The following is a 109,681-nucleotide window of genomic DNA, read 5'->3' as shown; positions in this document are numbered from 1 at the left end:
TCCTTATGGTAATGGAAAATTAGCACTGGGCCCGTGAGTCAGTGTTAAATAAAAAATGGGGCAGATAAATCTATTTCTGGATTCTTAATACATTATAAGAAGCAAAGTTGTTCATTAAGCAAATACTGGATGAATCTGGATCTTACCTCTGGAGGTAAGAAATTTATCTTCTGAGAAAGATGGCATAGAAACAGTGTGAGAAAAATAGTTCTTGGGAGAAACTAAAGCAGAAATCAAGTACATAATGCTGCATCAAGGACTACAAAGGAGTTCTCTAATTATGTACAAATTCAGATGATCAGCCTTTCCTCTATTACTAAAACACAGCTTGAGGTCTTCCTTGGTTTTTTGGGTTTTTTTTTTGGAGTAGAGTTTTGTGACGACAAGGTCCAGCTGCAGTAGGGTTTCTTTTGTGTATAATTTAGCACTTACCAGAGCCATGAGTGTTTCTTCTGGAGTTTTTTGGATTTAATCTCTACTTCTTCCAGACTGTAGGGAGACTATTCCTTTACATTTCCATTCCCATCAGCAGTTGCAGATGCTGTAGCTTGCCTAGAAGATTGCCAGCTCTTTTGAAATTCCTCACACGATGACAAAGGTGTGTATCCTTCCTTTATTGAAGTACTTTATCAAAAATGCTCAGGCAACTAGAAAATTTTTGGCACATAGTCCATAGTTGTCTTTTGTAGCATCTAAAATCAAGTTTAATCCCATTGTGTTTAGTAGTTCTTACTGGTGCATGTTTTGTGTGGCAAATCAAGTGTGACTAGGACACCTGGATTTCTTTCAGTTTTGTATCAGGTGCACTGGTGTGGCTCAGTGAAGAACAAGTGAAGGACGGGGCCCAAAGAAGTAAGAAAAACTGAATTCATTTTATCAGCTAAAAAGACAAACATTTATTATTGTTGGGGAGGGAAAAGGAAGATACCTAGGTCATTATAGGGGTTTTTAATCTTCCCTTGTAAAATTACTAATGGTGTGAATTCTTTAGACATTGGTTGTATCAAGTGTTTGCAGGCTTCATTTATTATCTACTAACCAAAATTAGCATTGTAGAACCAAAGCAATACCAAGCTTTTCTCCTACATTTCTGTTGAGAACACTGTATTTATTCAAGATTTTAGAAGCAAGTCTCTGGAAACCCCTGATTGCTTCAGAAAAGGATTCCCCTTTACACTATACAGCAGGCACTGAAACCATGATACAAAATTTATTTTCATGCTAGAATTGTTTTGCATAACATTGTGCATGCATTTTACTCAGTACTAAATTGCATACAATGCTGTTGTCTTGTTTCTTAAACTTTGAGACCATTTATACTTGAGTATTTTCCTGATTTTGTACTCTAAGTCCCAGTTTTAAAATAACACCTCTTTTGTTTAAAATTCATACTGATTACTTAATATGAACAATTTATGAAGGGTCTTTATGCTGGATCTATACATCAATAAAATACAACATAACCAGAGCTGGAAAATTAACCAGCTGTTACTGTCAGGTCCAAAGGAAGGTCCCATGTGTCACAAGCATGCCAACAAAAACAGACAGGAGAAAGTTTTTCTTATTTTTATACATTTCTAGTTGGATTAAAAGTTCTTGATTTCCATGTCGGTGTGATGAACTGTGAAGGCGTGGTCAATATGACCGATGACTGCCTGATTGCACTTTTTAAAACCATTACTCTGTATCTTGTATACAAAAAGAAGCGATCCATAGCAAAGAAATGTACAGTTTTATAATGTTTTACATTTTGGCTACAACAATGTATGTAAAAGTAAAGAGCTTTGAAAGAAAATATATAACTTTGCTTTTTTTTTTTTCTTTTTCTCCTTAATCATACATTTGCAGTGTTTCTCGTGTGTGTGTTGTTTTGTTGATTTTTTTTTCATTTTCATTTTTGTCTTCATGCAAGTCATGCTATGGAACAAAAAAATAGATTAAAAAAAAAGGATCTTCTACAGTTTTGTTACATTTTGGCCGTAGAAAAAGCCTGCATCTCTAGTACAACTCCAGAACCACGAAGAATCATCCATAAAACCTGCATGGAGCGAGTTAACTTTGTCCAAATGAGAAGGTCTTCTATGCCTGCACAGTTCCACAGAGATGTTTATTAGCCATCAATGTTCATCTCCATCTTGCCTTGTCAGGTCACTCTGACTGCCTCTGTTGGCATATATTTAGCAATGACTGGACTTTCTTTGCAAAGATCTGCATGTAAAGAATACAATCAGTACTTGAGCTTCTTCCCTGCGCTTTTCACATCAAGCTCGGCATCTTAGTGTTAAAGGAAGGAGGAAAAGGTGAGATAGCTACATGCAGAGGCAGCCATATTCTTCTTCAACAGGATTTTTTTTCCCATGCAGTCAGCCAGACTGAGACCTCTCTATAGTGTGTCTGAGTATTGCTTTCAGCTTAAGATAGGTGCCCATGCAAAGTTTCATTCTACTGTGCTTGTTTGCTCAAACTCCTGCAGGGTTCCTATGGCTCAAAAATATCCTGAGAAAAGCAAAATCTTCCATCGTTGGCATGTTTCAGCATCGACTAAACGCCTAACCCATTCCATACAGAGCCAGTAGATCCACCATTAGCCACAATAAGCGTATACTAGCAGGATGCACCAGCAAGGAAGCCATCTGGTGCATCTACCCTTCATCCTAGGTACTGATACCATGCAGCACGTATGGCCCACCAGTACTACGCCAATGCCTGCCTATTGTCATCTGAGTGCTATTTAGGAGTGTTGTCACCTAAGCATCAGAAGTAACACCGTTTGCAGCGGGTGCTACTGTGAGACATTGCATCTTCAGACTTAGTCACCTGGACTATATGCAACATCGCATAGGCTAATTGAAAGTAAAGCTTTTTAGACCATTCTCTGCTACTGATCCATGCTACAAAATAGATGGGATGGGAGACCAAGAACGTCTCACTGGGCTAGGAGAGCTGTAGGGCGCAGACACTGAGGATAATCCTATCGCTTTTCCACTTATGCCAGCTATGCTGTTAAGGCTCCGTGACATTTCGTAACCTTCATTTAAAAGAAAAATGCAAAGTACAGCATTGGATCAATGACAGAATGGACTAAGAATGAGGTCAACATTGTAGCCAGTTCAATAGCATCTGCATGCACGGACATGCCGAGAGTAGTATCACTTGCAACATGACTCAGGAGGCCGTTGAAATACGGAAAAAGTTTAAAATATATGCATTTTAAAAAAAAAATCATCATTTCTCAAGATGGTCAGGCTATGTAATTGATCCTACAGGCAGCAACATGGTTGTACCCTAAAAAAAAGAAGAATCAGTGGGAGGGATTTTCTACGTCTCCATCATACACTCACACATATCTCTCCCTTCCACTTCATGCATTGTGACCTCAGGCAAAATTAAGGTTTGTGGTATCTTTGTGGGCTGGAGGGGGACAAGGCAGCAAAATCCATAGAATTGAATGTGTTGCTATAGAGATACTACTCCTTTGTTCTCAGCATTAAAAGAAAAAAAATAAAAAGAAAGAAAACAAAACTGCATGCATTCAGTTTCCCTCCCTCCCTCCCTCCCTTCTTTTTCAGGCATGCACGTAAACAGCTCAGCAAGTGTACAGAGAGTTGCACAAACTATGGATGAAATTCTGTTGGAACAACAATTAAGATGCTCTCAACATGTTTCAAACAGGCCAACAATATGCTGACGTATATTACTCTTTAGCCAACCAGCCTCTGTTTCATTCAGGAACGAGAGGAGGTTGCAGTGCATCGTGAAAACCATACATTCCCCATCCCAAAGGATGTGCCATTTGGAGTGTTCCCCTGATCCACTGGAACCACCTGAACTCGCCCAGGCTGAATGAACACGGCCAATGCTTATCCAATACAGAATCAAGTAAAATGCTTTGCTACAAAGGTAAATTTTAGAGGATATACTTTCATATGAAAGTCTTGTGGTCCTACTATATCTTTGTTGATGATAAGCTTTAGACTTATAAATACATACACTATCTATAACTGGCATTTACTATAACTATTGCCCATCATACAATGGCACATGGGAATTCTATACTCCATACTCAGTGTATGGTTATGTCATACAATCTTTGCAGTTTTAAAATATTGACTCTATCTTATACTATATACAGTACACCAGTGGTAAACACTGATTTGAAGAGAGTGAGTTCTTTTCCAATTTTCCCATACCTTATCAACTTTGATGCATATAGATGTAGCTCTAATTTTGGGTTTGTATGGTTGCCTCACAATAAATCATTTAAGCAAAACAGTCTCTTTTAAAAAGGGAAGGTTTTTAAATGTGATTTTACTTCTGTTTCTAAATAGATTATTCTGACCATTAGCAAACTAAAATGCAGTTACTTCTGAGAGATTCGTCCCTGTCAGAAGTCTGAGAAACTAACTAATAATGATTTATTTATGAAAGGATTTTAGATGGATTATTTTCTAATTTTAAGACACCTGTGCCAACAGATGTTCATGCTTTTCTTTCTATATGAAACTAACCAGCTATGAATATCCAAATATTTTGTTTTAGTGCTCTGTTAAGGTCACTAAATAATAATTTCTTGTTTTCTTGAGTATGTTTTACTTTTGTGGTTTATCTCTTCTGTCTGCCACCTCCAAGTCTGTGCTCCTCAGAGTCTGGTAAGCTCTGTGAGCTTTCCAAGTGGCAAACCTTCATTGCTATATTACGTTAATTGGTCTCTCCTTAGGGGATGGACTAATCTAAGGATATAGTAGAGCATCCTCCACTAAAGCTTCCTGCACCAGCTGGGGTGGAAGACTCAACTGCCTAGCATTGCTGCTTGGGGTAGTTACTGCTCCTTAGGCTTCTCTTTCTGAAAGAAATAGGTTAGAAACTCCAAATGCAGACATCAGGTGGTGGTTTCCAGCCCAAACGTGCATATCTACAGCAAGCGCACTATCGCGAGCTCCAGCTAAGCTGACTTTCTCTTAGTTATTTAAACCGGTTGCTAGCTACATGGTCACAGGGCCCCAGCTACATACCCTTTCTTATTCCTCCATCAGGCGGGCAGGGATATTCCCCGGTTGATAAGAGGAAGCAGGGTCCATATCTCTCCCGAGTGCCAGAGCGGGTAAAGGGCAGGCCCTCATCAGGCGTAATAGCCTGGTCTATGTGGGGACAGTCTTCGTTTGCCAGCGCCGCCTTGGCCACCTCACCATTCAGTTTCGAATCTTCAAACATATAAGCAGAAGGCTATTGAAACACTATGCACTGTTTATTAGAGTTCCAGCTGCAAGTTAAGGGTTCACAGCTAAAGACTTCTATAGCGACACTCTAAAAGGTAGCACATCTGTCCTAGACACTGCGTTCATGTGCACTGCACCAAAATAAAATAAAATCAAATCTGTTAAGTGGGAGGAGAAACAAAAGGTGATCCCATTAGGTGTGACAGCAGCCACCTGTACGTCCGCCCTGAGGGGCCCTTTCAGAAAGGGGCGTGCAGTGGTTCCTAGTCCTGCGAGCAGAAGACTGCGGTTAGAAATCAGAGTATGTTTTCGCATGACATCGGATGGTGCATGGATGACCTGTTTGTCATGGAGCCTAGTGCCTCCTGGAGCTCTGGAGAGGCAGTGGACTGAGAGTTGTGTTTTAGTATTTGAGTATATTCTGTTTGTGCTGCTTTACACCCGTGTGCGGTATTACTGAGGGGGAAATTCCTGCTCTTCCCCTCCCCAAAATTTACCCAGATGGTTTTATAGCATTTCCAGTATCAGTCATGCAGAATGGCTGTACACGTTTGAGACACACAGAGTACGTTACGTATGGAAATACAACAGCAGAATGTGGATTTAAAGAAAACCCAATCCATTTTCTGATGTTCTCCTCTGAAACACATACAGTATTTGCAATGCCAGCACGGGACGCTACATACACAAAACACTACAGCAGGCCATGAATTTGGAAACTAGATGGAGTAAAATTTACTCTTGGCTGTAAATAGTGAAAATAGGTTGTCAGATTTGCCCATTTTGCTCCACACATTCCCATGAGGATAGACTGAGAATCATATGTTTTCTCTGTGTGACTGGTTTTTACATTCATAAAACATTTTAAAGTGCTATTTAGTGTAGGAATTTTTTTTTAGGCTTTTAAAGTGTAAATTAGTGTATTGAGAATATACTCGAAATATGGCACAGCTCAATATGAGTATTTTGGTTGAAGGGAAGGAAAAACAGTCAAAATGTGCTTTCTGAAGCTCCACAAATGCTGAGATATATTAACTGAGTGGCACTGGCAGCATCCTACACCTCGGTTGCACAATGCTTATTACCTAGACACTGTAAGGCAATGGGTGATCCTGCAAGTCTTCAAGGAAAGAAACTCAGTGGACAGACTTAATTTCATTTCCCCTTCTACATTCATGTACTAGCTTCTTCTAAATGCTATATAATATTGTCATTTATTTTGCAATTATTTTGAAGCCAACTAATAAAACAAGCCCCAAAGGGAAAAAAGATACAGTTAGGTAGGGTTTGGAGGTATGAGTTTGATTCTCTGATGGACAACAGATGAATAGAAGGCAGAAGCATTTTCAAGTTATGTTTGTTACTTTGCATACACATACACACAGATGTACATGACACACACTATCAACATCTATCAGGCACCAGTAATTGCATTCTAGGCCTTTATTTTTCTTCTATTTAGATGTCACTGGTTTGTCACAACATAAACAGTCTTTGCTGCATCTCACCTTGGCCTTCATTTTTCTATGTACAGAATCAGCCAATTATTTCCCCCGAGAGAGATGTGGTAATGTTTCATTTTGTTCTGTGAGCAATGAAATAATTCGGTCTCTCAACACATTTAAAAATGTTGCAAAAGCTATACGGGCATTTTAATACTTGTGGACACTAATTTCAATAGGATTCTAAAGGTTTAAGGTTTCACTGAGTTGCAATTCATTTCTGTTCATAATAATCATTGCTATTTAATAACAGTCTGAGCAAAAACCTGGCACGGCTGCCATAGAAACTGTGACACTGCAGGTACTGAGCCGTGTATTTAAAAATCACTTAGCTGTGTTTGGGGCAAGCTGCAGTCCTCCTGGGGATGAGCAAAGAACTGGGCTGCTTCATAAGCCTCTGCTGCTACAAGCTGATGGCTCTAATCCTGCAATGAGGGAGGCAGCTGAGTCAGCAGAGCTCAGCACTGAAATCTCTGAGACACCCACTGCTGCTCCTGAGCCCAGGTTTGCAAGTGGAGTTGTTGGTGATGGAGGGCAAATTGGTCAATTTGAGGAGCTCAAAACTTCTCTGAACAGAGTGTTTGTAGGTCAGGTAGCTCACTGGTAACAGTCATTGATTCCTTTGGAAGCCGCTTGCAGGCTCTGTTGTGCTTGAATGGCAACAAAATTGACCTTCTTCAAATTAATTTCTTAAATTGCATTATAAATCTCTAGTAGCTTGAGCTGGAACTTCCTCTCACAGACCCTTCAGGATCCCTTAGCGCTGATGGTTTTTCCTCTCTGCTTGTTAAAAATCCACAACCTTATTATTTTATTTCCATTCCAGAGGAAGAGAACAGAGTAACTGGGGATGTGGGCAAATTACTGAACTATCCTATTAATGTCCCTTGAACATTACAGTCATGGGACATGCCTTAGGGATCACATTTTGGATGGCCACGCTAATCCACAATGACAATTTGGGTGAATATTTAGGAAGCAGAGAAATTGCCAGCACAGAACACTGCATCTATTGCTGGTGTATATAAGTAAGTGTTAAGTAGAACAGTTGTGGTCCAAACCACTGGCTACAGCACCTAATTCTCTGGAGGTATGTGATTAGTCTATTGTGGGAGTAAAGAAAACATAAACATCACTGATGCCATCAGTCCACAGTTAGAAGTTCCCACTGTTTTAACTAGCAGATTGACGTGCTGAACAATTTTAGGAATAAAATTGATGGAACGAAATTACATTATTTCGTGTTGATTTCTTAAGTTTCCATTTGCACATTTGCTTTTTCCAAGACTGACCCTGTGTTTGAGAGACCTCCAGATAAAGAAAAACTATGCAAGCATTGCCGTCTGGTGACTCTGAATCTAGTTATTCTAAAGGCAACTATTTCTAGGTGCTTAAAATTTCTAAGGGTTGATTCTGCCCTATCAAATTCTCATGAAACCTTCCATCCCTGCTAGCAGAATCTGAATTAGGCTCATACAGCATTTTTTGTTCTTTAGGTTTTGTTCTATGAAGAGGAGTCAATATTATCATCTCTGTTTTACAGATGGATAAGCCTACAATGCAGTGAAGTGACTTGCCTACTGCTATATAAGATTTTATTTACAACAAAATCTTCTGACTCTCAGCTTGGCATCTTATCTCCCTAATTGTCCTGTCTGTGAGTACCTAGCTTACTGCACCAGCTCAAAACATTCTCCTGCAGAGATGTGGCTGAGAGGCTAAAGAAAGTATTCAGCATATTTCCCAGGTGAGTAGTTTGTTTCACAACTACCTCATTTGTGTGGTTTCCACTTGCCTTTTGTTTTTTTTTTTCCATCTCATCCCTTTTTATCTGCAGAAAAGTACATTAAAATGCCTTGTGTGTTTCCAAGCAAATGCTGGCTTTCAAAATAGGGAGAAAGGATTCTGAAAAATATCCCAACTTAGGATAACTGCTAGATTTTGCATTAGTGTACTCTGCTTTTTGTGGAGAAGCACAATAGAGGTGCCCATGTACCTGCTGCTCCATTACTCATCCCTTTTGCCACAGCAAATGGTTGCAAATTGTTACAGTGGCTTTACCAGCACTGCTGGTTTTCAATATAAGCAGTCTGACACCGACTCTCCAACTATTTGAACGGCACCTTACATACAGAGTATCAGTGGCCATAATTGTATGATACATTTATTGACCTCAATCTATGCTTGGAAATGTGGCACTTGTTCTGAAATGGTTCCTGCACGGGGAAAGTCACCCCAGTCCTCTTCCCTGGAGCAAACACTGCCATTCTCCTACAGCTGCCAAGAAACAAGTTCCTGGCCTAGCCTTCTTACTGTAGGTATTGTCAGGGATGGTGGCAATTCTCACTGCTTCATCTCAGGATTGTAGCTGTGCCCCACAACCCCACCTCTTTCTGTCCCATGTGTCTACAGACCTGTGCAGTGGTCACTTATTCTAAAGACTGGATGAATTGAAAGGTACTCTCAGAGGGGATTATTTTCAGTGTTTACAGAATCACTTTGACTGAAACAGGGCTGAGAGAAACCCCACAATCCATAGCATGGAATCCAAGCATAGTCACCCACCCATGAGTCAACATCTGGATACATGGACTGTGACAGATTCCTCCACATTCTGCTGAAGAAGATAGGGTTTTCTCAGCTCTAGATCAGAAACACAGCAATTAAGAGACATAGTTTTGGTTTTTTGGTCACATGAGGTCACTGACAATCTCCTCCAGAAGAACAGAGGCTGTCTTGCTCCTACACTTGTTTAAAGATTGAAAGAGATAAGAACAGAGCTTGAGTACCTACAGCTTGCCTAAGTAGACATTGGGTGACTTCAGAGCTTTTCAGCCTGTTACAAAGGAAGGGTTTGACAGGCAGGAGCAGCTGAGAACAGTGCCAGTAAAGTAAGTTGTTTGAAAGATTAAGATCTTGCTGCTGGGGAAATCTTCTCTGAGTAAAGTTACATTTCACATCCCTACCCCATGTACACCTAAAAATTAACCTACCACTTCTCTAGATCTCAACTGTGCTCTTACAGTCCTGATCCAAACCTGGGACTGCCATTATTACTGTCTGTAGATACTCCCACTCCTGATCAATTGAGTGTCCTTTGGTTCTTCTTCAGAACATGAGGTTCATTTTCATTTTAAATGTGTCACTAACTCTAATGTTTACAGTAGCTGCCTGAAGTGTTTTATGAAGAAGGATCTCCATGAGGTTCCCTAACAGCAGAGACCTTTAATCCAGCTCGCTCCCTGAAGAAAGTATTGGTATGTGTTCCATGAGTTAATTACTCTCCTGTATTTCAGTCCTGTCACACTCTCCCAGTGATGTAAAAGGGTTGTTACTGTGGTAAACATTAGCTGTGTCATACTCTGCTGGCAATGGGAAACTTCTTGGGATGATGGGTTTCCCTGGCTCTTGGGCTCGTGACAGAAAGATACAGGAACAGGGGTGGCGCAGCTGAGGTGAGAGTGGAGAATTGCTGTGCTCTAGCTTTTCTTAGCTACAGGCCTATTATCTGGAAGTGAGAAGTAGAGCAGCCATAAGGCTGCTGGAGGACAGATTTTCCCAGCTGTCTTTATCAAAAAGGTAAAAAAAAAAAGAAAGGCAAAGATTTCACATTCCTTTTTGCATCCTGGTTTTGCAGCATCACTTTGCACTTCTTGTGCTAAGCAAATGATTATGATGAAGTTAACAGGAGGATTTCAAATATTCAAAGATATTTACTTTGATTCGTGGAGGAGTTAAGACTGCTTGCTATATGAAAATATCCATTGGCTTCATATCCCTAGATGTCCCTAATCAGCCAACTAGGGAAGATACCTCATCTGTTGTTTGTAAACAGAAAAGGATTTGTGGATGATGTGATGGTTGGAGGTTGTCTTGGGCACAGGGATCATGAAATGATAGAGTTTTTGATTTCCAGAGAGTAAGGAGGGGGTCAGGAGAACTGTTACTTTGGACTTCCAGAGGGCAAACATTGGCCTGTTTAGGTTGACAGAGTCCCTTGGCAGGCAATCCTGAAGGGCAAGGAAGTCAGGAAGGCTGGACATTCTTCAGTAAGGAAATCCTAAAGGCACAGGAACTGGCTGTCCCTGTGTGCCAAAGAATGAGCTGGTGAAAGGAGACCAGCCTGGCTGAACAGGGAGCTTTGGCTGGAGCTCGGGGGAAAAAAGGGTGACTTTCATCTTTGGAAGAGGGGGTAAGCACCTCACAATGACTACAGGGATGTCATGAGGTCATGCAGGGGGAAAATCTGAAGGGCTAAAGGCCAGCTAGAACTCAATCTGGCTACTGCCATACAAGACAATAAATATGTTTCTATAAATACATAAGCAACAAAGGAGGGCTAAGGAGAATTTCCATCCTTTATTGGATGTGGGGGGGATATATCATGGTGACAGAGGATGAGGAAAAGGCTGAGCTGTGTAATGCCTTCTTTGTCACAGTCTTTAATAGAAGGCCAGTTTTATTCTGGGTACTCAGTCCCCTGAGCTGAAAAACAGGAATGGGGAGCAGAGTGAAGCTCCCATAATCCAAGGGGAAATGGTCATTGAGCACTAAGACAAGTTCTCAGGCCGGAGGGGTCCACCCAAAGGTACTGAGGGAGCTCAAGGGATTGCTCACTGAGCCACTTTCCATCCCTTATCAGCAGTACTGGTGCACTGGGGAGGTTGGCAAATGTGACACTGAGCTACAAGAGTGGCCAGAAGGAGGATCTGGGGAAGCAGGACAACCAGGGGATCAGCCCAGCCAGCATGGGTTTAGGAAACACAGATCCTGCTTGGCCAGCCTGATCTCCTTCTATAACAAGGCAACCCACTTAGTGGATGAGGAAAAGGTTTTTCAACAGCATTCTCCTAGAGAAATGGTGTGCTCATAGCTTGGAAAAATTCACTGTTGTTTGGGTAGAAAACTGTCTGGATGGCTGAGCCCAGAGACTGGGGTGAGTGGATTCCATCCAGCTGGTACCAGCGGTGTTCCCCAGGGCTCGGAGCCGGACCCAGTCCTGTTTAATCCCTTTATCAGGGCTCTGGATGGGGGATCGAGGGCACCCTCAGTCACTTTGCAGACACTCCAGGCTGGGGGGCAGTGCTGATCCCTGGAGGGCAGGAAGGCTCTGCAGAGGGATCTGGACAGGCCGGATCGATGGCTGAGGCCGCTTGTGTGAGGGTCAGCCAGGCCAAGGGCCAGGGCTGTCCTTGGGTCACAACAACCCCAGACAGTGCCACAGGCTGGGGCACAGGGCAAGTGGAAAGGACCTGGGGCTGCTCTTTAACAGCAGATGAACACCAGACAAGAGCGTGCCCAGGTGGCCAAGAGGGCCAGGGGCATCCTGGCCGGGATCAGCAATGGCGTGGCCAGCAGGGCCGGCCGTGATTGTCCACCCGTACTGGTGAGGCCACGTCGTGAGTGCTGTGTCCAGCTTTGGGCCCCTCACTGCGAGAAAGACATTGAGGGGCTGGGGCGAGTCCAGAGAAGGGAAATGAAGCTGGTGGGGGCTCTGGAGCACACGCCTTGAAGAGGCTGGGGGTGTCGAGGGTGTTTGGCCTGGAGAAAAGGAGGCTCAGGGGGGTCCTTATCACTCTCTACAACTCCCCAAAAGGAGGCTGTAGCCAGGGGGGATTGGCCTCTTGCCTCCCATAACAAGCAATAGAACAGAAGGAAATTGCCTCAAGTTGTACCTTGAGGCACAACTAATATCTAACTGGATATTAGAAAACGTTTCTTCACCAAAAGGGTGTCCAGCGTTGGAACAGGCTGTCCAGGGAAGTGGTTGAGTTGCCATTCCCAGGGGTATTTAAAAGTTGTGTAGATGGGGCACTTTGGGGGATGGGGATGTGGTTTAGTAGTGGACTTGCAGTGCTAGGTTAGAGGCTGGACTTGATGATTTAAAGATATTTTCCAACTTAAAGGATTGTATTATTCAGTGATTTCTCTCTGAGATGTCACATGGAAAGGAAATACTTACAGTTAAATTCCCAACTCTCTTGAGTCTCTTGAAGTCAAATTCCACTCCTGTTAGCAAGTTCTTTCTGTTTTAGTTGCCTGGATAGTGTTTACTCTGCATTAATATTCATTGCCCACTCATCAATTGGTTCAGTATAAATTACTGTATTCTTTTACACTGGACTTCATGGAAATTCTGCTGTGCTTCTTCACTTATTAAGAGAGGGTCAGAGCATAACAGCAAATCAGGTAGTAAAGGAACTCCACGCTAAGACACTTATGCATCTCTTGAGTTGGTACATGACTACAGTGATTTCTGAGTTCCTGACACTTAAGAATAAGCAATAAACTTCATGCTGTCCCTCTAGAAAACGATCAGAATGTCTATCAGCTACTTTTTACCATTCTTTAAAACTAGTTTATGGGAGTAATTGGGAAAGACTGTTAAATCTCAGGACATCATTCAGCAAAGTAACAATTATGCTTCTGTGCCAGACCATCTTTGGCTACAGAAATCAATTTTCTAGGCTACAGAGCCTCACAGAGGCTTAAGAAATGTGAATCCCATGGGTAGGGACTCATTTTTGTTGTTTAATCACATCCTTAGAGTAAAAGGGATATAACTATATGAAATTAGAAAAAGAATTATGTAAAAGATATATTAAACAACAGACAAAGGATGACAAAATGATGAAATGATGACTTGGAGAGTGTGGAAGGAAGTTTAGCATAGAGAAGAACAGCATAGAAAATATGGGTTTAAGCCTTTGAAAATGAGCTATGATATGTTGACATAGGCACCATTGGTTTTCAAATAAGAGTGGCAAGAATCCTAGATTGGTAGGTTTGGGAGTGTTTTCTTCTGGAGAGTAATGAAAATTAATTTTTCCCATGCAGACTATCTGAAAGAAAAGAAATTAATTTGACTAAATAGCTCTATTTTCATACCAAGTACTTACTCTTTGCATTAATACCTCGCATCAGGTTTTGTGTCACAACCTCAGTGAAGTTACCTATAGTCTGTGACATTCCTGGTTCTTTTGCAATAAAGAACTGTATTGTAATCTCCTCGGCTGCCCAACATGGAGCTCAGGTTGATGGGAATTGGAGAAAAACTTCACAGAATAAAATGTGACAGTCTGTAACATACACAAGTCGCAAGCAACGTACAGCAATAACAAGTAAATGTTAACAAACAGAGTGAAAGAGAGAAAGAGAAAAAAGAGAGAAATGTGAACATGTAAAAGAATTAAGATTCCTATATAACAACTCCATTTTAGTTACCCCAATAGTCTAAGGCCATTAAAATCAATATCTTTATCTAGGTATCTTTATTAGTTTCCTGATTTTTATATTACTGCATATTTTGAAAGTTGTTATGAAGCTCTTCTGAGTAGATCATACTGAAGGACTTTACACTGGCATGAGAGCAGAGTTTAGTATGCTACATGAATTATGCAGAATCCTTCCGCCCCAACCTACCTCTTCAACATTTACTCACCACCGTGTCGACCTGGGTCCCTCCAGGAAGCCGTGTCCCCCAGGAAAGGCACTCCAGTGACGGTGGTGACCGTCTCTCCCAGTACTAACTTGGCCAACATAGTAACATCACTCCCAGAGAATATCACCCTTGACAGGTACTACTTCTTGAAGTGAGGTGACAGTATGTTGGCTGCCTACCTACTGGTACTGCTAGAGAAGTACAGGAGCTCTAGGAAAGTCGATCCAGTGCATCTTGCTATTGACAGGCATTATTGGATATGTGCTTAATGCAGTGCTGAGAACGGTTGCTTCTGGAAATCCTGCATTGCAAAGAGCTCTGGAAGATCCTTCCTAGTTTCATCCTGATCCTTCTGGGGGTTTATTTATACCTACCCTGAACATCTGAGAGTCTCACTAACGCTGGGGGGGGGTCATTGAGAGGTCAGGTAGAGGTTGCAGGAAAATGCAGTCAGGTGAGTCATGTTACCATCTTATATTACTGCTCTGACTGAGGAATCCAGTATGATGATCTGTACAGTATGGAAGGTGTCTGAGACATGGAATGTGGATGAATGAATACAAAGAACAATGACAGCAGGAATGATAGAGTGCTTGTTGGTTTGGCTTTGTGCTTATAAAAAGACAAGCAAGTAAACGAAAGGCTTGGAGAAAATATCCAGCAAGTATAGTCCAAGAGAGATACAAGCAAGTGGACTGGGCACAGAACTGGGACCTCATACCCTACACCTTTTTGCCCCTGGTATTTGTACTAACAGGTTAAGTGAAGTAGTGTATTGTGCTGCAGCAGAAATGCACTTGTTGCACAGAGGTGCCTTTTCTTTTATCTGTTCTGCAAACACCAACCATACTCAGTTCAGAAGGAAGAGATACCAAGAGTATCTCTTTCATATTCCAGGAATGCGTTCTGCACTGGATGGCATGGGAGCCATGTGCGTGAGAAAGAGGATTTACCATATTTATATCTGCTTTGTGCTGGAGGATTGGCACAGGTTTGCCTTATTTGGCTGAAGTGCTTGTGTCTGTGTTTTCCCATGACTAAAATTGCCTTGTGTTCATTAGGTTATTATGGCATGAAAACTCCTAAAATTTATTATTTAGTTCTGCAATTGATTTTTAGCTTAGTGCAGTCCAGTTCCTAAACACACTCGGCCCTGCCTCTGGTCCCCAGGGGTTGTGTGGGGAGATTTTCTAATTTCAGAATTTTTTTTCATGTCTCACCTAGTGCCAGAGAAAAGCAGGAAACATAAAGCACTGTGCTTGAATACATAGCTCCTCCTCCTTGTTTTCAAATTACTTGGCACAGAGGATGTTGTTTTTTACTCACATTCTAAGGTCAACAGTAGTACAAGTGACACCCACCAGTTTTATCTCTACAGGAAGTGACAGATGAATAATTGTACAACAAGGTATTACATTCTATTAGTTATAAATTCTGCTTTACATGCAACCCCCAGCTGTGAGATTGCAGGAATGCCACATGGGGCAGGGGGCAAGGAATAGATCCAAAGTGCTTCCACAGAACTGTAGGCACTTAACTGAGAATATATTGAGTTAGAGCTGCAGCCACCGGTGATCTCTTATGGAGAAAGGCACCCGCAGACAACAGCTCAGGTCATAAATGAGCGGATTACTCTCGGAGGCTGCCTGATTCTTCTTCCAATATAAGAGGAATCTCAGAAAAATGAAACTTAAGTTAGATGAGAATTACTGAGTGTTGTTCCTTTTGTTTTGAGCTGTTAGCATTTTCTCCATTAGATCCCAAAGACTCCATCGCCAGTGATATCAAGATGTGGTTATTATCTCATTTGCTATTTTGGAGTGCGGAGTTTTGGATTTTAAAGACTAGGAAGGCTAAGTATAGTGAGGAAAGAAAAAAACACCTCCCTATTACCTTTTCCATTCCTTTTTAGTATTTTTTATGTCCAACACATTTAAACACCTGAGCTTTCTGAGCTGAAACAGACCTAAACTCTTAGCAGTTACTTTGCTGTCTACTGTCCATCTTACAGAGAGGGGCAAAGGTTTTATGACACTAAAATTACATGAGACGTTTTTTATAATGTTCAGAGACACTTGATCAGAGAATTTGCTTCCCTGTGGTTTGAAGGACCACCACAGCGACTACATACCTATGGCTTTAACAATGCTTTGCTCTCCATAAAAGCCACTGAGGCTCACAAGCTACAGTGAGGTGTTAGGCAGCAGAATGGGCCTCTGACAAGAGCTGCCAAGAGTTCCCAGCTCCCACTGAGCACTGGCACTAGAATTACAGTGCCCAGCACACTTCTGACGTTAGAGCCAGTGTGTTGCACAAGGAATACGGGTTATTTAGGTTATGATGACAGAAAAGATGAAAAATGAAGCCCTGAGAAAAGAGCAGCTCCTTCAGAAAGTATGAGTGATAAAGCTGGAATGGGTAATTCCACATGATTTCTTTAAAAGGAGAACAGCTCTCTCTCAGGAAATATCATTGAAATAATGGGCTCCTAACATCACAGCTTGTTCCAGTTCATCTCACCATGGAGTACACTGGAGTCACTGCAATTTTGTTGCTCCCTTCTGTCAGTGATAGACTTGGATTACTTTAACTATTCAGACATCAGGATAGTCTAGGAGTGGGTTATTGAAAATTGGCTTTGGGGCAGAGAAGGAAAAGAACTACAGAATGTTTTTCTGAAGTTGAAGTCTGTGTTAGTAATGACAGACATTTCCCCTTTCCTCTTAGGTGCCTCAATTCTAGTATTTTTTTTTCTGTATTTTACAGCCATGCAATGAATAGAGAATTTTGCCACCAGTACACTGTGAAAGAGCCTGCACAATACATTTGTATGAAGATAGCATATCCTTGGAGTATAGCTTAAGAGAAGCTGCATGCAGAGGAGATCAGAGAGGTGAGAAATTCTTAATTTGGCCATGTTAAAGTCAATATAAACCTTTTGTGTGGTGGTGTTGTAAAGATCTATATGAAAAGAATAAAAGGGTGGGGTAGATCTCTGAACAACCCCCAAATAACCCATCCTCCTGGCTTATGTATTTTGAATGCATTCTTTAGACCATTGCTGTGTGGCACCAGACAGTACTGTAGGCATCAAATGAAGTTATGAATTCCACTCATGTTCCAGATTTCTTTTACAGTGTTGGGAAGTTACCTTTACTGCTTCATCCAGTGACAACTATGAGATGTAACCATGTTGTCAATCTGTCCAACAGGTGAGCACACAGCTCACGTAAGAGAGGGACTGGACAATGCTTTAAAAATAAAACAGAGAGCTTTTAGTATTTGTTTTGCATATTTTGAGTTCTTCTTACAAACTTGCACCTTAAAATATTTCACTGTGTGCTGAATTAAATTATTATACCGGTAGGAGAGTGTGAGGTTTGGGACAAAAATCATGTTTAAGTGGTTGAAAGTATTTTTCTGGGTTTGGTTGTTTTGGGTTTTTTTTTACTTCTGTTATGATACTGACTATTTAGAATACTCAAGCCTTGAGATAAGAGACACTCCAGCACAGCAGACTGTGGTTGACTGATGCTTATTTAGCTATATTCAACTAGTGGCTTTGCCACAGATCTTTCAAGTAATCTTCCTCAATTAAATTAAGCCTCAGGTCAACTGAAAATATTGGGGATTACTTCCATTTTCTCTTTGCCGTCCACTTAGCCTGTTGGGTATTTGATTGCAGTATAGTGGTTGTCCCATATAAAATGATGCCAATATGAAGCCCTGATCTTGAACAGGGCCTGTAAACAACACTGCAACATAACAACATTAATCCTTTGACATGGAGATGCTAGAATTTATTGGGTGTATGTTAAGTGAGAGGACACACAGTTCTCTAGAGCCTGAGATATCCCCAGGTCAGGGGGTTTTGGTCAAATTGGTCAGGTGAAATCTGCTGCTTTGTATCAGGCCCAGATCCACCAGGCACTCTTTAAGCAGTATCTTGAGAATTTATGGGCAGCAGAAACTGCCTTGAAGACAATGTTTTCTATAGAGGAAATTTCTCCTTTCTTAATGCTGCTGGTGAAGGTCTGTCTGCAGCAGTAGCTCTGCCATCCTCTACCCTGAAATGCCTTTCCTCCCTTCTGCTGCTTTTCCCAGCCACCCACTGGTGGGGTCAGATGGGATGGAAACAGGAAGGGTTGCTGCAGGAAGGGGAGGTATGGTAGAATGGAACTCTAACAGTCTTTGTATTGGATTAAAATCAAGTGCTGTTAATTAAAGATACCCTCCTGCCATGTGTAGATTAGCCCAGGACTGAGCTGCTGAGAGTGTTGGGGACAATAAAAAGATTTAATTCAAACCTGCCAGACTCTAAATTCAAAGCATCTTTGCTTTGCCTGCAAATGACCACAGCATCGTTGGCGGCAGCTGTGTAGCCTGTGGGCAAAGCTCTGCTGTTTGCATGCCTGTGCCAGGGAAGTGCTCCTTATCCTGGGAGGGGGCACCGGACAGAGCTGTGCTGAGCTCTCTGTAGAGCCCCCTTGGCCCTGAGGGCATGGACCAGGAACAGATGTGAGGTGCTGACTCGGTGCATGAGGGAGGGAGTCATATGGAGAACTACTTCATGCTCAGCCCTGCTTGGTGATTCCACCACAAATAATATATGGAATTAATAACTTCATGTGATGTCCGTTACACCTGAGCAACTAAGCAGGCTTTTTGTTTTTTAATAACATATTTGGATACAAATCACATGACCTTATGTGACCTAGACACTTTCACACTGAAGCTTTACAGTTAAAAATTGCAAGAAATATGCTGGACAACTTGGGCACTATTTTAGAAAAGTTAGGCACCCATTCTGTGTTCCTAGTGCAATGTTTACTAGTTGTTTACAGTTAGAGGATGTTAACCAATCTGAAGATTTTCACTGCTTGCAAGTCCCTGTTTTCATATAACGTGCAGGCAATGGTTTCAAAAACAAGTCCGTGCCTGTGAATGCTTCACGTTACAGAAATGAAACTTAACATCCAAGGCAATGCAGATCTTGTCTTACCAGTTTGGTTCTGATCTTAGTATTTTTTGCTTTTCTCCTGCACACATATAGATCTTTCCCTATTTGGAATCTAAAAGATGCAGGCAATATTTTTTGCTGCTAGTGGTGCATAATAATTACCAGAAACAGAACTCCAGCTACAGCGTTACAATTTTGTTAGCTGAAGTGTAAGTGTGCTTTGTTACTTCTTAAAATATACATGCTTGTATATGTATATAAAAATAGTCTCTCTTAATTATTGCAGAAATAGATAACTTGCTGCTACTATCAATACTTCATGGATATTGCAGTAACAGCTGAGTTTAGAGCACTGATGGTGGCGAAACAGTTCCACATTGAACCAAAACTACACGTATTCTCAGGATACCAGTGTGGAATTGTACTGAACTTGTAGAGTTCCTGGTCCTCCAGTACCCAGAGAGGACCAGGGTAAGTAATGGAAGGAACTTTATAACACCAGGGATTTCTGAGCTGATTTCACTCTGTAGCTGACTGCTAAAGTACCCCAGAGTCTGGCGTCTCTTGCACCCTATCATGGGGCAGTTGGCACACTGCTCATGGTAGGAGACACACAGTATTGCTGTGCCCTCTTTCCCTCTTGATCTGTGATGCCACAAAGGCATCTGCTTCGTGGGGAAGTTTGCTGCTTGAACATGAGCTGTGATAAGCATTTGCAACCTGAGGGGAATGGATGATAAAACCATCGATTATGTGCGCCAAGGATACAATTGGTACAGTCTATCAGTCACGTGAATTGTGATAGGCCTGTTGCAATGGAAATAGCCTTTAACAAAAACAAAATGAAAGCTATTTACCTTCTGAATGGATTTTACATACTTGCACAGAAGGGAGAAGAAATCAGAAAGGAAGAGACAAGAGAATAGGAAAGAAGAGAAAGATTCCCACCAGCTCTTCCCCTCCAAAATTAGCATTGGCATTGGTGAAGTCACACACAAAGGAAAGTCTCACTTTCTTTGTGCTTCTCACAATGACATCAACATGCATGGCTATGAGATGACGAGAAAATATCTCACTCACAATGAGTAACAAATCAGAATTTTCTTCAAAGCAAAAAAATGATAACACAAGACCATCATAGGTATATGCTAGCTCTTCCAAAACACCTCTTTTGAACTCTATGTCAGTTGAAATCACTTGGCTGGCAATCTGTCCTTTCTAATACAATGCATGGGGATATTCTGAAAAGGCTGAAAAATGTCTACTATGCAACTTGGCTGGAACATCTGCCAAAAATGAAGTTGGCATCATTTTCAACATGGTTATCTACTTTCAAATTACTCCATAGAATAAATAGTGACATTCCATGGGTAGAGGTAGATTATGGGGTTTAAAAAACTCAAATTGGAGCCCCGTAATTTTGTGTGCTATAGGAGTCTCATAGAACTGAGATATTCCCATAATTAACCACTAGCCATGGGATATTATAATATATTCCATGGTGACTAGTATTCTTTCCATTTCCCTCCCCCCTCCCAGTAGAATTAGTATGGTTAATTTTGCTCTGGTTTCACCTATTGCTAACATGAATCGGTACAATTAAAAATAAGAATGAGGCAATCACTGTTTAGGCCAAACCAGCCAATAATGACCAGTCAGACCTTTTCCAGTTGGCCTTTGCTGCTAGAAGGTTGAAAGAGCTGTAACTCCCCAACCCATACTTGCAAAAGGAGCATGTTTTAGAAAATGTGGTTCAAAACTCTTCATAGTTCTAAATGCTAAATTCTAGTGGAATATTATAGAATAGATTGATTTGCATGCCATGGAATAAACATCCTTACATCTAGTCTTGTCTCAGAGTGAGTCATTTTGCATTAGTGTCAAGAATTTGAGCTGTTGTTCTACTTTGCAGTTAATCATCAGAAAGAGACAGGATTGTCTCATGAATATGCATGATGGTATAGTTGTCCCTTCAACTTACTAGGCACCTAGTTTCTGTAATGAGATGTACAATATCTGCCATTTAAAACAGCTGAAAGGTCCCAAATGGGAACAAATGAGAAAGCATCTGGCTGTTTCAAATTCCAGCCCTGTTTTGTCAGAAAGCTCTGTAATTGCTGAGTACTTGGCTCCTACTCTGCTCTATGAAGCATTCAGCTCTCAGGAGCCTCTGAGATGCATTACACAGTCCAGCAACACAGCTGTAGAACTCTCAAAATTCTTCCACTAGATGTAACAGCTTTCCAAAATATCTTGAGACTTGTATGCCCTTAACCAGGACCAAAGTTTGGGCTCCTAGAGCGTGCTCTTATCCTTAGTTTTGCTGATCAGCCTCCACCGTACCATTTGTCCCTGCAACCTAGACTTCACACATATTATTCACTGTGTGATGGTGGGACTAGAATGGATAAATGTGCTACCCATTGCTCTAAGAAAGCAGTCTGGCTGAATCTTAAATCACTACGCGGGATGGAGGTTAACGGTCAGATGGACATTCCTCTAAGAGGTTTCCTACCTGCTCTGTTAATTTCTAAAATTTCTTCTTGGGCCAGTGGGCAAGTGTCGCTCTGAGTACTGTGGTGTGGAGAGTTTACGACAGATTTACAATAATTGGGGGATCCCAGCTGGGGTGGCCTCGGGATATGCTTCTTTTTTTTCTTTGGTAGCTTCTGCTTAGCCATAGCTAAGGAGTAATACATTCCGAAATTGTTCACAATGACAGGGACAGGCATGGCAATGGTCAGCACACCAGCGAGAGCGCAGAGGGCCCCCACCAGCATGCCTGACCAAGTCTGAGGATACATGTCTCCGTAGCCCAGGGTCGTCATGGTGACAACAGCCCACCAAAAGCCGATGGGGATATTTTTAAAGTGTGTGTGTTCACTGGCACTAGGGTCATTTGGTTTAGCACCTATTCTCTCGGCATAATAGATCATCGTGGCAAAGATTAAGACGCCCAATGCCAAAAATATGATGAGCAGCAAGAATTCGTTTGTGCTGGCACGGAGGGTGTGTCCCAAGACCCGCAACCCGACGAAGTGGCGGGTCAGCTTGAAAATTCGCAGGATTCGCACGAAACGGACTACGCGGAGGAAGCCCAGGACATCCTTAGCAGCTTTGGAAGACAGGCCACTGAGTCCAACCTCTAGATAGAAAGGCAGTATGGCCACAAAGTCAATGATGTTCAAAGAGTTTTTGATAAATTCCACCTTGTTGGGGCAGAAAGTGACTCTCATCAAGAACTCAAATGTAAACCAGACCACACAGACACCTTCGATGTAGGTGAGAAAGGCTTCCGTCTCTGCTTCCCTGTAGTGCCGCACCTGGGTGTCATTCCCGATGAATTCAGTTTCTGTCTTGTTCACAATGGGGTTAAATCTCTCGTGGGTCTCGAGGCAGAAGGTGGTAATGGAGACCAGAATGAAGAACAGGGAGGCAAATGCCACATACTGTGGAAAGAAAGATATGAGAGAAATGTTAAATGGTAGGTTAAGTGCCGGGGATTTCATTCTGAAACATTAGGGAGAGGCAAGAGCTTTATTAAATGTGAATATAATGCCAAGCCTTCTTCCTGTGGGCTTAAGATGCCAAGTCTCACCTGCAAAGACAGCCTAACATTCAGCCCAAGAGGGAAAGCAGTAAATAAGTATGTGCTAAAATCCATTCTTACACAGATTGCACCTAGTGTAAGTATAAATTTAAGCAAGCACTTAAATCTCAGGACTTTCTGTGGAATTTAAGGTTAAGGATATATTGAAATCAGTACCTTCCTGAACTTGGCCTTCTCTTACTCTCTTGCCGTAGAGAGAGAGCACACATTCCAGGACAACTGCCAGGCAGTATTTTTCTCAGCATTCTGTCAGCAGCATCGTGGCTGCTCCCAGCTTAGTGAGAGCTATGATATTTCAGATCTCAGAAAAGTGCTAGTGAATACTAGCAGCAGTCTCAGGTGGGCTCTACAGCAAGGAACAGAGTCCATGGCATCATCAGACTGTCTTAGCAAACCCCAGACAGAGGCTGAGAAGAGTCACATTATCAAACTGAGCTTTGATATTGCCTCTGTTCTCAGTTCCCTTGTCTAGATCTTTTGAGAGTGGGGGATAGGGAGGATAAGGAAGTGGTTTCAGGTAAGCCTGTCAGCTGAATCCAATGGACACAGATCTATTGGTTTTCACCAGACACAATTTGCTTGAAGAGATTCTCATTACCAGAATTAGATGACTTTTTAAAAATTATATTGGATTACAATTGCAATCTGGCTTTGAATGTTTCCAGGGATGGGGCATCCACCACCTCTCTGGGAAATCTGTGCTTGTGCTCCACCACCTTCATTGTAAAAAAATCCCCTCTTGTATGAATCCTCCCTTGTTTATTTTAAAACCATTACCCTGGGTCCTATCACAACAGTACTTACTAAAAAGTCAGTCTGCATCTTTCTTGTGAGCTCCCTTTAAGTATTGACAGGGAGACCTTGTTGACAGCAATAAGGTACCCTGAAGAATTCTATTCTGCAAGCTGATCAAGGCCAGCTTTCTCAGCTTTTCTCAGTCTTTCCTCAGCCTAAAGGAGACTTCTTGGTTGTGTTCCATGATAATTGAGGGGTTCAGTCAGTGCAGTCAGGCACTTGTAACGTCTTGTAACCACAGTTGCCCTGCTCAATCCTCCTTTAATCAATTAATTAATTTACATATATCCAAGTTTCTTTGTGTGTTGGAGTAGTACGGTCATGGTAATACCTCTTGCCTTTCCACTCCCTACATCTGTTACCTTCCTGTTGGTCTTGTGTGTCACCTTGACAAGACATGTCATATAAGGTATTTCCCTGTCTTTATGAGCATGAGCAATTGTGATAATGAAAATATTATCAAATACTCTTTTCATTTCCTTTTATTCACAGTGTCCCTTTTTCAACAGTGTAGTCAACACAGGGGTTAAAAAGAACTAGCTTCTTCTAACTGTGTGTTGCCAGTGCAATGATCTGCAGAACAAAACTGCTGCCAAAGGAACAGACCCATTAAGAATAGCCTATGCTTCAAACTATCAAAACTCTCCTGTAATTAAGAGGTTTGTCCTGTCTGCCTTTCTGGGTAGACCTAGTGCAGGTTTACACTTGACCTTCTGTATTAGCAAACAAAGTCAAAAGCATGGATTTGCCACAGTTTGAGGTGAACCATTCAATATAATACGAAGAAAATGAACCATTCAGTAGAATACAAAGAAAATGGAAGAGAATAAAATAACAAAATCATTTAGGTTGGAAGGGCCCTCTGGAGGTTGCTTGGTACAACTTCAAAGCTGGACCAGGCTGCTCTTGCCTAGTCCAGGTCTGAGTATCTCCAAGGCTGGAGATCCCACAGCCTCTCTGGGCAGCCTAGGCCAGTGTCAGGCCAGTAAGAGCAAATAAGCTTGGGAGGACACAGAAGCAGACAGACTCTTCTGCTTTTCAAATTCAGCTTTGTTGCCAAAGAGATCAGAACCATTGTCACAGATTTAAAAAATAAAACATTATTTCCCTCCAAACACTTCAGGCTGTCACAGCACTGTTATATGAGGATCTACTATACATGTTGATATGTGCTAAAATCAATGACTAATATATCTAGGAGATCAACAATATGAAGATTATGGGAACTGAGGAAGCAGGATTTGGGGTATATTTTGTATCAGATTCTCTCTTAAACAGGGAAATTTCTCCACGCACCGTTTCTCCATCTGTAAAATAGGTGATGTTGACCATGTGCTTTGTGATCCCATGTGTGCAGGTTCTATATGCTTTTATCTAAATGTTATTGGCTTTAGGATTCCAACAGTCTTCCTGAAAAATCAGCTGAAGACTTTTAAGTGGTCAAAGCACTTTTGTGTACGATATCAATAACGCTCAGAGATTAATTGTCTGCGTATCAGTCAAATGAGAAACCAAAAGCATCTTGCACCCAGCAGTCAGGAAGGTGTTCCCAGCAGCCTGAGCATGTCTGCTGTATTCCAGCCTGGGGCAGATTGTTGCAGAGAGTCGTAGAGCCCTGAGAATTCAGGCAGCAGAAGGAAGTGCTGACACTTCCTTAAGACAGGTAGCACTGACAGATGAGAAGGAGAGAGGGGAATAAAACCATTTTGCATTTTAAGGGTTTGTGAAGATGGCCCCTCTCTTAATCCTGACTTCAAATGCAATCCTCTTCTTAGTGTATACAAATATATCTCCCGAGTGAGATTTTCTGCTAAGGACAAGCTTCAGGCTGACCTTGCACAGCAAGTATCTTGAAACTGATGTTTTGCTGTAGTAAAGAGAACAAATAACCAATTCTGACCGGGCATTAAGTTCTCTGCAGTGGTACAGGTTGGCAGTGCTGTCGGTAGAGAACATGACACCCATGATCTCTCTCGTTGTTAAAACTTGTGTGCTCACACCTTGGCTTCAGAGGGTAATTGAGAGCATTTAGTCCTCACTTCAGCAGGTCAGGAAGCACCTCCTTAAATGAGTGTGAAGTGTCTGTTTCCTCCTGTCTGGATTTAACAGCATCTTTTCTCAGGGATGGGCATGTTTTTGTAGGCTTTGTGGCTTTGAAAGTGTGAGTTTGCTTTCAGGATTTCATAAAACTATGTCTGAGTAATGGTATTGACAGGAAGAATCTCAGTATTTTTCTCCAATTTAAGTGCAGAAATACCTGAAAGTCAGGCCTGACAATTGGTTCACTGACATCCATCTCTGATAGATTTCTCACCTGCAGCTTCTTGGAACACAGGAATTTAGCAGCTTACCGCAGGTATCACTAACACTGATTTGTTTGTGATCCCCAGTTCATATTGCTCTCACCCCTTCTTTCATCTGAGTATACTTTGTTAATTATCTGAAATTTAGCAAACTCTAAACGTGATCTAATAGCACAAAAATCAGTGAGTAGGCTTTCCTAGGCAGACCAGAACTAATTTTTGCCAAAGATGTGAAAAAAAGAGAGTTCTCTCTGGCCCACCATCAGAGGCCTACTGTGCCTAACATGATAACTTGTCAAATCCAGAGATGGGCAGTGCTGATAAAATCTGGTGAAGACTGTGGGACTCACACGTGTTCTATTGTCTTTGAAAATATGTCTGTCTCTTTTTATTTCACTAATAATGGTCTGAAAACTAATCAAACCAATGGATTGCTCTTGTATAATTTAGTGGTTCTTAATCTTCTTTCTCCTTACATTTTGCAGCAGTTTCTCTTCTTCCTTGGATCTGAATGAGCTGAGGGAAAGGAGTGAGGATTTTAAGAAGTGATGTCACATGCCATTTAGTTACATAATGGCATCTAAAATTTTCTATAATTAAAGAATATACCTAGGTGAAGTATTTGAAGTGATCAAAACTCTTTTATTTGCTTTGACATGTGAATGATTTCTATTTCACTAGAAATGCTGCTGCTATCACTTTTTTTTCTGACTCTAATACCAACAAAGAAAAATCTCAGATTGTCCAAAACCACAAAAGCCATAAGCGAAGGTAGAGAGGAGATTTAAAAGGGGGAGATTTGGATTAAAATGTGAGTTACATTAAAATGTTTTCATTCTGGAGAGAGAAGAAGTTATACTCCTGCATAATTTCTCTTAATACTGGCTATATTTTAATAAGTTTATTTTGAAAATGTCTAAAAGGTGTCATGCCCCTAAATGGAGAATTTTGTAACCTAAATGATATTGCCTCTGATCAAATTTATCTATCTATCTATCTATCTATCTATCTATCTATCTATCTATCTATCTATCTATCTATCTATCAGTCTACCTATATCTATCTCTATCTATCTATCTATCTATCTATCTATCTATCTATCTATCTATCTATCTATCTATCTATCTATCTATCTTTTCTCCCTGCCTTATGTCTAACCCAGCCATTTTTGCCAGTGCAATGGGAATATGAATTACCAATTAATTCATGACAGTGGTGTTTCACATCAACTTTGCATGGCTGTAAAAGGAGCAAGGTAATGGGGTGAGATGTAGCCACTCATGAATAATTAGCCAGCATCTTTCCACTCAGCATGGAAAGAAAACAAAAGTCCAACAGCCTAAAAAACCCAAATAAACCTCCTAATACATGAGGATTTAGAGGCTAGGTTTAGATAAAAGGTCTGAGTATTTGACCAAACTATTAAATACACAGGTATTGCTGTTTATTTCTAGGAGTAGTTTTCTAAAAGAGCACATTGTCTTGCATGTCTTGGATAGTTCTGGTCTTGGAGATAAGAAGCATTTTTTGTGCTTGGGTCTACACAAATATGCTGGGTAATGTGCTAGAGTTCCACTGGTGCCTGGAATTCCCAGACTTTAGTACAGATAGGCAGTAAATGCTGGTGATGAAATACCAGGACAGAAATCAGATGAGTGAGGCTCTTTTCCAGCCTCCACCATTGACACATTCAAGCATGTGGGCCTGCATCTTCTGCAACATCCTTTGTCCATCTTTTTTAAAATTTAATTGAGATAATAAACTCTTTGGGGCTTGGATGTGTCTGCCAACTCACATCAGCTCCCTGTCCAGACCGATGGATGTCTGGAGTGGGGACTTGGGAAGGGAGGCCTTGGCTGAGTCTTGGCAGCACTCCTAGATCAGAGACAACAAGGAAAGTGTGTGGTGGCAGTGGAAGCAGCAGGGCTTTGCAAGTCAGGTTTCCGTAACTCTGGAGCTTGTTTTCTAGGAAATAGCGGTGTACACAACACACTATCCATAATTCATTCCGGATCACACGTTCACAGCGAGTTAGTAGCAGCTGCATGCCGCAGACACGTGCTCTTCTCCTTTGATACTGCTCAGAATCATTTACCAATCCTACTCAAGCTAGATGGGAGAAAAGAAACACAGCACACTCAGAGAAGATTTGCCAGCCTTTTCTTTTCCATCTGCTATCAGAAATATTTTTAAAAGTGATTCTTAATCCTTTCATAGGGAAATTTAGGAAATTGTACCCTCCCAAGAACCTCTGGATGAAAAGCAGAGGAAGGTGGCATTTTGACTGAACTACATCTGTTAAAGCATCAGGAAATTCTCAATATAAGTGGCGCCATCTCTTTCTACTGATCTGTTTCAATGAGCTTCAGTTTTGATGTGAAAAAGCTTTAAATCACTACATGATAACACTCCTGGTCCTGTTGAACCAGCAAAGAAGAGGAACTAAGCAGTTGTCATCTCAGTCTGTATGAGCAGGCTCCTGAGCAGTAGGTTTGCTGCTTCTTTCTTAGAGGACCCAGGGCTTGCCAAGACTGAAATGGGAGGTGAGAACATACGACTCACCAGAGCTTTGTCCCTGAAGGAGAAATGATGGTAGTCTTACTGCTATGGAGCTTCCAGAAAAGTATATTGTGACTCTAGTGAGATCTACTATATTTGAGTTAGTTTGTTTGGGGGTTTTGTTGTTTGTTTTGGGGGAATGGGAGAGGGCTGAGTGGTGTAGATGGGCAGAATAATATAAAAATCCCAAGTCTAGTGACATTTCATTGTTTATCACTGCTACACACTTGCAGGAAAAAGTTAGGCTCTGAAGAGTTTCAAAAACATATGCTGGCAACATAGGAGTTTGTTTTCTACAAAACATCAGTAATTCAAATATACCCAGAGACCTGTGCTAGACCTGCATAAAGCACTGGGGTTTCTATTTACAAGGTATCTCTTTAAGTACTTTGCCAGCTTTCTTTTACAGTAGTTTATCTGATTGAGATTTGTCTCTCAAAATTACTGCACTTCCCTGAAAATGCTAATATTTGCCCATCTGTGACCCAAATCTCAAAGATTTGCCTCGCTTTTGTTTTAATCTGTACATGGTACTTAAACCACTCTTAATTTAAAATAAATTTAGTTTAGTCCATGTGTTTCCCAAATTATTTAATGAGATAAATCTTTTTGCTGCAGCTCAGCCAAAGTATGGGTTAAGTGAAAACTGCTTTAAAATACTTAGCTTTATAAACACTTTATTATGTCAAGACCAATTTTCCAGGTTTTCTTAGAGATATGGACCCTGATTCAAACAAATGACTCATTTTTAATGTGGCAGCAATTCTGCTGAATTTCTGAAAGTAATACTGAATCTGTATGACTGATCAGATGACTAAATGTGGGCACATGATACCAGCAACCAGATAATGCTGGGGAAGTGAGCAAAAGCTTGGACTCTGTCAAAAAGCAACCTCTGCAATATTTCATTAAGAATCCTCATGGAAGTTGTTTCAAGACCCTATGAGCAATGATCATGAAAAGGAAATTATTTGCATGGGGAAAAAATCCCATTATTTTTTAATGGGTGTAGTGTAGGTCTGTGAGGGTACAATCAGATGTTAGCACCAAGCTGTTCTCAGTGAAGGGAGAGATGACGCTCTCAGCTGTCTGCTTTTCAGTGAGATGATAAGACAATTGATAGAGAAGCTCACATCAGCAAACATGCTGACAACTTACAAGGTTATTCAAATTCATGTTTCATAGCTGAGACAAATGGAAGAAGGAGCCTTGCAGATAGACAGAGCTTGCTCTAGAGTCGGATAAAAAGTCCACTAGCAGCTTATGGATCAAATGATTATGTAATGCCAAAAAATATATGACAGCTTGCAAAAAAATCTTGGAATGCTTTGTGGCATGCAGACACGAAACAATGTGTTAAAAAAAATGTGCAGTCATCTGTGGAAAATATGCTTAAGTTATTCGGTGTTGACATTGCAATAAATAAATTAGAAGCTGATCTCTCAAATGTTAGTCCTAGCAGGCAGCCACGTGCTTTGACAAGGTAGTTACTGGGATAAGCAAGGCTGCATTAGAACTGGAAGTGGGGTATGTACAGTGCTCGTCTGGGGCCACGTGGCCAGCCAGGTGGTCACCAGACAAGGGCTGGAATGGTTCTTTGTCACAGCCAAGCCTTCCAGTTTCACCTAGGACAGATTAATTCTTGTGAATTAATAGAAACATTGACACAGAAGAGAATTTATTTTGCAAAGCTTCCTTGCTGCTCCCTAGTCTGGTAGTGAAAACTAAATGGGAACAGTATGGTGGGACCAAGGAATGTTTCATATTGCTCAGCAATGGCACAGTGGGAAATTCTTAACATATATGGATTCCTGATCCAAAAGGGCTCCAAGACTCCTGCAGCTGAGTATATGAGACATAGCAGAAGGGGCTGTAAGTGTGAAAGTAAGCCTTCCATCTCTGAGGGAATGCAGAAATGTATGCTTGATAGGGACCTTCAAAATGGTCATTTCCCTGCCCCAAAACGGTCTTTGATCATTCCTGAAAGGCAGCTACACTGACTGGTGTTAAGGATCTCTACTGGTGAATATCATAGAAATTCAGCAAGAATTTAATCCCAGTATTTCACAATTTTTTATCTATATTTTTTCTTCCTAATTCCTAACCAAAATCATCTTCATCTTAAGCTTTTTCACTTTCCATCACAGACAGCTAAGCATTTAGGAAATTTTCAGGTGTTTTCTTTCTTTTGTAAGCTTACAACCACTAAACATTATAACATCCCATGAGTCATAGACATCTGTTTTCATATGCTCATGCTTTTGCTGCATAAATTCAATATAATTATTAATCTCATTTTCAGATTATGCCACACACTTTTATGCTGTCAAAAGCTTTAAGATTAAAGAAACTGAGAAAGTAATGCAATATATCATACATGGAACATAAACTAACACATGGCAAAGGAAACCAGAGAACTTTAATTGCCCATTAATACTAGGAGTTTCAATCTTTTTCTGTTAGGCAGTTGGTAATATTTTTTAGACTCTGCACAGTTTCTGTTCTAAACTGAGATGGAGAGCTTTGTAGCAATGAATGGTGGTGGTGTCATGCGTTAGGATTTTCAGGATCTCACCTCACCACCTTTGTTCTGGATTTATCTCCTGAGAATATCACACTTCCTTCCTCTCTAACTTGCTGCTGGTCTATTTTTTCCCTTTTTGTTACAGCTTCTGCACTGTGACTTGCCCAAAGGTGGCTTAACTCATATGCTTATGCTTACATGGTGTGCAGCCTCTCTCAAACCTACTTTTGAAATGATGCTAGAAGAGCTGGAGACATTTTTTCTGCAGCCTTTTGGAGTCCACCCTTGGTGAGGTTTGATTCACCAACCTCAGCTTCACAGCAGCCCCCAGAAATGAAATTGTTACAGGTATGAAGGATGTAGAGGATGCTCAGTGGTCTCTAGCTCCTTTAGAAAGAGCATGTCCCGCTCACTTACCTGTTTTTTTTTTGGAAGAGGAAACCCTCCATTGCGTGGGAGTATTGAGTGCAAAACTCCTTAAGGAAACTCCTAAGCAGAGGGAGGCTTTGCCCTGAATGTAGAACTCTTTAACTTAACATGGAAGGCCAACTTTTCTCCCTGTGGCTTTTAAGCCAAGATATTTGGTGTGTGTTCGGATCATGTTTGTGTGCAGGCAATAATGCTTCTCATTCAAGACAACTTAAATGAGTACCTGTCTAACCTTTCGTAGTTTGCCATATGGGCGGGCTGGCTACATAACCAGCCTTGGACAGGGTGTGAGGTCTGTCTGCACACCTTCCACACACGTTCACACAGAGCTACTGGGGTGTGGCAGGCTGTAGGATGCTGCTGGCAGCTCCTACATGGGATGAAGTGGAAGGTCCAGAATGCATCAAGCCCCAGAGGTGAGCAGTTTGTGTCTGTAGTGGGATCCTTAATCCAATTTCTCTCCCAAAGCAATACTATAGCAAAAATAATTATAATAGAATTCCTCTACAGACCAACTTATTTCGTATTTGACCATGGATTTTGAAGCCTCAGTTTCTGACTCTGTGGAATATGTTCCAAAGAGATTTAAATTCTGGGAGCAGCTGAGTGTTTACCCTCTGATAGTTGAGTTTAGCACCTCAGAACAGAGGCACTCAAAATAACTCATCACCCTGGAAAACTGGAAGCCCTGGGATTGCTATGGTGCCAGTAAATGTTGAGCTCAGGATTTCCTGTTTTCACTGCAGTTTATGTGGATGGATATCACAGATTCCCTGAAAAGCCAGAGTTCTTAACAAGGTGGCTAAAAATAAGGATGTAAAACCTCAGGCATTTCAATGACTGCTTCATTTTAGATAATTTCACATAATTCAGAGAAACGTTTTCTTCATATTTTTTCCCAGATTATGACTAGCAGTGTGTTGTAGGCACTATCCCTCCCATATTGTTTGCTTAGCTTAATCCATAGCTACCAGTTTTTGCTTTTAAAGCATTATGGCCACAGTTCTTCCCTACCTTTGGGTAGTGTGTAGCACAAAAGTCCTGTTAAGCTCCTAGGTGGCCTAAATATGTTACTAAATATTGAGACCTTTTTGTGCCTTTGCTCTACAAAACCTAAATATCAAATATCAACATTATTATATAATTATATAAAAGTATAAAAGTATATCCACATTACTTAGAATTGCAACTATTACAAACCAAAAAGAAAAAAAAAACCCTATTAAAAAATTAGACAGTATTTTGGAAAGCAGGGGATGTTTTCATTCCCTAGTTAGGCAGAGGTTCTTGCACAGCTTAATTTGTGCAAGGATAATGCACAGGATGGAACATACAAAATTTCTACTGACAGCAATCTTTGTCAGTACTGGGTTTTGACTGGCTGTGAGCCATTTTAGATATCCAAATTAGTGACAACATAACTTATAAAACTGTGTTGGTAGCTCTTTTAGGCATCTTCCAAAATAGCCTTTGTCATGAAAGAAAGATGGGGATGAATGTTTGAGCAGGGCCTGTTGCAATTACATGAGAATTAACGGTTTTAAACTAAATGAGAGAGTCAGGCTTAGATATAAAGAAGAAGTTTTTCATTATAAGACTGGTAAAACACCAGAAGAGGTTGTCCAGAGCAGTTGTAGGTGTCCCATCCCTGGAAACATTCAAGGCCAGGTTAGACAGGGCTCTGAGCAACCTGATGTAGTCGATGATGTCCCTGCACATCACACACTTTGCTTCCCCAGTAATTTTTTATTCTTTTCATAATCTCAAGGAAAACAGCCCATTTTGATGAGATTCCACTGTTTTGTGGGCAAGTATAGATGTGATATTTACAGAAATCAACGTACCACCCGGACTCATGAGGGCATCTGCCATGGCATGAGCTGCCACCGTGTAAGTGACACAGGGCAGTGAGAGCACATTGCCACCCCCCTTGCTGACAGCACCATCCTGATTTCCAGGAGAATGTTGTAGCATCCTTTCTTTCCACAGAACAATATTTTCTCCTACTGTACTCAATCAAGCCACAGTAATGGCCTACAGACATGCAAAAACTCTGTCCTTACGTAGAGGAGAGCAATGAAAAAGCCTTGTCCTCATTGTTATGTTTTTTAAGGCTAAATTGGTGAGTGCCATCTAGCACCTGTGACACCAACCCTGCTATCAGCTACATGTGGTGATCACCCCTCCCATGAGCCAGTTCAGTGTTGGCAGCTGCAGAGGCCTTGCAGAGGGAGGATTTCTCGGGGTATTGTTGAAGAGCTGATTGCTTGGCATTGTCAAAAGGGCTCCCAACAGCCCTTTGCAGGTGGGAGACACTCTCCCATCTGGTGCTGCACTAAGTACATCTCTCAGCCCCTTTTAGCTGGGGCTACAGAAGGCTCAGGAGGAGCCTTTTGAACCCCTCCTGGGAGGTGTGTTGCATAAGCAACATGCAAGCACTTCTGAAACTAACCTCTTGTGCAGTCAAGGTCAAAAGGAAGATGGAGATATTCAGAAAGGATCACAAGGTAAGTCATAGCCTAAACCTAGAGAAAATTTGCTTTCTGCACAATGTAAAAGGAATGTGCAATATTCCAAAAGCTTTGCTAGCAATGTTATGCAACTGTGTTTAGTTTGTGTTCTGCAGTACACTCAACATCTTGTTGGACAATAGGATCCTCTCCACTATTACTGTTTACTGTCTTCTGGCTGTGTCATCTGTGGTGTATTTTCATTTCCTAGGTTCATTCAAGTGCACATGCAGGTACAATGCTAAGTGTGGTTGAAGAACCACTTCAGTTTCTGAATTCTAACCTCAGACATAAAGCAAATAGCTTTCATTTGAAATAGCTCTGTTTGAATATTATGCATCTACCGGCACTACAAAGAATCCAAAACACTCTAGCATGTAACAGTGTGGAACTCTACACCTTGGAAGTGCTGCTGAAATGTTAATATAGGTATCAATCTCTGCAACTGTTTTGTAAGGCAAAACAAGTAAGTACTACTTCTGTCCCACAGACAAGGTGATTGTCTTTAGAGCCTGTATTTCTCAAGTATGGTGTTCTAACTTTAACTACATGACTACCAATACTGAGGTCTTGAATTGGGGTAAAATTAGGGAGTAGTGCTCCAAATCTGTATCTTAATATCTGAACTTTCCCAGGGGTGGATATTCTGTGAAATTTGGAGTGCCGGGCTGTTGTTAGGGTACTGTGTCTGTTGGCCAAGACATGGTGCCCCAGAGTTGTGTTTGCAGAGTTCAAAGCCATCTGCTTGTGAAATTCCAGCTCGGTCCTTGAGCCGTGTTCTTCCTTTTAACCTTGCAGTGCAGCGAGTCCAGCACACAGCAGATGTACATGAGGTGGGGAGAGAAGAGAATGGGGAGGCAGTGCTCAGATCCATGTAGGGTCTTAGTGTTTTGTTCTTTGTGCCACCCTGTGACATCAGTGACTGTGGAAATGGCCATCGTGGGTTAAGAAAAGGATGAAAACATTTCCACTGCCCTTTCTAGTGTCCTCAATACTTTGTCATGTGACTTTGAAGTCCTCAAAGCTAAGAAGTCTTATATTATTTTAATATGATCAGACTAAAGGTTTATTAAAATTTAGCCCTTCAGGAGATTTTGGTTTGGAGACTCAATAACTGAAAAGCCAGAAATCACTAATCACTTCTGGAAATCTTCCCTAGCAAGTATGCATACGATAGGCACAGAACTGCATAAAATTTAAGGGAAAGTGAGAGGGGATTGGAGGTGAAGTTGGAGAAGAGAAGAGAAAGGCAGGACTCGTGTTCAAGCCAGGTATTCTGTTAGCAAACAAGGATGAAAAATAGCATTCACCCTGGAAGGCTTATTCTCCCTGGCTCTGTTTCTAATTCTTAAGTGATTTGTGGCACTTGTGTGCTGCCCTAAGCCTGCTTATAACACCAACTATGCGTGATTGAATGTTGGGGGAGAGCACAAAAACTGTTTCCTAGGGAGGGAAAGTTAAAGGGGATTTTAAAACATAGGGCTAGCTGGGAATCAGAAGGTGTCCAAATCAAAGTTTGTGGTTATTTTTAAAAAATTATTTATTTCTCAATCAGACCTTGAAGTTTTTCTTATATTTAACTTGCAGAATAACCTCAATGAGGTTAAAGAGGCATTGTGACCTCTTCTGTGAATGCCCTGTGTCTCAGATTAAGGTGCACAGTTTTCTGGAAAGGTGGAAAAGCCTTTTCCTGTCTTGATGCATTAGGTGCAAGCAACATCCCTAAACAGATTATTTGCAGTTTAGCAACATAAATGCCACTCTAACCTCAGGATAATTCAGAGGACACAGATTTGAGTGCAGTAAGTGGTTTCCTCCATAAAACCATCTCTTCCAGGCATAGGAAGCACATCTCGGGTGCTGACTGGAACCTGGGAAGTTGAATGCACTCCCTGCTGCCACTTCACCTGCCTCAGAAACAAGGATCCAGGATTTCTGACCCTTTTTTCCATATCTCATTAAGCAATCCAGACCATCACCTGTTTGTGGGGAGCTTTGATACACAGAGAATTTACAGTGTGGTAGGAATCCATTTCTATACCACTTCTTCCAGTGAGCCACAGAACTGGGTTTTGATGTGAAATGTTGAGCTGAGTATGTGAAGATCGAGCTAGTCATAATCCAAGTTTGTGGATTCCAGATCTAAGCTCTTCATAACACAGTCACTGAGGTAAAGATTTGCAGCAGAAAAATTCACTTATCTTTAACCTGTCGTTGTGGGTTTACAAAATTTGCATTTTGCAGACCCTTTTGTCTCAGTGCAAGTGTTGACAGAGTACTAGGATTCCTTATTTTTTTTTTTAATTCCTTTTCAAAATAGTCACAAAAGTTGGGGAGGGAGGAATTGCCAACCGTATTTTAAAGGAGCTGTAGCCATGGTAACAGAGGTACCTTCAGTTGCCAAGGTAACAAATTCAGCTCCACGGTCTTGCTGTAAAGCCAGACAAATCTACTCATGATTTGTTGATTTTAAGATGATTTATAAATTGTTGAGCTATTTTAGGCACTTAAATCCATAAATCAAAATGTCTGTTGAAACGACCAATACATTGTACTATTTATGCTTTATTCACCCCATTCTTATTTCACCAACTGGTTCCCCCTATCAATGTCTCTAGGCTTTTTCCAGTCCTAGTTTTTCTTATTTATTGTTTAGAAAACGGATCTTTCATCAGAAACAGATGATTCATATTGCTGTTTGTAAATCTCATTTATTTGAGAAATTCTAGCCCCCTCCCATACCTCTCCTGCTCTGTATTGCAGTCTCTAAATGGAGCTTTATGTACTTCTGCCCTGAAACAACAAAATATGCTTTGCTAAAAATTTGCTAATGAATTAAATCAATACAATTTGGAATGAGTTCTATCTCAAACAATCAATACAGGCCCAGTGATGTACAACAGGCAGGCAGGTGAATTGGTCTAAATAAATTTACAATTGATTTTACTTTTAAAACCAAATTAGGACACTTATAGTCTTAACAAACAAGATCAACTGCAACTTATGCAAACAAGAGTATTCCTGGTTTTGTCTTTTTTAATACTAGTAATGAACCTGTTACTTTTTAAAGCTTAGTAACTTTTATTCCTGGGCTAATATGCACAGTTTCTGGGCCCAAAGGCATGGGTTGGCTATTATTAAAAATGGTCATGTTTATTAATTTCTCAGATTGTTTTCACTAGTAACTTGTGGTAGCCTCTGCTTGTTAATGAGCACTAAAGAATTGCATAATTCAGTGTAAGTTAGGTAACAGGTTTGCATGCCTGTGTGCTGGTATGGATGTGCATGAGGGCCAGGACTGGCTTCTGAAGGCACTGGTGGGATGGGTGGGTGCACCAGCACCGTGTGCCTTGGTTTCCCTCTTTCCCATCTGAATTCCCCACTTTGCTACTGGCTTGTGTGCCCAAGGAAGAGTGACCCTTGAGGGAGAATGCTTTTTGTCCAGGTGGGGCATTGTGCTGAGTCTACGCTGCTTGATGCTGGCAGGAGGATGTCCAGAGCCATGCATTCGAAGGTCATCAGAGCTGCATGGGCACAGAGGGCTTGGATCTGGAAGGAGCATAGCTGTGACAGTCTGCCCAAGTCTGCAGGATCTGCCATTCCTAATCTGCTAATTTGGAGGTATTTCCCCTGCACTGATGACTCACTCGGAGACATGCGGCAGGCAAATCACTGGGAGGGGAGCGAAATGTAGCTCTTCAGAAATATGCAGTGCCTGCTACATTCACTTCTTGTGTCTGTAGCCATGATTCTTCAGTAGTTACACAAAGCGTACAGTCTGAAACCAAGTAAAAAGTCTGGAAAGCTGAGTTGTAGAAAGTTCTCTCAGGTCTGCTAATTTTAAGAAATGGTGTCAGCAATGCTGTAAGACTGACAAGTTTAAGAAGCTGCCTTTAAAACCCCATAGATACTTAGGCAGATGTCATGGGATTTAACACAGCCATTGGGTTTTAAAGGTGCTTATTTTCCATGAACATCATATGCTTGCTCAAGAGCATGATGTTACAGTCCTCTGATCTAGTGTAATGACCATTAGCAGTTGTTCTCCTTGCTCAGAAAAATGTATTAATTCTTCACATGCATACACAACCCATATTAGTATTAACGATGAGCAAATCAGAGTTATTAGGTGGTGCTTTACCCCCAGGCTTTTGGCATATCAGATGTGACATCATCCTTACAAATCCTGGGAGAGAAATGCCAGCAGGTGTATTTGTACATCCTGCTGCAACTGTGAAGATCTTCTAGGGTTATTCAGAGTATTATAAGGGATTAATTTCTCTTCCTTTAAGGGAGAACTCCAGAACAAAATAATTTAATTCAATTTTTTTTTAGCCTCATCGTGCTTTCATTCCATTACTCCTATTTACATCCTGCTTCATTTCACTTGACCTTTTCCTCCTTGGTCAAAATGCCCTTCAGATTGTTGCAAACGACTTTTTTGTCTCTCTAGTCTGCTGCTTAGCAGAGATGGAATATTGAGTTGGTTCAATCTGTCTCCTTAGTTTTAGCTACTCAAGTCTGCAGAAGTGTCTTCTGATTTTAGTGATGATTGCCTAAAATAAGGATTGGGGATACTGGGATCTCTTCAAAGTTCAGTTTAGACTGTAATGTTTTTATTTTCGATATTAATCCTTAAATGTTATTGATCTTATTGATGGGGATAATGAGATCTTGCACAAACCTGTTTAAATTAATAGAATGTTATAAGGGTTTTGCTTCTCAATACCTCCGTTTAAAAAAAATCTAATAAGTCTGCCGCTTTGTCTGCCTTTCTAACCTACTCAACAAGAGCTCAAGTACAAGATGTTCTTGTCTGCTGCAAGTGACAGATTCACTGCACTCACCCAGCCCTCCCCTCCCTGCCAGACAGGGAACTGTATCGAGATAGTCGAGCTGCCTGAGCACAAAGAATATCTAGAGTGGCTCTGTGGCTCGTGAATGCAAGAGACACAATGCAATGCATTTGATTACAGTGTCATGCTCTTCTAAGTGGACTTGGATCCCTGACTGGCTCTCTGGGATTAAATATTTTCAACATTGGCTGGAGTGTTTCTCTTCCCAGCTCTTGCTTAGGGTTCATGGTAGCCACAGGGGTGAACCTTCCTTGGGAGATGTTTGGAAAATGGCCAATGAAATTTCATTTATCTCATATGCAATGGTCATTAGTGCTAGAGCCACAATAGAAGGTAATTGGGCCAAAATAGGGAAACAGAGAGGTGTTATTTTGTAACACCCGCCTTTGTATTTTTCAAAAAACCCCCATGTAGTGGAAGGTGGTATGTCAGCAGTTTTGAAAAAGAGAGACTAATTCTCCATCTCCTGCAGAAAGGCAACACTGGAATTTGCTTTCATGCAGACACAATGAATTTCATAACTGTTGATTTTTCTAAGTGGCTGTTGGGTTGACTTTAGGCCATGGTCTTGCAAGCAGCAATTCTGGTAGAGCCTCTGGTTTATCACAAACATTTAGCACTTAGCAAAAGTGCTGGGGGTGGAAAAGAAGATAGAGAATTCAAACATTTTAGCTTATGGTGATGAGTGGTGGCCATGAGAGATGGAAATCTCCCCTCCTTGTGCTGTAAGTGGATGATCTTGGTCTCCAGTGCAGTCAGACTCTGCTTGGCATTGCCTTGTCTGCCTTATTTTGACCGTCTTACCCCCTTACCTTTATTAGTTTTGTATGTGCAGTCAGTTTCTGCATCCTGGAATCCCTTTCTCATCTGTGCCCGTGTGTGAAAGGGTTGCAGTAGTTGTTTTTAGGACCTTCTGCTATTTCAAATACAGAAATAGACTGGAGTCTTCTGAAAAGGGAATAAATTCTTCTCATGCTACTAAGGACATGTATTGCTGGGTTAAAAAAAGAGTGCTGATGCAAAGCGAGTCTGTAGCTTAGAAGACAAAATCTTTTTGCTCTCCACACTCTGAAAAAGATTACTTTTGTTTGGAAGCAAAGAAATACAAATGGGCAGAAGGTGCTGTGCCTAAATGGATTATAGTGGGTAGCTTTAGAATAAGGCATCTCTTTCATCCTACTAAATGAATTGTCAGAAGCTGTTGTGTTGTTCTGACAGCCTTTTTTTGCCATGTGCACTACAGCACAAATGCTAAATTCTCTAAATTGCCCTCAACAGGAGCTTCACCAGTACTGCAGTGAGTGTCTTTCCTGTGGGAATACCTGCTGTATTTCAGCTGGCTGCTTTGGGGGTAGGTGAGCAGCACAGCCCCGCCAGATGCTTGGCTGGAGATGTTAATGAGTTCTGTGACCAAAGCTTACAGGGCGATTTACACTAATAAGAGCAAGTGCTTTAGGGGAGGGAGTGTTTCCATTGGCAGAGTGCAAAACTGTGCTTTCAATTCTCTTGTTTCTTGCAGCTAATTTACCTTTATTTTGGGAGTGTTGAGGAGCAGTGTGCATGTAAGTGGGAAGGAGCAAGAGATGAAAACAAGGAAACATGACATTGCGGTAATTAGCTTTCTGCTGCTCGGCAACAACTAAATACTACCTGGGAGCAACAGGAGCAAGACTGAAAGGAAAAGCAGGTAGCTGAACTTGGGATTTGACTTTTTTTTTTTTAAAAACCCTCTTTCCTTACTCTTTCTTCATAAAAGAAGAAACGGAAGAATAAGGATCTGAGTGATATTTTTCCCTGTCCTTTCATGTTTTCTTTGGGAACACATAACTGCCAAATGGTGTATGCTCATAGTATACCAAGTCTTGTGCATTGAACACATAGTGAAGGTGTCATGAGTTCTTTTCCACACTGATGGAGATGTCTAGATACATATTACTTCATTAGCATGATAATCTTGGTTGGTTTTGGATACCTTATTTGTTTGCTTGGTTTATTTTCATTTTTCCAGTAAAACGAATTGAGGAAATCTATATTTTTATACACCTGGCTCCGAGAGAGCTCTTTATAGATCTTTCAGGTAAGTCTAAAAAGAGGACGATTTCTCCTATTTTCTCGCCCTGAAAGCAGCAATGGCGAGAAATGACCAGGTGCTCTGTGGCACTTGGAAAAGAATGGGAAAATAATATAATTATTTTAGATATAACTTTCTTGCAATGAGAGCTTGTTTAAGTAGAAAGCATATTAAAACAAAATCTTCATTACCATTTTATGCAATCATCTAGAACATGCCACTGAGTCTTAGAGAGGATTACAGGGACTCCCTGTAGCTAGGTTTGTGCCTGATGGCATCTGCCTGGCTCCCTGGAATGCCTGGAGCTGATGCTCAGCCCACCTCCCCTGTGATGCCTCAGTCAGGGGTGTCTGGCTCTCCTTTCACACACCTGCCCTCGGCTGATCCAGCTGTTCCTTGCACCGTGGAATGAGATTACTCAGTTTCATGCCTTTACCATTTGTAAGTGACACATTAATTTTCGGTCTGATGCCTTCTGCACAAGGCATACTTCTGGCAGGCTTTGATATTAATGCTTCATAGAATCTCAGATGTGTGAGGCTGCCTACCAGATGTCATAAACAAGTGGCTTTTTTAATCCATTATGATGGACTTTATTGCTTTAAAGAAAAAAGTGGCCAGGTCAAGGGTACATTTGTGTGAAGAGAACATCTAATGTAACCAGCCTATCATGAAATTAAAGAAAAATTCTTAGGGGTTGGAAAACAATACACTAGTGAGGAAAGCAAAGCATTCCTGGAAAATTTGTAGACCAGCGTTAGGTTTTGGTATTCGGTGCTCTTCCCTAGAAATCAGCATTTCAGTTGTGAGGTGCTATCGGCAGCAGATGTAGCAGGAGAAACTCTGCTGTGTTTGGTCCTTCTGAACCCTTATTTTGATGGCACTGAAAGTCACACTCTGGCTGTTGGGTTCTGTGCCTGGAGCAAGGTGGGCTGAGGCAGTGGAATTCTTGAGCAAAACCCCAACTTGAGACCCTGTGTCTGAAAGTTCCCCATTGCTGAGTATTGAGCCCTATCAATGGAGTCCTGTTACTTGTCTCATCTCACACACTGTTTGGTAAGTTCTGACCTGCTCACACAAACCCCAGTCCAGTGGAACCCATTTCTACAGTTCAGTAGAAACAGCAGAAGTGGTCTTTCAGTTTCAAGTAATAACTTTTTGCACTTAATTCCTTGTAGGTTTTTGACCTGGTTGAAGTGGGAGAACAGCAGGTAGTTGGAGAAGAGAGAAGAAAAAGATGGTGTTCTGCTCACTTTTCCCTAGAAATGAGTGGCAAAGGTTAATATTGTGTTAAACAGCGTTTCCCATGAGCATATCTCAAAATGATTTACAAAAAAGATAGGCTAGCATTAATTCCCCATTTGTGGTTGGGGAGGACCAAGCTGCAAAGATGAAATTGTATTTGCTCACTAGTGAAGTATATGTGCTTCTAGGAAATAAATAAACAATCCAGAATGTACTGTAGAACGCAGATATGGCAAAACCGTCCCTTGAGAGCAGGTATTGCTTTTAAGCTACAGTGTCAGTGAGCGTTCAGGCATGACTAAACATGATTCATTAAGTCTGTTTCTTTGAAAATTCTGTTCAGATAGAACTAGAAATGGGGCAGGAGCCAGGCAACTTCCAACTGTCAGAGCACTGTGTGTTATGATGCCTCTATTCATTTGCTGCATTATTGGTACAGCTTAATGGAACTGTGAAAGAAAAGGAAAACGTCAGTCTTTATAGCTTTAGCCTGTTAGACAGGTATTGAGTCTAGAGTCATTCAGAAAACCAAGTTCTGTAGTCCATTTCCTGCTGGTTTAAAATTGGAACAAGAGCACTCTTCTGCACCTCCAAGGATGTCATGACTCTAAAAAAGAATAGGGCCTGCTGCCTTATTTTTCCTTGACTCATTATTTAAAGAACTGGTGAGATCGGCAAAAGATACAGGCTTCACGTCACAATTTCATGTGTAGACTTGTGACTTAGTCAAAAGGACCAATGAAGTGAGTCAAGACAGCCTTGTTTTTTATTCTCATTATGATTCTAAAACTAGCAGATTCCAGGAAAGAACTTTGTGTTTAAGGATGCATTCAGGGCACAGCTGTAAGCTGTGGCCTTAAAAACACTGTGTTCATCTTAGACCAAGTTCGGGTAAAAAAGGACATAAGCAAGATAACAGGAATATCACAACAGGAGATAATGAAGCCCCTTAATAAACCAATTCCCAAGTAGCTAATAATGAGTGGCAAGACTAGTGGGAGAGCAAGGACAAACTCTGTGTGCTGTGTTTATGAATCTGCTCACTGACTCTATCCTGGAAAAATCAAGTTTTGCTGGTGAGCAGAATAGAACTTTTGGAAATAGGTAGAGACATTGCAAACTGGATGATACAGTTTTATTGTCAGACTGTTCTTTTAACTTGAGCATCAAGATATTCATAATAAACTTTTTTTTCATAGAGGGTTATATTTACAAAGCAGTGTGCACACTTTTTTATCTCTTAACCTGGAGACAAAAGTAAGTAGCTGAAGAGAAAAACCAGTGTGGAGTTTGTCTGCTTATTGCACAGGAGTATGTGTTTAGAAGCATTCAAGCACAATTGAAGGACTGCTTTTCTTTGTGTTCTATTTATTCATATTCACATGGAATAATAAGAAACCCATGTATATAATGACTTTTGAAATTTATATATATTTTTTAAGTCACATTCTAGGGGAGATGAATTTGAAGTGATTTGCCTCAGTGAAATACAAAGCTCCTTGAAGAGTCAAGAGCTACATACAGGTCCTTGGAGTTCAGTGCTTTAGCTGCAAGACTATTATTCTTGTCATATTTTCCTCCTTTCAGCAAAAATATCTGTGTAGGCCACAGTCATGCTGTTTTGGAAATTGGTGGATAATTTGTGGCTTGTTTCAGTGGTTAGAAAATTCAGCTTCTGGTGTCCATGGAGCAGTGAATTGTGTGTTCTGTCTAAAGATGTTTTCAGTCATTAGAACAGTTGTGAACCATTCATTATTGAGCCAGACTTTCTCATAAAAACTCAGTCCATATCATTTTCCTTCCTCCGTTTCTTGTTATGTGTTTGACATGGGAGTTCACAGTGCATAGAAAATTTTTCCTTTTTACCTGTGAACAACTGACTACATTTTGAAGCAGCTGTTGAAGAGATCTCAAAAATGCAAGTTACTTCAGAGATGGAGAGAGATTTTTGTGTCATGGGAGCTTGTTGGTGATGGGTAAAAACACCAGGCAACTCATCTGGGATCAACCTGTACCCGGTAATAGAGACAAAGTTCTTTCATCTGCAAATGCAGCAGGGACCTCTGGAGACCCCACATCTTTCTGTTGAAATGGAAACTTGGTATCCTATGAGAACAGAACTAGTGAAAGCCATTTGTCACAATTGTGGGTAGGATAGCAAAAGATTACAGAGGTATCAGTCTAAACCACTACACAGACGTAGCAGCTTGGTTGATTCACTTGCTTCTGAAGAGTAATTGTCAAATATTTTGTTTTACCAGCCTGAGGACAAGGATATCAAGTAAGTCTGGGTTTCATCCCCTTTCCACTGTCCTATTTTGCCAGGGAATATGTACTCAAATACACATAGCCAGAAATACTGTCCCTTCATGGTTGGGGAATACCTAACCTTTTAAAATAGATTCCTGACTCTCATGCTGTGGGTTTCTTGAGGGCAGAACATGATGTCCCATATGTATGAGGGATTGCTGAGAAATACCGTCAGTGAGACAGGCAGTGAATTCCTGGGCACAGTCAGGGCTGGATAATGCCAGTGATGGAGAAAAGCTGCCAGTTCCTGGTGGGAGAGAGGTGGGGAGTTGGCAGTTGTTTATTTTTGCAAGAGGAAAGAGACATGGTAAAACAAAGATACATATACAATTCTTGCTATCCAGTTCCCACTTCACAATTCATATAACAAGTTGGCATTATTGGCTTGATCTTCAAAATACTGGCTTTCATGGGTTTTTTTAGGTCTGTTCAACAAAGATATCTGTATCTTCCTCTGTTGTCCTCCAGTTTATGCTGAACTGTAATACCCTTGAGAGAACAAATGCCACAACAGCAGGTTTATAGTGTTGGGTTTTGGTTATGCATGTAAAGTCCAAGGCCTTTTTCTTTATTAGGGTACAGCTGGCATTAGTTTTACACCAGCCAAACTAGGGCATTCGACAGCAGGTAGCAGAAGGCAGAAACCTCACAGCTAATGCTTTGCCTGTGTACTGACCATCTTGATAAACTGGGAGAAATATGTAAGCTTAATAGCTCTTCATGATCTCACATATCCCTTCTCTTTAATGAAGCTCCAGAACAATATGCACTGATCTTCCACTGAATCTGAGGTAACTCATCCCTCCTAGCTGGAACCAGGAGAAGTCCTGTGTTTTCCCAGTGTGCTGTACCCTTGGTGATCCCCGCTAAATTGGAATTGGTGACGGTGTAGAGAGGAGGAGGGGTCACTGAAACAAGGCCAAAACTGCTGAAATTGTATACACCAAAATTAATATTTGACAGCAGATGCAGCAACCTCTCAGAAGCCTTCAGACTTCCTGAACCCCATCCCTCAACAGAGAGGTTCAGCGAGCTATCCCTGATCCATAAGTTCTCATTTCAAATGCCTTCTGCCTGACACCATCCACCACCTCCCAGCATCCTGCATATTTGCAGATATTGTCACAGAAAATTGATGTTATGCAATGATGTGAGAAATTCTGCATTCAATAAATTTCTGTGTGACTCCATTTAACAAAAATGTTCTTTCCTTAATGTTCCTTGAAGCCACAACAGTATTTCCAGCAGTGTGGAGTTTGGCATGAGGGTCACTAAGAGCCAGAGGGGCTCAGTGTGGAATTGAAGTGGTGATTTCTGTGCATTGTGTGGTGGGGGAGCAGCAGAGAAGGGTGGGCTATCTGTGAATACACTCTGGAGCAGTGGGCATACACAGGGGAATTGGAGTGCAAGTAAGTGCATTCCATTTGCTTGTTTGTGTTCAGTGTGGCTAGAAAAGGTGCATTATCTTTTCATGTGAGCCTCATGTTTGTTGTGGGTTCAGCTTCCTGACAGGAGAACAAAGCGTGGCTGGGTTGTGTTTTGCTCAGGGCTGTGTAATCCTCAGCAGTGACACACACGTTCAGGCACTGTGCTATGTACACCTGATGGCACGAGGAGCACGCTCCCATTATTCCTTGGAAAGCTGCTCAGTGCTGCTGCGCTCGAGCATGTGCAGCAATGCAAACCCACCAGGCCTTGCCACACGTAGTAAAGGAGGGAACAGGCCATTAAAAAGGGAAGTAAGCTCACCAAAGAGTGGGATAATAAAAGGTAATCCAGCTTTTCAGAGAAATCTATAGTTAGGACATTGCCACCTGGTAACTCTGGAGAGAGGATTTCTCAGTATGTACTGATTTTTCCCTTCCTCCCCACTTTCTTGGGTTTGATTATAATGGGGAGCACCCACAGCAGACCATTCATGCACTGTGAAGTGGTTAGTTATATTTCAAGATGTTTAAGGATAGATATTTTATTTTTCCAAGGCATTTCATGAGTTAGGTGACAATCCTTATGCAGCCCATAAAGAAACCCCAAACAAAACAACAGAGCTTTGATCTTGTCTGCATCTTTATGGGTTGGCAAGACAAATAAGGATCCATTTGGGGACCACAGCAGTGACACTGTTCAGCATTTTATTGCTTCCTATGCTCAAAGCAAGTGACGTGGATTTAAGTGAGTGTTGACAAGCTGATCCTTACAATTGACTTCTGAGATTGCTGGATAACTGCTGTTACCTCACGTGAGAGACCAGGAAAAGGAAACAGGTGAGGGGCAACACTGAACCCTGGATTAAGGGAAAACCAGAACATTCCGGCTCATCTTTGTTGCTTCAGATAGTGTTTCATTTCAGTTCCTGGTTTTAAACACCAAAGAGCTGCACTTAGAGTCTAAGTACAGGCAATGAGATAATAGCAAAGCTGTTTGGACTGACTAAAATCACAGCAAAATTGCAAAACGTTCTCTTGGAAAAAATAAACATTCCAGAAATCAGCAATCAGAAAAAATCTCAGGAAGTGCTGAATTTGCATCTTACAGGTTCTGCAATAAAAGCCACTTTGAGCTTTGTGTTAAAGTCATGCCCCACAGAACCAGAAGCTCTGAAGGATCCACAAGGGGCATTTGGTGGCCTGGCCAGCACAAGTTGCACTGTGTCTATAATTACAGTGTATTTCCCTCCAGACTGGGCTCTTTGAGCATGTATTAAGGGTGGTGCCAAAGTGCAAACTGTGATCTGTTTGTAAGTTATTTTCTGGCTTGCTAAAGGAGCCATCTTAGCAGGAGCTTGTAAATGTGGCTTGTCCTGTTGAGATTCCATTTCCTGGACCCTTACAGTCAGAATTGCTTTTTCAAACCAGCCGTTTCCCTCAGCTGGCACTGCTGCATTATTAATATGCTTGCCTTGCTCCAGGAAGATACTTTTCCAGTGTAAGATGAAGTTTAGGTGACAGGCTTTCATGACTGCCCTCCCCTACCCCCACATAAGCTGCTGCTACTAGCTGGAATTTTAAGCTTTTATATTTAATCATTAAATTTGCATCATCTGCTATAACTTAAGCCTTGATGGATGGGCTACTGCAAGTACTGTATTGGCCAGCCTGCTCAAGCATGTTATCATCTGCATACATATTGCTGGGTGCTGCACTCCACATGTGTCTCCCTGGATTTAAATTCCACTTGCCTTCCAGTTGTTATTCCAGACAAAGCCAGGAAGACAAAGTATATTAAGACTGCTGTTATGATTAACAATAAATTTCCTTTGTTATTGGCAAAATAATTACTACTACTTAGTAAATGCACACGGTAATACACCCTGACAGAAAGAACATCTCTAGAGAGATGCCTTGGAAGAGAAGCCCAGAAAAGCGAAAAGGTTTGCTGAGCTCTCGCAGCAGGAGGTTAATGGCAGAACCTGCTGGTCTCCTGACCTGGCAGGGCAAGGAACAGGTGTCTGGAGCAGATTCAGTCAGCAGAAGTTACACTATTTTTTTTTTTTAACTTTGGTGTCATTAAAAAAGGATTTAATGTGAGGTAATGTGGCTTTGTGCACAGGAAGGAGGGGGAGTTATAAATAACCTTGTCTTGCATTGCACTGCACCTTCTCTCTGTGGATATTGAAGCACTTGACAGATTAATTAAGACGCACGACTCTCATAGTAGATCCATAAAGCATCAAAAGCTGTTGAGTACCCAAACCCTAATGACTTTTGCATGTCATCTGAGCAGCTCTAGGTGACTGGGAGCACCCTTAAACACTGTCAGTGCAAAGAGGGGTTTGTTGGTGTAAATTCACATGAGCATATTTAAATGGTGACATACCAAGCTGTGGGTACATGATGGTTTGGAGGCACATTCAGGTAATCACACTGCAACAGGTGTCCTTTTCTAAAGGGAAACAATGGATGCCAAGGGACTAAAGGCCGTGTTCTAAAATGAGCTTGTCTCTGGTTTCACTCTGGCCAGACTTTCAGGTTGCACCCAGAACACTAGGGGGTACTCTTAGCTTTTTTCCTGCAATGGGAGATGAATTTTTGCTGTTCTGTGTTGATAGGGATGAGTCATTCAGAAAATTCTGGGTTTGTTCAAATTTGCAGGTGATGACAATCCCTAGAAATAGATTAAAAGGCTTGAGGGTGTTAGCTGGGATTTTTGTAAGTGAACCTAAGTGGATTAGGGACCCAGCACTCTTCACAGGTAAGTGGGATGAGGCATGTGATTTCTGAAGATTCCTTGTAAAATCTGACTCTGCCTAGTTATGCAAAATGCAAAGAGATGCATTCAGGTGTTGTGAAATAATAGAAAACAGGAATCTAATGTGACAATCCAGTCACGAATTTTATCCCTCTATATCTACTCTTGCATTCTATGGCAGACTATGAACAGCTACTTCTTGGATGTCATTTTCTAAAGGTTCTGTGAGAAAACTGGGCCAGGAATAGCACCAGCAGACAGAAACATCAGACATCCTCTCCAGCATGTAGTGAAAGACTGAGTGACTTAGCAACATGGGATTCCAATTTCTCATGAAAGGATACCTGCTGTGGACTCAAAAAAAAAAAGAAAAAAAAGAGGTTGTGGGGGAGGCTTGATTTGCCTGGGTAGCTGATGATCAGCATTTCTGGGAGCTTGTGCGTGCATTAGGGAAAGATCGTGTCCTGAGGTCTCCAGAGCTGTCACGAAGGAAGTGTCAGGGTGCCCAGGCAAGCAGAACACACAGAAGGGGATCTGCAGGGTTGCTGCTCTGGCAGCACGGATGACTGGAGTTGTCACTTTGGGGTAATGTGATGTATGCATTAAAAGGGGAAAAAAATAGCCACAACAAAAAAACTCCTTAAAACCCCTGTCAGCAGCAAACACTAGTTTTTAAGCCTTGTACACAATATGTGACACAACTATTTATTTTTAATCGCGGTGTGCTCACCCCTCTTCCTCCTTGCTCATGCCTCCTCTTTTCCTGTCTTCTTGGCTGTGTCCATGGAGAACAGCACTCCCAACAGGCTTGCATCTGTCAGAGTCTCCTGTCCTGGACTGCCCCTTCCCTTTCTGCCATTTGTTTGAGTTTTGATCCAGGGCAGTTGGAAGCCTTGCCCCTCACATGTTGTTTCAAAGTGCCAGGGACAGAAGATATGCTGCAGGCTTAGGGTATGATCCAAAGCCATTTGGCCTTTTGGATCAAATCTTTTTCTGTTTTAAAAACTGGCCAAGGCTTGGGACTCTGCTGAGCAAGTGTGGCTTCAGGTCACTGATTTATTTGTATTTATGATGTACTGGTCCATGCAGCTGTGATGGCACTAACCTCTCAGGTCTGTTGGCTTTCTCAAGGAGAATGCAGGCAGAAGCCTTTTCAAATAAAACAATTTCTCCCTTTTCTTCTTTCTTAACAAATTGGATGTTGAGAGAGAAAAGGTAGCATCCAAATTACAGCCAGGTCAATGTGGCTGCTTTAAAAACATGAAGAAAATAAGGAGCAAGAGTGAGAATTTTTGGGCTCTGAGACTTTCAAGACCTAACTCTAACTTTGCTTTGCCCATGACTTCTTCTAGGTCGTTCCTTATTGCAGTCCTCTCCTCTCAACTCCTTACACTTTTACTTGCTAGAAAACGGTTCTTGTTTCTATTATTTCAAAATATGTCTGGTGAAGCCTTTGTCAGGCTTTTATAGGTGCTTCCCAAAGAAGAAAGGTCTTGCTGCTGTGGCATGGGAAGCAAATCCAGTTCCCAGGTTAGCAGCCCCTGGGGCAGCCTGTGTGTCCTTTGTCACTGTGATGTAGGACTGGGCACATCTAATTTCTCTCTCGTCCCCAGCCCTGCTGGGATGGCCAGGCAGAGCTCACCAATATCCTTAGGGAATAGGGTTTACTTTAGCAGGGCTTCTGGGCATTTCAAGCATCCCCTCTATGCTTTAGCAGTGCTGGAGCAGTGTGCTGTGGGTCAGCCTGAGGTTGGCTGTGGTTTTAAAATGTCTCAGAGAGCATCCTCCTGCTGTGAAGGAGCTGTCTGTGGTGCCACTTCCCCATACCCAAGCCCTGTTTGTGTTGCACCTTCAGGACAGAAAGAAGAGCCCCTTTCTTCTTAATTACATTTAATCAGTGAAAGAAAAACCAAAGTAGGCATGATGTCCACTGGATTGGCTCAGGAATTCTGCAGGCAGGCTCTCTGCTGCAGTTCTCACGCCTATTTCTACAAATCTATCTCAATTATGATATGCAGCATTTTCCCCCAACCCCTCTGACTTATACACAGACTGCCTATGGTAGCAAATTTTTCAGTACTTCAGAAAAACATCTTTCCTCCCTTTTCCTTCATTCCTATGCCTGTTTTATTTTATTATTTCAACAACTAGCAAAAAAAGGCCTCCAAATCCAGGGTTCCTAAGGGATAACGGAAGGAAGAAAGTTATATTTTTTCCAAGTAGTGAAGTTGTTTAGCTGTCTTTGTTTTTCCATTAGCTGAAGCCCCAAAATAGACAACATAATTTAAAGGAAATACTTCTATGATTCGATTTCAGATTTATCAGGGAATCAGAGATAGATATTTGGCATAGGCTCTCCACATCAAACCAAGATAACAAATCAGAACAAAGAGGAGAAAGTAATTGCTTTCGTTTGTCTGGGCTATTCATATGAATGTCACAGATTAATACATTTTACAGGATTTGGAAGGCTTTCAAAAGCCAGCATTGCAGTGGGATCATCCCTATAGCAATATTTCAAAACAGCTGTTACTAGAAGAATAATGTGAAGCATGATTTCTAATTAGCTCCAAGTTTCTTTGTTCGACCTAATCTCCTCTGATATTCCATCTCAGTATTAAATGCTTGCTTTGATTGATAAAGGGCAGAAGAACTGGGCAACTGCTTATCTAGCAAGCACATTTTGGACTTCCACTCTCTTCTTTCCAATATTTATAGTAACTCTTCTCACAAAATTAGCAGATCTGTTTCATTTTAGAAGCAGATTTTCATATTCAGTTGCCTAAAACTCTTGCAGGGTAACATGAACATTCAGCTGTTTTCCCAAAACTGATGTGTGCTCAGGCATTGCAAGGACTAAAATGTACAGCTATCTTTCTCCATTCTCAGCTCCCAAGCAAGCACAGACACTATTTTTACATGGAAAAATGAGTCTGGTGTATTAAAACAATAAAGACACATTAAGACTGAAGGACCCAAACCTAATTTTTTCTCTTTAAAAGACATTGTTGTCAGCCATAGAGGTTTCATTAGAAATTGAGCAGAGACGTTGTGCACAGCCCTTTCCAATTCCAACAAAATGCTCATTAGGTAGAGACCCATTTATGAAACTGCTGTAGTACAAGACCCAGACCTGTGGACTGGATTTTACATGCAGCAAGATGAGGCACCCAACTGACAGGAGGAATGTGTACAGCACTTGCAAAAATTTCGGGTTCACCTTGCTTTGTATGTTGTGCTGGACAGGCACAACTAAAAAGGAATTTTGCAGGTTTTTTTTGCCAAAATATTTCTGCTGTTAATTGTACTTTATTTCAGTCTGCAGATTAGAGACTGGTGCAAGTAATTTTAGATATAATTACATTTTAGTGACAGTTTAAATTCACAATTCATATTGTGAAGCCATCCCCCCTAGCAATGGGGTGTCTGCCTTCAGGATACTAATAAATGCAGAGATATATTCTCGAGTATTAAACCAAGAACAGGTTGGTTCTCTTAGAAAAGCAGATTCCATTTTGAAATAGCAAAGCTCTTTTTAACTTCAGAAAACATTTTTTAGGCTTTTTTTAAAACTGAAACATACATTGAAGGTTTTACTGGAAGGCACATTATTTACAGAGAAAATTCAATTTCTTTTTTGTTATGAAACCAAATATATGAAAGTCAGCATTTACTCAACTAGGTTTTCTTTTTCTGTTCAAAACCATTCTTAATACTACATTTTCCTAATTTTTAAGCTATATTGAATAGCAATTTTGATATTGATGGACTGCAAGGGGCTTCTGAGTGACACCAGTGCACCTTCATAATGAAACTGCTTGGAAAGCAAAGATTTTGGAATGGATTGGATTGGATTTGAATGGATCCTCCTTTGGAGGAACTGATTACCTAAGATGGGGGAAAGGTGTGAAGGGAGTGAATTGTTTGTGGTGGTTTGAGGGGTTTGTGTGTGTGTGAAGCTCCACTGTGTTGACTTATACTGGCTGATGATCTTGAAAACTTCTGATAAAATCTCATCCTTGGTTGAGCTCTCCTATTTTTGCAGTCTCCAGTGAATAGGGTAGAAATGATTGTTCCCCCCGCTGCCTCTTTTAGTCTATAATTTTGTGGTTTTGATAGAGATACAGTGGTCAGCCTATCTTGCCCTGTATTTGTTATCCTCTTCCCTGCACTTTCTTGGGTTCCCTCTGTGTTTTGTGCCAGTCCCCTGGCTCTGCTAGTCATAGCTTGCCTTCCCTCTTTGCTCCCAGTCAGATTTCCCAGCCTTCCACCTGCTTTGAGAAAGCTGCTGCTGCTTAATGAGAGCTTCAGTGGTGCTGTGAATTCACCTGGCTTTCAGCACCTGGTTAACACTCTGCTAAACATTTCAGAACATGGAGTACAAGGACTGGTGCTGCCCCTGCTGAAATGCCTTTCTAATTAGGACCCAGCTGCCACACCGGGCACTCAAGGTGACAACAGAGAATGAATTTGAAGGTAAACATGTAGCTTTCAAATTTTAGGTGATGTCTTGTGTTCTAGAGGTATATTAAGAATTCAAGCTGGGATTGATAACTTTCATCTTAGCTAGCAGGTTTAATTCTTATGGTTCAAACGTATTTTTAAGTCCTTGCATGGGTGGCACTGCTGATATACTTACAGGTAGACTGTGTTTTAAGAAGTTATTTATGTCAAGCCATTTGGCCAGGCTGAGGACATAAGTTAATTACTTGCTTTGTCTCCAGAATGATTGCAATGACCTTGTTCGCGAAGCTCCCTAGAATGATGGAAATGAGTTCTTTAAACAAGGAAACAAACTTGAAAATCATTCCTTGACTTTTTCCCATGAATGACTTGGCACAAGGAAGAAACCGAGGCATAAGAAAAGTACCATTTCCAGCAGCTGTCCAAAGACAGCTGTAAGTAAATAAACTGAAATTAATTAAGTGGAACTAAAGCCAGGGTTTTGATTCTTGGCCTTGTAATTTAATGACAAGATCTTTCTTCCTTATAGTAGGTAGAGACGTACATCTGTTTCTATATACCTTGGAAAGAAACATAGCTTTCAAATGCAACCATATCTAGAATGTGCGTCTGTGCTACTGCATTGACATTGGCTTGAGTCTGTAAAATGTCTGACAGACCCACATCTCTGTGGCTTTAAAAAAAATTCTATATCTCCATCACTTCCTATACACAAAATATGTATTTTATAAAGAATACAATCCAGTCTGTTACTGTGCTGTCACAGGAACTCTCAGGGCTGTGACTGCCTGTTATGTACCTTTGAGTCTCCTTGAGTACTGTAATATCTTCTTGCTACTTTTTGTGTTGCTTAAAATAAACCCCAAACAAGTTTAAAAAAAAAACAATCCTGAAAAACTCTGATTAGGTAATGCTGTTATAAATTACCTTAGCTCATGGCCCAAGAAGCAATGCATAATGTCCTCTTCCATTCTAGCCTCCTCCTCACTTCAAGATCCTCCCACCCACAAAAGCCTCTAATGAAGTAAGTACACAGTCACTCAAAGTGCTGGGCCAAGACTCAGATGATGGAAAGGCTTTTTCATAGCTCTGCAACAAACTTCCTTCTGGCAGTGCCTTGGTCTATTTTCAATACTTAGTGGTAAAATATGATTCATACTAGTTCTGTTTTTCTTACCTTTTGACAGGCCTGTGCAGACTTTAAACTCTAGATATAGTTCATATCTCACTATGTCTTGCTATGCTTATAAATGCATTGATCATCTGTCTGGGGAAGACGCTGTCAGTAATAAATGCAGCAGCTAATTGCAATAAAATGTCTCATTCATGCTGGCACAGGCAAAGGTTCATGTCATAATCAGGGCTGATGGCAAAGGAGGAAGAAGCAGGCAAGGAGCTCAGGAAAGGACCTGTAGATGGAAGTGATTGACACACTGAGGACTGTTTCACATCTGAAGCTTTTTGTTACACTTTCATGATGCATTATCAACACCCTGCAAAATCACAGTCCAGACCTTTCTAGCTTGTAGTGTTTTGAGCTTTTAGTACAGATGCTCTTGCAAATTAAAACCAGTTGACGGGAAAGCTTAGGTCTGTTCTTGGCAACAGGATTTCATAAAAAACACTCTTTCTAGCAAAAAGGGGACTATAGCCAAGAATTATAACTGCTGTCATCAGTTTTGATATCCAGACAATTTCTATCATACTGTTTATTCCCATTCACCATAGGGGAGAATCAATAATAATCAATAAATATTACTGTTTGCAAGCATTTTAAGGAGAGGGGTTTTTTGCATATTGAATGACTAGAAAAGAAGGCTATTATAACAAAAGATAACAAAAAACCCTATAAAACTGCCTGTGTTTCTTGCACTGCTTCTAGTGTGTCAAAAACAACAACAACAAAGGATAGAACAATATGGGTCTGACAGTGACCTGTCCTTTTTTCGTAAGTCTAACAGTTTAATGAAATTATGTGTCCATGAGAAGTAGATCCAACAGACAAATCACAAACATGGTGGTGTCTCCTTGAAGAACAACTACACTGGTCTTCAGCATAGGCTTTGAACACTCCTGCCTCCTTCCTGTCCTGTCCTTTTTCTACAGTGCTCGTGATCTCAGTATGAAACCATGCCCTGCCGTGGCTCTGTATCCTATGGTTTTGAATAGAATTGTTTTCTTCAAAAGGTGAGGCAAACAGCTACATGTTTAGTTGAATATCTGCAGACTGCAGAAAAGACAGAAGACCAGCTTCCTGCAGGTTGCAAATCAAACTAGTTCCACTTCCTTTAGCAATCATGATTATTTAAACAAGAGCAAGTGGCTTTTTCTCCTTAACTTTCTGTTATGAAAGCTACTGAGTACCCAGATACATTTCCCCCTCCTTGGAACCATTAGATTTGCTTCAAGAACCAAAAATAGAGCCTTGTCTTCAGGATTGGATTGTATCTTGTATATTGTAATGTCTTGGTCTTTCTTTTTTCAGCCATGACTAGAAAAAGATGATTTTTTGGTCCTAATTAAATCAAAATTTTATAAGCTATTCTAGGAAGTTGTTGATATAATAAACTATCAATTTCATTAAAGAAAGTATGTAATGACACATTTTTGGGAACACTAGCAACTGTTGGGTCCCAGAACACTGTAAAACAAAGTTTAGAGTTCAGTTTTTTTGCTTAGAAAAACTGTCTGTTCATGCAAACTTAGCTTGGGAAATGCCCTGTGAATGGGAGGCAGTAAGAAATTGTGCCTTCTTGGAATATTTTGCCTCTGAAAGCACTCAACATCAAAGCTGCAATTGTAGTATTAATGTTTTATTATAATAGTAATAATATATTTTGCATCTTATGTTAAGATGACCTACTGCAGATGGACTTAAGGTCTATCCAGTATTCAGATGCTGAGGATTCTCCCTGCTGGAGTGTGAAGCATCTTTTGGAGACATCTGGGCTCAAATTTCATTGGCAAGTAGCTCCTTCCGAAGAGACTGTGGCATTGCTAAATTCAACACACTCCAGTTATGTGTTGAAAAGCTAAGGGAGGGTTCCTCAGAGGATTTTTAAGATTTGAAGAACAAAAAGGGGCATGCTTCTTGATCAAGGAAAGACAAGCTGTTTGAGTTTAAAAAGAGAAGAGTAAGGCGGAGGTAGAAGAAAAGACTTACGGTATGTCAGGAGAGAAGACAAGGAGCTTAGAAGAAACTGAGGACAAGCAAAGGTCTGAGCCACAGGCAGGGAAGGGAAGAATCTGCAGGGTGTGAGCAGGCTCCAAATAAGAGACTTGAGAAAGAAAAGTAAGCTTGAATTCAGTGTTGCTACTTCCCAGTGGAAAGCAAAGCCCCTTAAAGAGCAGGGTAAGAGTAAGGGGACTGAGTGGAAGAGTGTGATGAAAATGACAGCAAGACAGAGGAGCAGAATTCATTGGAGACTGAGCAGGTGAAGAATAGGAGATGATACTCATGGTGTGACAGATTCCAAGTAATAGCACTGGAGGGGTGTTTGGAATAGAGTGGAAACAGGGAAGTTGGCCAACACATGTCTTGGGCATGGCTGAAGATAAATGGGGAAAGCTGGTGTTCAGATTTGGGGGAAAATCCAAAATAATACATTAGGAAGAAAACCTGTTTCTTTCACTTTTCATAAGGTTTATGATGCTTAACATTGTTGAAGAATGTTGATGTATTATCCTAATGACTTGCATACAGGTAAAGAGGAGAATGTAGAGAGTGAAGAAGACCAGAAGTACACCTCTCAAAAAGTTAAAAAAAGAGTGAGAGAGGGGAAGGTGAGGATACAGAAGAATAAAAATGAAAATACATAACACTGTATTGAAACAGAGGTTGAAACCTTTGAAGTTGCACATCTTTTCCGGGGATAATCATCTTCATATAGATGAGAGCTGGCAAGGCAGAAAATTATTGTCAATGATTCTAAAATGTTATTATCTTGTCAGACTGATTATATTTGATTGTGTTGATTATGGCTATTAAAATAATTTTGCTCTGATGAAAAAATGTATCCTTGCAATTTAATTGCAAGTATCCAAAGCATAGATTTAATAAATTGTATATGCCCTCTGCTTAAAAGTTGTCTTTTAAATATGGGGAAGTGAGTGGGAAAATCAAACATGCAAAATGTGATTATTTGTTTTGATGTACTCTTTTCTGGAGAACTTGTGTTCTGCCTTGCTGATCCCTGAAGCAGTGCAGGCTGTGTATCATTCAGAGGAAATAACCTGCTGTGATTTTGAATTAAAGGCTATGCTTAGGTAGTTCAGGTGAACGTTTTTAGTAGTTTTACCAGAAAAAAAGAAAAAAGAAATTTTGTGTTGTGGAGTGTCTCAGTCTGAAAAGTGATTAGGGAAATAGCTAATCTCTCATGTGAGTAAAGGCAGAGAGAACTGGGACTGTTTAGCCTGAGGAAGAGAGGACTGGGGGGATGCTGTTAATGGATACCTGAAGGGAGCATACAAAAAGGATGAGAGCCAGGCTCTTGTCAGTGGTGCACTGTGACAGGGCAAGAGGCAACAGGCACACACTGAAACATGGGAGGGCTTCCTTTTAAACATCAGCAAACACTTTGTCTGAGTACTGACCAGGTTGCTGATAGAGGTTGTGGAATGTCCTACCTTGGAGATATTCAAAAGCTCCCATGGACTCGGCTCCAGGTGACCCTGCTTGAGCAGGGGTGTTAGACCAGATCAACATCCTGTACCAGTGTAAAAACACTGCACTTATGTATTCTTTAAATGCAAAAACATATAGCACTCTATTTGGGGATATCTAGAAAAAAATTTCCTTAAATCAGTTCTGACTATAGGGTACAGCAGTTATTTCTCCCAGAAAAAAAAAAAAAACCAAAACATTAGAGCTTAGTTGTCATTGACAGAAGAAAACTTCACACAAATCACTCTGACTTTCCTGTGTGAACCAAGAACTTGATTTTTATGAAGGTAATCCTTGGTGAAAGCTACTACCCTCTAACTTTTTTTTCACAGACTTACTATTTTCTAACAGTGAATGCACATCTTTTAAAGCAGCTTCTCTCTCTCTTTTTTTTTTTTTTAACAGCTTTATGTGATTGTGTCTGAGATTAAAGAAGCATATTAGGTTTGGCATGGGACTGGCATTGGTGTTGCATATTGAGTTCTCTGAGTGAAGGCAAATTAATTTCTTTCCAGACAGTTTGAAAGCCAGTGCTATTTTTCAGTGGTCTCCAATACCATCATTCAGACAGAGCTGCAGATCTGTCATTTTGAAAGGCTGGTTGCCTTCCAAACTCCACTTCTAAAAAATAAAGATTCTTGCACTATATGTAGGTGTGCTTTTGTGCTGGAAATTGTGTTGGCACTTCATTTGGTGGCACTTTCTTCTAAAATTTTCATCCGGTATGTTGCCTCAGTGGCTGCCTCTGGAAGGGTAGTTACAAATAAAGATCTCACTCAAACTTCACAGTAGGTGCAATGTTGGGACAGGGAGAGGAAATAGAAAAGTCACAATGGAGTGTCTAAAATCAAGTACCAAGCTTCATGAAGCTGGTAACAGTTCCAGCTGTGTTGTCCTCTCTGACCAGATGTTGAAATTGGCATTTGTGCCTGGCCTGTGCAAGTCACCCAAGTTATACATGGCCTGCCTTTGTCCTTGGCCTTTGAAATAATTTTTCTTTTCATGGGTGGAGCTAAAAAGAAAAAAAAAAAAAAAAGGAAAATAAAAGAAAATGAGAAAGAAGAGGCAGAGAAAACAAATGGAAGTTGGGACAAAAAGTCCCAACTTTTTGTCCTAGACCTATGAACTAAAGAATGACCACGGAGAATATTTTTGTAGATCAGATACTACGTCACGATGTTAGCAGGAGATGGGAGAGAGCAGACAGAATTTCTGCGTATTTCTATAATTCTTCATTTGTGAATGGTTTTACCGTGTGATTTTGAAAGTCTACAGTGTTTTGTGTGTGTTTATCTTGTTTAAATGTGTTAAATGTGCCCAAATGACTCAGATGTCAAAGAGGAATTTAAAGAAGACTAGGCTATATTTCTCTGTGGAGAGAACATCTGTGGAACTAGAGGTGTGTCACTTTCTAATAATTGGACTCCTTGTTCTTTCAGTGCTTTTAGAAAATGTTTTAAATCTTTACTGAACTTTACTACTTTAAGTTAGTAAAATATTAGCTTGTATAGTGTCAGCTTACTGAGGACAAATTGATATAATAGACTTTGGGGTTTTTTTATAATTAGGGTGCTCTCAGTGAGAATTGCAGGCTATGAGGGAAAGTGAGCTTCGAAACAATAAGGATTTCCATGGGCAGCTAACTCTCTCCCATAAATTCAACAGGCCTAAGGATGAATACTAATTAGAAGAAAGTATATGCCAGACACTCAGGCAGTGGAAGAGGAAACCATTCTCTTCCCTGCAGTGCTGCCAGGTTCACTTACATCAGACAAGGGTCTGACCAAATATCCCGCAAGACAGTGCAAGGCATATGTAAGATCAGCCTAGGAAAGTCTAAACCTTGGGATCATAAGTAAATACTGAATGTGGTAGGAAGGCTGCCTTCAGAACTTCATCAGGAATGACCTTACTAAGCATCCCTATACCTGAACCATCCAGGACACGCCACCATGTGTAATAAATAACCCTACTCCCTTGTTGTAAGCAAGGGAAGAAATAATTAGTGATATTGAGTACATGGTATATAGCACTTTGTTTTCCCCTCTACCCATTGGTTCCAGTAAATTTTGTATGTGCATCTTCCAAGATCAAATTGCCTGAACAAACAGGTAACATTTTCCTGATGAGCATTCAAAAGCAGACTGTTGTTCTAAGGCAGACAGACCTGAGACCATCAAATGTTTGCTAATAAAAAAGTTAATTTTGGAATGAAGCGTAGGTGTTTGTAACATCTGTGCATTCCCCTGAGTAATGCCTTGCTGTCAGCTGTTCCTCCATAGACTTTGCCAATCCTGTTTGTGCCCTAAAGAACTGACTGAGCAGATACACCCCAGGAGAAAACAGAACTTGGCTGCCTACTTTACGACTTCTCTCTCTGGTATTGAAGTGTCTCTAGGAGGAAATCACACTCTGTGTCCTCTTTGTTTTTACACTGGAATTCTGTGCCATCAAGAGGGAAGGAGGCTGTTGCTTCAGTCAGGCAGATCTCTGTCCTGTAGCAGTTTTGTCTGAGAGAAGTTCCTTTGACTCAAAGATTCAGTCTGAAACACTGTGACTTGCTGAACCAATTTAAGTACCACAGAGTGTCCCTTTGCAGTGTAGAGAAGATTAAGCTCTATGGCTTTTTACCAGGAATGGGCAGCTTTGTCTCTGAAGATCATGCTGGTCCCCTTTCTGTGCTGGGATTTGTGGGCTTGGGTTCAAAAGTCCATTTGGAAATAGCTGACATACAATACAAAGGACAATTAAAGGCAGCGGACGCTTGAAGTCTAGATCACTATTGTTTCACTGCGTTTCTAGTGATAAAGTGATTATTTCTGTACCTTTCAGTAGATATTTTATGTGGGAGATGAAATGAAAGAGGGTCAATTCTGGGCATTGCTGTGTGAACTCTAATCCATTTGTTTCTCTAGTTAGCCAGCATTGTCATTTAACTTTTATGCCTTTGCACACCAAAATCTACTTCCTTTCTAGTACGTTCCTGTCTAGATGAGTCAATAATTTAATGGAAAGTTTTGCTGCATTTTAGAGGACAAATCAGTGCTGCATCATCTCTGTAAACACAGTCTACTTATGATGCATTTCCTCTGGACTTTGTGCGTGTGACTTAGACATCCCCAAGACCCCTTCTCTTCTGCAGCACCTCCTGCTAGTCCTGGGGACAGAAGTGGTTTGGGCTGTATTGTACTTTATTGGGATGGCATTAGGAAATTCTTTTAAATCAAAGAGTTAAAGCTTCCTTCTTATTCCTTCCCTTTTCAAGCCTCTCCTCCAGGAATCTCAGATACCTGGAGGTGCATCAGCCCCTGCTGTGGTCTGCTAAGGAGTGCTCACTTCTGCACCAGTTTTAGAGGGGAACAAGGCCTTCACCTCTCCGTGAGGCTGCAGGAGAGCTCTCCTCTGCTCTGAGGAACAGGAGGCAGTAGTGGGGAGCTATTTACTGCTGCAGAAACTGCCTGCCTGCAGAAACTGCTGAATTATGAGTTGAATGGTTCCCAGGGAAGAAACTTTCAGTCCCAGCTGGGACCTTAATTCTAATGCTGAAACTTGGCATCGGTCTTAAGACTATTAAGTTTGTTAATAGCCAGCTTTTCTATTAAATCACTGCTTTACACTGCCTGAAGGCTCCGGTACTAGAAGTATCACACTCCTGAGCAGCACTGTAATTGCAAGGTAATTGTGCAGTCTAGCCAGTGCATGTGTTTTGGTACATCACCTGCCCTGGGATGCGTGGTTTTGTCCTAGCTCTCCAAGATCACTGAATGACTGGTTTTATAAATAAACTGATTTGTAGAGATAACGGTCATATATTTCTTCTAGTGCTGTTTTAAGGGAAAACTGTTGACTAAGTTAAAAGAAACCACCTCCTAATTTTTTACAGGTCATCTAGGTTTTCGTACACTTCTGTGAACAGTATATTGAGTACAAATTTGGGCTTGGCAAGTTTTCTCAAAGACTGCACAAGTAAGCATTGGCCAGGATTAGAAGGAAAGCCCAGCCTGAGCTCTTTGAGGGGTGGCAGGCTTGAGTCACATGCTTTCCATGGAAAAAACACAAAGTGATTATATTCCTTGTGGTACTTTGAAAATCTTGCTGGAAATTTAGCCCCAGAGACAGAAAATCTTTCAGACATAAGAAAGCCTAAACTATAGAACAGTCTGGAAAGTCGTTTGCCAGGGCACAGTGGCAATCCATGGTCAATAGGGAATCTGGAAACAGGTAGTAAGACTTCAAAAATGGGGTTTGTTGCAGAAAAATCAGTTGTGTTCACTTGGTTGGGTTACAGCTGTTGAAAGCACTTCATACACATACACTCTCAAAAAACACAGGAAGGACACAAGCATATTTGGGGGCTAAATCTGACCTGTTAGAAGTTGCTGCTGTTGTAGGAGGGGTGAGCTCAAGGCCTATTTAATTCCTCACTCATCTCATCTGATGTGTCTCTGTTCTGCTCTGCTTTTTGCCTTTTGTCTGTCCATTGACAAATGTAATGACTGCTGCTAATGACCACCTATAGCTGCTATTTGTGCAGGGCCTGCCACAAAAGCTTCTCAATGCTGCTTCTGGGGCCTGTAGACATTTCTACGCTGGAAATAACAGTCTTGGTATGTTTCTTGTTCTGGGCAGTTATATTTCTGCATAGATAAAAGTAAGACTTCAATTTTCTTTTTATTTAATGAGCTTTGCTTCATGACTGCTGGTAATGGTACCCTGTGTGTATGAGTGTTTTCTATTAGGAAGAGTGCACTAACCTGTAAATCTTATCTCTGCAGAAAGGTGCCTAATTTAGTGTGTGCTTTTAAGAAGTGGCTTTAATGTACAACTCATTTATCAGGCAGGTCTGGGGTTTGTAGACCCAATGCTACTGTGAAGGGCATGCCGAAAGGACTGTATTTAAGTATTTTTGGTGGCATTCAATCCAAATGTTAAACTCCAAAAATTACTCCAAAATTACTCCAAAACTTTGAAATGGTCACAGTGAAATAAAAACAAGAATTCAGTGACAATATATGTTTTTCTTTTCCAAATTTCCAGAACTTCCAAAGGCAGTACTACTGAAAAATGTTTGCACTTGCAAATATTGTGTAGCATGAACGCTGGGATTTTCATGTCATTAGAGGAAATAATACAGCAGTAATTCATGAATTATCCTTGTGTTTTGATAAGGATTGGCTAGGCCATAGGTTTATAAAATGTCTTTTCCAAATAGATTTATATCATCTTGTGCTCTTCAGAGGATTTAAGAAAGTTTCTGAATGAGATGAAGACTGATAGCAGTGCCCTTTTAAGCAATGTGACCTCAAAACTTTAGTATCTCCTGGGGAAAGGCCATTTTCAGGGAAATGCAGGCCCCCAGTTTACTAAATTGTTAGAATTCTTCTTTTTTCCTCAAGTGAGCTATCAGGAATTTTCCTTTTACATAATGTAAGCTTTCCCAAATGTAGTTTACTCCTGACTTTCTATGGCTTTGCCCTGGTTTTGTTCATATGTCTTTGTTTTTGCTATAGGGATTATTTTATTCAGACTTCAAACTAGCATGGCAGCAAAGTGGGTCTGTGTTTACTCTGTGTTAAATATCCTTATTTAAGTAATAGTCAAAGAGTCTGAAAGCTTTTAAAATTCCACACACTTAGTAATTCTAGCAGTACACTAGTGAAAGCAAAACCAGATACTGCTGCAGAGTGATGAATTTTGAAAATGCAAGTCTTAGTTTTGTAAGCACAAAGTTAAGAAATAGAATGAAACTTTGATTTCTTTCTTCCCCGCAAAGCTCTTGAATCCGGCAGTTCCTGCAGAAGCCACTTAAAAATGTTTCCACTCATTCACTGGGTGCTGAACACTTCAGAAAATCAGGTCAGTTCCTTAGGTTTCCAAATACAGATTTAGGATCCTAAATATAAGCATGTTAGTCAAAGAAAAATTGGCTTCTCTTTATATAGATTGTGAAGCTACAATCAAATTCACTTGACTTATGCTATTTCCAGCTCTTATGGAGGTCAACAACAATTGTATTTCCTGCATTAGCATGAAAATTTCTTTCCTTGCAGGTGAGTGGGTGTAATTTTCTAAGTCTCTCTGGTTACCTGCTTTTGCTTATTAATATAACAGGCTATTTCTTTTCACTCCCAGCCATCCAGGAAGAGTACATGAATTTATTCAGCTCTGCTCATGTGCAGAGCTTTGTACCTTCCTTCCAGATCAAACCCTATCCATGTCCTTTCTTCAGGTTTACTCTTTGTGGGATGCCCTAAGTAACTTTGGTTACTCTTGGGCGAAGTCCTCAGGAAAGGTTTGTCCTAAATGAACAAAGTGACTGTGCAGAGCACAGTGGTTGCTGAAGAACACACAGAGAGTTTGTAGGTAATAATTTACTTAATCTCTAGCCCCTACTATTAAAGCAGTGTTTTCTATTGAATTGCTTCCCTATCACTTTCCTTTGCAGGTGAGGGCTAAACCAGAGACTAATAAGAATGCCCATCTCTTCTGTATCATGTTTTAGCCTAGAGCCTCTATCTCCAAGAATTCTTTTGCCATAAATCAGAGCACCTCTAAACTTACTCTAGTTGATTTCAACTGAGAACCCTACCCTAATAAATATAAAAGCTATATGCAACATACGCATGTATAAAAGATGTGCACGAGTGAATTTTCTCACCTCTGGAATGTGGCATATGGTTAGCCACTGTAATTAAGGATGAAAATCGTTACATTTGCTCCACTTGTGAACAAACCTGCTGGAAGAGCTGAAGTGAGCATGGTATGGCTGCAGTTACCCCACAGGGATCTGGCAGGCACGAAGACTCTGCTCCCCGAGGCCTTTGAAAGTATGTAAGTCAAATAGCTGGGTGCTAATGGCCATCTGGGAATTCAGTCGGCAAAAAGGAGCCATGTGCTGGCACAGAGCTATTGGAGCTGTTTCCTGCACTTGCTGTCCCACTGCTTTTGTGTGCAGAGGAGAGCAAGGGTTCGCGGGATGCTACCCTCTGTCGGGACAGCCTGCTGCACATCTCACCTCCTCCTGCAGGAGCTTCTCCCCAGAGCCAACAGCCCTCACAGCCAGGGGCACACGGGTCCCTCTGCCCTGTGACTGAAGGAGCCCTGAGCCAGCTGCCATAGGAAAGCTACCAGGAGGTCTCCATCCATGGGAAATGACTGCTCCCTCTCTCAGCAGTTCCAAAACAATGTAGAGAGGCAGGGTCCAAACTGCATGATCTGGAGCTAAAGGCTGGGTGTGAAGTTTAGTCTCTGTGAGACAGAGTGCAGCGTCAAAGCAGTAAAATTTATCATGGTGCCAAACTTCTGATAATTAAAATTTCATTGTGATGTACCACTGATTCCATCTCTTAATCTTCCAAATGGGAAGTGTCAAAAAAAAAAAATCTCTCCTTGCTGTCTGTTATGTAAGTGGTTCTGTGAGATTTAAAACAAAATCATTTTCAAAATGTTGAACCCACTGAGTGCAAGTCAGCAGCTTCCCTTTAACTGTTTTATAGAGACATATGTCTCTTGGGATCACTTAGCAAGGAAGCACTTTTTTTTTATAAGTTTGCTCGAGGCCAATTTATCCCAGGCATTGAATTTATCCAGCTGTAACTGCAAAAAGAATTCATTTCCTGGCTGCCAACTTGCAGTACCTCAGCCAATGCACGTAGAGAAGGAGGGATTGTTATTTACCAGAAACGAGGGATCCATTTCTTCAATTATGCTTGCATGCCTATCTTTGTTTTCATAAGACAACTTCTGCCTTTCCATTAGTAAGAAGCAAAGAAGAACTGGAATCAATGAGTCAGATCCTTAATCATTATAAATTGCACTAGCTTTCTAGTTTTTCAATTTTCAGTTGACTGTGCTCTATTGACCTCAGCTCTAGATACCTTAACTGTCTGGTGCTGAAGTGATTTGCGAATTTTCAAGCTTGTATCTCAATCCTTATTTGCCTCACTCCTGCAGTGGCAAGGAAGGCTTGGTTTCCAAGGGTAATGTTGATATTTCATCTTAGTTAGCTTAAAAACAAAGCTGTTTTTGATGAAATGGAGGAATCAGCAACATAAAGGTGAAATTACAGTTGTCATGCCTTTCTTAAAAAGAGAATGTGTTTGTCTGTTGACTCATGCTAGTCCCACTAATGGAGGAGTAAAAATAATATTTTTGGTAGGGAGAATACGGATTAGCAGTTTTAGAAGTATTTGATGTTGCTTAGGACTGTCAGCTGAGAGCTGATTCTTTTCACTTCCTGCTCCACAGTCCTGTCCTGAGGTGTGATACAGGAAAGGGGAAGAAAGATTTGGCTGCCTACCTCTGAGCCCTGGGGGCAGCCCTAGGAAGTGGAAGGCAGAATTAGACAGGGACCCTTGCTTCCTGCACCCCTGTGCACAAAATGTAGTTGGCAGGAGCTTGATAGTGGCAGCATGGAGGGTTTGTGTCTATTGTTCCAGACTAGGTGACAACCCTCAGGAATTTTCCATTGAAATAGATTTCAGTTAATAAAATCTGCATATTCTGGAAAATCTGATTTTTATTCCCCCTTGTATTACTTCTGAAAATTTCAAATCTGTTGAAATACTTTAATCTTCTCTCAAAGAATCCACAATTGAAGTCTAGGGCTTCTGATCTGTTCAAAATTAATTAAGCTTTATATGGTAGTTCAGTTCTTGGTGGGAATTCTACTGGTGCTTCCTTTGACTCTTGCTTGTGCAGTCTACTTGAGGTTTTAGCCATGTTACACAGCAGCCTCTCTTTAATCAAGCTGTTCTGTGAGTTTATCTAATCCATATTAGTGCCCTCTCTCTCAATTTGGGGCAGAGAAAAATTGCTGTTCCAGCTTTGGTAAAACTGCTCTTTGGATTTTGAGAGAGTAGGACATTCCTCAAGCCCTTCCCTCGTTTCTTGAGGAGTACCTTCCTTTAGACCTGAAGCATCAGACTAATGAATCCATCTACTCACCTTCCCCTCTCAGGACAAGAGTGGAAATGACCCAAGAATGCCTTTTTTGGCAGTGGTTTCCTTTACGCTGCATTGTGTTCATTTTTCCCATTTTGCCATAGCACCCCTGGAGAGCAGATGGAGGACTGAGCACTGATGGAAAGGAAGAAGCAAAGAGGAGCACTGAACGCAGGAATGTTTTGCTGCCAGAGGTATTTCCTTCCTCCGGTTTTTTGTTCAGCTCAGGATAATGATGCTCTTTGTGCTGGCACGGGCGGTGGCGGCAGATGGACCGGCCATGGCAGCACACAGCCCACAGCTGCTGGCACGTGGAGAGGCGTTTGCTGCCATGCCTCGTGCCACAGCCAGCAACCAGCCTCAAAGAGGGGCAGGGGGAGATTCTGCACAGCTGTTCTGAAGAAAAGATACCATTGAAAACTTCAGAGAATTGGGTAATTAGTGAGCAAGTTTTATTAAAAAGTCCTGTACCGTTATTTCCTAGACCATTACTGCTGCTTTCTATTTGCAGTTATCTATTATTTGTACACTGTTTTCCCACTTTTCTCTTTGCTGTGTTTGGCTGTTTATGTTCCCAGCTTGAGCCTCAAAGTGAGGATTGCACAATGCATTGGGAATGAATTTGACTCACTCGGCTGGCATCAAGGAAATTCAGCTAAAACCCAGTGTTAAACTTAACAGCATGCAGTATATTCCAGAGCTTCCCAGTAAAGGTGCCTCCTAAAATCCTCAGAAATAGCTGTGTTTTATTGGGTTAGAAGTTCCATTAATGTCACCCAAGTCTAGCAGTTTCAGCATTCTTATGGAGCTAACAACGCAGAAGCTGAGCTGTGAAAGTGTCGCTGTAAATTCAGGATTTAAGCCATTTTACAGGACTAGAGAATGTATCTATCTCCCCTATAAATGCCTGTTTTTTTCCCTTGGATAAGTTTCTAACTACTTCTCGCCTTACTGTTCTTTTTCACCTTGATGCTTTTACCCTTGTCCTTGCTTTTCTGCATGGAGAAATTTTGCAATTGGTGTGAATCAAGATGAGCCCCCACCCGCTGACTGCCAAAGCTCCTTCTGCTGATTGCAACCACAGGATTAGTCAAAGGCAAATCTTGGCAGCATGTAGACTGTTTGGGGGGTGGTGGTATCAAGATCTTTTACCATGCAAACATGGTAAAAGTTCCACTCCAGAATGAAAAGAGTGCTTTTGAACTTTTAGGCCAACTATTTGTAATTCCTATGAGAGATCTCTCATTACTGGAGAAAATGAGAATTGGGGATATTTTTCCCCAGACCTTAAAGGTAAAAATTGCAACATGACTTAGAAATTATCTGATCTGGGGAGCAGAATGAGAATAGCTCTTGGACATTTCTCCCATCCCAAAGGAAGATTAAAGCCAAATGTTGTTGACAAACCAGTGATTTTTACCACCTCCTCTCTTTCAAAAAGAGGTTGTTCCTCTGATCTCAACTCTGTCATTGAATTTCAACCAAACTGTATATTCCCTTTAATAAAATTAGTGCTATATCTCTTATTAGTCTCACAGGCTCAAATCACTTATTTAAGTGTTTGAAAACAATTATGGATTTTCAGCTGAATAATTTTACATGCACTTAGGTTTTATCAAAGATTGTGTTCATACAAGCAATACTTCCCATTCCCTCTCTTTTTACAGCAATAGCATGAAAAGAATTCCTTAAAGGTGGCCCAGGTAAAGAAATTAATAAAGAAACCCCATGAGCTGCCTGGCCTGATCTTTCTTCCCCACATTTTGTTTCTAACCCCAGTTAACCTCTCCTCTGTCAAATCCATCTACATCTGTTTGAAAGCTACATTATGTTCTTCTCCTTTGTAGTGTTTGATCTGTCGATTCCTTTTGCATGTTAAAAATGTTTCTAATTTCAGCTGCAAGTTTATGATGATATTAATGGCAAGTTCTCTGTGCAAGGTACATCTGTAAGGATTGTCTTTCAAAGGATCCTTTCATTTGTATCAGAAACTGTCTTTGACATCTTAATTTTATTTTTTTTAAAGTATCGGTTCCGGTTGGAGGATAGCTCTGAATGTTAGATGAAAGGAGAACGACTAAGCAAACCAGTTTTTCCTTCCCATTAGTTAAAGGTCAATTATCAAAGCTCTTCTGCATTACAAATCCACGTCATGAGAAAGTGAATTAGGCTAGTAATAGTAATTGTATTAGATTCTTTGAAACTATGATATTCCATAGCAACTTCACAACCAGATAAGTTGCAGTAGCATTGATCTCTCAGAAATCACTCTCTCTAGTTCAACAGGGATCTCCACTCATAGAGGAGCACTACAAAGCACGCCCAACTTCTTAATGCTGATATCTTTTCTCAGTACTGGACACTGAGGAAGCAATTGTCTTTAAAGATCAATGGCATTTGTGGCAAAAAAATAGCTATTGATCAATTGATAACATTAATTTGAAGTTCATGTATTACCATACAAGTTGGGGGGAGATGTCCTCTATGTGAGAATAGTGTTCTTTGCAAATGGCCCAGGGGCTGGGCAGCTGCATTTCCATGAGCAGAGAAAGCAAGCAAGCAAGCATCTTCGGGGCTCACGTTTTCCTTAAAGTCACACTCTGCCCATGTTCCCCACTGAGACCTAATTTTCTAAATTAAAAACGAAACAAAAAACACCTAAAACCCAACCCCAAAAGACCCTCAGATACCCAAAAGGCTGAAGCTGGGTACTCTGGTAAGATGGTGTGCCACTGAAATAGCAAACTATCAAGCCAAACTACCTTTCACTACACGTACCTGCAAAAGAGCTACCTGCTGCTTTCTTTGACCACCTTTTCAAACCTTTATGCCAACCCTGTTTGTACTGTGCCACTCACAATGTTTGTATGTGGGGTGATACCGGCACTCATCCTTGCCCTTGCATATGAATGTCAAGATGAGGAAAGCAGGGAGGAACTTTTTTATTGCTCATATGTCTCTGCCAAGATATTGGATTGGTCCATGGTTTTCTGATTTTAATGAGACTGGAACTCAGCCCAGACTTAGTCATTGCAGTGAATTCAGATGATTTTCCTTTCCTGCGTATATTCTATTTTCTCTAACCCAGGAAAGTAGTTTAGATTGCATCCAGTCATGTGACAATAATTTTATTTATGTGAAAACTTTTCCAGATAAAGATGAGTATGGAGATGCCAAGTCTGATTTGTCATTCTCTCCATTTAGGTAAGGAGATTTGGATATTGTGGCCCATGTCTGTTTTTCATATGGGTCCTAAGTTAAACCTCCTGAGTTTCATCAGTTAGAAACTACAAATCTTCTTTAGAAACAATCTATTGAATAATTATAGCAGCTCTTCAGCTACTGCTAAGAGCAATAGATAGTGTATAGTCTTAGCATAAACCAAAATGGTTTCCGTAAGTTTTAGAATCCTTAAAGAACAAGAAGCGCAGAATGCTTTTTCCCCTTTAAGTGTTGGTGCAAACTTTCACTCACATCTCAGGATCCTGCTGCTTTCCATTTAGGTTGCACCCCATGAACAGTATCTGAACACACAGCAAAAGCAAGTAATGACCTCATAGCAAATAGAAATACCGGGGCATAAACCCAGAACCTTGGATCAGCCAGTGCCATGTTGAACCTCAGTGAGTTAATCCAGTGGAGGAGAGTGAAGAGGGAAAGGGATCCATTTTTTTCTAATTAGAAAGAAGTGTATTGCAAACACTGAAAGCATAAGACTGGATCAAGACACTACAAAATAATTCTTGAATAATGTTTTTGTTTGATTACATTGGCAGGATTCTGAAAAATTTTAGTCATTTTGTTTTTCTCTGGCTTTATCAAGATATTCTTATCTGTACTGGAGTTTGTAGTGAGCAGTTTTTATACAATCCTGGTCTCCTGCTGAGGCCCTTCTCCCTGACTGATGACCAACTGTTTCTCATCTCGAAACACGAAAAATAGAGATTGAAGATTCTAGCTGGGGAGGAGGGGTTTAATGGCTTGGTTTTCTTTGGGAAGTATCTCTTTAGCTGGGAATTTTTTGTAGGGATTTTTGTTGTTTGCTGGGGTTTGGGGTTTTTTGAGCATTTTCTGTGTATGTTTTCTTCCTTCCAAGAGGTTGTTTTCAGATACCTTCAGCAAACTAAGGTGCAAAGTTCTTCCAGAAAATACCAGTCATGAGTGCACAAGCCTGGCAGAGCTGTCACAATGCTTGGTTTAAGGACTGCCTTTGATTTCAGTAAGCTTCATATCAATTCCTGAAGGCAGACCAACAACTCTCTGAAACCACACACTTGATAGTCTTGCTTCTGCTTTCCTTTTTCTTGTCTTAAAACCACACAGGGTTTTCACTGACTTTTGTGGGGCAGGAAAGGGGGAGGCAGAGTACATCACATGGCAGTGTTGCTTGTAGCACTGGGAGCCCCATACTTGGCTAGTGATGCCTCAGAGCTGCAGTAGTAAAATCCCAATGTTGAGGTTAGTTTCAGGCCTATTTCAATGGATCTTGCCACTGCTTAAAGTCATAGAAAGTGTCTAATATTTAAAGTGCTTAAAAGTCTTACTTTCTCTATCAATGGGGAAGTTACAATGATTAGTTATCCTAATTTTGTAGCATGGAAATCAAAGGACAAAAATGAAAATGTCCCATATTTCTGACTTGAATTCCTTCTCAGCAATCTGCTGATGAGAGTTGAAGGCAGTCACAGTCAGGATTACAGCTGCTACCTACCTGTCAACAGTTCATGCAAAACTACATTGGCTAGAAGATGAGGGGTTTGTATTGTGGTTTATTTATTTATTCATTTATTTTTAGCCAGCCATTCTTTTGTAAAAGCATATAAGAGTACTTAAGCTTTGGATATGGAACGCAATCCCTGAATTCTTGGCTGAGCAGGACATCATGTGCTTGTCCTGCTCGTTCTGTTCAAATTAGAAAGAAGACTGTATATACTCTTTGTTTGACAAGTAGCTGCCAGTAAGATTAAAGGAAGCATCGGTCTCATTCAACTGATGGCTATAAAATTACTTTACATTTTAATTTGTCCAAGCCTTTTTCAAATCTCCTGTCTTTAGCAGTACTTATTTGTGTTGCCTGGTCTTTGGAAATTGGAAAATATTGGAAAATACCTGGAAATTGGTATTCTATTTTCCACCAGCTAACTTATTTTACTCATGGTAGCAAACCAAACTACAGTAATTTGCTGATTCAGTGTTATATACTATAATGTATTGAGACATGAGAAATATGAATTATTGCCTAGTTTATTAAGTTCTCTAGTTAGATATTTTAATCTCCTATCTTTTTTTGTTGTTGTTGTGTTGTGGTTTTGTGGTTTTTTGGTTTGGTTTGGCTTTGTTTTTTGGTTGTTGGTTTTGTTTTTTGTTTTTTTTCAAAGTTTTTTCTTTTTTTCCTTTTTTTCTGCTGGGTTCTAAGCACTCAGGTTCTGGCCATCTCTTCTGCCTAACTTCTTAGGACAATCAACAGAACCATTTAGTCTGGAAGGATGTTTTAGGCAATTAAGTTAAGCATGTGTTTAAAGGCGTTTTTGGTTTAAGATGAAATTGGTCAGCAGCTGTTGGAAACAAGTCCTTAAGCCTTTATTAGAATGCATAATTAATCTTTTGACTTGATGAGAAGGGAAATATTAATTGGGTAATTTTCTGCCAGGTCTTAAGTGGCTTCATTTTGTCTAAATCAAAGTAATTAAAAGAGACTAAAAATGTAAAGTTTAAGCAGTAGAGAACTGCATCTAGGCAATTCTGGTCTGCCAAGTGAACGGATTTCAGGCAGGAAGAGTGTTCTCTTTGAAAGCCAAGAAAACATTACTGATAAGATATTCCTCCTAATCTTTTTGAAATTGACTGGAGTTTTTCTTACCTTTTGAATGACAGGGTTTTCAAGTTTCCTACTAGATGCTGTTGTTGATTTTTTTGTAGTCCTGATTGGGTTCAAAGTAGGTCTTGGTACTGATGCTAAATCAAGCTGGAAGGACTCTGTCATTTGAATTTGATAGAAATTAAAATCCTGCCAGCTGCGTTTTGTGTGTTTGGGCTCTGCATAAATAAGCATAAATCTCTTGCATTCTTTGATAAAAGTAGGTGTGCTTCCTTGCAGCTTTAAATGTGGAACCTGGAAGCAAAATTATATTTTAAGATAAATGTCAAGCTTTAAAAGTTAAATGATTTGGACTTGAGGTTCTCCTCCTTTTCTTTCTTTTTGTCATTAAAGTGATGTAGTAAAAATACCTCATAAGGACAAAATGATTGTGTGGGCCAATCCAATTAAAGCACAGTATTTTAACATTAGAATTAATGTAATGACGTGGATTTCAAATGGTTTAATTGACTGGCAGACCCCACTGCTCACCTCATCCTTCCTCTGGGGCTATCTAGAAAATCTTGGGCTATTCTTAGGGCAGATCCTCTTCCTTTGTAAGAGCCTTGTCTCCAAGTCCTTATTGCTAAGCAAAAAGGACTACTTTGGTTGTGCTTGGGAAGTAATTGACTAAAGATATGAAGTAATGATAGCGTATTAAAACATGTATCTTGTTTAAATAGCACTTGTATGACTCCAAAGGGAACGAATGGAGATGTGGAGTCATTCAAAGCCAGTCTAGGGTTTATGATATCCTGTACACTATTTAAAAAGGTTTACATCTAATGGTTTGGCAAGGTAGGTGCATTTTGCAAATAACACTTTGTGGAGTGAGGATCGGCTTTCTCCCAAAACCCTTGGAGGGAAGCAAAGCTTACATTTTATAGAGTTGGTTAGAAGCAATAAATGTATAACAATGTTATTGCATTTCAGTGATTTTTACAGTGTTGTAATATATTGAAATCTTTTCCTAAGAACAGCAATATTCCTTTGCTTAAGCATAAGCAGATAAACAGTGTTGGCCATATTTCCATGCTAGAGATGAGAACAAAGTGTGCATTCTCTATGAAGTATTTACCAGGGTACACCCACAGTTTCAGGCCTATCACTAGCCTTGAACTTTTACATTCCTATAGAGAAGCCACACCATGATGCAGTCCTTACACATTCCTTACACTAATTTAGAAATTAGGCCCACAAAGAGGTGACTTGAAATGCTGACCTGCCTCAAATCATCAAGTGCTGTAATTGATTGTAGTGAAACCTGCCTTTCACTGTAGACCTTCTGAAAGTGAAAAAATAGTCAACAAAATTAGCATAGTGGGAAAAATCCTGCCTTAATTGCCAAGTAAGAAAAGGATACAGTGAACTATAGGATCCTGAACAAGTCTTCCTTTAAAGTCAGGAGTGCAGAATAGGATGCCACTTCAGAGAATGTTTCCTTTATTTGGATCTTGGGGATCTTAGGAATGCAAGCTGGTATCTGGCTAAAAATGGACTAGCTTTTCAAAACTGTTGAATAACTTCCCTTCTTACTGGGATCAGAAATTTTTTTTAAAATGCTATCACTCTTTCTTTAATGGGATGAAGGGACCTGTCCCAGACTTTTCCCTTTAACTGATGTAATGGTGCCCAAGGACAGCCATATCTTTCAGAAGCTCTAGAAAATGTTAGTTGTAAGAAGTACAGGAAAGGGGTTGGATTCCTGTGACGATGGGCACAGCTGGGGGTGCAGGTGCCCCTTGCTAGATGATGTTCCCACCTGCCAGAGGTGGCTTAGAAGACTTGAAAATTTTGTTTGACCATCTGTGAGGGGCAGACAGCATGCATCAGCCTCAGCTCTTGGGAGGGAAGAGGCAGATGCCAAGGATCTGAAATGCTGTGCTCGGCACCTGGACCAGCTGTGCCAGCAAGTCCCAGGCACTATGTCTTGTATTATGGGGCTAAAAGTGGGAAAACTGGGAACTGCAGAAATGAAGGCTGTTTTCAAAGAGCTGAGGATTAAGCCTTACTTGGATCACCAACATATAATTAAAGCTGTTTTCAAGATGAAAAGGAGAGATACGTTGCCTCCTATTTCTGAGCCTTAGTCCAGTTAAGCAAGGACTACATGTTTAATTCTGAAGACGGAATAACTTTGATGCCCAGTTCAAATGGGTTTAAGTTATTTGAGCCCTTAGCTAGATTGGGGTCATATTTTTTTGTTCCCCTCTCTCTAATTAGTGCAAGTGCTTAGGAAAGATATTTCCCAGGACTTAGTGGTAAGTCGCCACTTCATAGTTTTATTTTAACATTTCTGAACTGATTTAATTTCAAAGATCACTACCAATTAGCACTAATCTTCCTATGGACATTGGTAGACTTTCAGTGCTTTGTGAAGTTTATGGACTACACTGAACTGAAGTTAGCTTTAGAAATGCAAAATAAGGGACACAGGGTTGAGGCTGGGGTTTTTTTGTAACATCACAGTTATGTGTCTTTAATAATGATTCTCTGGTATTGAAGACATTTCACAGGGTCAGAGCACTTCCGTTACTTCATTAGAATGAAATAGAGAGTACAGATAAGTCATTAAGTGGCCTGTAAATCCCTACTCTTGTGTGCAGACTTTTTTCCATTGTGATTTATACTAAGCTTAGAATAATCTCTTTAGAATTTTACATACAATAAACAAGACCAAATTTCACGTTGCACTAGAGCTTTCAGATAGCACTAAGTAGAATTATGGAAGGGCTAAATCTGACTAGCTCTTATGGGTTCTCTGGCAGTAAGATATAAGAAGGGAAGGATAAGGGAGATCAGTGGTTTGGTTTTGATCTCTTGGGATTCACTGTAAATCAGTGAGGCAATAATCTAAAATTAATGCAGTGACCATGGTAATAGTGGTGTGAGAACACACTCGGATCCATTAACTCCTAATTCCAGTTATTATTATTAAATCCTAATTCCAGGAAGGGCTGGGACTGTAGCATTTCCTCAAAACACTGTGAAATGCATTTTCAGTTGTGGTTCACACCCAGCTGGTCCAGCCATCACCATGAGCACTCACTCCTCCATACTTGTCTGGCTGTCTTTCCAGCTGCTCTAAGAATTCAGAGGATCTGTGCAAAACTAGAGAAATTTTCATTCCCAACACATCACTTCCTATTAGATTCAAAGGAAGAGCAATCTCCCCCTAATTAACTTTTTTTCTCCTTTTGCGTCAAAAAATTATTCCTAAAGTATTTTTAGGATCTTGTCCCTTCACAAAGCAAGTTCTGGAAAAAAATTGTTCTGTGATCTCTGTGGCAAAATTGTCAACCCTGAGCCAAGTTAGCCAATTTAAATGTTCTCTGCAACATATGCAGAGGGAGTATGACATGTTTTGTTGTTCCTATGTTTGTTAGATGATCCTGGTGAGAACTAATCTGAGCTTTGCATCTTTTTTGTCCTTGTGAGCAGAAAATGCAGCATGATGATATTTCCATCCTGCCCCAATAATATTGTTGTTCTGGGGAGACAGACCTGTTAAAGTGTCAAAGATGGTAAGAAAGCTGGATTTAGGGGATGCAGAATGGAAGACTTTCTTTTGTTACAGCAAATAATGGTTGTGCCCCACTTGCAGAGGCCACGTTGTGCCTGCTTGTGGAGCATGGTTGTCCATTGATGGGCCATGGTTCTGGCTTTTCCTTTCTGTCCTATGGTCCCAGGTGGCTGGTGGACTCATTCTTTGTGTTTATATCCATCTGCCCTTCTGGATGGCTGCCAGACCCAGGATCCACAGCTTCTCAGTGACCTGTAAGAGGAGACTCAATGGCTTTCTGTTATACTTTAGTTTCTGCTCTTTTAGAGATGTTTTAGGGGAGGAAAAGCTTCATTCCTCTGTGTGCAGTATTTCCCTCCTTCCGCAGCCAGAAGGAATCAGAAGTGTGATTTCCATTTTGCAGGAATGTGCTTTTCACTTTGTGTCTTGGGGGAGTATCAGCAGAGTTTGGAGTATCTCCAAACTGATGCAGCATTTGTGGAACATTGGCGTGTCCGTCCCCTTCGTTTGGCACGTGCTGAATGCTCAGTGCCTCCATCCCCATCCGGCAGTCCCTGAGCTGCCAGGGTCTCTCTACTTCTGCAACAGCAGCTGTGATTTCCCACCACACTGCAGGACTTCCCTCTCTCCTCCTCTCCCTGTCCCCACAGCGAGTTGTAGGGGCTGTCTGAAGTGAAGCTGATACAAACACGATCTTCCTGGAGAGTCTTAGCCTCGGGAGGCATTAATGACTTTGATGCCTGAGGGCCAGGCCTGAGGCAGGAAGACTCTGTGGTTGTGTTCCAGGTTAGCATCCCTCTGAAAGCACTTCACCTAGGAAGGAATATCCTAAGAGGGGAGAGACTACAAGACTCTTCCTCTTATGTCATTCAAAGCAGATTTGTGTAAATGAGTTGCTTCTTGGAAGCAGCATGGTTGCACTGTCTCTCTCTGGTTTTCGCTTTTTTCTGAAGGACACAGAATAATTGGTAAACAAAACAACCTTGTTAAATCAGAATGAGATTAAACCAGCCTGGTTCATTCTGACTACTTTGTATTTGTTAGCTGTTCTTCCATTTCAGTTGTGTGCAGTGTACTTTTGCTAGCATTATTTTTGTTCAGTGATAGGGTAAGCAGGAAGGAAAATGAAATCTCACTGCAAATATTTGGAAAGAAGGAAACTAGGCTGTATGAGAGAGGGAAATAGTTGAGCTATGTGATTTTAAATCTTGCTGTATTATCTGGCTGTGTTTTACCTCACATACCACAACACAAGAGAGACCTGTAAGCATTCTCCTCAGTAGTAAATAAAAGGTTTCCTGCTTCCCTACAGGCTGTCTCACTTTCTCCCAGCAGTTCATAAAGCTGTGGCATGTCAAAAAAAAAAAACCAAAACAAACACCTCTTGATGCATTGACTTGATTTTTCCATTAAAAATTAATTGCTTCCTATTTGATGAATGGTGATAAATAATGACCTTTCAAATATTCTGTGGTCTCAAGTATACTTAAAGCTCTTGGTTGAAGGGACTTTGCAGGTATCTGCAAGTCACAGCTTCACAGAGGGGACACAGGGAAGAAAGATTTTTGTGGTCAAGCACCACACAAATTAACAGTTGAGTTGTTAAGTCTTACCCATAAGCGGGAATGACTTTAGTTAACAGGTAATGTATACAAAAGCATCACTGTTGTCCTACTCAAGTTAGTGCCACATTGAGATCTGGCATCTCTTATTTCCTTCCGTCCTAAAAATCTTAATTCAGTGTACTTGAAAAGAAACAAACCCAACCCCAAAAATCATGCAAAAATCACATGCTTAGTCAGGATGTTATTCTATGGGCAAATTAAGACCCTGACTAACCAATTTCATTCAGTTAATTGGAGGAGCACACATAAGGGACTTGAACACACAACTGAAAAGATTGCATGTAACATTTAGACAGGTCCTCCTGTGCCCACCCTATTTAAAAGAACAAGCTTCTGGTTTCCTTCTGTCAACTGCAGTAAAACTGCAATCAGATGCAGTTATGTTTTTTTCTTTTACCTGGCAGGTTGCAGGTTGTCTCATGTCTTACTCCAACCTGTCCAGCAAAGTTTATGTCCGTGCCTGTTCTGGGTGCCCTAAAACGGACTAAAGTCTCAGCTGTTCTGCACCATTCATTGCTATCAGATCCTGCAGCTCCTTGTCCTCTATGTACTTACTTACTTTTTTTGATTTTTGATTGCAGATCAAATTTGAACTAATATTTCAATTGAATTTATATCTCTTTGTGTTCCTTCCTAATCTCCTTGTTTTTTAATATTATTTTTCAAACATTTTGGAAAACATTAAGTGCATGCAAAATAGATTTTTAATTTTTTTTATTAATTGGGCAATATGTTGATAAGGCAAAAACCTCTTTGTTAACAGTTTTCTTTTTCTCAGTTCTGTTCCCCCTCTCTGGCCCTTTTCCTGGTGTCTCTGAGAGCTCTGCATGCAGATGAAGCAGACAATGCAAATGGGGAGTGCAGAGTATCCCCAAGGAGTCTTTAAGCATCATAGTGGTAATGTATTTGTTTACACCTTCCCCCCTCCCCAGTTTCTTGTGCCTCTGGATGACATTCAAAAAGGTCAAACCTTTTCTGTCTGAAAGCAAAGCAACATCTTTTATGTAGAGAAACTGCATGGTAGATCCCTATGCGATTTGCAGTGAGTGCTGGGTTGTGTGTGAGGGTGGAGGGTAGACAGGAAAATCTGCATGTAGCACATCAAATTATTATTTAAACAGTTCTGGCAGAATCTGTCAAGGAAAGTAAGATAAATCAGGGTGAAGGCAAAAAAAATTGTGTAAGGTAGTTTATACAAAGCAGTTGCCATTATAAATAATAAAGCAAAAAGGCATTCTTTGGAAACTTTCCAATTCATTTTTACCAGTTCTGCCTTAAATAACTGACAGTTTTTGTAGTACTTTGTGTTCTCACTCATTCCTCTTCCTTTGCTATGGGAATCTCCACAAGTACTCTTGGCTTCTTGGTTTGGATCATAAATCTGCATCTTTGTTTCTTGCTCCTGTTTATTTGTGTTTTGTATGCCACATCCTAGGACCTAATCACTAAGGTCGTGTTCTTTATATAGGTCTCTTGGCATCCAAGGCTTGTTTCTAGCCAGAACCCTCCCAGATAAACAGAAACATGAAACCTTGGCCATTAATGTGCTGCTCTACTGAGTCCTTTGTTCTCAGAAAGAAATCCCAAAAAACTGTGAGGAACATCTATGTTTTAAGGAAAAGTTAGACTGCTATGGGATTCTGACAGGACCATAATTAAATATTGGCACCAATTCATCTTTCAGTTTACAAGCAAGCAAATTATTAGTACAGTTTTTTAAATCTGGGGAAAATTGATAAAACAATTAATTCTTCCTGTCAGGAGTAGTTACAGAAACACTGCCTCTGATGGCCCAAATTCACTTGGCCAGAGACAGTGCTGCCAATTGCTGTATTTAGGATCAGTGCAGCATAAAAGTCCTGCTGTTGCAGACATCTGTCAATACCAGATGAATTTGGTGAAGTACAGAGAACAGAATACAGGTGAGGTTCTCTTCCCATTGCAGTCAATAATGAAATGCTTGCTGATGTCCAAGGGCAGTGTAATTAATATATGGGAAAATGTTTAAACTCGTGGCATCTTGAAATGAGTATCTTGAAATGTCTGATTGTTTTGCACATACATTGCTCCTTTTGCTTGCCTTGGGTTAGTGGTCTTATTATTTAAGTCTGAGAAACAGAATAGATATTATCACTGTTTTAATTCTAGGTTAAATATTAGACAATCATAATTTTAAAATATTTCTCTCCTAAAGCAAATGGTAGGTGATGGTTTATGTATGCATGCAATGAGATGTATTTCCCTTTTAACTGGATAAAAACAGGTAGTGATGTTTCTCATGGTACACTTAAATGCTGGCTAAATAATTGGAAAACTTGTAATTAACCTGGAAATTACATTAATTTCTATTTTAAAAAATCTATTAATTTCAGTAGAATCAGAGAGGGCCATTTGTAAAAGAATGGATATTCCTATCTCTGTTTAGAAAGTATCAACTTAAGTTGTTGTGCAATTTAAAAAATTAACCGGAGGATCCTTTCTTAAAAGGACAAATCTGTAACAGGATTTGTTAACTTAGGTACCAATTCCTCTTGAAATAATTATTATTTAAATTTGAGAATCAAAAAGTATCCTTCAATATCCACCAGGTGCCTTAAGCATTGTCTTTCAATATCTGCCAGATAATAACATTTCATGGAAATGGGCACCTGAATTGAGCATGGAATTCTTCCTTCAGAATCAGGCCTCTGGACCTGCTGACTGTCCTTTTCCAAGGGCATGGATTGGATCCTAGTTGCCTTCAAACACAGAGTTATCCAGAAATCCTGAGGAGGAATAGGCCCAAACTGAAAGTGGATTTGGCCCAGATTTGCCCATCTGAACTACTGAGAGAGGAAGGAGAGGCTACAGCAAGGAGAAATGAAAGCTGTTGACATGTGGCAGATGTGTCATTTGGACTGATTAAAACAAAGCTAATCCATGGGGGACATCTTTAGTGTGGCCTTTGGGATTTTGCTTTTTCCCTCCTCGCCTACGCGGTTGTGCCGGGCAGCCTTTGGAGCCTCTGGTGTGAGAGCAGCTGTGGGTGAGCTGAGGTTGTCCCTGTCGGAGCAGCTGTTCAGCTGGGAGGGGAGGCTGCTCCTGCCTTTCCAGGGCCATCCCCCTCACTGTGAAGCCATGCTGACTCAAAGTGCTTGCAGCTCTGTAGCTGTCCTGCTGTGACAGCTTGATATGATGTTGGAGAGCAACGACGAACAGCCAGGAGGTGACGGGAATAGCTCTTGCCTGTTGTGAAAGGAAATGCTAAAAGCCAAAGAGCAGCACTGCCCAGGAGAACTCCCCTGTGAAAAGCAACTCAAGGTCCATCTCCACTCGGAAACTGAAATTATGTAATATTAAAGAATGTGCTGTAACAGCTGGAAATGCAGCTGTTGCGTCTGAGTGCTCCAGGATGAGCTGGACACCTCCATTACCCTGGCTCCTGGGTGCCACAGCCAAGCAAAGCCACTTTTGCCATGGTCAGACCTAACATAGCAACCACCGGGGTTTTCCAGCCCCATTTATGGTTCTAGGGCTGTTTGTTTTCAGCCATGTAACCAGCACATCAAGCAACTTCCAGAAATAGCTTCATCTTGTTTCTGCCAGTATAAATCCACTGTTGATTGCACTGGGATTTGGGCTGCCAAGTGATTAGTGTATGTCAACATATTTCTATGGAATGTTAGATATCACTTTTACCCTTCAGGTGAGAAAGTAATTTAGTTGAGAATGCTGTGGTTATGGTAGCCTGAAACTTTGGTGTTGAGGAGTATTCTTCAGAGCTGTACTGAGAGAATGAATGACTGTGCCCCATTTTTTTTTTAAGGAGCTAGTTCTGTATCTTAGTCAACACAAACACATTTCATAAAGCATATGTGGATGGTGAGAAGCTGGTAGAAAACTAGTTCAGGAGTTTCCATTCTTGCAACTTGTTTGTCTTCCATTCTTCTGTTCCTTTCATGACTAAACAAATTTGTCTGGATGCCTTAGTTTCTACTCAATGAAACTTCAGTACTCTGTGGGAATTCAGTAAACCAGAAACACAACTTGGTGCTTGAGAAGCTGCTTCCATTTTGAGAATGTGTTTCTAGAGAAGTAGGGTGTGAGTAGATGTGGGTAGTGAAAGAAATGGCACCAATCATTGCAGTCTTGATTTCTGAAGGCATTTCCTGAGTTATTTTAAAGGTTTTACGTATGGTCACTGAAACCTTAACTCTGAATATGAAGTGTTTTTTCTAAAATGAAAACTATTAAGCCTGGACTTCTTCGTTGCTTCACTGCAGTCACTTGAAATGCTTTACTCCCTGAGATTCACACACAATTTCTTCTGTTAAAACAGGATGGAAAAAACCTTTACCTGCTCTTACCTTTCACATAATGTCATCTTCTATTTGCTAGTATATATATGTATATATTTTATACTCTGTACTTTTTTTGGTTTTGTCATTTTTATTGAGAGAGTTCACACCTCATTTTCTAAAGACTTTATTTTTTTATGTGGACAAAAATCAGATGGGTTTTCTCCTAAATTTGTATTTCTGTATTGGAAAAGTGTGGCATGTAAGGTATGTCACATAGCTCAACAGCTTCCAAATTAAAAAAATAAATACTGTAGGCATTAACAATTACCTTGTAGAAATGGATCATAAACTGAGTCAGAAGAGGTATATATGTAAACCAGATTCGAAGGTAGCTGTTGTTTACATGCCAGCAATTTACACTGACTTCTTTCTCTGTGCAATCAGTCGTTACCACAGAAACTGCAACAACACACGGCAGGGAGAGACAAAGCTCCTTCATTAAGAAAGGCAATCACTAGCCATAAAATTCTCTTCATCTTATCCCTGCTGTTCAAAGGGTGTAAAATGCTGGTATGTCACCGTCATTGCAAACAATGTAAATTCAGTCTTTTGTAGGGAAATGCTGTTGGTTATGGCCATTGGAACACCCTGGACTGTGCAGGTTTCACTGAAAGCTCATCTTTGTGCTGCTGTTGGATTAGAAACAGCCCCACGATGTAGACCTTGAATGAAGCATGAAAGAATTGGACAGAATTAGCCAGTACTTCTGGTATTCTTCAATGAATTATGGGGAATTTTTTCCACAGGAGCCAGACTAAAATGCATTCAGATGCTCTTGTGCAGGTCTGAACAGTGAGTTTGAGACTGTCTGGACTCTGTTTGAGACTGTCAGCACTCATGAGAGTGCTGATGGAAGTGAGAAAACCCTATTTTTCCCGTATCTTTTCACCTAAGGCAGAACAATAGGTTGGATACAGACTTAAAAACCCATTTGATTTCAGGGAGTTTGTGGCTGCAGAAGTGGTAGTCAGGTTGTGTCTCCATGGCAATACAAGGGTGGACAGGGACTTTTCTGCCACTGCTTTTCCTAGAAGCAGTTGTGCTTAAGGGCTAGAGAAAAGTAGGCAACCCGAGGTGCTTAAGGCACAAAAGAAAGGAATGAAGCAGACATTTCTTCTCCATAAACTCAGTACAGCCCCTTTTTCCTTTATATGAGCCTTCCCTTAGTTTTTGATTGAGACTCATCAAGACTGGACTTTTTAGGGATTCCCTGTGGGATCCAGTCTGCTGTCTGGGCTCTCCAAGCAGGAGTTTCGTGAAGGAATAGAGAGGCAAAGGCAGTTCCACGCTTTAATAATGTATCTTAATATGCAGGAATCACTCTCTATGTGCAGGAGCATCACTACATTTTCATCTGTGTGCCTGGTGTTTGCTGGACCCCCCCATCCATTTGTAGCAAATGCCAGACACCAATTTTGCCTCCAAGGGTCAGATTCCCACTGCAGGACGTGCAAGACAGAGTTGTGACCCCAAGCATGGGCAGTGTTGGTTTTTGTCAGACAGCACCATCTCCACTTCTGGGGCACTTGATGTCACAGTTGAAGTACAGGTAGCTTCAAGGAGCCAGCATTCCTTCCGGTTACTGTAAGGCAGTGGAAAAGATTCAGACTGCCAGGAGGGAGAAATGATGAAACTCACTGTAATCTCACTGTTGAGTATCCTGTGAGATGCTGACACTCTGCTTTAATGGGCTTCAGGCAGCTCACGTTCTTTTCAGGAAAATTATGTAGTAGATGGTGTAAGCCACACTCTGGCATGATAAACGTGCATGGATACCAACAAATTTAGATGGAACTCCTGAGCTGCTCTAGACCTCTGTCTGGTGGTGCTATATAGCTTTAAATGAAGATATTGCCATCAATCAGCTTGTCACCTACCTCACTACCCACTTGTATTAAATGATTTCAGTATCAGCTAAGATGGAGCACACCACTGAATGTCAGATTATAAGTGTCTAGAGAGATTAGATACTGAAATTAGATGGATAACATCCAGGCTGCTGCACTGGATCTCCCTGTATTGCTCTTGCCAATGTGTCCTGCTCCAGTCAGATAAATCCTTACAGTGCTGTGCTCCCTCACTCGCCTCCCTGAACAGGGGATGCCCGAATCCCCTGTTTACACAGAGGGCTGTGTAAAGTCAGTCTCCTGAGAAAGCCCCAGTGTCTGGGGGCACTACATGAGCAATGTGGCCTCTAATTCTCCTGTACAAATAGTCTGGTACTTTGCAGCATGTACCTCAATTCACCAGATGCCTTAGTAAGTTCTAACCCTGTCTTGTTCCGTTTCTTAAATCAGTAGCTTCTTAATCTGTTTTTCCTTGGGCTGGACTTTGACCAAAGATTATTTTTAAAAGTAATAATTATGTCCTTGGTAAAAAAAAAAAAAAGGTCAGCTCAGAGATATGAAAATTGGTGAGGCCCAAGATGACAGCTATCCTTGGGGAAATTATTCTTCTTCCTGAGAAAACTGATTTTAATGTGTTGGAGTAGCATGGGATTTAAAATCAGATGCATGGGTGTTAACATAATGCCTCAGTTTCTGTTGTCTTATGATAGGAAAATATTCTGCTGAAAAAAAGCTAAAGATATTAAGAGACAGCATTTAAATTCCTGTTTCCACTGGTGTTATCCTGTTCTCATGGAGGGGCACAACCTTAGGAATATGAAAAAGGACAACTGGGTTGATTGGTGGACTCCGATACAGGAGGTCAAAGGCCTGGTCACAGCTGTCTCTGGATTGTGTTAGAAACTGTTTTATGAATGCTTTGGAAATACTCACAAATGTGTAGGGATTATTTAATTATTCATAAATCACACCTGTAGGAACAAGTAGACTGCTTTTGGCTCCTATTTTGAGGGATCAAGAAAAGTAAGAGAACTCATTAAACAATCACAGTGACTTTTCTAAATTGGAAAACCTAATGACTTAGGGTCTCAGAGATTAATACCAAGAGAGGATCTCCTCTGTTTTCTGTAGAAAGATTTTTTTCCCTGCTCTCCAACTAAACTCCACATTTGTAGAAAAGAAGGAAATTCTTTTATTATGTATGTGGATGTATGTTTACCTATATAAATTAGGGTTATTTTGCTCATACTAATTATCATTGAAAACTCTCGGTCTCCCTACTTAAGTGAGCTATCATAGCATGGCTTTCTGTAATGGGGTCCTCTAAGTGTTCCTCCAAGAAAATAATACACAACACTCAGGACAATAAAGTAATAGAGGCAGTAGTATGCTTTCAAAATAATTTTGGGGATTTTTGCGGAAATTTTGTTGGAATTTTTCATGGTAGAAATGTTATTTTTAGAAGTCTCTATTCCTGAGCTGCACCATTTGGCAGTCTTGAAACAGAATTTAGTTTTATGCCAATGGTGCCCTTAATTCATGTGGTATCTTAAAATTGTTCCCTGCAATTTGTGTTTCAAAAGATTGTGAAAACAGAATTCTTTTTTCTTTATATTAACTTTTTTTTTTGGTGGAAAGTTAATATAGTTGCAAATTAAAAATTTCAACCCTGATAAGATTACGGACAAGAAATCCAGCTCGGCTATACCAGCAAGTACCCGGGTCAACTATGAAACAAAATACAAAACTACTCAAGAACTCCAAGAGAAGAACTGAGCAGTGCTTTATATAAGAGAGCTGCTTCAGGAGTTTAAGGTAGTCAGAAAGTTCAGACTCCTTGCCCAAATTTCTGCTTAGCAAGGAGCCTGAACTTCAATGCTCCCAGTACGACGGCTGAGCTCCACTAATTAACTGAAGTATTGCTATAAGCAAACATGGGAGTGTGAAGAGATCCTGCAAGTTTGGGACTCAAAACTGGACCATTGGGCAATCCCATGCACAGGCTGCTGAAGGAAGGTGAAGGAGTTCTGGGACATTTTAGTATTCTTTGTTACTGGGTATGAGATGTCTGACTGTGACAGAAGTTCTCCCAGCGCCTCTGTGCTGCAGAGCAGAAATAAGAAATTCAGTCTACTGGCAATCGTTTTAAATTGAGCACCTTGCAAGCCAGTATGGTCAAGCTGCTAAAGGGAGCATCTGCAGGGGATGGTAAGGAGGAAGGGCAGGTGATATGTTGCTGTTGAGACGTGTTTCTACACTCCCCTTCCCTCTTGTGGGAGTCCTCTCTCTTTTGTGCCCTCGGGCATGAACAGCTCTGTTGACTAACATGACACAGATTTTCTTTCTATTGCAAAATCTCTTCCTTGTCTCCTCTCAAGAGGTGGCTCTGGCTCACCTTGCCTGGTGTCTCTCTCTTGGAGGATGCATGGGCCAGCAGCTCTTGGCCTCCTCCCTGTGTGTGGTCAGGAGGGGAGAGGGACAAGCCTTGTCCCTGCCTGCACCGCAGTGGCACTTGGTGAGTCTAAGATATTTGCACATTTGCTAGAGAACAAAGATGGCTATGCATGGAAAAAGACCAAGATGATGTAACAGATGCCCATCTGCCCAGAAAATACTGAGCCTTTGCTACCCTTCTCAGGGAGAATCACAGATTTTAGAGCAGGATACAGTGGTACTAAATACAGCAAAGATACTCTTGCATTTAGTATTTTTGCATTTGATCTGTTTAGGTCTATTGACAATGATGAGTCTGGTAAAAAAAAATTTTAAGCAGGAAGAGCCAAGACTTCCTTGTCATTTTTGCTAATTATTTCTTTTGATTAATTTAAGAAATAAGTGTGACCTTTTTGTGCTGCAAGTCACACATCTTGTGAGAAAATTGAAAGAATACTTGCATATCTCACTTTCAGTAAGGATACTGAAAGGATTAAGTCATTTTTGTAAAGTATTTTGAATTTCTGAAAATTGTTATGGACAACGGCAATATTATTCCCTTTGCATAAATATGAAATGTTGAAGTAGAGCAGGGCTACCTATGATAATCTAAAACTTGATAATCTAACTATGATAATCTAAATCCTGCATTTATAAATCCTCCTCTTTTTTGGCTATTCTTATAACCAAATTCCTATTTCTGAAGATGCTCACTGTCAGTAGTTTGCAGGCAAATCACTGGAATTTAGGGATGCTCGGCCCCAATGCTGACTTTTTTTCTTCATCACAATTCACAATGCTTTCTTTAAGCTCAGTGTTGAAGATCAAGTTCTCAGCTGGAGTAAATGTAGGTGGCTGTGTTCAGCTGAATATCTCTATGCCTTATTTGTGCTAGATAAAGGTCATGCCTGTATCCTGACATACAAATGTCTCAGTTTGCAGTGAAAACTATTGCTTTTTGTTTTCCCAGTAGTAAAGATACTGCAGAAGAAATAGGTTTCAAAATCCTGCTGGTCATCTGTAAGGTGGTTTAGAGTTCAGCCCATTCTGCTAAGGTATAACATTTGTAGTGTAGGGCCAGGTGATGGAGTAAACTGGAACAACCTCATAGTTGCCAACATCAGCAGAGACAACTGAATGCTACTGCAGGGTTTAGCTGGTATTATTTCAGAATAAAATCTTCTCTTTAGGGCTTTAACTCCTGCTGACTGTCTGAAATGCAGCTGCTGTGCTGCAGAACCTCCTGAAAAATTGTATCATATGGATAATTTCAGACTGTCAGCAGTACCAACAGTAGCAGGCAAGAAGACTACAAAGAATGGGTTAAATCTCAGACTTCTTGCCTCTTCGGTATTCCTGGATAATAATCCACCTACAGTGACTCCACTCTGTGGGTAGAAAATGCCTACCTCTTTTTAAACATAATTTATGCACTCCTTTGCCTTTTGAAAAGGATAGACACCAGCCAGGTAGAAGACTGCTCTGCTGCATTAGGGCTCAGAATTAACCATCAAATGTGTGCCTGATGTGCGAGTCAATCTGCCAAGTCATAAATGTTACAAGCAGACATCTGACTACAGCGTGTATTTTTAAAGTGCGCTTTTTGGCTGTGCAGCCTTAGCAAACACTGTTCCTTCCAACCTGTGCCAAAAGGACAGGGATACATATGCTGTTAACCTGGCACGGTATGAAATCTGCCATAAACTGATTTCCCCAGAGGGATTTCTCCCTGCAAGGGCTGTGTGCTACGAGGCAGTGTCTCCCGGATGATTCCAAGTGTCCTTGACTGGAGCTGCAGTACGCAGGAAGGTGCGTGATAGTTTCTTCTGTGATGCAGTGGTGGCATCTGAGGGGGCTGAGGGTGTGAAGGAAGCTCATTTCTCTCCCCCCAACCCCACCCCCATGACAAAAAAGTTCCTGGGCTTGGACCTGAAGGGGTTGGTTGGTGAGAAGCTTCTGCTTCTCAAGTAAAAGTCAGACCTAGAAAATTCTATGGTGATTGCATAAGTACTGAAATTGCCACACAGCTAAAGCCTGAAAAGCAAGCAATTGACTGGGGAACGTATTTCTAATATAATTGCTTTTTGACCTTTTTTCTTTTGGTCTTGCTTTGAGTTTTGATTAATTTCACGTTAATTATAATCAGTGAACACTGAGGAAGAAGGGGATGGTTTTGTTGGTCTGGGATTTGGGTTTTGGTTGAAATTCCAGCAGCTTTCTGTTGTTATTCTATTTGGAAAATAAGTAATTCCTGGTTCTTTCAGGAATTACTCATGAAAAAGAAATTAACAAAGAGAAGTCAAATTTGACACTTTTGATTCCTTGAATTAGGTAATGATGTAAGTGATTTCAGGCTACCCCTGCTTGCTATAATGAGTAAATCCATGGTAAATATGAGGTAGAATTAATCCTTCAAAAGCAGTACATATTTTTGAGGAACACAATGTCTTCCAAGCATTGCCCAAGGCATCCAGCCATTTTGTGCTCACCTATAGCAAGAATTCTCAGATTAGTACAATGGAATGTCCTGTCCTGCTCACATATCTGCAATACACCCTCTGGTCTGTATCCCCATCAAAGGGCATTTTCAGAGACACTGGCATCTGCAACGCAGATGGGCAACTGTTTTATCATCTGCCTTGCTCTCTGAGTCTCCAGGGCAATAACTGGGCTACTCCTTGTCCCAACACACTGCCAGAAGGGGTCCCAGTGTCATTCTGCCGTGTCTCTCCTGAATTCTTTGCCTCCTCCCTGATCTGTAACAGTACCTCTGCCACTTCTGGCTGAATGTTTCCCTGGAAGTGATTAACTCATCTTCACTATCTGCCTGATGCCTTTGTGTCAGAGGTCTTGTACTATAATGATGATCCTGGAGAGAGAGCCAGCCCAGCTGAGGAAAAGGTGAGCACTCCCACTCTGCTTTGTGCCTTGCTGGGACTGTTCAGGGTGCCCCAGCACATCAGGCTCCAGCACATACAGCATCTGCTCTGGCACCTTATTCCGTAGGGCGCTGATCTTCTGAAGAGACCCGCTTTGCTAGACACAGCTCTCAGCTCATACTTACCCTGCCTGCCCTGGGAAGGGGATGTGTTTTCTGACAACGGCCAAGATAAAAATCAAAGGTTCATTCTTTTGCACTTCAGGGCTGATGTATAACTTGCTCCTTCCATTCAGAACCTCTTGTCAGAATACACATATTATGGAGACAAGGGGTTAATTCACTTAAACTATTTTCTGACTTTATGGGATTGCCACAAACCAGGGCCATTTAAAATGTGGGGTCTGGTCAAGTACGTTAGTGTTTAATGTTATATGGTTTTGTTTTAAAATGCCTATATGAGGAGATATATGTTTAAATTTTGTCATTATGCAATTGAAAGTTATTTATTAGATCTGTCCATAGTCTGTTAGACACGATCTGCTGGGTGCATCTTGCATTAATTTTTCATCTGAAACAGCAGAAATAATTTTGTGGATTTTAAACTGTTGTTTTGCAGATGTAGTGTTAAATGTTACTAGATTTTACCTTTCTCATCCATGAAAGCTTTGTTTTCTCATTTCCTGTCAATCTTATTCAGGAATGCTGAATAATCAGAATGAAGCAAAGATAAAACTGCCTTCTGATCTCTCTGATTTATTTTGAGAAAACTTTGGTTTCTTCTGTGTCAAGGTGTCCTCACTTCACCTGCTTAGAGAAAACATGACAGTGGAAATTTATCTAGTGTCTCCAATTTATCTCCAAATTACTGTGCAACTGTTAGTCTCCACAATATCCAGAAAAGGTAGATAAATAATGTTCTATTATCCTGATTATAGATGTAAATCATTACCAAGAAGTTGTGGCTTGCCAGAAGTCTCAATTGAAGTGGTATCAAGAGCTGGTGCATTTCCGGGCTTCCCAAATAACATTGTAACAATTTTATTTGCTATCTTATGTCCTTGTTGTTTCAGCTCCATCACTGTATCTGCTACTGAATGTTACATGTATTGGAATCCTCAGTGAACAGAGTACATTAAGCCACAGCCTTTCATTAGACAGCAAATATTCTCAATTAAAGATTGCTCATTTATTCTAGATCCTTTTTTTAAAAAAAAATTATGTGATCAAACAAGGGCAAAGGGGTGCATGAGAATCACCCCCAGAATAATTCCTGTGTGAGGACCACTGCTGGAACCAGCTCAGCATCTTTTAGTCTGACAGAGCAAGTGCCTGTGGTGTGCTCTTACTTCCACAACTGCCCTATATATTTAAGCCAATAGTTTTCTCCTGAAATCCCATTTAGTCTTGGATCACAGCTGAAAAGAGTCTGTGTGTGTGGTGAAGGACATAATTCTTGTGCAGGACTTCTGAGTGGAGAAGATAGTTTGGCTAGTTTGGAATGCTGAAATATCCACTCTAGAGCTCTTAAGGAAATGAAGTTGGCCTCTTTCTCTCTCTTTTTTTGTCCTGCCCAGCTCTTGTGCCAGCCATCAAAGTGTCCGACCTTCACAGAAGAAAATGAGTGCATCAGAACATGCTGTCCAAAATCCTCACGTGTCCTTACAGCAAAGGCTTCTCCAGAATTAGCACTGGTCACAATACATGAAGCTTTTCACGTGGAGCCTAAACCTTTTTTATTCTTTGGCAAACCTGCAATAGCAAAATCTGCTCTTGTGACCACAGAGTCTCTTACTGCAAACCCCCTTCCTCCTCGACCCTCGTGAGGGCTGTTTTCTTGCTTGCAGCATGTGCAGAAGGTACAGCATATTGCTAACTCACTTGAATTATTCTGACTAGGTTGTTCTCACCTTGCTGAAAAAGGAATAGCTGTAAGTCTCAGCCACAGTCTGAGATTTCACACTCTTGATTGTCTTTCTCTACTAGCAAGCTACTGATTTGTTTTCCTGTGTTCCCTTTCCCAGGTTCTAACTCTCTTTGTCCCTCAATGTCCAGTGAACATCGAGGGGTGAGACTTCCCTCTCCCTACAGTGATTTGTTTGTCTACTTCTGAAGGCTCCTTCCATCTCCTATTTCTAGGAGATATATCCTCCTCCAGGCATTTTCCTTCTCACTGCCTACATTGCAACCACTATTTTCTGCAGTTCCACTTCAGGAGTGTCCTTCTCACGTCTGATGGTGACTGCAGCTCCTCCACTGCATAGCATCCCATGCCCTGTGAGCAGGAGAGCAGCTATTCAGCAGTGATTAAAATGCTGTTTAAAACCCAGAATTCGTGCCATAGACTCTGGGTGAAAGTGGAACTATCAGCAGGACAAGAACATGTTGATGCTTCTAAAAGGGAGAGTATTTTCGTGTCCAGAAAAGGCTAAAAACCACAGTGCCAGGCTGAGAATCATTTGAAGATTTTTTTTCTGACCTACATGGAAAGCTGAATATATTCCCAACTAATTTAAAACTAACCAAACAAAAACCCCTCACCTCAGTCGAGATAAAGGACTGCAAGTAGATGGATGTATATTTGTAAGTAACCCAATGGAAATTATAAAAGCAAGTTGGAAAAAAAGATGATCCTTTTTTCCTTGAAAACATTCAAGAAGGTTTGTCATATTTGTCCTTCAGACTTCAAACAGGCAAGGTTTCTTTCTCATCTACGGTTTTTAGCAAAATATTGCACAGAAACTTATTTCCTTTTTAACTCCTGGTATTCCCTCTTAAATTTGCTGCTTTGTTCTTTTTTTCCGACTACCCTCTTCATTTTCACTTCTTTATTAAGTCAATGTGAGGGGAGAAAATTAAATTAATATTGAGGAGAGATGAGAAACTTTGGGATTTTTCTTATGGAAAAAGGGTAAAGCTTTGAATAAATGTTATTTGAGAGGTAGAGGAGAAATTGGAGGAAAAAATATTGTGTTGCCAAAATGTATCTACATTTATTTGTCCAGCCCTAGATCTGAAACTGGAGTACATAACAATATTCTTTCTTAGCCAAAATGTCTGTGTATTATGAGAAGGCATCCTAAATGTCATCTGCAAAACTTCCAAAAAATGTAAACCTCCAATAGATCAAGTCATGGATGGTTTTCCTTCATTGTGACTCTCACGAGTAACTGAACTGGAATGACAAATAACCTTGTGCAATAAATGTTCGAGGGGCTGGTGACAAGCACGGTGACTTTACTTAAGCCTCATGTCTTTCTGTGTGTTTTTAAAAAAGTCTCTGCTTCAGCATAGTGAGAGTTTGAAAACCATGAGTGACCACTAAGCATTTTGATGAAGGCAGATGTATTTAAAAAAGAGAATATATTCTACTCTAAGCTGTGAGCCTGTGGTGAATTTTATTAACTAGAATTTGTAATTTGGGCTACTGATTTGGCTTAAAAGCATTTTTGTGGCCTGTGGGCATTTTAATAGCAGGACTCTACTGAGTGTTATTGGGAATTTTGTAGCTTGAGAGATTCGTGCCATCCTGAAATTTTTCTTGATTACAGCTAGTACCTTATGCAGTGTAGGTAGTAAATGGAAAACATTTTCTTTTCATTTGAATCCAAGTCCTTATTGATATTCCTGTCAAAATACCATTTCTGGTCTCTCAATACACACAGCGCAAGACTTGTGAATGCAATTTTCACACATAATTTCAGGATGTGTTTGTGAGCCTTTTGCCATCTGTGTACATTACAGATCTTTATAATAAACTACTGTGCAACAGTTGGACAGTTGTACAAGATCACAGCAGAAATCTCTCTTTTCATTTTATTTTTTATTTTCTGCAGTTGTCAAAGTGAAGAGCAAGGGATGTTAAAGAAAAGTATTTTACTATAAGTTTTGCAGTTACTAAAATGAATGATGTGCCCACAGTTATCATAAGTGGAAATTGCATCTGTTAGACTGATATTGCTAAATAAAACCTGTTTGACTACTGGGATGGATAATATCCTCAGATATCCTTATGGCAATAAAAAAAAGGCAATTATTCCTAAGATTCACATCTACAACCTCTGCTTAAATTTACAGCAATTCTTGTGCGTTGTAAACCCATACATCTCACTTCTAAAATTTATTTAGGAAAATTAGAACAAAAATGTTAGATGTAATTTCTTGTGGTATGAATTAGATGTTGCTATTGAAGTCAAGAGCAGGAGAAGCTCATATTTCCAAGAAATGCCTTCAAATCAAAGAGCAGCTCTGTGTATTGTTCTGAGCAGACATACAGCTACGTTGAAATCCTATCTGGATGAAGAGCATACAAAAACCACTTCACCTTGATGCTTATAAAAATGACACCTGAATGGTCAAAGCAAAAGCCTATGGATACGTATTCCCCCTCTGCAGTATTCCATAACCACACATATCCAGGGAAGGGAGCAGCTGCCTGCTTTACCCAGTTTTATTTCCTGTCGGATAGAGGTTGTGCAATGTGTCTGTATAAAGCAGGAAATGGCTCCAATTCCTTCAAAGGAGAGTTCTCCACCTGCTAGCAGAAGGAAATAAGTATGACCTCCCCAGATTCCTGCATGTGAAACATAACATTTCCCCAGCAGAAGCCTTGTTGATGTGCCCTGTTCCTTTGAATTTTCTTACAAGGTGATCTGCATCCCAATTGTCTTGAGTATTTTGTTCTTCAATATTGAATACTTGCTTTAAATTCTAATCATATTTTCATTATTGTTGTCATTTTTGTAGCTGCTTTTCAAAGTGTTTTTTTAAATGGTTGAGACTCACAGAACCTTGTTGATTCAGGGCAATATAAGTAGTCTCCTTACCAGATGATGATAAATAGATGTACAAAGCTACCATGACATTTTAAGTTTTTAATGCTTAGAACCTTTGGAGATCAGCTTAGGGACCATCTGCAGTTGTCACTGTCTTCTAAGAGAGCTATAAAAACTGGGATTCCATGCTGAAATTTCGGTTATGGCCGTGGTAAGCTCAACATTTATGTCTAGAAGGGACTTTGATTAATGTAAGATGTCAAAGGCTTCATGAGACCACGGAGACAAGACGCAGCTCGATGCCTGAAACTGGCTCGTGACTAGCTTGTTTTCAAATGTGGTAGCAAGTCTTCTGGATGCCAGAGAGTCATGAAAACACCATTCTTCCTACGTCAACAGCATAGTTGGTTAAAGAAAGTGGGTATGTAATTGCCACATAGGCTGTTTTCATACAGAACATACAGAAAGCAAGGGGCTGAGGAGCTTTAAACTTCCTGGCTTTTGCTCTTATTCCTGCCACAGTTCCCAGTAAGATTTCTCTTTCATCTACATTTGCCGTAGTTCCTTCTTTCTTACTTTCTAATAATTTAAGAGACAAGATGACAGAACAGATTAATAAATATCTATAAATAATACTGTACGTAAAGAGGCATTTACCCACTGAGTCTTAGAACTCATTCCCTGATTTGGATCTATTTTTATAAGCTTCATCTCACTTGACACTGACAATGATTCACATAAATATTAAGTGTTCATTTTTAGTCCAGTGCACATAAGTGAAGCTAAACTGTAGTGTTCTTTGGAGTTTTTATCCCAAAGGTCCTTACTTAGGGTGGAAAGAGGGTTAGGAGGATGCAGTTCTTGAGCACTCTTCAATCATCACTTATTAGCTAGTGTAGATGGAGCATTTTTAAATTCTTCAATGACATTCACATTTTAAATGGGTTTTTTCTTGACTGTTTTTTTTCTGTAGGTTGTAAAAATAGGGTGTGTTATCCTGAATTAAAATCTAAACCTGAAGGCTGTGGAATAACATGGTTTCTTATTTATACCTCCCTGTTGTGGTTGTGTTCAACTCTATCACTCTTTTGCTGTATCTTGTTTTTTAATTAAGGCAGTCCTGAAATGTTTTATTAATTGTCCAAACATTTTGTTCTTTGGACTATGCAGCAAAGCTATTTAAACGGTGAAAAAAAATATTTTTTTCAATGTTTGTCACTTCTAAATTCTAATACAATTGTCTTTCTGTTATAGCAGGAGTATATTTGATAACAGATGGTAAAACCGCAAAACTGTCTCTGCTTCATTAGCGCCCCTGGCATGTTTTCCTATATAGGTAAGTTACAGCAGAGAGGGATACTTAACAATACACCCTTCATAGTTTCCAGTAAGATTTTGGACTAGTTTTAAGTGCATCACAAAAGCAGTGAATGTAATACCTAGAATGTCCATTGATCACTTCTGTGTTGGTTGTTAAAACCAGAACTAAGCATACGTGGCGTAAAAGGCTCTGATCTAGCAAAGACTTGTTCTAGCGTTTTTCCAAGTTAAATTTATCCTGGCAATAGTTTCATTGAGATCAGTTTCCTTTAATGGTGATAATGGGTTTTTATTAAAAAGTAATAAAATGTAAGTGATCAATCTCCATTTAAATTAAAAGAATGTTTATGTTAAAATATTGATGAAAAGGCAGTCTGCAGAGATTTTAAGAATGCTTGTATTTCCATGGCACGACTGAGAGGTGACAGATTGATAGCCCTGGGAAACGTAGGTCTTTTCAAAACAAATTATGTGATGTGTCCTCACACTGACTTTAGAGCTCACTTTGCAGCGTGGCAGAACTGCTAAGGCTCTGGGGTAAAAAAGTCCTCTCTAATTCTGTATATCATCTACTCTGCATATCATCTCCTGCTTTCTTGTGCATTTTTGTGCATCCCTTCTCCACAGGGGCTGCACAGAGATCCCTAAATCATTGCACATGGCTCACCCTGGAGTCCAGTGCATGAGGACAACATATGGTTACTTCCTACCAGGAACTGCCTTCCAACAGGTGAGTGAAAATAAAAAGACCAGTCTTCTCATATGCCAACATTAAGACCTTCTCTGATAATGCCACTATGTATATCTGTTTTCTGCTATTGATCTCGCTTAATTCAGTAGCCCAGAATTACCACAGGGGAACAGCCTCTTCCACATTATTGGGAAATGCTCCTTTGCCATCTTCCCAGTATAATGGTTTGTGAATTCCTCATGATGTGCAAATTGGATTAGCTTCACTAACTGCCTGGATTATGCAGCTTTGTGAAGCGGGAAGGGCTGCCAAGCAGAGACGGATGAAAATCTGAAATAATGCTGTGAGAGAAAAATATTAAATTTGAAATTTCACATTCTAAGCAAAAAACTAGATGCCATTAGATTATTGCATCCAGGGAACTGCTTCATACTACAAATGTCTCATGTTTTCATTTGAGTATGTTTTTTAAAACAGGTTGTATTCAGTATGTATTTTGAAAGTACATTTAAAGGACTTTTCCTATTAGTGAAGGAAAATTATGGGCATCAACTAGGCTTTGATATAAGGTAGTTGCCAACAGTACTAAGGCAGTTTTGGACACTTACAGAAACAACACTGTAGGCACTGGGAAGTTTCAGTAGGCATTTAAAAAATTACAAATGCAGGGTTAGTGTTTTGGGAATTCTGAGTTCACATGGTGACACCCTTTCATGAGTCTGCCCTCAGAAGTGAAGATGTAGGAAATGACTGCTAGAGTTCCTGGATGCAGGAGTGATGGAGAAGGTGGTGACAAAGAAGGCCTGCTGTCTATGCACTGGCCACAACAGCTCAGGCACATACTGCACCTTTGGAAGGATCACAGCCTCGGGTGATCTTCTGCTGCAGGCCAGGTTGGTTTGGAAAACACTACATCTGACTATAGTGTAAAGCCTTCCCGTAGATGTCAGCTTGCTGTTTTTATAGTACAAGCATTTAGAGGAGTCACAGGAATTATAACTTTATTGTGCTAGCTACTGAAATAAACATATAGTAAGGGAGAGAGGAAAAAGTACAAAGCAAGAACTCTGAGAAATTTTGTTTTTCTATTTTGAAAATGACCTACTAAGATTAAACATCTTGCATGATTTCACATACAGTAAAATTCATAGAAAATGAGAGGGGCTGAAACATACCCAAATGACGTGCCATACTGAGCTAATAAAATGTGGTGTTTGTGTGCTTGTGCCCACTGCAAATGTTCATTTGCTGAGCTAAACGTGTGTGACCTGCCTTTGCACTACTGGCATGCTGCAGATGCTCCTGAGAGGATCCTTCCGAGCTAACACAGACAAGCAAGCACATCTTTGGTCAGATCTTCTAACAAATGCTCACTCCATAAACTGCATTAATTCAGTTGCTTGCACTCACTTGTCCCAATCTCAGGTTTGGGGGCTTTTTCACGGTTTTTGTTTTTTGCTTTCTAGTACATTTCCACCGTGTAGGTCTGTGTACTTATTGAGGACTTGTGGGAATGTTCTGAATTAAAGTTAAAAATCACCTAGTAAGAACAAAGGCTCACTCTGCTGTCCCAACCTAGATATCCTTTGAGAACAGTAAATGCACAGTTTTAAGCATTCCTATAGCTGATGGTAATATGGATAGAAAGATAGATTTGTGGTTTGGAGTTGAAGACTATAGAATTTTTACTGGATTTCAAACTTTTTATTTGCCTGTAGTCCATGCCACTGACACAGTGAAAACTGAGCTTCTTTGCTTAGTGGAGCAGGTTTTCCAAAAGATGCTTTCTTTAGAACAGTGAATGCACTTTTGCACTATTGATTTCCTGCTGCTTAGACATAACTAACATTTTAAGTAATCTATACAGTTTTGAAATTTACATTAGGTCTTTTAATAAAATCCCTAGCACCTCAGGGACTTCTTGGTAGGATAGACAGTGAACTCCTATCAACTGAACACTAAACAACAGAACACTAAATTTCAATACCACTGAAGCAAAATTCTGACCTAAGCTGATCTGCTACAGCCCCAAAACTAGAAAACCAACCACCAGCCCACAGCAGTTGCCTCAGTCTGGGTATTGGTTGAGCTACCACAGCAGTCAGGTTGTTCTTGGTTTGTCCTTACAAGCGCTTTACTGAAAAACCCTGAGTTAAAATCAGTTCTGCATTATGCGGGACACATTCCCAAGAAGTGCTAAGACGTACTGTCACTAGATTTCCTGCAGAACTCCACACTAGAAGCGAAGGGGAGATCCATGCTAAAAAGGGAAACGGGAATAGCACAATGTGGCTGAGATCATGTTGTGGTGTTTTTAGAGTAGAGATCAAAGGCTGCTGTGAAGGCAAGCCCTTTTGCATTGCGTGTTGTGGCAATTACACAATTGTCCTTGTCCTGAAAAATTTTACCTGAAATAGGTGTGCATGGGTCTCTGGTTGGATCCCACTAAAATCAGTGATAGTTGGGACCACGGCCCTACAAGGTGGGGTGGGATTTTAGTGATGGTCTGTTCGCTTCTTGCCTGTACCCTTTTCTGCTCTAGGACATGACCTCCCTTCTGCTGGAGGTGTAGGTGCTCATCATTTTAGAGACTTCTTCTTATTCATTTTGTTTTGAAGTCTGTTATCAAGTCTGAAGCATTCTGACTGAAGGTTTTAATTTAATTAATAACTGGATAAATCCCAGAACTGGCCCCCACCATCTATACCTGTCAATTGATCCGGTGTAATGAAGACTGCAAGAAGCCCAAACTGAAAAACAGAACAGGGGTATTGGAATGAATTTTCAAGGGAAATCTGCAGCCAAATTTCTTAGGTATGTTAAATGATAAGCAACCCAAGTTGACCAGATCTCTCTGTGTTTAAGAATATGTTTTTTGAGGGCAAATGTAGGCAGCAAGAGAAACTCTCCTGCAGTCAAAACAAGCAGTTTTTCAGTAACCGTTGATGTATCCCTGCGTACATTTAATTATTTTTATGAATGGGTAGGTGATCAAGGATATTCAAAAAAGAAGATCAATTTGGTTGTGCAGATGACAATGTTTGCTTTAATGTTTGTATTTGCCTCTGAAAATTATAAGACTTGGTAGCAATAGCATTTACCTTTTCTACTTAAAAACAAATAATCCATTGTACTGCTTCTTAAAAGGGACATTTTCTTCCAGGTTTTCAAGTGAAAAGACAGTATGATATTTTAAGCTATTTCTTGCAGTCACAACACCTCAGTGGTCCTGACCCAAGATTTTTCAAAGTAAATCTAGCAGTGCTGAGATTTACTGAAGCTCCTGAAGTATCAACAAAATTATGTAAGTGTGTGCCAGCAGCGTGTTCCTGTGTTGGTAGCTCATGTGCAGCACACACATTGCTGCCTGTCTGCAGTGCACTGAAACCTGAGATTTATTGCATTTACAAAAGGCCATTACAATGCAATTTTAACTTACTGTCATTAAAGTCTTACATCATAAGCAATCACTGCAGAAAGCCTTGGCCCACGATTTATTCATAATTTTTATTGCATGATTTATTAGCACCTCTGTTACATTTAATAAATCTTATCAGAAAGAAATTAAAATCAATTAGGGCCTGGTCCTTTCACCTTTACCCGTGTTGGGTGGTACCTTGTTCTCAGCCCGACGGAAACCGGGATATTCCTGGAGTAAGCTATCACTACAAGAGTAGGAGTGAAGACAGCAAAATCTGGTTACTTAGTGAGCACAGGAGAGAGATGTAAAAATTATTCTAGAAATGACAGCATTTGGTTTATATTCCAGGGGGAGGAGGTGGTTCTCCATGGATTCATAGATTTCTCTGATTTCATCCGATCCTACCGCTTCTGTGTACCATTTGGAGTGAATCACATATTTATGTAATTCAATATTCAGCAGGGAAAGCCAAGTCAGCCTTCTAAACTGTTCTTTCCTCAGATCAAATTCAGCATATAGTAACTGAGAAGCTAATTGTAAGACAATTGCAAAGATCTCAAAATGGCTTTTCTGTCAGTCTTATACCCCAAGAATGCACTGAAATTTCATAAGATCAACTTGTACAAAATGGAAACTCAGTTTTGCCATCTGCATTTGCATGAGAAAGAATTACGCACTTGATTATCAATTAGGGCCCAATTTTTCAGTCTGAATACCCCTGCTTGCCCTTTTTATTATGAAACACAGTGCTTGGATATGATTTAGTTGAACATTCATTGAAGTCATGTGGTTTAAAGGGGGATGTATTCTACAGTCCTTTGCAGTAAAAAATACCAATAAGATCATGATGAGCTTTGTCAGTATTGGAGCTCTATGTTTTGATGCAGTGTGCAGACTTTAAAAGATTATGAAAACATGTATTTGAATATGTATGCTCCTAATAAATTGCTAAGATCTATTGCACTTTAACGCTTTGGAATGGAAATATGCACCGTGTCTATTAAAAAAAAGCAGTACACAGCAATTAATTTACCCTAAACCATACTGCAGGAAAATTCATTTCTATCCTTGAAACTGGTGGTAATTTTGGCTGAGTTTCAATAACAGTAAGGCTGGGCCCTCTGTTGCTGATTTGCTAACATCTCTCCTTATGTTAAGAGAAAGGCAGTATGTACAGACTTTACTAAAGTACTACCATAAGTACACATGCATTTTTACAAATAAGAAAGACAAATACTGTTAAACGGTAGATTGCACAGCAGAAGGGAAGAACAAGATGGAAAAATAGTTTTCCTAGGTATAGTCTAATATACCACATTTCTGTGAGCAGTTCTAAAATAGAAATTTTATAATTGATCCACAGATCTTTTTATCCTTTGTCTCATGACAGAGAATTACCACTATTTTGTTGCCTTTTTTTTCCTAACCAAAAAATAGCAAATGTCAGGAGAAGGGCAAAGAAAATAACTGAAGGTACAAAGGGATGGATTAAACAGCGAAGGGACCAAATAGCTTTCTGAACCCAGCCACTAAACTCACATTGATTTCAGTGGTACCACGGTTACTTCTGCAGAAATATTTTGGGGTGGTTTAATTTTGAAGTCCTTCCTCATATGGAAATCCCACTCAGCATCGTAGGAGGTGGCAGCAATAGGAAGGCATATATATGTGTATGCATATGATGGTATGATCCATACAATCACAGCCTTGGCTAAATGAAGTAAATTTTGTAACCTAGAAACATTAAAATTACGTGAGATTAAAAAATTAAATTAAAATGGCAACAGATGCTGTTCTTTTTTAAGGTTTTAGAATAATAGAAATAAAATTGGAAACAGGCAAATAGATTTTAAAAAATGTCCTTGAATCCAAACTGCTTAGTCTGTACTAGGCAGCCATGGAATTGTCAGGTGGGTAACATCATCTCTCTCATCTCCTTGTGAGATTGTGACTTCAAAGAGATTGTAAGGTTTTCTGGGCAGACATCGTATCTTCCTGTGTGTTTCTGAACAGCTCTAACTGCTGAAGTCATGCTTCTGCATGGCTGTTCTGATATTTTTAATTTTTTTCTCTGTGTGTGCTTGGTAGTTTAAAAATGTATTACTTCTGAATTTGGACGCACAATTCCCAGGAGTTGCTTGTGTATCTGCTCCCACCATGACCAATTTGATAGGGCCTGGATGCGGGACCTGGAGCAGTGAGCACTTTCCAACTGGCATTGCAAAGGTTTTATTGGTCAGGATGCAGAGAAGACTACCATGCTCACGGGTGGGTTATATAAGGATTTGCAGTAGCATGTTACTTGATGGGAGAAAATAGGAATAAAATGGAATTTGAGGAACTATATTAATAATGAATGATAGAATGGTAGTTAATAGATGTCTGTAATTCCATTATACTACAAGTGCCAGGGAAACCTCATTTGATGTGGAAAGATTCTCATTTTTCCAGAGCTGTAATGCGGCGTGCAGTTAAAATTAGAGAGCCTTGTTAATTGCCAAAGTATATGGTGAGAATTCCTGCAGCCAGCTTCAGTGCAGGATTAGATATGCCTCTGCAGGAGACACTTCCCAGAAGGGCTCAAGGTGGGAGAGCAGCTCCACTGAGGCCTCTTTGAAGCTGTTGCTGAGGAGGGTAGAGGAAAGCGAGTGGGGCAGCTCTCATCCCCTGTGTCCCTGTCTGCTTGTGCTTGGTGCGAGTCCCCAGCCCATGTCTGTGGAGCGCTCCTGTGCCCAGCGTGTCCTGCATCACACATCTACGGAATAAGCTCCCCTTGTGAAGGATGAGGAGCATCTGCTCCCACTCCCTGATACCTGCCTCAATTCCTCAGCTAAGCCGTGCTGGCTGGGGGTGAGGAATGAGCAGAACCTAATCCTCAGGACAGTGTGGTTTTTCTATGGGAACCAGAATCCCATAAACCTTTTTATACACATGAGCCGTACTTTATCTAGAGAAAAAGCAGTTTAAATGAACACAGCAAGGTTGAAATGTTTTTGAATGTGCAAAAGAAAGATGGAAGAAATCCCTGGGGAATACCTTTTTCTCATCTCTTTACCACTATCCTTTTTCCTGTCTCCTTCTCAGTGTCAGAAACTCGTCCTTCAAAAGTCACCCACTGAGGAAAGCAGATTCTTCTGCAGGATGTGAAGAGGAGACATAAGGGAAGCATGAGTGAGAGTTTTACTTTTCCTCTTACAGATCAAAGCAGTACAGCATATGCCAGGATTGCAAGTCAAACTGTTGAGGACATTCCACAGGACCCTAACCAGCTTTTATTTAAAAACAGTAAAAATGTTGATTTGGAAGGACTACAGAAGCTTCCCTGAGAGTTCATGATGAAGCTTAATTGTCTAATTTGAATGTGAGCAGCAGCACAGAATCTCAGCTGAAAGCTCCTCGTTCCTAAACACTGAGTAACCCAAGGAATGTGAATTAACACAAACACAACCTTATCCTGCTGTGGAGGAGGAGGAGGAAGGGGAATAAATATGTTAGATACCTGCAGGCCAAGCTCCCCAGGAAGTCAGTGGGAGCTTTACTAGAGGAAGAACAGCATGACCAGACATAAGCATAAAGGAGAGAGGATGCCAAGAAAATATTTTCCAGGCTTGCATGTACTGACAGACCTATGAAGTCTACTAAGTGCAGAGGGCAGGAATTCTACTACAGTGTGACTCTGCTGCTTTAGCATAGCTTTCTGGCTGACTCTATTTCCCTCTTTGTGCCTAATTAGAAAAAATAAATTTACAAAATTGTCTGATGATGCAAAAAAGACAATTCTAATGAGCTTCAAAGAAACATCAGTTTAGGTGTGTGCAGTGATATTTAGCTGTCTAGACAGATGCTTTTGACAATCTTTCTGGATCCCTGATCTTTCCCATCACCTTTTCATTACTCTGTTCAGATCTCCAGTCACCAGACTTTGCTTCTGATATCCAAATGTGGATTCTTTAGGTTAAGGAGAAGTGTAATACCTGTTCATCTTACTAAGACAGGTGCCTAAGGCAGTTTGTCATTTGAAACAAACTATCTTTTCTTATTACAAATAGAGAATATGATGCAATTTTTGAAGTGTTTCCTCTTTTTAGAAAGAACTACATTATTAAGAAATTAGTGTGAAAAACCTTGAAATCAACTCAAATCAGCCACTATTGTTTTAACAAGTAACTGTTGACTGTATTGCACCTAAAGACAAATGATTAGTGACTAGGAGCTTTGCTTAATCAAAGTAAGTTAAGAAATAAACAAAATTTGCAGAGTTAGCTGATTTTGCCTGACATACACAAATGCACTTCCAGTCTTTCCTGGCTGTCTACAACGAGATCAGAAGTAATTTAGTATGAGTCAGGTGGAGGTGAAGCAAAACATCAAATGTACTTGTATTTGCAAGCAGTGTCCATCAAAATCCTCCAAGAATGGCTGGATTTGAGTAAATGCTGAGCTTTTCATAGACCGTTCCTAAACATCCACTGATCTAGCATACCAGATGCAGTCCAGAGAATCTTGCTTTATACAGATATGCAGATTTTCATTTAATCTTAATATTCAGAGACTGTATTCCTTTTACTTGCCCAAGTGTAACACTTACAATGGTTATGTAAACTGATGCTTACACTGAGATGCTATTTTGACATGCATTTTGGTGCTATATGTAAACATCAAAGGCATATAATAACCACCCTTAGTACAGATCCCAGTTCCATTTAGGATGAGAAAATTTTGTGATTTTTTCTTTGACAAAATGGTAATGTGAATTTAGATTTCTGCACAACTCAATTACCATTTGTAACTGAAAGCAGCGCACTCAGAAGTGAGGTAACAGTGGATTTGTTGCCTGACTCTACCAATGATTGCCTTAATATACCATTCACCTGTTAATGATGTTACCAATTATTTTACTATAAATTAGCTATTGTGAGCTTCAGGTCTTTTCGCAATGTCTGTGTTAGGTTACAGAGCATAAATCAAACTCCCATCTCTTTTTACACCCATAACCATAACGTATGGCTTTTATTAGGAAATGTTAAGTGTCTTATAATGTCTTCTTAATGGACAGTGTGTGCATGTGTTGATGAGGAAAGCCATCTTCCTTCATGCAAAATGTTAATGCATGTGGCCTACGTCTCCATAGATACAAGTTAAAGAATCATATTTAACTCAAGAAATATTCAGTGTACTCATATTTATCTGGTTTTAACAATCCTTTAAGGAAAAACAAGTTAGAAGTAAATTAGAAGTTGAATTCTAACAGGTATGCACAAGTGATTGTGAATAAATGGTACATCATCCACTCACCCCCCCCTCCCCCAACAAACCCAAATCATTTTATAAAACACCTATTGCTAAATGGAAATACCCTTAGAGAATTTATATCCAAGAATTCCAGCCTGTGCATCACAAAGACTCCTAATACTGGTTATAAATTTTTGTCCTTCTCCTAAAATATCATAATGCCTCCAAACAAAAGGATGTTTTAACCTCTGTATCCTTTTCATTGGGACAACATTATCCATTTGGCTTTCAAACCACTTCCCAAAATCTTGAACCAAGCACATTACTTTCACTTGAAATGTGTTTTACCGACAGATTTCTGGGTACCAGAGAGATCTGCTATTCAGATCGCCGGCTAACACTGGGCTTGATTAATGGAAGCCAAGCATTTTGAAGGATACCCTCCAGCCTTGTCTTTTCCTTTCCTTGTTCCCTTGGCAGAAATCAGGGATTTGAAAGCTGCAATACAACAGCATCATCTTTTCATCTTGTGGTAAATATTCTATTATTCCATTATCCTCAACGCTGTTTAAAGAAATTTATTTAGACTATGTACTCCTTTGTTCAGTGAGGAAGTCTCCAAATGGTTTGCAAACAAGAATCTTTAGAAATGCAGCAAGCTATAACTCCAGGCTCTGCTCCAGCTTTCCCCATTCATTCAGTTTGCAGCCCTGGTGTCTGCCTGCTGGAGATCTCTGCTCAGACCAAGTCTCTGGCAGCTGCTGTTCCAGCACCCATTCATACGTGGCCAACTCCCCTCTCCCTGCTCCTTGCATTCCCACTTCTCTTTCATCCATCCATCCATCCATCCATCCATCCATCCATCCATCCATCCATCCATCCATCCATCCAGTTTTCTCCCTAATCTGATCTCACTTCTTTGATCCTTCTCAGGAACACTGATCACCCTCCCCCACCAAAGCACCACTCATCCCTACCGAGGGCTGGCAGCAATTAAGCTGTAACAAAGGTACATTTAAGAGTAAAGCCTATGCCAACCAATTTCTTTATGAAGGCACTGTCCTCCATCTGTTTCCTTAGTTATCAAATTGACTGTCTTGGGAGTTAATCCTGCTGCTGTTCCTGAAGCAAATGTTTTCAGTACTTTTGATTTCAGGAACAGAATCAGGCCCTAATTAATGTAATTATCCTCATTGCATGAGGAGGTGCCTACTCGAAGGAGTTGGATGATTGTTACAGACTGTTTTTATCCACACCTATGCTGTGAACTGCACCAGTGTGCATTCCCTTTCCAAAACAACCGCAGGCACCAGGAGGGGAGGAGTTGTCCTTCAGTAGCAGGCAAGAAACCTGTCAAACACAGTGTCCCTTCTACATGAATGAAACCCTTTGCTCTGATTAATACTTTGCATTTCCCACAAGGGAAAAAGACACAGAGTGAGCAGCTGAATTACCCATTTCCAGAGAAGCATGTTCATAAATATTTAACTTGCTATGTATGAGAAAAGAGAAAGGCACTGATTCCCTTTCCAGTCCAGGCTGAAACTCTCCAAACCCCTGGTACCTCTGGGACTGCCTGCTCCCATAATCCTTTCTCCATCTCATAAAGAGGAGAGAGCCATTAGCTTGTAAGAGGGCTGAACAAGGTGTCTCTCTTTACTGGAGGATGTCTGACTGTAAAAATCTATGCATAGAGGGAAACTACCTGGTGTAATGGAGACCTCTGGCCCATGACTGGGACCCTGCTCCAAGCTGTTCTAGGAGTTTTAGGAGCCTATGGGAAAATAAGGGTCTCTGGAGGCCCACATCTGAGTACACAAGCTCAGGCCTTGATGTCTACTTGTTCCCCATGCATGGGGCCTGCTTGAGATCGTGGGTGACATCCCTGTAGACCCTGCATGATTTCTGTATGGCACACACATGGATGGCTGCCCTGCTCTGACAGCGGAGGAGAACCCTGGTGATGCTGGGAGGAAGTGGGACCGCAGGGAGGTTTGAGTGTTTTGATGAGGGTGCTGGTTGCATAGCTTACCCTTGCATATCTGGAGGAGTAGGGATCCTCAAAGAGTGCCCAGATGCGGGGCTGCCACCGTCTCCAGAAGCCCCCAGACCTGCCATCTGGGGAGTCACTAAGTGCTAGGCGTTTTGTCATCTCCAGTTCATCTTCACCATCACCAGAGTCTCCTGTGCCATCTATGTCTCCGTCCTCAGCACTGCTATCCAGAGGCGCCCCACCAAAGCTGTCCAGAGCCTCTTCGGCGTCGCGGTGCTGCCGGTAGGTCATCCAGCAGCAGGGCTCCACATCGGTCTCATCGATGCCCCAGAAGGCCAGCTCCTCCTCGTACAGGGGCCCGCACACGTCCGCGGGGCAGTGCAGCTTGCCAGTGCGGTAGTAATTCAGGATGTGGGCGAAGACGCCCGGGTGCCGGTCAAAGAAAAACTCATCCGTGCGAGGGTCATAGTCAAAGTGGCTGTGGGCATCGGGCTCAGCGATCCAGGCCAGCCGCGTGCCGGGCAGGGTGCGCAGGGTGCTGCGGTAAGTCTGGTGCCTAGTCCCTCCCACGTTGATCACAATGCGGTCGCTCTCGTCGCCCTGGCCCATCTCGTCTCTTATTAGGCATGTCGCAGATTCATCCAAGCAAGCACGGCAGGCAGCAAGCCCGTCAGGGGACGGCTGCTCGGCGGCAGTCGGTGCTTAAGCCGAGCCGCGCTCCGGGCCCGCGGGGGCGAGGGGCCCCGGCCAGCCCCGCTCCCCCGGGGCCGCTCCGAGGCGATGCCGGTGGCGGTGGCTCCCGGCGCTGCGCCGCCTCCGTCTGGAGTCAGACGCTCGGGGTCCGCGGCAGCTGCAGCCGCGGCGGAGGGGCAGGGGCAGGGGGGGCCATGCTCCGGGAGCGCGGGCGCTGCGGTGCCGGAGGGGGAGGGCCTTTCCCTGGTTGGACGTGGCCAAAAGCACAAAGGGAAAAAAAAAAAAAAAAAAAAAAAGGAAGGAAAAAAAAAAGGGGGGGGGGGGGGGGAGAAAAATCACGGCACCGGCGCTGCCCACAGGTGCGCGGAGCTGCGGGGCGCCGGTGGTGGCTGCAGCCCCCGCGGAGAACGCGGGGCTGTGCCCGCGCCCCTCCCGGCGCTGCGGGGCGGGGGGCGCCGCCGGTGCTGAAGGGACAGCGCCGCGCTCCCGCCGCCTCCGCCCCTGCGCCCGGCCGGCCCGGGTCGAGCGCTTGCCGGTGCGGGCGGCGGGACCCGCGGCGCTGCCGCTGCTCCTCCCGCCGCTCCTCCCGCCGCCGCTGCCGCTGCCGCCGCCGCTGCCGAGCCGCCCGGTGCAGCCCGCCCGCCGCCGGGCACCGCCGCGCAGGCGCCGCTCCCGCCCGGGCCCTGGCGCGGGCCGCGCCCCCCGCGCCCGCCGCGCCCCGCTCCCCCCGCGCTGCCGGGACCGGGTCCCGCTCCGGGCCCGCGGCCGCGGCGAGAGCGCCCCGCGGCCCGCGCACCGCCCCGCGGCCCCGCGGTGCTCACACCGGGGCCCCCTTCGGGAGCGGGGGGTGTCCCGGTGCTGCCCCTCGCTCGGCTCTCAGTGACCCTCTCGAGCACCACTGGCGTGAGTCACGGCTGTGCTCGTCCTGCCCGAACCGGACTGGCTGAAGGGCAGAACTGAAGATCTCCCCAGGCGTAAATTTCTTGCCTCACGAGCAAGGGTACCCAGCGTTGTCCCTTCCTATCACGTTGTGCTTTTACTTGGTCCCACACACCTACATCACTTTTCCCATCTTTCCCCACTGTTCTTTGGGGTTTTTTTTCTTAACACCTATGTTGGTAGGAAGTTGCAATTTGGGTTTGTGGTTTTTATTTTTTTTTATTCTCATTATTCACAAATAATGACGAGGAAAGTTTCAAAAACCCCTCAGTTCCTGTCTTGCAAGAAGCTTGAAGAACAGCAGGAAGGTGGTTGCATGGAAGGGAAGTAAGAGAGGTATGTAGATGTGTTCTGTGATTTGTTTTATTTGCTGCCAATGTCTCAGGAGGAATGGGCTCGTGGGAGAGGCTGGAGAGCTGAGCCTTTGTGGACTGACCATGGGAGGTCATGCCATGGTGAACGGATAGGATGGTGAAACATACTGTCAAAAGGTCCATGGTTAGGGAATGCTGATGGAGCATACAACACAGTATGGGACAACACGATACTCCACAGAAGATGGCAGACCAGGGGAATGCAGTTAGGGTGAACTTCAAAGTACGACACAAGTTCAGATGTGTGGGAACACCAGGTGAAGAACAAGTGGAAGGCTGTCAAGGAGCAATTGGTATGCTCAGGTTTGTGAGAGGAGGTGTTTGGTCAGCTGCAGCTTCCTTGCAAAGAGCGTTGCATGGTTGGGATGCAAAGAAGAAAACTTTGCAGTAGCTGTGGTGCGATATTCCAAAGAGGCCTAACCAGCAGTTTTGACTGTGAAAATGGTAACAGACTGCTCTTTAAGCTGGTGGGGTAGAAGGAGGGCCTGGGACCTGGTGCTATTTGTGTGAGACTCTTGGGAAAAGGGAGGGAAGACGGTAGGAATGGGAGCATGTTACTCGTATCAGCTATGAATGAGAAATGGGAAAGTGAGGCTAAATCAAGGCAACTCTGCACTTCAGCTAGCATAAACTGGTGAAAAATCTCTGGGAAGGGATGCCAGACAGCAACTTCAGCACTGGGACTGAACAGAGGCAGAAAGGTTGATGACAGAGGGAGAATATGAGAATCACAAGTACAGAAACACTATCTAAAATCCTTGAGAATTGCCAGCCAGAGGACACAAAGGGAAAAGAGGGCTGTGAATCCAAGCCTGGCACTAAGAAAGGAAAAGAGGATGTTGACTCACTGACAGAAATAATACATACAAATGTTCTTTAAAATCATAGTAAATGCCTGTTTTTGTTAATAAAATATCTGGGGACCAATGGGAAAGAACAGTAGTGTAGGTTCTGAGAGTTAATGAAGGCTGTGCAGGGCAGGCAACCTAGGAAAGATGTTAAGGGCATGTGAATGAAGGGCTTGTGGGTCCTTCTGGTCACATCCACAACTGTAAAGACTTTCCCAGCTCATTAACTCCTGCCTTCCATGTTACCTTACCTGCAGTGAGTGATTCCTCTTTAGGAATTTCAGAGTTGGGGTCTAAGGTGAC

At 41.1% G+C, this 109,681-nt stretch overlaps 1 protein-coding gene and 1 long non-coding RNA gene across 4 annotated transcripts; one reads left to right on the top strand and one right to left on the bottom strand.

Moving 5' to 3' along the window:
- Window positions 1-1,372: 1,372 nt before the first annotated feature.
- KCNC1 (potassium voltage-gated channel subfamily C member 1) lies at window positions 1,373-107,145 on the bottom strand. Of its 2 annotated transcripts, none has more exons than XM_063398106.1 (4): window positions 106,564-107,145; window positions 21,635-22,568; window positions 5,013-5,201; window positions 1,373-3,028 (listed from the first exon to the last, which is right to left on the bottom strand). In XM_063398106.1, exons 1-4 carry the CDS (start codon window positions 107,131-107,133, stop codon window positions 2,892-2,894), a joined length of 1,830 nt encoding a protein of 609 aa, XP_063254176.1. In that variant the 5' UTR covers window positions 107,134-107,145; the 3' UTR covers window positions 1,373-2,891. The 2 variants fall into 2 exon arrangements, with proteins under 2 accessions (XP_063254176.1, XP_063254177.1); XM_063398107.1 differs by having other exon boundaries at window positions 1,373-2,208.
- On the top strand, window positions 40,100-105,501 carry LOC134551040 (uncharacterized). Of its 2 annotated transcripts, none has more exons than XR_010080505.1 (8): window positions 40,100-40,392; window positions 52,890-52,995; window positions 63,420-63,502; window positions 63,589-63,696; window positions 66,694-66,783; window positions 95,125-95,203; window positions 95,815-95,917; window positions 102,384-105,501. It is a non-coding gene; the product is annotated as an uncharacterized LOC134551040 (long non-coding RNA). The 2 variants fall into 2 exon arrangements; XR_010080504.1 differs by having other exon boundaries at window positions 95,122-95,203.
- Window positions 107,146-109,681: the final 2,536 nt, after the last annotated feature.

This window comes from Prinia subflava, chromosome 5 (assembly GCF_021018805.1).
Source record: "Prinia subflava isolate CZ2003 ecotype Zambia chromosome 5, Cam_Psub_1.2, whole genome shotgun sequence".
In the NCBI taxonomy this organism is placed as follows: domain Eukaryota; kingdom Metazoa; phylum Chordata; class Aves; order Passeriformes; family Cisticolidae; genus Prinia; species Prinia subflava.
Note: the sequence above shows the minus strand (reverse complement) of the source record. Positions and strands in the feature narration are given on the sequence as shown.

Coding starts and splice junctions, on each gene's coding strand:
- KCNC1 (XM_063398106.1), bottom strand. CDS start 107,133: ATGGGCCAGGGCGACGAGAGCGACCGCATTGTGATCAACGTGGGAGGG. Junction 22,569..106,563: donor ACTCCTCCAGATATGCAAGG/GTAAGCTATGCA, acceptor TTCTTTCCACAG/TATGTGGCATTTGCCTCCCT. Junction 3,029..5,012: donor TGATGGAGGAATAAGAAAGG/GTATGTAGCTGG, acceptor TTTTAAATGAAG/GTTACGAAATGTCACGGAGC.